This window comes from Dermacentor andersoni, chromosome 11 (assembly GCF_023375885.2).
Source record: "Dermacentor andersoni chromosome 11, qqDerAnde1_hic_scaffold, whole genome shotgun sequence".
Classification (NCBI taxonomy): domain Eukaryota; kingdom Metazoa; phylum Arthropoda; class Arachnida; order Ixodida; family Ixodidae; genus Dermacentor; species Dermacentor andersoni.
In genome coordinates this window covers 107,572,781-107,715,313 of record NC_092824.1, presented here as the reverse complement: position 1 = coordinate 107,715,313, position 142,533 = coordinate 107,572,781, and the positions used below count along the sequence as shown (strand labels likewise).

At 44.9% G+C, this 142,533-nt stretch overlaps 8 protein-coding genes and 1 long non-coding RNA gene across 15 annotated transcripts in view; 4 read left to right on the top strand and 5 right to left on the bottom strand.

Moving 5' to 3' along the window:
* The window catches only part of LOC126539415 (uncharacterized), a 9,512-nt gene extending 8,277 nt beyond the window's left edge, over positions 1–1,235 (bottom strand). The window contains exons 1-2 of one of the 2 annotated variants that reach the window (XR_011891079.1): positions 990–1,235; positions 173–364 (exon numbers count right to left, since the gene is read on the bottom strand). This is a non-coding gene — a long non-coding RNA (uncharacterized lncRNA). The remainder of the gene's footprint in view (positions 1–172; positions 365–989) is intronic. The other variant, XR_008614232.2, reaches the window with a different exon arrangement.
* The window catches only part of LOC126539408 (pancreatic triacylglycerol lipase-like), a 50,602-nt gene extending 15,977 nt beyond the window's left edge, over positions 1–34,625 (top strand). The window contains exons 1-11 of one of the 4 annotated variants that reach the window (XM_055075362.1): positions 2,832–3,245; positions 14,754–14,857; positions 19,094–19,333; positions 21,903–22,049; positions 23,128–23,236; positions 24,398–24,514; positions 25,188–25,319; positions 26,688–26,939; positions 31,831–31,948; positions 32,909–33,085; positions 34,495–34,625. In XM_055075362.1, coding sequence (XP_054931337.1) covers positions 19,094–19,333; positions 21,903–22,049; positions 23,128–23,236; positions 24,398–24,514; positions 25,188–25,319; positions 26,688–26,939; positions 31,831–31,948; positions 32,909–33,085; positions 34,495–34,588 — 1,386 coding nt within the window. In that variant the 5' untranslated portion in view covers positions 2,832–3,245; positions 14,754–14,857 and the 3' untranslated portion in view covers positions 34,589–34,625. Of the gene's footprint in view, positions 1–2,831; positions 3,246–14,753; positions 16,034–19,043; positions 19,334–21,902; positions 22,050–23,127; positions 23,237–24,397; positions 24,515–25,187; positions 25,320–26,687; positions 26,940–31,830; positions 31,949–32,908; positions 33,086–34,494 lie in introns of those variants that run through there. The other 3 variants (XM_050186232.2, XM_055075361.2, XM_055075360.2) reach the window with 3 other exon arrangements.
* A 2,524-nt stretch (positions 34,626–37,149) lies between these two features.
* LOC126539600 (pancreatic lipase-related protein 2-like) lies at positions 37,150–54,043 on the top strand. 2 transcript variants are annotated; one of them, XM_055075363.2, is made up of 10 exons: positions 37,292–37,615; positions 41,511–41,788; positions 42,802–42,948; positions 43,755–43,863; positions 45,150–45,266; positions 46,106–46,237; positions 47,533–47,787; positions 50,454–50,574; positions 51,883–52,059; positions 53,884–54,043. In XM_055075363.2, the coding sequence occupies exons 1-10, from the start codon at positions 37,516–37,518 to the stop codon at positions 53,969–53,971; spliced, it is 1,524 nt and encodes a 507-aa protein (XP_054931338.1). In that variant the 5' UTR covers positions 37,292–37,515; the 3' UTR covers positions 53,972–54,043. The 2 variants fall into 2 exon arrangements, with proteins under 2 accessions (XP_054931339.1, XP_054931338.1); XM_055075364.2 differs by lacking the exon at positions 46,106–46,237 and having other exon boundaries at positions 37,150–37,615.
* Positions 54,044–56,710: 2,667 nt separating this feature from the next.
* Positions 56,711–81,895, bottom strand: LOC126539406 (pancreatic triacylglycerol lipase-like). Of its 2 annotated transcripts, XM_050186230.3 has the most exons (11): positions 81,793–81,895; positions 81,152–81,269; positions 74,339–74,616; positions 71,262–71,408; positions 69,214–69,322; positions 68,093–68,212; positions 66,118–66,249; positions 62,804–63,064; positions 62,281–62,401; positions 59,914–60,093; positions 56,711–56,966 (listed from the first exon to the last, which is right to left on the bottom strand). In XM_050186230.3, exons 2-11 carry the CDS (start codon positions 81,252–81,254, stop codon positions 56,879–56,881), a joined length of 1,539 nt encoding a protein of 512 aa, XP_050042187.1. In that variant the 5' UTR covers positions 81,255–81,269; positions 81,793–81,895; the 3' UTR covers positions 56,711–56,878. The 2 variants fall into 2 exon arrangements, with proteins under 2 accessions (XP_050042187.1, XP_054931334.1); XM_055075359.2 differs by lacking the exon at positions 81,793–81,895 and having other exon boundaries at positions 81,152–81,475.
* A 6,216-nt stretch (positions 81,896–88,111) lies between these two features.
* Positions 88,112–109,232, bottom strand: LOC126539407 (pancreatic lipase-related protein 2-like). The gene is made up of 10 exons (XM_050186231.3): positions 109,078–109,232; positions 106,963–107,243; positions 104,917–105,063; positions 102,179–102,287; positions 101,302–101,421; positions 98,494–98,625; positions 95,775–96,032; positions 93,406–93,520; positions 91,268–91,441; positions 88,112–88,209 (listed from the first exon to the last, which is right to left on the bottom strand). The coding sequence occupies exons 1-10, from the start codon at positions 109,133–109,135 to the stop codon at positions 88,119–88,121; spliced, it is 1,485 nt and encodes a 494-aa protein (XP_050042188.1). The 5' UTR covers positions 109,136–109,232; the 3' UTR covers positions 88,112–88,118.
* Positions 109,233–111,265: 2,033 nt separating this feature from the next.
* On the top strand, positions 111,266–119,535 carry LOC129386987 (nucleoredoxin-like protein 2). The gene is made up of 3 exons (XM_055075609.2): positions 111,266–112,141; positions 114,499–114,602; positions 118,867–119,535. Exons 1-3 carry the CDS (start codon positions 111,692–111,694, stop codon positions 119,006–119,008), a joined length of 696 nt encoding a protein of 231 aa, XP_054931584.1. The 5' UTR covers positions 111,266–111,691; the 3' UTR covers positions 119,009–119,535.
* A 131-nt stretch (positions 119,536–119,666) lies between these two features.
* Positions 119,667–126,003, bottom strand: LOC126539413 (uncharacterized). The gene is made up of 4 exons (XM_050186237.3): positions 125,847–126,003; positions 124,718–124,744; positions 122,533–122,640; positions 119,667–121,188 (listed from the first exon to the last, which is right to left on the bottom strand). Exons 1-4 carry the CDS (start codon positions 125,890–125,892, stop codon positions 120,758–120,760), a joined length of 612 nt encoding a protein of 203 aa, XP_050042194.1. The 5' UTR covers positions 125,893–126,003; the 3' UTR covers positions 119,667–120,757.
* Positions 126,004–126,440: 437 nt separating this feature from the next.
* On the bottom strand, positions 126,441–133,008 carry LOC129386914 (uncharacterized). Its single transcript, XM_055075320.1, has 4 exons — positions 132,839–133,008; positions 131,389–131,535; positions 127,450–127,482; positions 126,441–126,642 (listed from the first exon to the last, which is right to left on the bottom strand). Exons 1-4 carry the CDS (start codon positions 133,006–133,008, stop codon positions 126,441–126,443), a joined length of 552 nt encoding a protein of 183 aa, XP_054931295.1.
* A 1,834-nt stretch (positions 133,009–134,842) lies between these two features.
* Positions 134,843–136,695, top strand: LOC126539410 (nucleoredoxin-like protein 2). Its single transcript, XM_055075319.2, has 2 exons — positions 134,843–135,129; positions 136,551–136,695. Exons 1-2 carry the CDS (start codon positions 134,843–134,845, stop codon positions 136,693–136,695), a joined length of 432 nt encoding a protein of 143 aa, XP_054931294.1.
* The last annotated feature ends 5,838 nt before the right edge of the window (positions 136,696–142,533 follow it).

Here is a 142,533-nt window from a genome sequence, read left to right as displayed (position 1 = left end):
GCGTAAGGTCACCCATGGTACCCGTCGTCGTAGCAGACGGCCTGGAAAAGACAGAGCTAACTCGCCGTGCTCATGGATTGCGCTGTGCCCTGTCAAGTGGTTTCTGCACAAAAATGGTGAACTACACTGCAGAAGGTCAGATTTGCAACCATTAATAACTTGTTTTCCTTACCTTCATCGATCAGGGACCGCTCTCCCACTCCAACAGTCGGCATAGCCTACCACAACAGCCTCGTATGGCAGGGTCGGCGAGGACCCTGATTTTCTGTGAAGTGGCCCGATCAAGCAGAGGCGGCAGCTGGCCATGGTACATCTCAGCATCGCCAGGACTCCCCATTTGGCGTAATTTCGCCATATGTCACATCTGAAAAACAGGCAAAATACCACTTGTTCATGATTAAAGAACACCTATAAATGTGAAGCCAAAGTTGAGAGTAATTAATATGATTCAAGCGACGAAAAAATTCTGTCCCTCTAGGCGCAGGTTGAAAAGTGAAGCGAATTTATTCCGTCGCATAACTAACCCGAACTTCTTGTAATTCAAAAAGCAAACTGACTGCTCGTAATGGTTTTTTTTTTTTTTTTTTGCTTCTGCCGTGTTCATGACCATTCAAATCTGGAAATGTCACAAAAAATTGGTCACCGGGATGCTCTCACCGTAACCGCTTTGTGCAGCAAGCATTCAACTACCATCGGCAAATATAAATTGTAAGTATTCTACTCGTGTAAAAAATGCAGAGCAACCGCGAACATATACCGAAGCGAAATTTCCGCCTACGTGTCAGCTAGCATCATTGGGCCCATGTGCAACGGTCAACAAGTAGTTTCAGTTTCTTACAACACCACAGAGAAATGCGCCGCACCAAACGAAAAAATATATATATATTCACTTGAAAACAACTGTGGAAGATCTTTTGTTTTGTCCTAAAACTGTTCTGATAAGCTTCGCGCTTCTTTTTTAGTAGCGACTGCAGAAAAAGTGTGCCTACCTTTCGTCCGCTGGGAAACGGAAATATTTCGCCCTGCTGTTCATCATCGAGTGGCCACGCCATACAGCCGCGCATCACGTCTTGCGCCGTTTCCTCAATTTTTCCGACATGGCTGGAACATTTGCAGGCACAGAAAGTTTTCAACTACAAAGCAAACGAGAAAACGCGCACGTCCACGGAAAGCGTCAGGAGCAGACGAAGAGAATGGCAGCAGAAGCGATGAGAGCGAAAGCGCCGCCCGTTGAGGGGGTGGGGCACAACAAATGAAGCGACCAAATAAAGACATAGCCACCAAAAAAGAAAATGCCAAAAACACATTTTATTTATAAACATAATTGCATCACTTTGCTTTATTGTTATGTAGGTTGAAGATATAGAACCACATATGCAAAAGTTATTGCACGGTCCCAACCATCACACTTCCTTTGTTTCAAGAACTGAACGCTCTTCCGGGTCAAAAACACGCGTTTGAAGATTGTGGCGCCACCTTTTGGCGCAGCAATGATGTGTTTGTCAACACGTTTTAGAAACAATGCGGCGCTGTCCTAATCATGACACTCAGTGGTTCTTGAAGAACAAAACGCTCCTTCGGGTCAAGGATGCGGGTTTGATGCTTGTAGCGCTACCTTGTGGTGCAGAAATGAAGTGTTTTTCAATTTTTTTTTTCTGCAGAACGACGCGGTCCTAACGTCACACTCAGTGGTAATTCATGAACTGAACACTCTTTCGGGTTAAGAACACGGGTTTTATGATTGTGGCGCTACCTTTTGGCGCAGAAATGAAGTGTTTTTCAATACTTTTTTTCTACAAAACGACGCGGTCCTAATCGTAACACTCAGTGGTTTGTTCAAGAACTGAACGCTCTTTCGGGTCAAGAACACGGGTTTGATGTCTGTGGCGCTACCTTTTAGCGCAGAAATGAAGTGTTTTTCAATACGTTTTGGAAACAAAACAGCGCTGTCCTAGTCATCACCCTCAGTGGTTCTTGAAGAACTGAACACTCTTTCGGGTCAAGAACGCGGGTTTGATGATTGTTGCGCTACCTTTTGGCCCAGAGATGAAGTGTTTTTCAATAGTTTTCTTTCTACAGAACGACGCGGTCCTAACCGTCACACTCTGTGGTTTCTTCATGAACTGAACACTCTTTCGGGTTAAGAACACGGGTTTGATGATTGTGGCGCTACCTTTTGGCACAGATATGAAGTGTTTTTCGAAACGTTTTGAAAACAAAACAGCGCTGTCCTAATCATCACCCTCAGTGGTTCTTGAAGAACTGAACACTCTTTCGGGTCAAGAACACGGGTTTGATGATTGTGGCGCTACCTTTTGGCGCAGAAATAAAGTGTTTTTCAATAGTTTTTTTTCTACAGAATGACGCGGTCCTAATTGTCACACTCAGTGGTTTCTTCATGAACTGAACACTCTTTCGGGTTAAGAACATGGGTTTGATGATTGTGACGCTACCTTTTGGCGCAGAAATGAAGTGTTTTTTAATGCGTTTTGGAAACAAAACAGCGCTGTCCTAATCATCACCCTCAGTGGTTCTTGAAGAACTGAACACTCTTTCGGGTCAAAAACACGGGTTTGATGATTGTGGCGCTACCTTTTGTCGAAGGAATGAAGTTTTTGTCACTACTTCTTTCCTACAAAACGGCGCGGTCCTAATTGTAATACTCCGTGGTTTGTACAAGAACTGAACGCTCTTTCGGGTCAAGAACACGGGCTTGATGATTGTGGCGCTACCTTTTAGCGTAGAAATGAAGTGTTTTTCGATACTTTTTTTTTCTACAAAACGACGCGGTCCTAATCGTCACACAAGTTGTTCTTTATTCTATGGTCACACTTTGCGGTTTTTTTCAAGAACTGAACGCTCTTCCGGGTCAAGAACGCGGGATTGATGATGGTAGCGTTACCATTTGGCGAAGAAATAAGGTGTTTATCAATATTTTTTTTTTGCTACTAATCGCACGGTCCTAATCGACAACCTTAGTAGCTTCGGTTTCAAGAATTAAACTTGCTTTCGCGTTCAGAATACGGGTTTGTGGATTGCACGTCTTGCTATTGTCGTTTAAATGTACTATTTACTGGCACTTTTCGTTTCGCGCACGGCAGCAAGACGAAAACCTCAGGATTGAATTTAACGGCTCCTTCTGCGTTGGTTCTTTATTCCATGTAGTTGCTACGAGGGTGAACGTTCTTTGCTACATTCGTCAGAATGCGTGGCCGGCGCGGCCGCGGCGAAACCGTGTCCGCGAGGTGAGTTTGTAGCGTTTTGTTGCGACGGCAGTATAATAAAATCAGATAATTACAGGGGGATTCGTTTGTAAATGAGGTGTGTTCTTGGATGACTTTAGTGGCAAAGCATTGCTAATTCATTCTTCGTTAGTGTCGTTGAGCATACCACACACTTCAGGAGACTCGCGCGGGAGCAGAAACAGTTTATGAATTGAACTGTTTGCATGTGAAAGTAAGAAAACCGAACGTTGCTAAGCATTTTATTAGCCGTACTTATTAGCTGTACAGCATAGCAAAGCGTTACGCCGCGCCGACGTTTCGATGAATTAAAGCACTGTTCGTATCCTAGCTGTATGTTAAAGTACGAAAAATGCGTGTCGCCATGCCGCCATGCAGTGCATAGCCGTATATAGAGCCTTCTCAAAGCTGTACAGAAACACTGATATAGACGTACGCTTGTCAAGGCTTTAGTGAAACACTGATCGACTGTATACGTGGTACAGATTTGTAGGCATCCTGAGGCGCCTGCGCGCTTGTGTATAATTAAGGAACAGTACCCGACTGACCGTTACGATCTTTCATACGGGGCCTGCTAGGTGCGCGAGACAAGCGCTTAAATCACCACAGCCGCGTTCGAAATATCTCTCAAGGCTTCTTTTGACTTGCCTCGACATTTACACTTAAAATTTTATTGTGGCTAATAGTTTACTGCATCACTGTTCGTGCACGGATTTTAATTCGATCATACTTCGCTTTATTTCTGCAAATCCTGACAATAAATAGAACAAGCGCCAGCGGCGGCTGCCTCATCCGTATTTTTTCGCTTCAACGTTGTTTTAAATTTCCACTGTAAACATCGTGCACATACACAATTGTATTTAAATATATACACAGTACAAAGTTTCTTATATCTTTGAAGAGAAGGAGGTAGCCAATTAACAATTATTTCTAAACATATGCATAGCTTAATTATGCCTAAGGAATGAATACGTTCCTGTATGTTCTCCTCGCTTCAAAATGCTTCGTGTGCTTTTTTGGCCCTCAAAAAAGCCTGTAGACTTCAGTGACCCCTTTGCCGCAGTCTTTTTTTAACGGCATGAGAAATGCACGTGAATGATCGGTGTCTCAGTATCGCTTCTCTTTCCAGTAAGCAAAGCCAGCGACTCATTAAAAAAGAGCACTTCTAATAATTTACAGCATTCATTAGCAATGGAATCATCGTCATTTGCATGCAGAAGCCATAAATATATACAGGGTGTCGAAATTAACTATCATGCACCAAGATTTAAAAAACAAAAAAGCAATGCATTCCTCGAAGAAAAACTAGTGCATATTGTTTAAAGTACAGTGGAGTAGCTGCTAGTAATTTTTTTGTTACTAAGATTTGATTAGGTAATTGTAATTCATTATGTAACTCGAGACATACTATCATAATTATCAAAGTGAGGCTTCTGTAGGCACAGCCATGGGATGTCTAAGTGCTGTAAGTCAAGCGCGAGGCTCGACGGCAGAATTGTTTCGCATTCGCCACCGATCGGCGGGCATGAAAAATATCTAGGAGGCTATCTTTTCGTTTTCTGCTGCTCGAAGTACTGCCGGCTTCCTGTAGAAAAGGTGTCATGGCAACTTCCTGTTTGACTTTCAAATTTGAAGTAGCTGAGGCTTGAAGCTTTCTTGTGCTGTTATTCAAGACGCAGTGATATTAAATATATATGCGTCTAAGCTACAGGCTTTATGGGGACTTCTAGAAAGTTGTGCATCAATACTTGTGTGAATCTTTGTCTAACGCGTCATGCCGAGAGGTAAGCAAGCCATCACTGTCTCCTGCGCCAACTTGCCACGACCTTCGGGGCAAGGCCAATATTTATTGTTAATCTTAATTAACAACATGCATTATCGGCGTACAGGTGCATATGACCAACATTGTCCTTCTTTCAGAGCATGACAAAAAGTGAAATTCAAACCAGAGTTATTGCGTCAGTTCTCTTTTGATTTTGGTTTGCATCGTTCATAACCTACTAAGCATGTAGGCTTGGTCTGATTTGCACATAAAAAATTATCACGGTCTTAAACACACACTTTTCCATTGGAGAAACTTGCAGCGCTGTTTTCGCTGCCTGTTCAAAGTCTGCGTGTACAATGCAGATAAAGACTGCAAGTGTGTTTATTTAAATAAGGGGGAGTAAGAAATGCAGTATTGCTGCAAAATTTTAGTGAAAACAAATTAGAGGTATGAGCAGAATGTTCTTCAGCAAAGTATTTGCGCATATGTGCATGGACTTTGTAGTGTTGATGTAGTTTCGTGTATAAGATTGTCGCCACTATTCGTTGGACAGCACAAGCTTGATGCAGAAAAACTTTCAAAATGCCCAGTTATGCTATGGCATAGTCGCACTGCAGGTATGCTTGGGTTGTCGGTTGCAGCCGGCAGAAGGTGCTGGTTCTCAGAGTGAAATACTATTTGCGGATATTCACCTCTTGTAAAATCAATGGTAACACAGCTATAGAGAGCTGGTTCTCACATATTATATGATAGCAGAATGGTGTAAGGTAAACAGTGAAGTGCCAAAGCTGGTGCTAGTGGTTGTCTCTGTTGGTATGCTAGTGGCTAGAACAGCTGATGGACTTCTAGATGGTGTTACTAAGATGTGTGTAGTGTTAATCTTGACCAGTAATTGTGCAGTGATAGTACATGCAAACAAAAATGGATGTATATTGGCAGCAGTACTCCGACTTGCTGATGTTTCTAGCTTTAAAGGCAAGGATTGTTTAACAACCGCCAGTTCCCTATTCCCTAGAATTTCTGAAAGTGTCCACATATGTGAGCAGAATTCATAGTCGCAAATGATTGCTCAATGGCTAGTTTCTATGGGCTGTCACGTCTGTAGTATCATTGCTGACGCCGCATAAGAAGGAAAAAAAAAAGCCACAAGCAAGACCAAGGAACCTATGTGAGAGCCATTTTTTCTTCTCAGACCTAAACACCAAAAAGCTCTTTTTCTATGCTAGAAAACTGAACTGCACATCTTTCTCTTCACATTTGCTTGCTCTATGAACTTTCATGGATCACACTTTTTTTTTTATTTTTCACATTGCGTATACTACAAAATGTGAGGAATAAATGTGTATATTACTAGGCTTGCCCGAAATTGTCAGTAGCTGTACCAGCAAAGATGCAAAATAACAAAAAAAGAGTAGTTCCGAAGCATGTAAGTTACTTATAAAGAGGTGAATCTTTTAAGCAGTCTATTACATAAATTTCCATCTAGCCTTGCAAAATACAATTTTAAAAAGGACATCCACTCGTCCGTAGCAGTTGCTACAAAGGAAACCCATACAGGTTCCTCGAAAGAAAAAGCCTCGTAGTTGAAGAAATATTTCTCCTGGTCCGGGACTTGAACCCGAGACCACGAGGCTTTTTCTTTCGAGGAACCCGTATGGGTTTCCTTTGTAGCAATTGCTACGAACGGGTGGATGTCTGATTTTCCCTTTAATAATTACTTCTCTCCACCTTGCAGGTTTCCGCAGAACTATTACGTCAAACTCTTGCCTTTTCTTTGAGTTGTTGACAAATTCGACTTCGCCCTGCCATCTGCTAGCCGCCTGGTTAGCTCAGATGGTAGAGCGGCTGCCCCGTAAAGGCGGTAGTCCCGGGTTCAAGTCCCAGACCAGTACAAATTTTTCTTCAACTACGAGGCTTTTTCTTTAGAGGAACCCATATGAGTTTTCTTTGTAGCAATTGCTACGAACGGGTGGACGTCTGATTTTCTCTTTAATAATTACTTCTCTTTACCTTGCGGGTTTCCGAAGAACTATTACATCAATGGTAAAAAAGCTTCCACAATTTGTTTTCACATACAGCAATTATGGTGGAGAGCAACAAGTCATGAATCCAATTTTAAATCAATGAGGCTATAGATTGTTACTTTGAAAAGGTATAGGTAGGGCCTGCTTCAAATGTTACGGACATGGCCAAATGAACAGATGCAATAGATTAAATGATGTTGACTAAACAGAAGGTCTTTGCATTGTTGTGCCTGGCAGTCTCTCAGGACAAAGTGTGTTTCACTGGCAAATGTGCAGCTGTGGAGCGCTATTCACGCATCGTCATTTTCTCAAGGCCAGGGCACTGGCGATTAAATCAGCGTCGCTTGAGACTAATGGTCAAGCAATTATGTTTGTACCTTCGGTTGTTCGACAACCCAGAGCTGACAAGCTCAGGGTCATGGAGAGCCCACTAATTGATGAAACGGTCCAACGTGGAAGACTTCCGTGGGAACTGCGTCAACTTGAGTTTCCCAAATTGCCACGTGATTGCCTCATATGTGGGGCTGATCGCGCAAAGTTGGAGGCGGAGTCTGGCGGAACGGTGCGATGTCATAGGCGGGATATTGAAAACTGTTCGATGACTGGGATTGGCCAAGAACAGTGAATCCCCTCGACGAGGGAAAGGGAGAAATGAACTGGATGAAAAGCGGAGCTGGAGTACTGTGGGAGAGGCTCGGACATGAAAAGACTTTGACATGTAGTGGGCCATAGAGCCTTTCTTGTGACTCATGTATATTTGTACATAAACCCTTTTTTCTCATCTCTTGGACGCCGCTCTGGACCTCACTTTCTTCTGGCACCTGGCACGACACCAACCATGGAACCTTTGCGGCCACTCGGATCCCCTGACTTCACAACAGCATAAAACTGACCTATTCCTGATGCTTCAAAATCAGACTTACTATCACTTAACATCTATGCATATTGTAGAATTTCTCATGTACTAAAACCGCATTCTTCTTTTTTTTAAGCTTATGCATTGAAAACCTAGCTCCCTGTTTGACCATGCTTGTAACAGTTGAGCAGACGCTACATATCCCTATTCAAAGAGACAAATTTTCTCAAATGGTCCCTGAAATTGTTTTTGTTGTACCTATGAGTGTTGCCTATTCATGGAGAATAAATCACCTGGAGTGCTTTCTCACAACCGTTTTGTGGCAGTGAATTATATAATAAAATACCTACAAAAAGATTTGCCTTCCTCTCAATCCATGGCTTTCCCCTGCCAGTTTTGTACCTTGAGGCCATGGCCATGTCCTGCCTTCTTAGACACATATCATGCGGTTGATTTGAACTTCGTGTCCCTGCATCTTTCTCTCACACATATCTCATTACTGTGGTGATGGCAGCCTCACCTGCTTTTCATGTGAGAACCCCTCCACATCCCACACGCTGCTATCACTACTGTACTATTATTAACCTTTGTCGCATTCTTTGTCCCCCTCACCTGCTGCTTCACACTTCTATAACAGAGCCAGCCTTTCTAAAGAAATTCATTATTTGCCTTCTTTTCTCACGTGCATGTGCAAACGCACATGTGTAGACAAATGAAGCTTATTTATTTTTGTATTTATTTTTCCAAGCTAGCAAATTAGTATGTGTATAAGAACGCTATTAAATATAAGTTTAATAGGGCTGCTTGTTTGAAGCATTCCTGATGACATTGTGTGGGGAGCCAAGCGGATTGCTCACTTGAATGACATCACTTACCCATTCTAACTAAGGTGAGCGAAGGCAGCTGAAGAAAACACAGGAAATGGTGATGCTGTGATCTCTAACAATGCAGATGTTCAAAACACAATAATAAAGTATCCACTTTACGCACAGCACTTAAGTCTGCCTCTTGACGATAAGGGCCTATTGTACCAACTTGATGCATTTGTACACAACCTTCGAAATTGTTTCAATGTAACTTTAATCCTGTGGATTAAAACAAGTGTAGATGCATAGAACTGAATGAATCCACAAAGGACGTAATATGTTATCAGCGTGCCCTCCTTGCAATAAAATTATTAGGTGATAATGGCCAAGACTTTCCAGCTATCTCAATAACAGAAACAGGCTAGCACGCACAGTAGAGAGGATTCCATGCAAAACTTGCCCTGGGCCGGATGGTATCAGCGCAAAACTTCTGAAGCTAACATCAGATAATTCATGTTACCTTTTATCACTAATCTTTCAACAGTCACTGGACACTGCTATTCTTCCAGATGACTGGAAAATTGCACATGTAATTCCTTGCTTTAAATCTGGAGACAAATTCTTCGCTAACAGTTACCGTCCCATTTCTCTTATATCTATTTGCTGTACACTACTTGAGCACATCATATACAGTGAAATGTCTCACATTGAATCTAATAAATTGCTTCTTGAAAACCACGGCATTCAGAAAAACCGATCCTGTAACACCCAGTTGTTTGAGCTAGTAACTGATTTACTGAACTCCATCAATGTGTAATTTTTCATCGATGCAATATTTACTGATTTTCCTAAAGCATCCGATCGCATCCCTCACCAACGTCTACTCACAAAACTAATTAGCCTACAGCTAGATGAAAAAACATTTATCTCGATTAAGGGCTTTTTAACCAACAGACTTCGGAGTGTTAAAAGCGATCATTACATATCTCACCACAAGCATGTCTAGTCTGGAGTCCCACAAAGACAAGTTTTGGGACCACTGTTATCTTTAATCAACGTAAACAGTATATAGACTAACATTCAGTCTTCCATACATCTTTTTGCTGATGACTGCATAATATATAAAGAAATACGAAACCAAAATGCCACTTTAACCCTGCAATACAACTTAACAACTCTTTCAGAATGGTGCAGAACATGGTAGATGAAGATTAACATCAGGAAAACTAAACACGGTAAATGTGATTCCAGTCTCAACATCTTGCCTAATGAGTACCTAATTAACAATTCTATAGTTGAAACAGTTTCGTCGATTGAATAATTAGGAGTTCTGTTCACTTGCAGTCTAATATGGAATGATCATATAGAACTAACCAATAGCAAAGCCTTTATAAAGCTTGGCGTTCTAAAACACCACTTACTCATTCCGACACCAAACTTCAGGCATTAATTTCGTTAATTCAACCATCATTAGAATATGCTTCTAACATATGGCATCCAAATCAAGCTTACGTTACTGACATGCTGGAATCAATTCAAAGTAAAGCCGCTAGATTTATCTCGACTTCATATTCTCGTTATCACAGTGTGTCATCCATAAAAAGAACCCTTGGCATTTTACTTCTCGTAATACGCAAAAAATATTCGCGATTATTCTTTTTTCGGTGTTTATTACAGTGACAGTGCCTTTTCACACAAATTCATTCATCCAGCAGCCCACATCTCCGCCCGTATTGACCACGAATTCAAGGTATACCCACCCTTCGCGCGGACTAAGAATATTTACACTCACCTTTAGTCTTGTCAATGAATCAGTGAAATGCCCTCCCGCCATTCATTGTGAACATTGAGGAGTTATCTTGTTTCCAATCAGCTTTACTAAACTATATCTTAATGAGCAAGACTGCAATTCCAGCTTATCTTTTCTAAACTACCATGTTATCCTACTTGAGTGCCCTACTACCTTTGATCACTGTCACGTATTTGTTGCCATGGTAGTGAGTATAAGCGCAACTGGACGAGGATGAAGAAAGAAACAGATACACAGAAGCGCTGTGTCTGTGTATCTGTTTCTTTCTTCGTCCTCGTCCAGTTGCACTTATACACACTACTATGGATTTTAACCAACTGGCCCGCCAACGTGTTTTAACCAAGTATTTGTTGCATTATTCTAAATATTGTTGTAGTTCGATCTTCTGTTATTGCATTATATAATCATTATGCCATACTACTACTCGATGCACTGTATCTTCTTAATGCTGATAGCAGTTATGTTCTTTATTTTGTGTTTTGATCTTCATGCTTATAACACCCTTTTGTAGTTTCTTGTAGTTATACCCCCTATGTAATGCCCTATTCTGGGCCATTAGGGTAAATAAATGAAAAAAAGTATCCATGCCATGTTCCTTCGTCAAAGCGCATCTCAGTCCCCATCTGCCTTAGAAGAAAAGAAAGGAGGGGGTGGAAGTTATGTTGGCGGCCAGGCACCGGCATGCCTGTGATGCACACAACTAAATAAACTTGCGAGGGTAAGTGCAGCCAGTGACATAAGGCATGCCTGAATGTGCTGTTCGGAGGATAAGATATTTTAGAGTTGAGCAGGCTAAATAAACATACATGTCTAAATAAATTAAAGGTGCACAATGATACTTGTTACTTTGTACTTTCATTGTAAGGGGCAAATTGGAATTTGGAGGCCGTAGGTTGCACATCCACATTACGTGGGCAAGGGTTGGCTGCTTCCATTTAACTGACTATTTGAAGGTGTGGGTATGTGTTAGTCTGTATACAGCACCAGTCCCTGGCCTGTTCTTCCATAAAGTCGGGGTGTGGGCGGCTGTATTGTCTCATTGGTTTTTGAGGATGTTGTGCGGGTGGATGGGAGGGTCCTCGAAAGGACCGACCTGGTGTTCGGATGCCTATTCCTCGAACAGATCGGTACACCCTCTCATTTCCCTCATGTTCAGAGTGCACAGTGCACCACATTATCACGTGGTGCAATTCTAGGGCAGTGCCTAGCATTCTGTGGATTTTGTGGGGGATGGTACTCGTCAGGAATGAATGGGATGCTGCCTGTGAGTCCGTCATGACCAACGCAGATTGTTTTTTTGCCTCTGGATCTTGAAGGGTCAATGCTATGGCTGCTGCCTCCACGGTGCAGGTTGAAGGGGTCCACTGGAGGCCGTTATCGCTGTGGATTGATTGAGAGGCACTATTGCGAATTCGTCTGTTGCCACTCTACAGGCGTCCGTGTAGTACATGTCTGAATTTCTTCTATATTTGTTTTGTAAAGCCTTTGATCGTGCTTTTCTTCTTATTTGGTGGTATTCCATGCTCATATTCTTTGGTATTGGTAAAACTAGAATTTTCTATCTTGTTTGTCAGGGTATCAAAACTTTTTTTCCGAGCTGTACTGTGCTCTCAGGGGATATCTAACTATTGCAACACGGTCCTTCCTTGTTCAGTTGAATTTAGGCGTTCTCTCTGTGCCATGAGCACCGCCATGGAATGTTCTTCATAAGTTTTGGAAATACCTAGAGGCTACAATCTGCCAGTGCTCATGTTTTTCGGTAACCGTAGGGCAGCCTTATACGCTGCCCTTTGGTAAATTCGGACTTATTTAGTTTTTGAAAGGGGAGTCTGTAGATCACCTTGCTTATAACAAATACTTGCACGAGTCTGACCATCTTTGTTTCTTTAAAGCCTCTTCGTTGTTCTGCAATTCTGTAGATAATTTGTGCCACATTTGTTGTGATTTGTTTTAATGTTTCTAGCATGTGTGATACCCTGCCGTTGCCTCTCGAATAAAGTGTTCCACTTTCTCAGTCACCTTCTGCAGTGTATCCTGTTTTTCCCCGTATGAGCCTCTGGCTGCCCATAGCGGGATATCGTCTGCATATATGGTGAGCCCCAGTTCTTGGTCCTCCCTGAGAGCTGGTGCCAATATCTGCATTCTTATATTGAAGAGGAGTGGGGATAAGATGGTGCCTTGCGGAGTTCCTTTGTTGGTCAGTGTGATGTGCACGGATCGCTTTGCCTGTATACCTATTGTTGCCATTTTGTTCGATAAGAAAGATCTTATGTAATTGTACCTTCATTCTTCACATCCAGTTTTCTCAAGTTCCTCGAGAGTAGTGAGATGGGAGATGGTATCGAAAGCTCTTTTGATGTTTAGTGCTAGGAATATACTATTCTCACCTCCTTTTGGTGGGTTGAGTGCCTTCTCTTTTAAGAGTAGGAAGACACTTTATGCTGAAATGTGCGGTCGAAAGCCGAACATGGAGTGTGGAAAAACTCCTCAATCTTCTATATGCCTGCTAAGGAATGTTTGGACTACCTTCTCGAAAAGTTTTCCTATGCATGAAATGAGTGATATAGGTCGTAGATTTTGGATGTTTTGGCTTTTGCTGGTTTTGGTATTACAGTGGTGGGACTGCCCAAAGCTATTTTGGAGCAATTTTGGGAACAACTAACATTGTGCTTTGGAGCAGTATGAGGCAGACAAAATTTCATTTTGGAGCTGATAAAATTTTATTTTGAAGCAGTTTGGAGCAGGCCAAACTTTGGTAGAATAATAGAATATGGAATAAGGCAGCACACTTTGAAACCACGATGAAACACAATAAACCAGCACGAAGCACATAGTAGAAGCGCATTTTGAAGCTATAGTGTACTAGAATATGGAATAGTGGGTATAGTGGCGGCATGGCGCATGCTTTCCTATAAAGCCGAAAACATCGCTTGCACTACGATCTAACTATATATTCTCATGCCAATGCTCATGATGATAGCGGGAAATGTTCTCAAATTATGCAGTCAAATCAATGTAGTAACATAATTTCTGGGTGACCATATGTCACTGCAGACCCAGAGAGCCATGATCAACACTGGGCTGGCATAAGGTAAAACTATTCCAATCTGTTTTTATTGCGATAGCAATTACATCGATACTCCATAAGCATTTCAGCCGTCGGCGTCGCCGTGATGTTCCGTATAAATTCCAGGGGCGATAACATGGTCACCGTATGCCACATGCTGTATGTGAGAGTGAAAGCGTGCATGAGTGGGCTGACAATGGCGGCTCACTTTTGGGCATGCAAGGAAGGAAAGTGGGGAGGAAGCGCGCCATTTTCCGTCGCGCATAAGGCACCGAGGAGAGGCTGCATTCTACTCCGGCGGCTACTGGGTATGGCGTAGCTGTGCAGGCCCTATATTGAAAAGACATCTGTGATGGGAACAGAGTGCGTGCTGATAGCTTTGTGTGCGCTGTGTTTTCGCCACTTAACTCACGTTTAAGCGAGAGGCAACACGAACGTGAATTCGCTCGCTGCTGCTGTCATGCTTCTTAACTACAATTTTCTGATAGCGATTTCTTGCGGTCATTGAGTGCGATGTGTTCATGTTTGCTTGTGCCCGCATGACATCATGCTTGTTATTTTAGTTAGTAAACAAATATATACAGGTATATACAGTCGATAAAGCAGCTATCCTTACTTCGTATAGCGGTCTACTAATTTGCTATTGAAATCGATGCTTCGCCAATGGAGCGCAAGCGTTAGATTTAAGAAAGTGAGTGCACTGCCGTTACAGAAGTAATAAACACGATTTCACTACACATATGTAAGCAGTGCTCATCTCAAAACATCGGGCTCATATTTCGCTCTCTTATTCACCACATAAGCGCTACATATTGAGCCATAGTCTGAATGTTTAGTGCAATGCCATTGTCGCTGGCTAACCACAAATTAAGCACTAACAGTGAGGTGTAATGCCAGCATTAGAGTGTTTTCTTCAGCTCCTACTTTGTTACTCATGAGCCGGTTGTGTTTCCATAAGGCCGGATCCAGCTCCACAGGGTCACCACTGAACTGCAGTTTCTTACAGGAGCATGGATACCTACATAAATAAAGTTTTATATTCTTTTACACACTCCAAATAAGCACTGAGTTTTTATCAATCCTTTAACTCACGGACATAGGCGTACGTTATCCTTTTCATTCAATAAAGAGGTGCAAAGGCTGACGAAACGCTCTTGAAAGTGTATGTGTTTTCTATCCACAGTCACAGAGAAGAATGCTCAAGCACTGCGTGATGCCGGTTCCCTGCTGTCAGCTTCGCCTCACCATATGGGCGTTACGCGGTGAAGCATGCCAAGAATGTAAAGGGTGCTGTCAAGGGTGTCAACTGTCAAGGGTGCTGCTCGCGGCGCTCGCCGCCACGTCTGCTGTCGCAGTGCAAACACGGAGACGCCCATGCAATAACGCCTTGAGAGATATTTCGGACGCGGCTGTGGTGATTCGAGCGCTTGTCTAGCGCACCTAGCACGTCCCATATAAAGGATCATAATTAACGGTCAATGGGGTGCTATTCCGCCCAGTTAGATCATTCGATAATATTATAGTTAGATGAAAAGTGTGAATGAGAAAATTGTAGAGCAACAATAAAAGCTCGCGATAGAGCTTTCCGTTTTTCGATACATGCTACATAAAAGGGGTTTTCCGAGCGTGGAAGAAGCCTGCAACTGACCGCGTGATTGGCCGCTCGCTCGTGAATACACGACAAGCATTAACATCTGTCTCATACGAGTTGTTATAGACAGGCATCAGCATGTTCTGCTTGACATCCTGAAAACCTCCAAGTCTACTTCATCATTATCTTTTTCATTGATGCTGGTACCGTGCAAGTGGAATTAAAGTACACATCGAGAATATGACAGGTACAAGCTGAGCAGCGAAGTTTTTCTTGCGTGTAATTGTTGAGAGATGCCACACCAAAGCAACGGGTCTTAAACAATGGAAAAATATTTAACCTGAAAAAAAAAAGACGGAGTATATAAGCACGCCAGCAACAAACAAGGAAGGGCGGCTGTAGAAGTTATAAACGAATTTTTTTTTAACGGCACCTGTTTGTACTCAAAGCAACCTGGCTAGCGAGCTGTCAGTTTTTATTGCGTTTTCATTGATTTGGTAAAGGCTTCTATAAATGATGGAAAGCTGTCTGACAATCGATGCTGCTAAATATAGGATGCCATCCATGTGTCTTACGTACAGGTGGGTAGCTTTCTTCTATTTTTGTTGTTTTGTCTTCGCTTTCTGCCTCAACGCATATTCTAGTATTTCGAGAGAAAAGATAAAGTTGTGCGAATGCTATAGTTGATTAGTCGTTACAATGACCACCATAAGTTTTACATGAGTGGCATATCGTGTTACAAAGCGTCTCGCGTATTATGACCTGTTATCCGGGTAATGATCTACCTTTCCACGTCATGAGGAATAGCCTTGCAACATTGATAAAGACGCTGTTTTGGACTGTTGCAGCGTCTGCCGTCAGTAACAAGTCGAGTAAGTTTTTTTGTTTTGCTATAGAGTGCATTTATAATAATCACATTTTGGATAATGTTAGGGAATCGAAGCGAAAGAAGGAACATCTATGCAGATAACTGGTGTTTAAGAAAAAGTGCTTACGGCACGAGGTAACACGGCAACAGGCTTATTTATTTATTTGCTTGATTATTAATTAATTTTGCCGTCGAAATTACACAGGCGTAGCTATTCGCGTGTCGAACCAATCTTCGTGGCCTTGCTAACATTTCAAGTATTGACGCGGTAGCGTTAAGCACCCCCTGTCGCAGGAAATCTGGAGTTGGCATCCCGCATCGACTGTCGTTTCGGTAGAAATTCTGAGTCACGCAAAACCAACCATGCAAACCCTCCGTGTAGCGCAAAAAAGTTACTGAAATAATTGAATTTAACAAAGTAATATACGTCAGAAAAACCATAAAACACGACTAACACACAACCTACAGACATGATAGTGTCGGATTGTAATTTGAATATACAAGAAAACATAATTCTGTTATACCGAAACTGTAACACAAACCCCTTTCCAGCGTTTTTACCATTCATAGACTGGCCACGGCATCCGAGATTTGTGCGCGCCCGCGCGCGCAAATCTCGGAAGCCAGGGAGCGGCATGCCCGGTTCCTTGCAGCACCTCCAGATGGCGCTCGCCTCAGCCGCATCGCAGTTCTTTTCCTCCACTGTGAATCAATGTTTTGCCTGTTCAGGTATCTGTACAGGCAAAACATTGATTCACAGTGGAGGAAAAGAACTAGGAAGCTTACCAGCAAGTATGCGGCCTGTGGGGTGGGCAACACAGCAACAAAGAAGGTCAAGCGGAAAGTCAGAGAGGCTGAATTAATCTCATGGGTGGCGGCAATGGAAAAGAAACCTGCCATGAGTAACTACTTAAGAGGAAAAAACGAAATTAGGAAAGAAACCATTTATGATAACTCAAAGGGAAGCTCATTACTTTTCGAAGCGAGATCGGGATGCCTTAGAACACGCACCTATAAAGCGAGATATAAGAAGGAAGAAGAAGCATGTGCTTGCTGCGGTAAAGCTAGGGAAACGACGGAGCATATTTTATTAGAATGTGAAGACGTGTACCCAGCGGTCGATTTAGGCACCACTGGCCTCCTTGAAGCCCTTGGGTTCAGCGGGAGCAGTGGTAAAGCAAACAGGTCCGCAATAGAAATCAGTAAGAGGCGATTGGAAGATTGGTGGAAGAAAAGTAGGGAAACGACAAAAGACGGAGACGTACAAAAGCACAGTTCGCAATAGGGGATCAGAAAATTTGGACGTGGTAGTTCACAGTGTTTTTTTTTCTTCATTGGTTAACCTAGGTAGGATATTAGGCAGCATAGTAGCAAGAGCTTGGTGGCGCAAGCCACCGCCCCGTTCCAAAGGGGACGCTCATAACATCCATCCATCCATCGCAGCCCACTCAAGCGGCCGCGTTTCTACCATAAAGCCAGCCTTCGTGCATAGCATTCGTCACCAGTTTTCCCCGGTAAACATTACGGTTACATAAGCTGCAGTTGCCGGGAAGTGTGAGAAACAATCGGAGATCTTTGAATGTTATCGCATTCCGCTCTTAAAGGCAAAGCTGAAGCGTCCTCCTAATTTTTGAAACAGTGCAGAAAACAGTGGATAATTAAATACCCAGCGATAAAGAAACTTCTTTCCGGATATTTCTTGAGCATCTTTAACCACGTAGTCCACGAAATTTCCGCTCTAAATCGCATATTTTACCCATAACCATTTTGGAGAAGCAGCGACCGTGGGCTCTGCCGTTCATCAGTTGCTTACACGGTTAAAAAAAAGAAAACGCAAGCAAACAGAAATTGCTCTTCTTGGGGCTTGTCTTGTGCGCTAAAAATAAACGTCGTCTATATATCTTAGCACTGCTTGCCCGATACTTTCCTGTCAGGTGCACTATGCCACGCTGAAACGTAGGAGCGCCATTCGTGATTCGCAAGTAGCCTTAGCGCAGCGGTAAAGAAAGCAAAGGAAAGGAAAGCAAGATAGCTGACGATTATAGTTTGGTTAAGTTCCCAAGGGCGTCAATTTTTTTAAAAGCGCTTGCATTCTTGGCTAATGCTTGTGTCGTAACAAATGCGTACCGCTTCTCAGACTTTCATAACATTGATTTCAGTGGCAAACTGTACCGTCTAGTGTTCAAAACTTGCGTAGACGGTGGTCCATCGGTGCATGGTGTTAAGTCTGCAGCTCTTTTAAAAGGCAGTGTAGTAATTCTATACCGATATAACATTCACTACAGGCTCTAGCGGGTGCCGTCAAAATCTATGACGTACATGGCATACTGATGCGGGAACATCAAGGCATCGTTGTCGCCCCTCTTTATTTGTTGCCTATTTCATTCGAGTATTTTAGAGAAGGAACTATCGCTTAAAAATTGTCAAATTTTATTTAAGTGTGACCCTTATCGCTATTCATTTCTTCCTCGGTAAACAAGGTAGTGGAATGTTTTTTCTGCCAGAAACTCTATGCAGTATGTCAAGTCATGATTTTTACCACGCTCTGTGTGTTTGAATTGAATGCATGTCAATTTGTTTTCGTTGCTTATATCGCGCTTGCTGTAATGCCTCCAAAGGCCCCGCAGCAGGTACCAAAAAAAAAAAAAAATCTTACCGAGCCACCTCTTACTGTAACAGGGACTCTTTTATGTGGGGGGAAGGGTCATTGTATAAGCGTTTTTACTAATTTGGTAACACTTAGCTTGCTCTAAACCCCATTTTATCAAACGGTCCGCTACTCTAAACTCTTCCTTTCACACCACCGGGTTGAACACGGCACCGTCCTTTGGTTGAACATGTCGCTACGCTTCTTTAGGATTGCTGTGGCGAGTCCATTAAAATGCAGTGACTACTTTTGTCGAAAGTCGGCGCCGTTACCGACTTCCTCGAGTCGAGGTGGATCGTTGGTTGGAGGAATGTTCCAGAATGTGGGGTGTCCATTTCTAGAAACCTTACACGCTGTCGACTCTCAGGAACTGGGCAGTCCGAGCAGAAGTGCTTCAAGGAGCTCGGATGCTTCCAGATGGCAGGGCCGTTCTTCCACGAGATCTACCGGCCCATCAACTTCTATCCGGAGGAGAGGGAGCACATCAATACACAGTTCATCCTCTACTCGCGGGAGAACACCATGCGCGGCGAGCTCCTAAAGTGGTCCTCGACGCCGGCAGAGGTCGCCGGTTCAACTACCTTCAAGGCCAGCAGGCCGACCAAGGTCCTGATACACGGCTGGGTGGACACGGTGTTCTTCGGCGCTTGGTTGAGGGTAAGGGTGTGTGCGCAAACGTGCTTTACGTTTCGAGAATGATTTTCGAATGGAAAACATTTTCTGGTAAAAAATACGCGTTTCCTATACCCAATGTATTCCTAACGTTCCTCTGTTTCTAAAGTCTGACAAAATTGAAATAAATTGAATTGAAGAGTTTAACATCCCGAAGCAACGAGAGGCGCCGTAGTGGGCGACTGAGGATTATTTTTGGCCACCAGGCTTTATTTAAAGTGCATCCTAAGACTGGTACATAAGAGTCGATCGTTGGGTAATTTATTGTTGGGCTAATAGCTGGCGACACATAGCTATGAGAAGAAGGGTGCAAATCGACTCACAACCACAGAGGAGGACAGACGAGACGATTGCCATTACCAGATGTACCAGTGAGTGGTAATGCTTGACTTGTCTATCCTTTTCTACGTACAAGTGTCTATTTGCGCCCTTCAGATAGCCGTTAAAAAAGTTTTACTTTGACAACAGTTAAAGCTCAAAAGTGGATTTGCTTTGTCCGTCCATTCCGTATCGCTGACGACCACCTTTGTCGTCATCGACAACGTAAACGTCAAGCCTCCTCCTCGTCGTTAGTTTCATCATCGCCATAAGCGAAGAAATATAGAAAAAAGATTATGGCCGCCACCGACACTATTTTGTGTATGTGTCACTGAATTCAAGAAACTACATCGACACCTCCCACACTTCGTAGAATCCAAGCTCTTAACAAACCGACTTTATATAGAACGAAAATTAGACTCCCATGGGGGTTGCCAGTGAGCGTGTCCCTTTTCTGCTTAGCCAAACAATAAATCACTACATATTACCTGCATAAAATATGTCGACTCATAGATCTCCCTAAAGCACACTAATTTGCTTATAAATACAGCACACCATTCAACGGCCTCATTACAAGTGTAAAACACCTGAGTTGTTGTAATACATCAGGTGTATTAATACATCAGGAGGGCGGTGACGAGTGCGCATGGTTTCAGAGGTCGCAAAAGGAAGTACTTTAGCGGACAAGGATGCCATTGTGTGCATCGTGTAGTAGTTGGTCTTGGGAAGATGGAGAAATTCTTTCTCCTCATGGTTGACGGCACAGACAAGGCGTACATGACCCTGTTGATGATCAGTCTCAAACACAGCACGTGCACAATCAGGGACGTGCCAGGAATTAGGCGGTTGGCGCAAAACAAGGTCCAATGCTTCCACGGCATCACAATTATGAAACAGATAAAGTAAACGTGGAGTGAATTGCATTGTCGGAATGAGGTGATTTCAGATAACAAAAGAAATGCACCACGTCAAAAAATAAAAAAAAAATATGGGGTTTTACGTGCCAAAACCACTTTCTGATTATGAGGCACGCCGTAGTGGAGGACTCCGGAAATTTCGACCACCTGGGGTTCTTTAACGCGCACCTAAATCTAGGCACACGGGTGTTTTCGCATTTCGCCCCCATCGAAATGCGGCCGCCGTGGCCGGGATCCGATCCCGCGACCTCGTGCTCAGCAGCCCAACACCATTGCCACTGAGCAACCACGGCGGGTCGTCAGAAAGAGTATCTTAGGGCTACGGACACAAATCTGTGAATTGTTTCATAAACCTGTACATAGGAGCTCTGTCAAATGAGTCTACTTAAATTAGGAGAGCCTGAGCGTGCTGAAGTTCGAGTATGTATTTGTAATACCATATCATAATCTGCAACACAATGTATACAAATATTATATACGATACAGTCGCAAGGCTTTTCCCAGTCGCGGTGGTCTCATTCCTGTGGGGGCAGAATGCAAAAACGCTTGCGTAGCGTGCACTTAGTGCACATTTAAATTACCCAGATGATCAAAATTAACCTGTAGTCCCCTAATAAGGCGTGCCTCATAATCAGACCATGGTTCTTGCATGTAAAAGCCCAGAAGTTAGTTTTTCAATGTTTAATACAAGCTTTTGTTCATCGCAAAAAAGTTGCAGAATGATTAACAACCTTTCTTTTCTCTAATATCACAAAATGTACAGTTTTCCAATTAAACACTTTATTTAAATTCATGCAGAGCTCTTCAATCACACCCCACCGACCATCGTAACCACAACCATGCGTGGGCTTCTTGGCCGCTCCCCTATAATCGGTGATCATGTGCACAGTTATTTGAGCAACAAGATAGCTGATAGCAAGCATACAAAATGACAGTCTCTATTGTGAGAGGATGCTGCTGTTGCGGTAAATTAGTTTGGCGCTGAAGGATTCACTGAATTCTTCTGTTTTATTAATGTATAGGAGGGCCCGTTGGGACCACTGAAAAATTCCCGTGGGTTGTATTATACTTAAGAAAATGCGATTTACATCAAACCTCGGATACGTCGTTGTGTGATCCCTTTAAATTTCAGCACCTTTTTTTTGGCAGGAATTCGAGGGTGTGTCGTTGCTTATTCGTGAAAGTTTTGACTGAAATAAGAGTGGTACGTCATTAAAATCTCGTGCGTAAAGGCCCACACGCAGGTGTAACTCGACTTACTGTGTGGTGCCCACAAACGGCACCTCGTTTTGCCTGTACTGCGTAAGTTTAATTTCCAGAAAATGACGACGGCCTTTCTCATGGTGGGAGACTTCAACGTCATCATAGTTGACTGGCAAGGCGGCAACTCCCTGCCCTACACTCAGGCGACAGCCAACACGAGGGTGGTCGGCGCCGAGATTGCTCTGCTGGTCAACAAGTTGGAGGTGAATATATATTTAGCAGAACAGTAAATTCCTGGGGTTATTTGGCATGGCATAGTGGGCAAAAGGCAGTGCTACTGCAGTACGGAAAGGCTACTGGCCCCACCTTTAACTTTTATGTTCCCGCTTTTTCCAGCCTTTATTCTTATTTTGTCAGCATGTGCGCGATCGTGCTCGCGGTGAAATGATCTTCCAGTAAAGCCCAGCAGCAAGAGAGTGTTCCTTCCTGTTCAACTTGTCTTTCTACATTTCAGTACAATGCTAGCATTCGTCTTTACCCACAACGTAGTTAAGATCCACAGAATATGTATCAGTATATATGACCTTCAGATTGCATTGATTTCTATTTTTATGCAAATACAAATGAAAATGTAACACGAACCGATTCTACGGATACCGGTATAAGAAGTGCAGTCACCAAAGGCCTAATTGCGCCTTCTTAAGAAATCAGGCGTGTGATTTCGGAGACCATGCATGAAGCAGAGCGCGATATGCAGTAAAAGCCGACTAATGATTCATCACAGGATCGTAGTTATTCGTCCCGCCAATATTAAACTGAATCAAACGTATGATCAATAAATATGGAGACAGTTTCACTCTATGCCCGTTCACCTTGTGTGAAGGCACCAGGTCTACTGAAAAAGTGCCGAGGGCATAAAATCCGGGTTGGTACGGTATGGTATGGTACGAAAAACTTTATTCAGGTCCTTCAAGTCGCACTAGATTCCTAGCCCTATGTCATTACATTTCATTTCAGCCCTAGCCCTAGAGGCTAAAACTGAAAGGCCTAGCCTCTCGGCCGCATCGTGGGCTCGGTGGACTGCCCATGTCTGTTCTTCTTTGTCATGACAAATTCAATCATAAGAACACAGATTTAAAAAGAAAAATAGAAGACGGGGCGAGCTGTAGTGCGTTCCTCTGTCGCTCTTTTCTGTCCGTCCATGCGTTATGGTGCTTACACGAACCAACACGACCAAACAGCCCTAATATTAAAATGATATCACTAGTGGATGCAACTCAATGGCCACTTACGTTCTTGGCTCTCTCTTTCTCCTCCTCTCCTTCGTTAACCACGTCACAGAAAGCATTTGGGGCGAAGCGGGAGACATTCCACATCCTGGGTCACAGCCTCGGCTCCCACGTGGCCGGATACGCTGGCGAGAGGCTTCCGGGGCTGGGACGGATCACAGGCAAGCTTTGCCGTCGTGTTCATTTTTTTTTTCTCAACCGTTGTCTTGAAATTTGGCAGACACACTCACGGTGGCATATGGTGACATCGTAGAAAAAAAAAAAAACACTGCTGCATCGTGGCAGCGCCAATCTTCGAAGCTTGGTGGCCAGTCATGAAACTTGATTGGAAGGTAAAGCAGCGGCAGCACATATCCCAAGGCAGTGCAGTGACGACGACAGTCAGTTGGATGAAGCGATTAGATACAGTCAAAAGTTTGGGCACGTAGGGAAGTTATGAATACGTCCAGCCCAGGGATATTGTAGCTGGAGACCTTAGGGATAAGCTTAGTCCTGCTGGGGGCTTAAGGGATACTAAAGAATAAAGAATTTCAGTTTTATTAGTAAATCACCTAGCGAAATTAAATAAATGAAATTTGGACATTCATTTTTCTGTTCTAATAATCAACGTATTGTCACGAAACTAACGGAAGTAGAGCTTTTAAAGGAGACTTGATAAGTGTACACATGTTTAGTGTTTGTCATGACTGTCTCTTTGTTATGATGTCACTTGCATGACTAAATTATCTGGTGCAATAAATGGTGCTCTGTTCGAATGTTCTGAAAAGTTCAGCCATTCGGTTTCTTCTAAACCTCTTAACGATTGTATAGTTTGTGCAATGACGTACCCAATGAACACCTATGTGTGTAATGACTTCTTTCTTTTAACTTAGTTACGCAAGCACTCATTGATAGCCTACATGCTCAACAAGTTTGTCATTGCCTTAAGCATCTTGAAGCTACACTTCTGTACACTGGCTTGACGGCGTACTGAACGTTGCTCCTCCACCAAATGCAGATTGTTTTCATAGTCCTGTGATCGGATGTCAACTGTCCTGATGTCGCGGGTGTTGTGGCCAGGAAGGAAGAGCGAGATGACCAGGCGAGGAGTCACACGTTTAATGGTCTCAGACGTGTTCTATCTCAAGAAGAAGAATAGCACGCGCTGCCAGACCACTAACCACACGCAGTCACGGGGAACAATGTCTCCCCGCTTTCACTAAATGGCAGCATGTACAACAGCGGGAACGTGTCATATTTTATTGTCCTATAGCATGCCTAAGATAGTCGATGATGGAACACCATTCAGAGTGCCTTAAGGACACGAAATCTGACAATTTCAGGTCTGGATCCAGCCGATCCCTACTTCCAGCACATGCCGAAGGAAGTACGCCTCGACCCGACTGACGCTCGGCTGGTGGACGTTCTACACACAGACGGCGCATCGGTGTTCGACATATGTGAGATGAAAAAAAACTGCACACCTTTATCTAACTGTGTCAGAAGTCAGAAAGCTTAATAGTTCCGAAATAGCAAAAACAATTAGACATACACATGAGCAAGTTTGTTTTACGCGACACGTTTAGTGAACAAGGGCGAGCTCCAGCCCATTAAACCAAGGCTGGAGGACATCAGTATGGTGGACAGAACCAAGGCGCTTTGCGCAAAGGTAGTGTAAACGGGCTTGATGTATAGTGCCAGGGCACGCCCATAGGGCTAGCGCATCAAATTCACATCTCAGATGCTGATGTGGAAACCTGGGGGCCCGTATGGGTATTACGAGATCTCACATGGGTCAAATCAGAGTCCCAGCCGGCTAAGGCACACTTCATGCTTTGTCGCTAGTGTAATGTGTTTATTATTCTTTACGAACTTCGTGTTTAATGGCGGTTATGTGTGCTGGAAAATGTGTTGGATTGTGGGGATAAGGTTAAACATGTAGAATAAAGGCTTTGATTACACATTGCCATGTCTAATACCGTTTGGCTAGTATTTTAATTACGCTGCCGTCACCAGTTCAAACAACCTTATGCTCGTATTTGAATAACTTTCCATGACTCGCTGAAGACTGCGACGGTTTGTCCCCGCCGCATGGTTCCAATCATGTGTCGCAATGTCTCTCCTTTCCTTCAGACAAAGCCGAAGGGCTGGGCATGTACCAGCCGGCCGGGCACCTTGACTTTTACCCCAACGGCGGCATCAAGATGCCCGGCTGCTCGACGAACTCTCGGATATTGATTACGCTGACCAAGGGTGCCATTGAAGGTCAGCGTGCGAAGTCTGTACTTTTTATCCTCATGTGTGCAGGGACCGAGGGGTAGCAAAGGGGGGTCCACGTGGTTGGTTGATGGCAGGACTTTTAGCTCATTGCCCTTTTAAGAGCTTCTTAGGAAATGATGTAGTCACGAGTCTGACTGTCTGTTCAGGTAAAATCATGTTGAGCCGAAGAATTGGGTCACTGACTGATTGGGTCACTACTTTGCATTCTGAATCGGTCAGTGACCAAATATTTCTGCTCTGGTTACGTTGGGAAGTACAAAAAGAAGACACCGAGCTATTAAGCGGAGTAGCAAGCTAGCGCGCGCTGTGAATCAGTGAGGAGAAGGAGAGAGGTGCTCATTTTCTTCCTATTGTCGGCGTTAAAGTGAATGTAGACTGTTCAGTACTGTCACGTTATTTTTTCTTCTATCTTGCCGCGTGCCCCAGGAAAGGCTCATCGGGCCACACCGGCTTCTTCGAAACTGAAACAACAATGTTCTGACAATGCAGTTACCTTTAAAATAACGGCTAGAATGTAACATCACTTGCAGACTCCGACATGGCATTAGGTGCGTGCACTATATTAGCAACTTCTGTGCGAACGTGGTTAGGAGAACCATGTTTCATGGTATCACGGTGCTATACGCCAGTCATCTCCTTCAGTACTCTCAAAGGCGTACTCTCTCCGAGAAGTATTCTTTCTAATGCGAAAGTACTATATAGAACTTGCAGGTATACATTAAGAAATGTTTGTCGCAACTCTTTGGAACGAGGCACCTCCTTACGTATGTTTTCCTCTTACACTTTGAACATAATGCTCGAACTACGATAATGTAACGTCACAGCACACAGTGCAGAAGTAGAAGCGAATGACAGTGTCCCAATCAGCCTTCACTCGACGTGTTATTTCAGTGGCAACCTCCTGCTAAATACAAGGTCGTATTCACAGCCCCCGCGGCTGCATTTTAATGTACGTGTAATGTAAAAAGAAAAGACAAAAAAAAAAAGCTCGCGTAATTCGCTTTGCGCGGACATCAAAAAGATATAGCCCCAGATGGTAACAATTAATCAGGAGCCCTCCATTATGGCGTCCTTTGTAAATGCGCTGCCTTGGAACGTCGAACCTATGCAAACAACAAGTTGATCGTTCGATCGATCAATCGATTACTCTCGTGCTGCTACTCAGATCCATCGGACTTTGATAGGAACGAAGGGCGTTATTCATCGTTCGTGTTGCAATGCTCGGATCACTGGTAGCCTACACGCCACTGCTCTACGTTGTAACAAACCACACGCATAACTACCCAAGTCAGGACGAACCTGTCTAACATCTTGGCTCTGGTGACGCACCGGCGACGACGTGCGCATACGCAGCTGCCCGGTCGGTGGTGTGCAACCACGAGCGCGCCATCGATTACTTCCTGGATAGCATCACAGAGCGCGAATGCACCTCGCTGGCTTTCGCGTGCATCTCGTTCGAGACGTTCCGCAGTGGCCGCTGCTCAGACTGCGGCAACAACGGGCGCCTGTGCGCACGCATGGGCATGCACGCGGACTCCTGGAGGCCCGTGGACAACACCTCGGTCCAGATGTACCTGCACACCATGGACGAGGCACCCTTCTGCGGTAAGCGGCCGTGAGTTGGCGTGTTTGCTCTCCAGCAGATGACGTGTTAGCCCTACACTGAATTGTCTACCGAAATCATCGGATATGTACGTGACTTTAGGTGAACGCAAGAGCGCTAGCGAATTTCCTTTGTGCCAAAAGCATTTCTCACTGTTTTTTTTTTCTGTGTGCGTTTACGCTGTCTTTAGGTATCTTGTTGGAGAGTTCGAACGCCTGTTGAAGTGATTAGCAGTAGTCGAACAAGAGAGGTCTCTCGCTGGAGCCATTGTTCCGATAATAGAACTTTGTCTCGCCAAGCCAGCAACTGCAGTTGTTTCCCTTACAACGGGCAGTTTGCTTCTTGTCGAGCCGACTTGTTGCCCTTGCTTGCTTCCGGGAAAAAGTGAAAAAGGACCTCTTGACAAGCGCACTTGTCTCCTTGCCTTCACCAACCTGATATATCCCTTGCTCAACCACTATTGGTCATTTCTTGTGAACATCTGTATTTTTTGTGCCTTGTTTGGTTTTAAAGCGACAGCATTCCTAGGCTACCCCCCCTTTTTTCTTGCAGTTTGTACGTTCTTGTCTAGCCATTTATGCGACCTTGATGGTGACCTTGACACGTGCATATATGTACAGATATTGACACTTTTCACGGAGCAGTTTGTTCTAGAGAAACGAGATGGCGCTTTCGGTGGTGCACCGTGCGTGGCCTCAGCGACAGCGCACGAATACGAAATCATTACCGCTTCTGCCTTGCTTGTGTGCGATCAGCTGTCTGAAACGAAACTGAGTTTTCGCTAATGCTGTCTGCTCCAATCATGCTGGATTGAATCATGGGGATTGAAGACGCATGCAGTATTTGGCTGCAAGGAATGGAATGAACCTGTTTGGCCATGTTCGTGGACCGCTGCTCCAGCTGTCCGTACGTGTTACCGGCTCTTTGAAATGTACGGCTTTCCTCGAGGTTGCAGAAATTTCGTCATCTGCCACTGTTGTATCGCTAACCTTCAGAGAAACGGCTTCAGCCCCGGAACGTCGGCAAGAGTGAGTACCGCTGGTTAAACAATAACAAAGGAAGTCGCGCCGCTTCCTGTCATAGTAACTTTCGCGCAGAGTATCTACACATCTGCCCCAACTGCCACGGAAACTAAGGCCGGCTTCATCGCCAACATGTCAAGAATAAGTGAATGGGCGCACACTTGAATGTATGTGCACTATATGCGCACAATGTATGGTCGAAGCTAAATGTTTCGTGACGGTCCACAAGAGTAAGCGAGTTACTGGAGATAATACGTCTTTGCTACAAGGTATTACAATGTACAAGATAGCTACGTTTCAAGCCTTGTGCGCAGAAGTAAGAAATATATCGGAACGGAACATGAGCAATTGGGCAGAAGATAATCAGATAGTGACTGCCCCGATGAACTTCATTGAGTAATAAACGTGACAAGCGCTGCTTCAAAAATATTTGTCAAATACAGAATGATGAGCAAAACACACTGATCCTGATTCGATTCATGAGCGGAAGGTTTGGATAGCATGGAATACGTATTTAGCCTTGCTTTTAGAACAATCACGATATACGCTGCTCGCGCCGTTTGGACAGCTTAATCAGCTCCGAAAGCTCTATTGCATGCTCTCCGAAGTTGAGGTCAAAGCTTCGCCTCTTTCGCCCAGCCACCGCCTACGACGTCTCCCGAAACAGAGGTTCGCTAAGCCGGACCGCCGTCATACGCATCCATTGTAAACACGGAGGCAACAGAGGCAGTTGAGGCAAGCAATGGACGCGTCACCACGTGGTCAAGCATGGCAGCTCCCACGGTATCGCCGCGGAAAGAGTCAATAATATAACATTTCCGACGATTGGTTTTGAATCCGGTTCTTCCATGACGACGCTCTAAACCACGAGGCCATGGACGCACGTCTAAAAAGGTGGAATAAAACACATTAACAAATTTCCCTGGTTCGAGCCAACGCTTTGAGACGCTTGAAGCATCAGGCGTGTCGCGTAGTAGTAATTATGCTTCTAATAAATGAGCGCGCACATATTCTAGCTGTCAATAAAGATAGAAGTTACGGGACGCGCTCGTTGCCGAATTTCGCTGCGACTCTGTCATATGACTGTGGTGCTGTGGGCCGTTTCCCCGAGGTCAAGCACGTGCATCGTACACGTGTTACGATTCAAAACATTTTACTGCAGAACAAAAGTGTCGCTTTCTCGGCAACATCCACCACGGTGAATGAGGGACGCGTTCGTCACTAAAATCTCGTGTCGTAATGTGCCATTTTGTCGTGGAAGCTTTGTGCACGCCGATTGCCACACTGCGGGGGATCTTCATGATTTTCTGTTTTACGTGTTGGTAATGTTCTCCATAAAACGCCAATTTGCTTTAAGCACTGCTAGTATGAACGTCTCAAATAATGCGAGGCCAAATATTTACGTCAAACGGAGTAAAGGTTAAAGAAACCAGCAATACGTAACTTCGGCGTCTGCTGTCGTGTCGCACAGCACGTATAACGTGACATTTGGCGCTGAAGTACGTGTTTCACCTGCAGTGTTAAATAACACAGATGCCCCCTTCATGTTTCACGAAACTTTGACCAAAGAGTTTCGTGAAAAAACAAAGCACGCGCGGCTCTCGCCATTATTTACAGTAAGAAGCAATGCTTATATATATATATATATATATATATGTTAAGATGAACACCTTTATAAATATCAGTGTGTTTTGGACTGTACTGCTGATAGCCTTAAACAGCGTGATAAGATAATAAAGACCACACCTAATTAGCTAAGTTGCAATGAACCTCGGTAGTACGGGGGAGCACTGTGGCGTCCGGCGGAGGGCGTTCTCAAAGTCTCCGCGAGAACATAAGCTTATATGCGAGTTCTGTTAAAAAAAAAAAGCTTCATCCGCCCTCCGTACTTCCGATCTTCAAAACATATACCGAGCGATGCCGGTAACGAAATAAGTTTGTCTCCACCATGATGTCACGAAAATGAGCAAGCATAATTACTGGCGCAACTATATACACAAACTCTCTTTGAGCTGTATCGCGGTGTGTACATGCCACTGCATCCTCGGCTTGTCATTGACTATGCCGATTTTCATGTAGGCTGCTGCAGACTTTCAGTGTCCTCTGCGAAGTTTGCAGCGTCAGCTAACGCTTGTGTTCGGCAATCACTGCGGCGCTCTAAGAGAGAATTGGTCCTCAATGAAAACAGAAGAACGGAACACCTGACGACACGCCCAGCGTGCTGCTAAATGTTCGTGCGATGATCAGTAAAATGGCACACACAAGTTAACGTAGATATTGAAAATGTTAAGAGTTACACGGATGTTGCATAGTTCACAAATATTGCACGTAGTGTTCGCTTCTGGCTGGCACTGTTCTTGGTTCATGGCTACTAAAAACGGGGATGTATAATAGGTGCTCTATATGTTATTTCTGTATTTGTTCTTCTACACTTACAAAAGCCTGGGATGGTACGGGAAGCAGAGAACAGTCGGCCTGACAAAGGCCGTAGTACATGAGGCAGCGTCCACATACAGTCTAGGAAGTAGCAGAAAAGCGAAAATGAGAATACCAGAATGTGTACCACAATGCAGTTACGTTATGCATAAGTAAAAAGAAAACACCTCAGACATTTTTACACATTTTGGCTTAACAAAGAAATCCCACATGCCACGCGTATTGTTGTAGGATATCACGTGCAATTCAAACATAATGCATTCATTACACTATTCACACATACAGATGACGACAGAGCAAAACTGGGAAATGAGGTAACCAAGTGACGCTGTATTTATTAATTTTTTATGAAAGGACCTTGCATCTCCAATGGTGACAAATTAACACAGGATTGAACTTACTCCCGCATAATATATTGTCATTATTTGATAAGCGCGACATCTGGAAGGTTAGTATATACGTATAGTAGTTAGTACTATAGTATAGTTTTTTTTTACGAGATTAGCACCCTTACCCTATTTCAGACATTTTGTGTCTACCTATCTAGCCTCTTTACACCGTCCATAAACTGAAAAAAAAATCCTTTAAAATTTCTTCGGTGCTGGGTGGAATCACACCTGCGTCACATGCTTTCCTTAAGAACACAGCCCGACGTTCTGGCGCTGCGCCACGAACGCCCACGGCAGCGAGTGATTAATTCTCGGCATTAGCGTGCACCCGGCGCACCACGGGTGCAATCTCGGAGGCCATGCAAAATAGAGGGTGACTTCACGGGCGCACCGCTAGATGGCGCGGCATGTCCGGAGAGACGCATGAAAGAGGAGCCTCGCTGCAGTACACGGCATACGCCTACCAGCCCGCCACATTTGAAATCTCGGAGGCCGCTCAAAAGGAGCGGATCCTGGCGGGAACGCCACCAGATGGCACTGCACGAGACACATACCTCCTTGAAGCTCTTGGGTTCAGCGAGAGCAGTGGAAAAGTAAACATGTCCGCAATAGAGATTAGTAAGGGGCGATTGGAGGATTGGTGGAAGAAAAGTATGGAAGCGACAAAAAATGGAGACGTACAAAAGCACAGTTCACAATAGGGGATCAGAAAATTTGGTTGTGGGAGTTCACAGAGTTTTTTTTTTTTATTGTTCAACTTAGGTAGGAAATTAATCAGTATAATAGCAAGAGCTTCTGGCGCAACCCACCGTCCTGTTCCAAAGGGGACGCTCATAACATCCATCCACACGCTGCAAGACACGGCTCATACATGACGTGTTTTAGCAGGGACAATACGGCGTACGTTTCTTGCACGTGTGCGTGACAATACGTTGCTTGAACGCTAATTGTATTAACGTCAACAGTCATGGTGAGATGGATAGTGTCAGGAGTTTTTTTTTAGGTTTGTGTCGATTGACGCAGCCCTATAATTTGATTTGGTGCAGCATTCCCCTTCTTCGTGAACATCGTGTTGTGGAGAACAGAAAAAATCTTTTCCACTGGGTACTTCGTCCTCATCTTGGATGGTACCAGGGGAAGAGCCGTGATCAAGATTAATAAGGAGTACGTATAGACAATTTTATTTTCAAATCATGTTTGCTTTTACATGAATAATCGGCTGTTACATTAATAATTTGAGGCCTTCTCACATTAACGTATCTAAAAAAGATTTTGCCCTTCTCGGTAAGTTCGTACGAAGTCTGCCAGCATTGCTGCACACGATGCATGCTTCTTGCCCATGCTTTACAAAACAGACAAGTGCGGTGCCAACAACTGGTAACAAATGGACCACACGTCCAGGTGGTGGTGGTGGTGGCCGTATTGGTGGTTGTGTTGCCCACAGGTGGAGTGAGCCTGGCATATTTGACCTATATTTGCCAAGGCTGCGCTTCTCTTTCCGTGTCACGAAAATGTGGCACCGTGAGTCCACCAACCTCACAGAAATCTCAGCAGTATGCGCGACACTTCTGTGCACGCTATTTGCAGTCCTCTAGGATTGAAAAAAAGAAAGAAAATCTAATTTCATGCACTCACCTGAGGAAGAACCTTTATTCTCGCGTTTTCCACACCTCCGTGCGGAATTTGAACATGCAGTATCCTGCAGTTAAGTTTAGAGAGCCGTTTATGGCTGCCTCGTTGAATGGCACAAGGTTCAGTGCACTGTTTGCTTCGCTTTTGCATGTCTAACCGCCGTTCCATAGCCAATTACAATCTGTATGCTTTCTGTAACTTTTAAGGCTGGGCGATTAGGCATAGCATACTTGCTGACAGGCAGAGCAATAACCGCAGTTTTCGTTTCTTTTTCCGGTTCTTGTTTTTCCAGTATCCCACAGGCTGGAAAAATGAATCCTTCCGTTGCAAGTTAACTTTCAGTATTTGTACGTGCTTCTTCTTTTGGGGTTGTGTGTGGTTACTGAGCTTTCTGTCGGCAAGTACTTCTTCTCTCCTTCGCCTTGTGTATGTCGTACTGTTTCCCACGACGCTACACCTGACCGCAGACCATCTTGCCTTGTGTACGCACAGGCCGCTGCGACTTTTCGGTGCCGTGAAGAACGAGTTCGTCGTGAAGACCGATACCTACATCGGCGAGCTGCAAGCGGCGGCCTTCCGCTACACTAGCAGCCGTTTCTTTTTATTTCGCAGCAACATGCTGCTCAGGCATGTCGAGGTGTTGCCGATGAACGAACCCGTGAGAACGCAGTGAGTATGCACGTGTTTGGAGCGGCGCTAATTAACAAACTCTCTATTGCCTGGTTCTGCTATCGCATGGCGGTTCCATATACGAGGTTGCTACTCACGATAGCGGGGTTCACGCTACGAACATCCGAAACATGAGTGTACGCGTGTTGTGTGCCATCCGTGTATGTGTGAGCACCGTCGCTCGATAGAAAGGAACTCGGTGCGGGCGAATAGAGGCACCGCAATGAAACATGCACCGCATTTACTCGCGAAAAGGTCGATCATGAATGTAGGTCTACATATGACTAGCGTACAAAAAGTTCAAATATAAGCAGCAAGGGAGCAAAAAACATAAACACCCAAATAGATGAACATTCAATTTTAAGCAAGAAATCGTCCAGCGGAAAAGAGCAAATGGCACCAGGCACCGTGTTCCAATATTCACTCGTTAAAGGGGAAAAACTGTACTTAAACACATCAGTTTGTGACTGATAGGGTACAATATTAAGATGGTGATACCCCCTACACGAGGAAGCTTCCGCAAATTTTATGGATGTACTTAGGAAATGAGAGATCGACTGATAATTCTCGCTAGTCAATGCCCCGAACTGCATTCCCATCGGAACTGCCAGAGAAGTCGTCCTCTTCGGATGCGCAACATTTTTTAAAGCCCGTCTGGGTAATCTTCAGACGGGCTTTACGGAGGGTACGCTCGGGAGAAACTTAGTTGGCTTGGTAATCTCGATAGCCTTGTTTACAAATATTGGTTGATATTCTTTTTTTTTTACGAATATAGGCCGATAGCTCATTTTCGGTAACATTTCCGAAAAAAAAAAAACCTCATAAAAGATCGAGTATATTCGAATAAATATGGTACTCTTACGGTAAAAGGAGAGAAAGAGAGATGCAAGCTATAATTAAAAGCCGTAAATGCTAGCTTGTCTCCTCGCTTGACATGGTACTACAGGTTCTGTGTAATAGTTATAGCATACAGTCACCACAGCACGTACACTTGCAGACATGCACATATTGCACAATAACGCTCTTCACAAACATTTGTATGATGGACACAATGTATAAGGCTTGCACTAACTATCTTTTTGCATCAAAAGGAACTCATCTACGTGCGATTAAATGCCTAAATTCGGCCTGCTCCTTCAATTTTCTTGTGTGAGCATGAAACTTCGAACAGTGCGCTTGTAGAACTCTCGTTAAAAAGTTGCACTCTTGAGAAACCGAAAGTTTGCCATCGTCTCTGACACACCATTGAATTTGCTAGAACCAGGCATTGCACTGTAAGTTCATGACGGATGTATCTCGTGAGTACGAAGATAGAGAAGTCCAAACACTTCTCGAAGAAAAAACCGAGACCGTGCTTTGGGAGGTCCCGCGCTAATGGCCAGGGTTTGTTGTTACTTTCTTTTTCCCAGTGAAAGGAGGAGCAAGATGAAAACGTTTTGCTACTACAATAAAACGGGGATACCTTCTGGCGAAGAAGTGAAGCTGACTCTCTGCAAACTTTAATTAAAGGAATAAAGATCAAGTAATTGTTGCTGCAAAACACCACTGCTCACTTGTTCGACTGTCAACAGCCGCTTATGTACTAAAATTTTTCCAACCGTAGCCGACGGCGTCTTTATCAAGAATACGCTTGTACGGCCTTAGTCTTGCATGTGGCACAAGCCTACACTGCTCGCGTCACATTAATTGGTCAATTGTGAAGATAATCAAGGCACAATAAAACATTGGCGGGAAAGAAAAAAAAAGCAAGAAGGACGTGGGGATGAGGTGGTCACGGGCATAGGTATCTCTACGAGATGAAACACACATATACCGTCTACTTTGTGTCAGTAGTTCCGTGCAGCAGGACCAAGGACACGAGCACTGCAAACGCAGATGCTTGCGCGGGAAACAAAACTCTGGAGGACAACAACAAAACACGCAAGGATGGCCCTCCGGATGTATTTGTCCTCCTGATTGGTTGAGGCGCCTGTATCTGTGAGAGTACTACACACTGCTGTAGCTCGGTGGCTATGGAATTGCGCTGCTGAGCGCTAGGTCGAGGGTTTAATACAGGCTGCAGCTACCACACTCTGATAGGAGCGAAATGTCAACACGCTCGTGTACTTAGATTTAGGTGCACGTTAAGATCCCCAGGGAGTCTAAATATAATACGGAGTCTCCTTCTACGGCGTACCTCATAATGAAGTCGAGGTTCCGGCACCTGAAATCGCAGGATTCCACTCAAGCTTTAAACACAAATGCAAATTTTGTTTGTCGTCTTTAGTTATATTTTTAGTTACGTAAATTGAACTGCATTCGGCATATATAAATTTTACTTTTTAAGTGCACACAACGGTAAATATGTACGTGTTTTAGTGAAGTATCCACTTATCTGGAACAGTGTTCCGCATACCTCTACCTGTTACCCGGAACAGATACCTGGACATATATACCTCACATATACCTGGAACTATGTTTAAGTATGTATAGATTTAGGTGCACGTTAAAGAACCCCAGGTGGTCGAAATTTCCGGAGTCCCCCACTACGGCGTGCCTCATAATCAGAAAGTGGTTTTGGCACGTAAAACCCCCTAATTTAATAATAAGTATGTAGGACCACGTTGCGCATACCTAAACATAATTCCTGGTCGAGGTGTGGGAAGCTATGTTCCGGATAACTTGTAGAGGTGTGCAGAGCGCTGTGCCAAATAGGCGAATATTTTACTGGATTCACATATTTACGGTTATGTGGTTATGTGGTACGTGGAAACTACATTAAGAGTGTCGTGCTGCGTCGACCATCTCGAAAAGAGCTCGATGGGCACTGAGACTTGGCTGAGACAGGCACTTGGTGACAACTCTGCAATAAGCTGCTGTTAGTGATGCACGAGACATGAGCACGCGTTTGCAACAATCCAAAAAGTAACTATTTCTGCCTCAATGTTTGCAGTGGCCCCCACCTTGTGGGTTTACGCCGAATTCATTTGGCTATTGTTTAAATGTAATGCAACTTTATTCTCATCATCAATTCGGACTAATTTTAATGAATTGTTGTCAGGATGAATTAGATTAGTGGCAGCTTGCTTTACTTTTCAAATGTGGTCACCTCATTCTTTATTTAGGGTGAGACTTCCTTTTTTCCATCTTACGAAAAGTATATTAAACGGCATAGAGGGCGCGTTTTATAATTTTCTTTTTATTCTACTGCATTAATCTATTCATATTGCTTGACCTCTCAGTCCTTTTCTATAGCATATACCGTCTTGATGGGTACATTAGGCTGTGATATCACCAGTCAGGCGATTTCCTGGCAAACATGGACGTCCTCCCCATTTGACAGCTAAATCTCACTCGTCTTCCAGCTGAACAGCTTTCTCGGGTATTATTCTTCGCCATCGCTCTACCTTCGGTATTGTGGATGACAACACACTATATATGGCGTCCCATGCGTTCAAGGTGCGGGAAGATTTTGATGTGGCAAAATCATCGCTTTCATTTTTGTAGGCGTCGGCTGGTGTTTAGTTGCCAGTGATATCAGCTGTCAGTCTCTCTTCTATTTGATACACGCTCAGGTGGTTTCATTCGTTACAGTCCTGGGGAATTTTCCTGGGTACATAGGGCTTTTCTTGAGCCTCACATTTGCTCCCACAGCTTTTGAAGAATGTCTGATTGGTTTCGAATAAATTAATATGGAGAAATGTAAACATCTCAATTAGTTATTGCGTAGACACTTAGCTCTCTGAGTAAGCCGACTCTTTCGTGTCCACAAACGATGAAACTTCGTTGCTCATAATCAATTACAGTGACGCATGAAAACATCTGCGTGAGCATCTTCAGCAGAGGCGGCAGGCAGCCTTTCTGGCATTATAATGACTGTTCTAATAACCTTTGCTGTTCCTTTGTGCTCTTTTGACTGCAAATGGAGCTAGGCCGCTGTTCACATACAAGATAAAGAAAATATCTGGCACAAGGACGATATATATGATATCCAATTGTCCCCGCTTAAGATGCTGCCGCCGCTGCTGCGCACAGGTGTTAGAGCGTGTTTGAAGTTATTGTCAACTTCACTCCTTGCAGAACTCTAAACAATGATGTGGCGTTTGATGTAGTTGGAACAGTTCCAAGACTCAGATGCTTCACGTTGACGAGACAGGTGTTAAGAGGGTTGACAACTTTCTCTCTCGCCCTGTCATTTGCATATAGCAAAAAAAAAAAAACTGATCAATCACAAAAGGTAATGATCTCACACGTTACCGCTGGCGTCGCGTACCTGGCAAAGAAGCCAGGGAACGACGCATCAAATATTTGTCGAGGGCCATCACGGAAATTTTAATAACCTTATCAACATAGTTTCTACCATGAATTCATCCAGCTAAAAAAACTGTTATATATTTTTTTATCGACTGGAGCCCATTGAATCTTGGCCTCCTAAGCCAGCGCGCATTATAATGGGAAATATTCGAAAAACTCTAGTTCTTGTGCTGAGCGTGTTTGTTTTTGGTGTGTGCATCTCAACTTCAAGCAATACATACGACAGCGAAGAAGAACGTGAGTATACCGGCATGGGAAAGAAAATGTCATAATTTCGTATCAGCGAATAAATTGTGTATTACTGACGTGGTTATACGAGAGTTGATCCAGAAATAAGGTTCCCATCAATTTTTGAGTTGATTGTTGTACCACGTTCCATGAAATCGGTCAGCAGTATCCCCTTACGATACCAAAAAAACACTGGCCATGACTTTGGCAGCAGAAGGAGTTTGTTTGGACTTCTTTGCGACTGGTGACTCTGGGTGACGCCACTGCTTGGATTTTTGTTTGATTTAGGGAGTGAAATGGAACACCCACGTTTCGTCTCCCGTAACAATGCAGTCCAACAATCCTTCCTTATCTTCTTGGCACTTTTGAAGAAATGGGCGAGCACACTCAACGCGTTTCTCCTTCTGGTCGGATGTCATCGAGCACAACGCTTGTGATACCCCAGTTTTTCAGCCAAAGCTCTTTCCACTGTACCGTAAGAACTCCCAGGAACCTGAGCAACAAGTTCACGGACGGTGATCCTCCTGTTTTGAAGCACTTCGCATTAGACTTTCTCGATAACCGCCTCTGAAACTGACGGTCTTCCACTCAGTTCTTAATTGTGGACTTCCTTCCGACCGGCACTAAACTCCCTGCACCACTTTCGGACGAGTTGAACTGACATACACTTGTCGCCATACACCTCTGTCAACTGACGGTGAATATCAACGGGTGGAGTCCCTTTGGCGAGCAAAAAGCTAATTACGGAACGAATCTCGCAATTAGCGGGATCACCAATGGGAACCTCCATATCGGACGGCTCCTGAGCCAAGGATGAGCGGCGCAGCGAAGTGCGGCCGGGGGGAATCGAGAGTGGGGGAACAGGCACGCGCACCAGCGTTGCCGGATTTCGCCTCGGACCTTCCCGTGTGGCTGGAGCTCTTTGGGAACCTTATTTATGGATCAACCCTCGTACAGGGTCATATGCTTTGAGGTTAATATCAAATGCCATGGATATCGCATAATCTTGAATATATGAGCGCAAAAGCGTAATTTCTTCTTTACTTATCGTGGGGAAGAGGGGGGGGAGGGAATTCCCGCCGGTCTTTTCCCATTTCTCTGGATAAGTGCTTGCGACAAAATTCCATGGGGCTCACGCTAGCGCTTGCAAGTACCTGTTCACTGACGCTACCAATTTTACAGGCAGAACCATAGACAAAATACTGCATGAGCACACCAATCGGGTTTAGCTAACACGCACACTTACATTTAGCTAACACTAACTTGTGCATTAGTGCCAGACTTGTACCCGTTACAGAAAAGAAGGTAACCAATTACAGTTATATATTTCTTCCTTCAAAAATGTAGTTGATTACAGTGACCAATTACGATACCAACAAAGTAATTGAAGAATAATAAAATAGTAACCGATTACTCATAGGTCACTTCCCTCCCAACGTTTATTAACATTGTCCAGATATTACAAACAGGAACTAGCCTGGCTATTCCACTTCGCCCTCTGCATCGCTTCACACGTTATCTTCCCTAACAATTACTTTTCAAAATTTTAGTTGGTCATTTACCCTCGTTTTGTTGCTAAGACGTCAGCAGCGACATTGAAAACTGGCTCGATGTGTGCGCTAGAAAGAAGAGCGGTATTGTAACGTACGAACATCTTGCGTTCAAGATTAACAATGCCACGATGCTTGAGCATTGATTCTCTATGAGGCGCTGCGCTTTAATGTTGCTACGGCTCAGAGAAGGTGCTGCCGGTAGGGCCAGTGAAATGCTGGAAATTTTAGGTGAATGCCTGGCATCGATGCCTGAAGTGGCCCTAATTATCGAGTCATAGCAGCAACGTTTCAGTTATTCGAGCAACATTTGGTCGAATAACAACAGGGGCCGTGTTGGCCTGTCTAAACATGCGCATCTGCGAGGCTGCTTCATGACCTGACAGCTGGCGTTCTACTGTTGTTCCTGCCAAGTTCAAGTGCTTGAAGCTGCATTTCATATAGCTTATTGTCAGAAATTTAACTGGTTAGATGCAAGTGATCAGCATTACTGAGCAAGAAAGTAATCGAAAAATTACAGAACTGCCAAACATGTAGCAGAATGGACAGCTGGGCTAGTTGGTTTAGCTTACCTGCATGTTGACTACTGTTTTAGCACTTGAAGGACGAAAAACGAAGAGAAGACAACAGGACAAGATGCTGCTCACAAGTGAAAAAAATATATTGAAAGGAAACAAATGTAAGCACGCACAAAAAAGGGGACCGCGCATGCGTGTAAGGAGCATGGGTGAAGCATTAAAAGACAATTCTGAAAATTTTTAAAATATGGTCTAGTTGGTTTACTAGACCAGCTTTAAAATTTTTCATGATTGGTCTTTGAATGTAAATATAGTTAATTACAAGTAACTAATTATATGAAACCGGGGTAGTTGGAGAAGTATGGGAGAGGCCTTTGCCCTGCAGTGGGCGTAACCAGGTTGATGATGATGATGATGTATTATATGAAATTAGTTACGTACAAGCCTGATTATTGCTTATGCATTAACTTACGCTTAGATAACACACCGTTAGGCATTATTAATCGCGAAGGAGTGGGGAAAGTGGCAAACAAGATCACTGCTTTAGATCTGGCCATTATTAGGCCCAATTTCTACCTGTGATACCACTAATCAAGAGTCTGTAATAACACATTTCTTCAGTGTGTTTATTAATTTGGTGTACATGAGATTACCGCTCTAATCTAAGTCTCCATGCCATCGTTAAGTCTTTTCTTGTTTTTGTGGTTGTTGACGTAGAACTTGCACAAATTTTATTGCTTGGTCATTAATCGACATCCTTCTTTGAAAGCCTCGACATCGGGTCTGGAATTATGGGTAGTGACGTCCTTTCAAGGACGGACGCCATGTGGCAGCTACGCCCTGTAACAGAAGCATTGAAATCACAGTATCGATTGCCTTTCCGATCACGAAGGGCTGTGACTCTGGTGACAAGAAAAAGTCAAATAAGAAAGACTAAAATATGAGGGACATGAGTGGATCATTGAGGAATTTCCAGCTTCGCTCATTGCGAAACTGTCTTTGTGTTGCCACTATGTCTCAAAGTAAACTAGATACACTTTCTCGTAAGCCAATGCCATGAAATGTTGGGTCACATTGGCAACACATGATCGCCTGTGGTTAAGCACTTCAGGAGATGAGAGTTTTCGCAATGGTTGGTTTATATCCTCTACATTCCAGTGTTGCAATTCAGTTCACCGGAAATTCGCAAGAATAAAGAATCTTTATCCACCCGAGAGTCGCACCTTTCGTAAAACTTTTTCTTCCTTCCATGAAACTTTCTTCACCTTGTTGGTTTCCGCAGAACTGATTTGCCATATTTTGCGTCCTTTTGCTTCGAGTTGTCGACTAATTCGGCCTCACTCTAAGATCTTCTGACCTCCTGGCTAGCTCAAATGACAGATCGACCACCGCTAGAAAGGCGTTGGTTTGGGGTTAGATTCCCAGACCAGGATAAATTTTTCTTCCGTTTCGAAGCTTTCTGCGAAACCCATACGAGCTTGAAGCTACTGTCGGGTTGGTGACAGCTTTTCGTTTTTCTTAAGAGATTTTAGTATTATTTGGGCGTTAATTTCCGCCTACCTTAATTTCAGCTAGTAAAGTTAGCTGCTTCTTTCAGAGAACATGGCTGCAAATCGCCGCACGTCCGACCGGAGACTCGTTGCTTGCGGACCTACTAGGATTTCCTATATTGCCAGTGTGATCCAATTTTGGGTATCATTGGAATTGTGTGCTATACCATTCATGGGCAAGACGCAGTATTGATTCGACGCTTGCCATGCGAACTAGTTTGGAGTTCGTGGCATGACAAACTCAGCAGGCAACCACGGACAGAGACTTTACATGTGCTTTGTGCAGTTGTACAAGTGAAGAAGTGCTACAAGGAGTTGGGATGCTTCGAGTCGGAAGGATTCTTCCACGCACTCTACCGACCCGTCAACTTCTTTCCCGACAAGCGAGCACTCATCAACACCATGTTCGCCTTCTTCTCGCGTAAGAACCCGATCAAGGAGCATCTACTCATGTGGTCATCGCCCATCAGTGACTACTTGAAGCTGCCTTTCAATGCCAGCAAGCCCACGAAGGTCATCACGCATGGCTGGCTGGATGCGGTGTACTTCGGGCAATGGATGACGGTGAGATGAAGCCTTGGCATTGTACTATAACTTTCCGAACACTTTTGTTTGCTCTCTCTCAGTAGAATCAGCAACATCACCATTCTAATCGTCGTCATCATAATTTATTTGAACCTCTCTCATCCAATGCGCGCTCTTGCAGGTGTATTTGTGTAGAAAGAGGGGGGGGGGAGCGTTGCATCAGTATAATACTGTAAACTGTATGCAGTGTATACAATTGTTGTCTTGAAGAAAAGATTAGAAAGCAAGCAGTTGGCGCCCACGTGTGTTTTAACGTGCCTTTACTCCTGCTTTCATCTTTCTTCCGCACCTTTTACGTGTGTTCTAAATGCCATTAGAGCAGTATAACAGAATTGTGGACTGACACAAATGAAAACTATTGAATAGTACAACCAAAGAAACCCGTTTAGGCACAATACAATCTTGTTGACGAAAGGAGAGCATGAAGATCTTGTAGAAAGCAGGGACTATGGTTTTACAAAATCAAATAAGCTCTTAAAAGTGTTAGTCGGGTAAGCTGATGCACGCTTCGTTAGATAAGGGTGGAGATGGTTTGTAGCACGAAACTAGACCTGGACCATGCTTTTACAAATTCAAACGTGCTGTTAAAGGTGTTAGACGGGTAAGATGATGCAATTTTCGACAGATAAGGGCAGATATAGTTTGTAGAAAGAAACTAGATATGCAATGAAGACGGTGAATGTTCATGGCGACGAGAAATGTGAACATGCGATAGTGGAAGTAAGCCATGTAAGCTTGCAGGATTCTGATATAATTTGGAAAGCTAATGCTGTCTCCGTTTATTTTCAACTTCAAGCTGTCGGGACACATGCTCTATTGTTTGCTTCGTTTTAGTCATCCTTAACAAACTAGTAAAGAAGCAACAATATATGGTGCAGACGACGCAAACAAATGTAAAAATGATTACGTTGCAAGTGGCATAACTTGAAACTAAGCTTTAGTTCCGCTTGGAAAAACAAGTTTCCCAAAATTAGCCACTTTTGTCTTCCCAGAAAATGAAGAATGCTTTGTTATTGGCTGGCGACTACAACGTCATCACCGTTGACTGGCGAGGCGGAAATGGACTGCCTTATGCGCAAGCCACAGCCAATACGCGGCTTGTAGGAGCTGAGATAGCCGTCATGATTGAGAAGCTTCAGGTGAGTGTTAGGTAAGCCTATCATGTACTTTCCAGTAAACATAATCTCAGTAAGGTAGTCGATGAATGAGAAAGACCATGAATGAGAAAGATGTTCGAGATAAGTTCGTAAATGTAATAAAGCCTCAACTGCAGAAAAGCAGACCACGGTAATTCTAGCGTTTGCTCGTGTTTCGCTTAGGAGAACTGAGTTTGATATGATAGATAAGCTTCTTTGAAGGCATTTGGTAGGTGCTTATCTTTGCGGTGAGCATGTCTGACTGCCTGGGGGAATGTTTAGTTTTGACATTCGAGACTCAATAAACATCAGTTGTAAATGAGAACCGGTCCCGTGCGCTACCTCTTCCCTTTCATTTTTTATCGGTATCACCCTCTAAACATCTGCCAATTCACTCAAGCGAGAACATTGTTAAGACCACATTAAGTTTAACTGGTCACAGCGTATGTAGAATTGCTGAAGTCACAGAATGGCATAAAGTTTGTAAACAGGGATAAGGTGCCTCAGAAAGGCTGGTCAAAGTTTTTATAGGAGGGCCTATCTTCGTCAAAGGCGAAGATTATAAGTAAATAAAAACTTTATACCACAGTGTGCTATTCCATCTTTCAGCCACTTTCTTGATTTTGAAGTCACAGAAGTAATATTTACAATTGCAAAAACACAATGCTTATGCAAGAATGTTACACAACTTTAATAACATATGGGATTCAAATATTCTACATACAAAAAAATGCAGGGACTCCTTTGGTTCTATTTCCTCTCGCATTCATTTCGCAATGACCACTTTTGACTTTGTTATCTGCCCGCAGAAAGTGTTCAAAGCCAACGTGTCAACTTTCCACATCATGGGTCATAGTCTGGGAGCCCACGTTGCTGGCTACGCGGGAGAGAGAATACCCGGGCTTGGGCGAATAACCGGTTAGTGCCTTTTCAAACGTGCGTTTAGTCGTTGTAAAGCATCCACCAGGTTGATGGGCCGCTGAGAAACTGGCCAACATTTGCAGAGGAGGTGGACCGACCACCCATGCCTGCTCAGTGGCTGTTGTTCACTGCAGAGTGCATTGAAGGGAAATGATTGAAAGGAGAACATTAGCGAAGTGTGCTTTACATGCTGTAGCAGTGTCCGACGAACATGTCTTGCCTATTGTCTGTGCATAACGCTTGAGACATTGTACCAATCTCTGCATACCGTCTACGCGTTCGTGAAAATAGACATATTATATACAAACTTGCGCGATCATTTCATCATGCTGAAATTGGAAATAATCAAAGCATATCGGGCACTCACCATGCTAGCTCACTGACTAAGGCATTCCGCTGCTGAACTTCAGGTCGAGGGTTCGATTGCCGGTCCCGGTGGCCGCACCATAACGGTAGCGGAAGCAATGAGAACACGTGTGCTTACATTTAAATGGCGGTAAAAGAATCGCAGGTGGAATAAATTAATGTTGAGCTCCAGACAATGATGTTTTTTTATAGTTTGAGTGTGGCCTTGGGATGTTAAATCCCATAATTTTATTTTATAGGTAACACATCTTTGCCCAGACGTTCTTGTCGTTCTTGGAATGCTAGTCACATATTCGTTGTTTTCACCATGTGCATCCATGGCTGTCTAACTACTAATCGGCAGTTTCTGCGTATACACGTAAATTGGGCTGTAACTATCGAAATCTCAGTGCAACCTGAGGTAGAAATTCGATATTAAGAAATCTAGATCCGAACGCAACTATTGCTCGCAAATGTAGCTTCACGGCATTAAGTATTATACTTCCGTGAAGCCGAACCTGTCATCAGCAGAGTGGAACAGTGATTAAGGGGTGACGGAACACACATAACAGTTGTGTTTTATCTTTTGTCTACAACTTCATTCCGAGTTTGCAGTCTCGTAAGGTACTTTTATAAAGGTTTCAGTGTTCTTGTATGCTGTGTTTTGCGCGCGATTATACGTGAAGAGCTTCCTTTTGTTTCTATTTCCGAGAATTGTAGTTTACGGCGCACGTAAAGCAGAGCACAGCGCCTGTTCTAAGTAGGGCTGTTACTGTACGAATCGTTACCGACTTGCTGAGTTGGCAATCCTAATAAGGAAATGCCTTGATAAATGTGCAGCTTCTTATTCAGCAACATCTATATAATAAAAGAAAAGAAACATGAAATGCAAGGTAGATTGTTGACGTAAGCAACCATGCGCATTGGAATACTTTCAGGTTTGGATCCAGCCGACCCGTACTTCCAGCACATGCCTGCTTTCGTCCGCCTGGACCCGACTGACGCGCGCTTCGTGGACATTCTCCACACCGACGGAGGGACAGTTCTCGATCTGGGCAAGTTGCGCTTTCGTCGCAGAAATGCGAGCCAGAACTCATTTGTAACCACATAGGCACGCGCCAAATTCTCTCTTACCAGAGCTAAGCTTCGTGACAGCTGCTTGACCACAGCCTCAGAGATTGCGCTCGCCCCGGGCACGTTTCACGATCTCGGAGGCTGTGTTTAACGTACTATGACTTACCCAGAAAGAAAGAGAGAGGAAGCAAGACTTACCTTGAAGGATGTGCGTCACTGTTGTCAATGCTCAATCATTAGGGTACTTACGTCAAAGCGAAAAAGTAGGGCTCTCACGCTGTGAATCGTGGGAGTAAAATTTCCTTTAGTTCACATGTTTCATCACGTTTTTCACGGGGACAGTGACGCCATAAGGTACATCGCGGATCAGTGCTCCCGGGCAACAGTTTCTCTTAATTTGCTTATTGCTCCATACTTAGTCGTGTTTCTTTTGACTGTTTGTAAAACTAATACGCTTACACAGTGAATGAAAGAAGACATGTACACAATGACGGCGAATATGCGAGAGATTCCCAAAGCGTCATAGCATAGAAGGGCAGCTGCGAAGTGATACCTACCTTCTTACATGTGTGTTTAGTTTAAGCCTGCAATACTAAGCCTGTAATACTACTGACAGGTACTCATATTTTCACGGCTCGCTGCTGTGGTCATTCTAGGCTTACTCAAAGCCGCCTTTTATATAACGTATTCTTTTGTGAGGTTGAATATAGCCCGATAGTTCTGTTTCGCTTCTCATATAACCTCCAAAATATGATTCAAGTTTGTTAACCGTGAGACCCACGCAACTTGCCATAACATTGACTTTGTGATCCATGCTCAGTAAAGGGGGAAGGCCTCGGGATGTACGAACCTACGGGACACCTGGATTTCTACCCAAACGGCGGAAGTAAAATGCCTGGATGTTCCTTCGGAACGAGCATATCGTCCACCTTCAGTAAGGGCCTCATGCAAGGTGAGGGAGATGAGCCTTCCATGCCACCAAGTTGATTCTGTGGATCAGCCACTTCGCAGCTAATCGTGCAAACTTGAATGCGGCTCCGACGCATGCATTTGGCCAGTGAGGAAAACTTCCAGCGTCACCACGATCCCTGGCTGTAGCTCAAAAATCTAACCCCTCCTTATTGTTTTCTGTTTTTGTTTTTGTTTGTTTTCGTGAAGCTAGCCCTGCAACATAGATGTTCACTTACACAATCATCTATCACTCTGCATGAAGCCAACAGACAATGAAACCAACGGAAGCGTATAGGGAAATTAACGGTTCTCGTTCTTTTAAATGTAGAAATAATAAAGAAAATTGAAATGAAAATGGATGAAAACACAACTTGTCGCAGTTGAGACTGAAACCTGTGTCTCTCTGCGAGTGTATTGCTTCTTTATTGGGCAACCGTGGTGCCTGACCTGCCGTCCGCTCTGTTGTGCATTAGTGTACGTGTACTGGGTCTAGCTGTGAAAGTGTCAGCCAGCGCCCCCTCACAGGCCATGGCAGCGGACTTGCAACATTCTTTCAACCCCATGCAGCCGTCACGAAGTATGTGAACCTAAGAGCAGGAAATTAGCCTATGTAGGCTATAATTAGCCTATATCCTGTGCTATCCCGTGCATGACCTTCGAGATAGCAACGTTGTATTCTCGGAGGCCACGCCATATGGCACTAGGGCTGCCAAAGTCGAGACCCTCGGTATGCAATGAGCGAGGGTCTCGTGCCTTTGTATAGTTTCGTAATCGAAATCTTCAGTGGATACCACCCTGTGCCGGCAAGATTATTCATCTCACCACATCACCTTATCATCTGGTGCTTGTAAATTTGTTCCCCTTCCCTCGCCGCTGAAGTTTGCCACTTTAACAGGCCGCCGTTACTGCCTCTTCTGCCCGCTAACACGAAATCACTGGTGCAGATTTTTGTCCTGCAATGAAGCTTGATAGGCTACTGTTGATGCGCATAGATCGCACTTCGAAAATATCTTTTGGTAGGAAGGCAATCCACAAGAGTTGAGAATGGGGGCTTTTCACGGGCATTGGAGGAATTTGTACGCCATCGTGGAAAATAATTCATTTGCTATAACGAGCGCGAACACGTAAATTTAGAGTTGGGCAAAGCATAGAGAGCAAACAGGAAGAGCGAGCAATCGACCCTAATTCGCGAAGGGATTTACGACATAGTTTCGGAAATTTACTCCGCGAATATGCACTGATGTAATGCTAGTCTTCAGCATCCCTACGAAGCACTGTCCCGTCTGCTGCCCGTAGCCATGCGCTCGGCGGTCGTGTGTAACCATGAGCGTGCCGTGACGTACTACCTGGAGACGGTGAGCGACCGGAGCTGCAAGTGGATGGCCTTCGTCTGCCCCTCGTACCACATGTACAAGCGAGGTCAGTGCTCGGACTGTGGCCATGACGGCTCCCGCTGCGCGCGCATGGGGTTCTACGCGGACCAATGGAAACCCCGGAGCAACACGTCGGTGCGCATGTACCTGCAGACCATGAGTGTGTACCCGTACTGCGGTGAGTCTGAATTTCAGCCTTTTGTGGGTGGTATGCGGTGTAAAGAACCGACAGGCACGCCATGGCTGCCCCTGTCTTCCTGTTTTAATGTGACCCGATCTGAATGATGATGATGATATGCGTGCGCGGGACACGGCCATCCTCGTTTCCTTTCTTCAACGTATAGGTTCGTAGGTTGTCGTGTTCGACTGCCTGTCATTCAATGGAGGAATAACTTCCAGGGATGCTTATGAACAATTCCAGCCCAGGCTGCATTCCAATACTTGCCATAGGCGGCTGAATAGACAAATAACTGGACAGTGGCCAACCTAAGTCTGGTTCCCCTTCTGAACAAGGTGGTAAAATAGACAGCTTCACGAATACAGTATGGAAGCCAAAAACAATGCGGGCTGCTTTACTGCCCAAATAAGATGGCGTCTGAGAAGGGGGCTTGAAAACTCGACGTGAAGGTTGTCGTGAGGCTTATAGCGGGTGAAAAGACAAGGATGAAAGGAAGACGTGACACACAAAGGTGCTACATAGCGCCTGTGTGTGTCACGTCTTCCTTTGGTCCTTGTATTTTCACATGCTATAACATAGCGCCTGTATGAGTCACGTCTTCATTTCGTCCTTGTATTTTCACGCGCTATAAGCCTCACAATGTCATATTAACAAGCCCAAATCACTGCATTACAGTGAAGGTTGTACACTCACAGAAAAATGTAACACCATTTTCTTACGTGCTTGTGTTTTTCAGTTTCGCACACACAAATTGTTAAGACACAGCTATGGTATTTCTTTTCTTAGCTTTTTCTTGTCGACGTGAGATGGCGTCATGTTGCAGAGATGTCTTCGAGATGTTCCAGACGCGCTCCATTCCTTGAGATTGAGGCTATCTTCTTAGCCGCCTACGTAAAATATCTTCGATGCTGCCTAGAATTAGAACACACTCATAGAAACTCACAGGAAGAATGAGGCTTAAAGTGATTAACTGTTGTCGAACAAAGAAATGTAACTAAAGCCGACGTTTCGGCACCAGACACCCAACGGTACATAAGGCAGGTACCAGCGTCCCCCCATCCAGGTATACGGCTTTTCAGGGCTGTGTTGCTCGACACTGTGTCCGCATAGACCATTATTACTGCTGTGAAAGAACTAAAATGAACGAATCGATACAACTTTTGGAAATAACGTCTTCTGCATCCATGCCGGCAATTTCCCAACAGATAGACATGCCCCCTTGTCTAAACGTTCGCTGCAGCGGCACATGTGTTCGACGGCTCTGCATCATTATGAACCACGAGTTTTGTAAACCCCATTAAGATTATTTTTGTTATTGTCTTGACCATTTCGCTCCGAGATTGGCGCACGAGAAAACGGACACATGCACGAAGAAAGCCAACAAGGACAAGCGCTCGCTAGCAAATGTTTAATTTCAGAAGCATACAGCGATAATATCACCCACCCAGTGTATTTGCATAACCCTTGGGTAATCATGATACATCGATAAAGGCAGAAAATGACAGATAATGAACAAGCACTTTTTCTCGTCGGAGTCTTCTTTCTTGTGCATCTGTCTGTTCGCTCTATAATGTTGTTCTTAGCAGTTCTCTGTATACCTTGCTAGATTTATCGAACAGTGGACGAGTGGCGAGTTTAACGATTGGTGTCGTTAAGGTGTAACGGTGTAAAAACCATGAAACAAACTGAAAAAAAAAGAAACGACTGAGCAGAAGATAGCGTCTCTTCTGTCGTTGTTCCACTTCTATTACTCCATAATCAAGAATGAACAATTAGTAGCGTACTTAAATGACCCTGAGCGCGACGTCTCGTCCAGATTTTTGTCCAGATCCTACGCGGTTTTCAACAAGGCACGTCGCACCCAACTGCGATCAATAACAGCCTATATAATAATGCTATGGCGAAAAAACTGCTGAACAAGTAGAAGAGAATTTGCATGCATTCAGACTTTGTTATAGCAAAACGCAATACAGTACAACGATGTAATGAACATAAAGAAGTAAGTAAAGATCTTCATGCAATCTCCATAGGGATTGGCATTTCAGTACATGGAAAATTGGATAAAACAAATTGATTCCGGTTCCCCCTTCAAGTTCGTTATAATGCGGTTTTCACTTAGACCCGCCAGCCGGTTACGTCACGCTGGAAGGACGAACTTCTTCGAATATCGGCGTCTCTCTGGAACTATGTTTTGGAGCACGGTGGCGAAGAGCGCAAATTGCAATGGGGTTTTGTGTACGGGGCTTGTGTTGAATTCTTAGGTTATCCCACAGAGTGCGTTGCCATTTTGTCAGTGTTCTGACACTTTTGACAGTGTATTGTAAATTCATTACATTTTGTTGGTGTTGTTGTTGTGTTTGCTTTTTATGCCTATGATTTTGGAACAGCTGGCCTTAGGTGTGGGCAGACTTCCCATTTTAAGGTGCGAATTCTTCATTATGATGCTTGGTTACGATGCATTATGATACCTGCATTGTTTGTCAGAAGAAGAAAAATCGAAGTTGCCTTAGGCTTTCTTTCTTTCTTCGTCGGCTGTATAAAACATAAAACTTCTGAGTTTTATAGCCTTTAGTTCAACCATGCTTATTTTGCTCCGACTACCATGTGGCCAATTATTGATTGAATAAACTGAATAATATTGTTGATTGATCTTGATTTTTTTTCAGCTTTCCAGTATTCTCTGATAATTGAGCTGTACAAGGATGATCAGACCGTCTCAGCGACAGGTTATTTCACTCTCACCCTACACGGCGAATCTAGGAGCGCCGACATTCAGATCAACAAAAAGTATGTGTACCAGTGCTCGTAGTCTTACCAGAGCCTCATTGCTAAAGTTGACACGCCTATAAAACAGCATCACCTTAGGGAAGAGGCAGTAGGGGGATTAGGTTAAACAAAGCTTATAAAGAGGAATCTGTAGCACAGGGCCGATTTTTTATTTACTTAATCAAATACATGGAAATTGCAGTAATGTTCTCAGAAGGCAACCGGTCTGCCAATTTGAATGAACTTTGCAGCATTTGAGAGAGAAAGTTAAATTATTGCAACAGTTCGAGGGAAAATTTTGACTTAGGACATTTTACGTTTTGCTAAAATTGTCGAAAACAGTAAGTTACAAAAAAAAAAGGGAAGTTAGAAATTTACGAATCTGCAAGTCGGCACCAAAAGCCCATGTTGAAGTTTTTTAAGCTGTATCTGTTTCGTTATACAAGAGCTGTTGTGGAGGGAGTGGGCTAAAGAACACGCGGACTTCTTCGTTACTCTAGTTATGCAGCAAAAAATAAAGGAATGAACTTAAACAGAGGTGTGCGTTTGGACCTACGATCCGTATAGCATGCGGATGACTCTTGCATTAATGGATAAAAATTCTGTTGCAGTGTTGTTATTTTTATTAGTTTCATCATAACTTTTTTCATTCATTTATTTATTTTAATTAAGTGCAACTGTCAGCGCATTCAAAGTGGACAAATTTGATACATGGCTTCTCAGCTTACTTGCAATTACAACTATGTCTACAAGGGTTTTGCGAAGGCTTCACTCATGAATGAGGGGTATATTTGAGAATGGCGCATATTACGTGACTTTTATCCTTTTTTGTTTCTCATAGTAGGGACAGTTTATTGAGTTTGCTTTTATTCCTGGGTAACAGAATTGTAAGCTTTCATAAACAGGAATAAAGTGTCCCAGAGAGGCTGGCCTATGTTTCGATAGGTGGACATATCTTCGCCAAATTCGGCCTTGTCATCCTTGGCGAGTTAATGCCGCCTTTGACAAAAATAGGTCCACCAGTCGAAACGCAGACCAGCTTTTCTGAGGCACCTTAGTCCTGTTTATATCACTTCTATACGAAAGTGTGCTTACTTCATCTGTCAGCCCCCTCTTGAATTTAAAGTTGTAAACTTGATCACTGATATTGATCGCTATTTACTATGATCACTGTGATTTGTGATCGCTATTGATCACAAATCACTGATGAAGCAAGTCCGGGGTTCGGGGGGAAAATGTTGGCCCCGAGATTTACCGTTTAGTTTTCCCGTTCAAACTTCACAGCTGCGTGTCGGGTTCTACGACGAAGGACTATTTTTCCACGCGCAGGCCGCTGACGCTGTACCCGAGGGCGCAGCACCCGTTTCTCGTGACGACCGACAAGAATGTGGGCAAAATCATTCGAGCCTCTTTCTCGTACGAGAGCAACCGGTACCTGTTCTTCCGGACCAACCTGCAGCTGTGGAGAGTCCGAGTGTTGTCCATGAACGAAGGCGTGCTGAGGGAGTAAGGCGCTGGATACGTCGGCCTTCTGTTTGCTTAGCTGTCCTTGTGAAAATTACTGTCTATAAGACGTCGTACGGAGTACTTTGTCTCAACGTAGAATATTTCTTTTCCTTATTCATAACTGTATATAAGACATCATATGGAGCACTTTTCGCCGTGTTACAATGCTTTTCGTAGACGGCTAAACAGACAGCTAAAGTGGCCCTGTTCCAACTGTGACGCAGCCAGCAAAAAAGAAAGAAATCAAAAAGAGGCACGTTCGCGAAGACAGCATCGAAGTCAAAAAACGATGCAGGCTACTTTGCTGTCACCCGCCCTGGTAGCTTAGTGACTTTGGTGTCGCGCTGCTAAGCACTAGGTTGCGGGATGAAATCCCGGCCACGGCGGCCGCATTTCAATAGAGGCGAAATGCAAAAGCACCTGTGTACTTAAAGTTTAGGTGCGCGCCAAAGAACCCCAGGTGATCAACATTAGTCCGGAATCCCCTGCTACGGCGTGCCTCATAATCACATCGCGGTTTTGGCACGTAAAACCCCATTATTTAATTTTATTTTGCTGTCTATACAAGATGGTGGCAGGGCAGAATGCTTCAAAACTTGACAGGAAGGTAGCCTAGACACAGGAAACTGTAGTCACGCTTTACTGTGCGCTTATGCAAGATAAGTTGTGTTTTCATAAGGTTCGAACACGCAAAGTGTACAAGTACGGCTATAATATATGCTTATCTTTCTTTTTCTTGCAGACGTCTGGAAGTTGTTGATACTTCTTCCAGATGCGTTCCAGGAATTGGGCTCGAAGCTGTCTTCTTAGCGTTGAACGTAGACTGTCTGAAATGCTCGCCAGAATCGGAACACATCCTTTGTTTTGATGTCGAAATTTTTTTTTCTATGCAAGACCGTTTATAAAACATCATATGGAGTACTGTGCCTTAATATAGCAAATTAATTTTTCCTGTACGTACTCTACAGATGTACTATATAGGCTGTAGTTATTTTAAAACAATATGATTGAATCTCCCAACTCTCTACAGACACAGTTCTTGCAGGTGTACGTCGTAGCGTTCTTAGAATCAAAAATATAATTGTAGGAAGAGCATGTACCACGCATTTACATGGGCATAACTCGATTAGCCGCTTTCAAGATTATGAGTGGTCAGAAAGGGAGACAGGATAGATTGTTGCGCTAAATTGTGCATGGGGCCGTCTTTTCTAAAACTATAACAGTTTCAACATCACAAAGTTCATGTTATATTATCCTGTATGACCAGAAAGCCCGCTCCAAAAATAAAAGCAGCACTGCAGCGGTGCTAGCCAGGCTTTCTTCGAAAAGAAGCTGAAGAGCAAATTGACGACCCTGGATTCCAGATAAGCATGTAGTCCAAGCAACAATTCTAAGCAGTCCAACCGTTTCTGTTGCTTTGCTGTAACGGGAGCATCACCATCATATTAAGTCATGCAATCTGCTTGTTCATGAGATAGATAGATAGATAGATAGATAGATAGATAGATAGATAGATAGATAGATAGATAGATAGATAGATAGATAGATAGATAGATAGATGGATAGATGGATAGATGGATAGATGGATAGATAGATAGATAGATAGATAGATAGATAGATAGATAGATAGATAGATAGATAGATAGATAGATAGATAGATAGATAGATAGAAGTTTAATGAAAGCTGGAGAGGTGAGCCTATAGCAGTAGATGAAACATTCTTTCATGTGAGGTTGTTGGTTTCGAGTGACATTTGAGTACAATTTCAAGGTTCATTGTCTTACACTGTGTTGGTTCCTAAGCTTTGTTGTTGTCCCCTTGCAGTGAAAAGAAGAATAAGACGTTGGCCTTCTGCTACCACGACAAAGCTGGCATTCCGCCTGGAGAAGGGGCTCATTTGATTCCGTGCTAACGCTTTCGCAAGACTTAAAAAAGAAAAACAGAGTGACGGCAATACAGGAATAAAAGTGACATCTCGAAAACAGTGTTGTAGCTTTGTAGTTGTTACGTTGTAGCATCGCGCTACTGTCAGGTGGATGACGATTTAGCCCACTCAAGCTCATTTTTCATCATTCGCCCAGCTGAGTGCCTGATCCTGTAATATAACTGAGCGAGGCTTAGGGCTAGCCAATGAAATTGGGCATAAGGAATTGAAAAATAAAAAGAACTTACGAAATACGGCCGCTGTGCACTCAAGTGCCCGCATAAACTTCCAGAACGTGTTCACCATAGAACACGGAGTTTTTCGCACTTAAAGCACACATTGTGCAACCTAATATTTCACTATGTGCTCGTGTGCACGTTCACGCTGCACACATTTCCGTTTCGGCCTGGTTGCCCTAAGCATGAAGATATTTTGTTTTCAGTATATTTTAGTTACGGGGGGGGGGGTGCCTAGCCTCTGAAAACGTTTTAGGACACCTCTACACGGAGGCCTCTTAAATATGGTTAAAGGGGGAGGTGGGTAAGGGAAGAGGGAGGGTGTGTGTTCAAAGACGTGACATCACGTTAACGGACCGACAGCCGAGGCTTTCAGACAAGGCGACTGGCAAGCAAGAAGCGACACTTGTCACAACAATGGGACCATGGGCTATGCATTGCATGGTTTGCATTCTACGCTTCCGCGAATTGGAATGTCAGTGTCGCGATTATTCCACTGTTTAAAAGGTGGAGTGTTCGTTAATGCACAACCTGTACGGGCAGTGTGAAACTATTGTGCGGACATTCAGTTGGCACAACCTATGCGCTAAGAATTCAGCCTCTCTCTAAATCTGGCTTGCTACCAAGACACTGTGGCGATCACTGCGGCAATATCCCTTTCTCTCTCCGTCTAACACATTGAAGGCAAACACACCACCAACCAAGAGTGCATAAACTTAATGATGTGTGCGACGCAGGAGCAGCGTAAATGCTACAAATTCATCTGACGTGTTTGGGACAAGTGTTTCCATAGTGCATATCAAATTCCGCCCGACGCCTTCTTCACATGCACTAGTGGACGCCCAGTAGCAGCTCAGTAGCAACTCATAGGCAACTCATAAGCACCTAGGAGCTCCCGCTCTCAATATTCTGAGGTAAGTACAAAACTTGGATATCGTTTCTTTTCTTTCTTTTTGCTTAGAACAGTTGCAGTTCTAAGCAGTAGCTCGGTTAGACACGCCTTCATGTTGGGCTGCCGAAGACAACGTAGAACGAAGTGAACTGAAATGGGCGCTTAGACATGTGCTTTTATCTCAGAAACTCAATCAGAAATAGGGTCTGCTGGGGTAATGCGAAAAACTTCTCCAGGAGGCCTACACTCCGCCTTCTTCTTGAAAAACATCATGTAAAAAAATCTAAAAACGTAGTAGAGATAAGCGATGTTCTTGGAGATTAAAACAATGGACGTCATGGGAAGGTAAATCTAATCGAAAATCGCAGAGGATTAGCAGAGGTCGCAGAGTCTTTTGAGGTTGAAAATGAGAGAGAGATGTTCCGCAGTTATCTGAAGGCCTCGAATAGGCACCCTTTCCCTGCGCAAAAAATACTTGGACCCTTGCCGTGCCTCAGCAAACAGAGGTTGGCAGCACTGGGAGATTTTCAAGTAGAGAGTCAATTGATAAATTCTTTGTGAACGCTAGGTAACTTATATTTCTAGTTTCCTGTACTCTCGTGCTTTTCTTGTTGCCATAACCTGCCCTTCTTTTTTTCTCTGCGATCTACGGACTTGCTCTCTTAATGTTTTTCCATTTCTTATAGATTTTTAAAGGCTTCTGCATCTTCACTAGCTTTTATTTTCCACCTATGATTTTAGGATAGTCGGCCCTACTTGTGGCTAAAGTTCTCAACTTTTTCACCTTTAATAGAGAAGATTCAGCTGAAGCAATACACGCATAACTTCAGATCACAGAGAATAGCCTTCGTTTTGTGTTCGACGTATAGGGGGCTGAAGATGATGAAACGTTAATCTTTTTAGGACTGCGAGTTGGGAAAGTGTGTAACGACCCATTCCGCAACCCGGCACCACTTACAAGAGGGACGAGCCAGAGCACATGTGCCAGGGGCACCGCGTGCCCTGTGTTCTCTTTGCTCGTTCCATTTCAAAATGTCGTCGCAGTACAGCACCTTTAGTGGCGAATCATTTTTGCCCGCAGAAAACTTAGTTTCACCACATTTCTTACATCTTCACGATCGTGGAAATCGTACAGCATCGGCATGGATTAAGAAATGGAAACTGGTCGGCGAGTCCTTTTTTCAAGTTTAAAGAACGTGGACTCCGCGGGAGAACTCTCTATGCAGGAGCGTCAGATAAGAGAATGACCGTTAACTGTTTCGTGTTTAGCATACTTGTAGGAAGCCTTTCCAACCACTCGAACAAATATGCCTTATGTAAAATATTGTGAAAAACAATGAAAGAAGTGAACTCGCTACGTGACGACACACAACTAGCGCAAACGCCCAGCCATCTGCTTTACAGATAGTTTTTTTTTCTAGAACACCTTGCACACGTTATTAAACCCAATTATTTTTATCAGTGCTTTCATTTTCGATGCACTATCTCGGCGAGCACAATTGTGCGCCCAGCGTCTGACGGACATAGCGTTAGCTTTGTGGTTCTGCTTCAAAAAGCGAGGTGGTGTCAAAAGCATGCCATAGTAAGCATCAACAAACAGACGATACTGCCGAATTTATTGTCTGTCGTCGAACAGGAGGTCCATGTTAATGTGACGAGTGTTGCAGTGATGGCTGAACTGGGTGAACCACCCTCCGAAGACGAACAGCGACGGGGGCAGCAGGGGAAAATGCATCGAGAATTGCGTTTCAATAAATTATTGGAATCTCAGCACGGTGACAGGGCTGTTAGCCTCCCGGAAGTCAGTCCGCCCAGAGCTGTGGAGCAGAAAACCATCGTTCGTTCTGTTCTTTGCCTGTGAGAAAAAAAAAAGATTAAGATGATCTGTTACTTTCGCACACCCGTTTAGAGCAAGCGTGCTTAATCTCAATCGCAGTCGTCAGCCGTCTGCGCCTCCCGGGCTGGGCTGCGGGTATGATGACGGGGCAGATAAAGACAAAGTCACGGAGAGCGACCACTGGCCTCAAGCATAGCGATAAGAACAAGCTGAGCACTATCGCGGTGGATCCTATGGTTGTTCTTTTGTTCTTTAGGCCCGCTCCCGCAGTACCCGGCAAAAGATGCTGCTACGTGCTTGCACCAATGCAAATTCTGCTCTACACTTTGTGGCTCCAGTTTCTTCGCACCGATGGTCGGCAACGTTTGAACAAGTATTACACGCCACACCATATAGTTTCTCACTATAGTGAGATACTCTCTGGGCCACACGGGAACGCTCGCAATCAACGGATAGCGCATGCGCCTGAAGGATGACGTAGGAGTCGTCGGAAGCCATTGCGCACTTTATGTGACATTTCATTTTCATTGAACACCGCACCAGTGCTGCTGTCGAAAGGAAGGGAATCTGGTCCATTTGGTAAGTGACGGAATTCAATTACTAAGAAAGGTACTACAAGCAAGACTCGGAACTGACTTGTACGTACCGTACTGCCTTCCAATCTCTACCCTTCAGCTGTTGAATTCTGTTAGCTATATTGCTTGTCAGATTGATAATGGTACAGAGTCCTCTAAGACATTGACAATATTTAGTAGTAATTTAGCACGAAAGGTGGGTTTGGTGATGGGTTTGTTTAGCGCCGTGCTTTGAACTACACTCTAAAAACAGTTGCACCCTTTGGGGTGTATATTTGTCCCACAACAATAATCGTCATCTGTCTTGTCCGCGTTTCCTTTCTTTAACGCTGCGAGCCCGGTACTTCCCAGTCACGAACGGCATGCGCGTTATCAGTGTGACGCAGCATTCTCGACAGGAAAGTAGCGAGCGCCGAGTTTTCAAGAAAGGAAACGCAAGCAAGGCAGATGACGATTATTGTTGTGGGACAAATATACACCCCAAAGGGTGCAAACTGTTTTTAGAGTGTACTCGTCTGTTTCTCCACCGTGGTTGCTTAGTGACTTTGGCGTTGAGGTGCTAAGCACGAGGGTGCGGAATCAAATCGCGGCCGCGGTGGCCGCATTTTGATGGGTGTGAAATGCAAAAACGCCCGTCTACCGTCCACTAGGTGCCCAATGAAGAAACCCACGCGTTCAAAATTATTTCGGAGTCCACTACTACGGCGTGCCTTATAATCCGATCGTGGTCTTGGCACCTAAAATCCCAGAATTATTTACTCATCTGTTTCTTTGAGAATAAATCATGAATGGACGTGGCCTGCTCCTATAGGCGGACTGAACGAGTAATTTTACATGTGAAAAGAACGGTGACGGCGTCTTTCTGCAGATAGCCGAGATGCTCGCCACGAATGTGACCGCACGGAGAGCGTTACTAAGCATGACGCGGTGCCGTGGTTATTTCCGAGGGTATAGTAACATGTTTTTCGCGCGGCATCTTTTCAGAAAACGTGTACTTCAGCTTCTGCGCTAGATGAAACAAGTCTACTAAATGCAGTGATGGTATTTAATAACGTGTCCCGAAATTTACCTTCGCGATAAAATATATGCGCAAAGGAACCGGCGTGGATGTAACAATGAGAAGCCGTTTATACCACGCTCCCTATCGATGCAAGATTCCGTGCGAAGCGAGGCCTAGGGACCGATTATCGCAGGAATATTTTTTATCATATTTGTTCCTTGTGATTTGCTCGCTCGAAACCACGTCCCCGCATGGCCGGGAGTGGCCACTCGGCGGAACGGATGCTATGATGGACTCGGATGAAAAGAGTCTATAGACGTCTTGTGCGTGACGTCTTATCTCGCCGCGCTGGTCCTCAAGCATCGCGGCTAGGATGACGTCGCTGTTTCATAGTCTGTCATGGGAAACCTGGTTCAATGTCGTGGAGACGTGGTCGGGAAGCTGCTGGCGTCTTTGCCAGGACCACGTTAGAACCGACAGAACTACCGCACGAGACGATATGTCCACTAAATTCGGGCCAGCCGTATTTCGCAATTTTCAATTTCATTTTCGATTCTTTGTATCACTGATCGAGACCGGCGATGATAGATTAATTAAACGGGTGAAAAGCATCCTCACGAAATGTGGCTCAAGGGCCTGTATTTTACGATACAATAAGTCATTTCTATTCTTCTTACTCCGTGTCATGCCAAGTAGTAGATACCACCAATAGGGGCACATCTGAGCAAACAGCGAAGAGTGAGGAAAATGAAAAGTGAAGTGTTTGTTGAAAAATTTCCGATAGAACCCATCTCACGACGACTGCCGGGTAGTGACACACTGTATTGTCAACATCGCCAAAACGCGTCATGTATGAGCCATTCACTGCAGGCAGGCTCCTCTCCGGCGCTTCCCTCTTGACCGACTGCGCCATCTAGCAGCACGCTCATAAAGTCACCCCTCCTTTTGCATGGCCTCCGAGATTGCAGCGGTGACGCGTCGGCGCGGGCTGACACTGACAGTCATTCCCTCGCTGCTCATTCTTGGCGCAACGCTAAAGGGTCAGGCTGCTGTACATGCGGAAACTCTATGACGTGGTTTCAAACACGCCCAGCAGCGGAGAAATTTCAAAGGAGTTTCTTTTAATTACATAAATTTGAAATAAACTAAGAATGCAAATGGAAATAAAAATGATCAAATACAGTGCCAGCTTTTCAACAACACGCTGGTTTTAATGGTATAGTGATTGAACCATGGTGCAAACAGCGTCCATACTGCCGTACCGTGCATCTGTCTGTCTGTGCTGTAGCCCAGTCACAACCGCTATACATGCTGGACTAGTAGGTTACTCAGCCGAATAACACGACAGGCTTAGCGCAGTTCGATATACCGACGAGTTCGCAATACTCACTGCCTGCTCGTTGGCTTGTTCATGGGCATGATTTTGACTTTCCGCAGGTGCATCTTCGCTGAGAAAATGTTGAGGAGACTGTTGCTCTTGTACGTGATGAATGCTTTCTTGATGTCTCCGACGTGTACAGGTGTCTTAGCCACGAAGCTGTACTTAGCCTTGGGGTACAGCGTGACAGTGCTGAAAAAGAAAATTCAGCTGAGAGGTTAGCAGTAAACTATCATCTCGTCCGTTCGACATGTGTGATCAGCTGTGCTATCGTTATAGTTTCTTTTTTTAATCTTTACAGTTATCTTTCAGAGTGCCTGAGCCAGATAGCTAATACTAATTCTTGAGCTGAATAACTCGATGTCGACGGTATAATCTCTTAAGAAACCGAAAAAACGTAATTTTCTAATTACCAAAATTAACACAAAGAAACAGTGTAGTAAACGTCTCTGTGAACACTTGTATTATTATCGGAGTCACAGAGCGCGCGCGCACGTATTTGTTCCTCCCACTTCAGGCCCTTCCAAAGCTTCTGACTGATGCAACGCAAGCTATAAGAGGGGCCCCACTTCTCGAAAACGACTTTATGACGTGCATTTGTTTGCAGAGTTCGATGTATGCAGAGTAAGGAGTTTCCGGACGGATCCTGTGAATTTAGTGACGTCTGCTGCCGGGCTAGTTGGTACATGGCTTTTAGAAATGGTTTTAGGCGCAAAAATAAGACATGGACAACAGAATAAAAGACACGGACAGGCGCACTGTCCGCACTGTCACACTGTTTGTACGCCTGTCCGTGTCATTTATTCTGTTGCCCGCGCCTTATTTTTGCCCCTAAAACCATTTCTAAAATCTTGTGAATCCATCAACGTGACTAGGCTTCATGCTTGCAATATTCAAGCGCAGTTGTTTGTAAGCGTGGGAGATTTAAGAAACACTTGAAAGAGTTGAGCCTTATTAAAGGGGGAAAACAGGACGAATTGGTGATGCGCTCATAAAAATGTGGCAGCGCGACAGAAAACGTGAGACAAGAAAACCAGCGCAGCTGCTGACAACCCCAATTAACCATCTTATTCGAAATACGAGAGCAGGTAAAAAAAAAAAAGAAAGGCAGCATGTCATCAGGGAGGCGAGTACTCTTCACAAGCATATCACCCTGTACGCCATGCTGGTGATACACTAAAATTCTTTTTCGCCCAGAGGGAGAAAAAAATGTAGTGGTTGACGCTGGAAAGAAAGAGAGAGAGAAAAGGAAGGCGTTACAGCCAGCCGTCTATTACTCGGAGATCCGAAAAATATCATTTATATCTCACCAGTACATGTAAGACGATGAGCAAAACGAGAACAAGGTAAAAGCGGTAACCAATTTGTTTCGACAAGTGGGCTTGTCTTTTTCAATTCCAGTACACGCAGTGTTCCATGGGTCTAATTTATGTGAAGCGCAACCACGTTCTTGTGGGTTTCTTGCGTTTTATTTATTTTTGTTTTTGTGTATGTATGTAATTGCCTAACATTTTTCATTCTTTCGGCCTTTGCGAGGTCTTTAACTTGTTCTCGAGCTTATTTGTCGACCATTAGAGTTAGAAAATGGGTGCCTAGGAAAGGGAAGCGCAGTCGAAGACGGCCGAAAATGAGGTCGGGTGACGAAATTAGGAAATTTGCAGGCGCAAGTTGGAATCTGCTCGCGAAAGGCAGGGGTGATATGAGATCGCTGGGAGACGAATTCGTCCTGCAGCGGACATAAAAATAGGCTGATGATTGTGATGATGATCGCATCGTTTGAACAAAAATTGACTCTTTGAGTGTCGGCGCTTGACCATTTCATCCCGACTTATGCCCTCGTCTTGGAAGCGGGAACACCAGCAGGAAACTCGTCGGAAATTACTTCTATGCGCACTGGCCCAGGTGCTAAGCAGCTGGTACTTTCACTGATGTACAAGTAATGCGTTAGAAGAGTACAGACATGATGTTTCTAATTTGTCTTCTCTCTCCTCCTCCCCCCCCCCATGAAAAAAATATGAACAAGTGGGAAGGACCAGAGCGGCCTACACGACCCCTTTTCAGTTCGTATACCCGGGAACTGCATGCATCTTGACGTCATAATGCATTCGTCTGATACGTTCGCGCTAACATTAGTATAAACCTAAAATATCCTATAATGTTTTCCCCAGTTTCGTACTTCATAAATATGATCAATTTACGTGCAGGAAATGTGCGGTCGTGTTTCTGGGGGCTTCGAAAACATGTGTCGGTACTCCGTCGCAGTGTGGCTGTTCTCTGTTTGGGCAGTAGATTGGACAGTAGGTTTGGCATGTTCAAGCAGTCAAGCAGTGTACAAGTGCTACAAGCGCTAAGTGCGATGTGGGAAAAAGTATAACGTACCCTCTGTTGACTTTCATATCGCAACTGTCCCTCGTTCCTTCGAGATTGAGAATCAAGTCCCCGCTTGCAGCGGAAGCGCCCGGATTGTTGAACATCTCGACGTCCACCAGGTAGTGGAATACTGCGTAAAGTAGGAGAACCATGATTACTATTCTGAACAGTTGTCAAACTTCACCGTGTGTATAAGTGGCTATGTCGTTGCGCTGCCGGGTACTAGGTCACGGGTTGGAATCGTGAGAGGGGCGACTTCGTTTGCGATGGCAACGGAATGCCAAAAAGTTGATTTACTTAGGTTTAGGCACGTTAAAGAACCGCAGGTGGGCAAATTAATCTAGAACCCTCCACTTCGGCATGCCTTATAGTCTCCTGCTGACCTTTGGAACGTCAAGCCTTTACGTTCGGTCCCACTTTCGTACAGTCGTACAGCTGTACAGTCGTTTAAAGCGGATGACGATGGCGATGTCGCTAGGCATAGGGTAAGAGTTAGGCCTAACTAGGCGTGCTCTCTTCCACGTGTGCTCACGGCAGAACGGTGGCTCCCTGTTCGTCGCGGCGAACATGCGCACCGAGCGGCTGTCGTTCTTGAAGCGCTTCCAGCCGTCGGAGTGCATGCCCATGCGCGCGCACTTGGAGCCGTCGCGGCCGCAGTCCGAGCAGCGGCCCTTCTCGAACATCTCGTACGAGGAGCAGGCGAACGCCAGTGACGGGCAGTGCACGTCGGTGATGGACTCGATGACGTAGTCGATTGCCCTCTGGTGGTGGCAAATGCCGATGGCGCGGGCACCTGCGCAGAGCGAAAGATTTTTTTTTTGTCAACGTAACACCGTGCGGTGCCGCTTATCGTAAGCCCGTTGCCACTTATTGAATTCGCTCTGTCGTTTCCGTAATTCTATAGTTCCATATCCCACCATGCTCTAGAACGTCCTTCCACTCAGCCCTCCAACTCGAATCCCCCTTCGAAACGGTCCTGCTTGATTTATTCAGGTTTTATTACATATATCGCTGTCTAGCCTTTTTCCTATCTGATTTAGATATTAACTTTAGCATTTAAGACGTATATCACTAAATATACTGTACTGTTACACTTGCAATGACCCCGGTCCTATCATTGTCTCCCCTGCTTTTCTACCACGAGTGCTCTAATCGTCTCTTACTTACCTCGACTGCTGACTAATTAATCCTTCCATCATGCGCTAATTTGCCTGTTTAGCTTTGCAGAACCAACTAGCCTAGCAAATAGTTCTACAACACAGTGGCGCGGAGGAAGAGTTTCTGGTCGATGATCGTTCAAGAAAACGGGTGTTAGAATGGCAGGAAGATGAACAAGTTGGTGGGGATCCTGCTACTGAAACACAGGTGTGCTATAGGACGGACACGGAGAAGCAACGGCGTTTATGTTGTTCGTGTCGTTGCTTCCTGTGTCGCTGTTTGCATCAATGTGGGTGATAGCGCTGGAAGACACTGACTGTTCTGCACCCCCATTGCTGTATCTAACCAACTAGCCCAAACAACCACACTTTTAAGCTGTTTGTATGCATGCCTTTTAGTTATGTTTGTCATCGACAGGTCTGGTTTTCCATTGCAAGTTATGAACCATTACAGTTTAGTGTTGCCAATATTTTCTGAAGCGTGTCACTGAAGTGAGACAGAAAAGTCAATAAAGTTCTCGCTACATCTGTGAAGTGGATTTTAAGAACGTGTATGTGTTTTAACACACTCCAAGCTAACCTAAAGTGAATAATTTACCCATACGTTTAATTTTGGTCTAGTGTCCGTGCAGCTGAAGGAAAACAGTGAATTTACCGGCAGGGTATAGATCGCTTTAGGTTTGCTAATGTATTTACTATAGGGTGGGCGAATATTCGAAGTTTCGTATGCGTATCGTTGGTGTACAATATTGTATACGTATTTGAAGATGAGCTATTCAATATTTTCGAATATCAGAACTAACCAAATATTTCGCAACAACCGGCTGTTAAAAACAAGTTACTGTTCTCCACAATGCTGAACAAAGTATGGCGAATTATAATTATCAGAATTAAAACAGCGACCGAGATTTTTGGCGGAATGCAGAAACAGAATTGGTAATGCAAGCTTTGTTGTCGGTTTTGAGTCGGAGATGTCGCGATGGTTAACACTCTTTTGGACTAGATCTTAAAAATTATGTGGTTTTACGTTCTAAAACAACGATCTGATTATGAGGCCCGCCGTAGTAGGGGACGCCGTAAGTTTGGACCACCTGTGGTTTTTTTAACGTGAACCTAAATCTAAGTACACGGGTGTTTCCGCATTTCTACCCCATCGAAATGTGGCCGCCGTGGCAGGTATTCGATCGCGCGACCTCGCGCTTAGCAGCGCAACGCCATAGCCGCTAACCAACCACTGCGGGTTAGACTAGATCTTGTACACGTGCACAAATACCCAATAATGCATGGACGTGGGAATTGCCGTCGCTGTAGCACAATTAGTAGTCCAACGCGCCTAATACGGAGGTTGTTGATTTGGCTCCAACCGTCAGCAAGTTTTCCCCATCTATTTCCCTTTCGCTTCTCATTTTTATACTTCAGTTGAAAACTACAAATAATTTCCCCTATGCCTTCCTTTTCTTCATTATCTGTTGGTTTCATATGGTTCTGACCACGGAGTAAGATAAACTCCGTGGTTCTGACTAACAAACACTTGCGACCGCTCTTACTAAAACGGTGCCCTTACTACAAAGTCGGGCCCCTCGGTTCCCCTTCTTGTCGTCTAATACATGACAAGCGGCTATTTTTGCTTCTGGCCTGCCAATTAGTCTTTCTTGCAGTCTAGTCATGTAGCAGTTTGATCTTTTGCGTTACAACCAGTGGTGTTTTGCTTTTAACAGACCATTTATTCTGTCTAGGGCACACAAATACCTCATTAGCTTTTACAGCGATGCTGTTAGCCTCTCGGTGGTCGGCGTTTCTCGTGTCAGTCAGTGAACAAAAATGATCGTCATCAGCAATGGTTCAGACCCACTTAAGCTAGCAAAAATGCAGTGGCTCATACCCCTCGTAATGCAAAGGCCACAAGGACTCAGCGAAGTGAAGCGAACAGTGCATACATTCATTCGAATTTCGCATACAGCATGCATTCAGAACAGCGTATACGTTTCAATAATGAACAAGCTCAGAACAAGCATCCAAACCATCAATAAAGCATTGCATACGCCCCTCAACAGTTGTAGTGGTTGTTTCGCAACAGCTTCGTTGGACATCCACTTTCGAAGGGCTGGCATGGCAAGTCAACTTCTTTCTTTTCCTTATTCGTAACTTCTGATGTTTTTTTAACAACTGTTTATTTTGCATTTGCATGCCTGTTAATTTAGTTAGCATGCCTATGTTTGCAAGTTTGTATGGCCGGTAAAACTACTATGCTTAGATCGTATACCTGACTACAAATTTGCTATCGCAGTCGGTACTTCGCCTTTCGAGCGAAACTGAGGCTTTTTTTAGTACGTTGCGCTGCCGTGCAGTTTGGAACCCCTTGAACCACGAGTACCGTGTTGCAGCTCATAGTGAATGAGACTGTACGTAGATCGAGGACAAACCGCTGCCTACAGGTTCTGTATATGGACTTAGTAAAGCGGAACTTTCTGCAACCATCTTAGTTTTCGTGTAACGAACAACAACGGCGCGTAATTTCAGCGCCCTGTTCGGCCTATATATCGTTGTGCGTTTTGTGGAGGGCCCTATTACTTCCAATATTCCCTAAATATTTCACAGAATCTCGGGCTACGCATGAATTCGCTAGCCTTGCTGCCCCACACGACTCCACAGCAGAAATTATCAGATTATATTTGGAGGCAATGCTCACCGTTGACCAGACCTTCTGTGACGAACTTGAACACTCTCGTACTGAACTCGCATCCGGGCATCTTGATGCCTCCATTGGGGTAGAAGTCCACGTGACCCGCGGGATCGTACATTCCGAGCCCTTCTCCTTTCACTAGTGACATGAAGAAACGGTGTGTCATGTAATGGCGCAGTTGATAAGAAAAAGTGTGTGAGAGAGAGAGAGAAGGGAGATGAAGGCAGAGAATAGGACTCAACCAGACAAGCTAAAGCAGATGCACTTAAGGAGGAAAAAGGTTTAAAGTGAGCAGATCCAAAGAAATATAGAAACGAGAAAACACTAACTGTGCGCGCAGCCAAGGCTAACAAATTAATTCATAAACTGCAAAAAAAGCCAAGGGCCTGTATTAGCAAAAAAAAAAAAAAGCAATTGTAAGTCACGAATATCAGAACAAAGAACATTTTCCACATATAATGTAAATACACGTTGCAAATAGTCGACTTGTAGACACTATATTCACTGTAACTGCATGGGCTTACTGAAGTCAGAAAGCGCTCTCCACTCGCTAAAGCTGCTTAGCGAATATGTCGCTGTGCTTCTGAACTCGAGGTCGCGGTTTCAATCCCGGCCGCGGCGGCCACATTTCGAGTGGAACCACATGAAAGGAAATCGGCCCTTTACTTAGATTTGGGTTCACCTTGAAGAATTCCGGGTTATCGAAATTAATCAGGAGACCCCCCCCCTTCTTACTACGTGGTGCCGTATAATCAAATCGTAGCTACGACAGGTAAAACTGCAGAATTTTAGAATCTCTCCCTTTTTGTTCCTCACCTTTTCCCGCGCAGCAACTTGGTGCTGCATGGTGCAGGAGCCTGTAATCTCACAGGGATATCGCTCCAACACACACGGGCCTCTTCTACACGTGCAGTTCATGCCGATACTGCTGAACTGCCAGAGTAGACACCTTTTTTTGCCAGTTGTCGATACGCTACCTTGTCCCCGTCCTGTCGACGACAGCGGTCATGCTATCACCGATGAGATTACAGTTGCCAAACTATGGATACCAACTTCGAGGGGAGCACTTTTCAGCTAAAATTGGAAACGACGGGCTGCCGCCGCAGCGTTCCCGTTAATCAGTGAAAGAATGCGATAGATACGATATCTCACGTAAGGGAGTTGTAAGGGGCATGAGAGCTGAAGCGTTACATTTCCTTTTCACCACGGCAAAGCAGGATTCCGCAAGGCTTGGAGACCTACACTGAATATGCGTCGGGTTTGAGGTTGTAGCGCGGCGTGTCTGTTCTGCGCGACGCCTGATCACAGGATACTCTCTTGAATAGCTTTGTATCCGAACGAGCGCGGGAACTTGATAACGCTGCGCTGTACTGTTGTAGTGCACGGAGATTGTATTGCAGCGTTACTGGACTCTGACGGCTGTGATGTGGCTTAAGTGAAATAAATGTCGTGAGTTGACTCACTTCCCAGGCTCCACACTGAGTGAAATACAGAGAGCGACAGCTTTATTTTGTAATATATTATTATTCGTTAGAAAATTTCGGTGAATACGGGTATATACCGGGTGTCCCATGTAAGCTGAGTCAAAACATTATGCAAATGCCACGTACCTGGAAGAAACCAAGGCATTTTTATTTGCTGTCGCTTGGAGATACTCATATTATTTCTTTCATTCCACCTAATTACATGATTAGTCTTAATTATAATTAATTATTCACCTTCTCAAATATAGTCAGATGAAAAGTGTCAGTGTGGAAATCGTAGACAAACGCGAGAAACTTCGTATACAACTTTCTGTTGCTCGATACATGCTTCATAAATGTTTCTTTTTTCTAAGGATCAAAGAAGCCAGTGAATACATGAAAAATTGCCACGCGACTGGCCCCTTGATGCATTTTGAGTATGCATAAATTTGAAATCTATAAATTTTGTCTCGTGCGGTGACAAAGCTATTGCATCACTCGCTTATCGCCCAGCTTACGTATGTCGATGACAAACGAGGCGCCGTCGGTATGGACGACATCTACGAACTCGGCGTCTGTAGGATCAAGGCGGACTTCCTTCGGCATCTTCTGGAAGTACGGTTCGGCTGGGTCCAGACCTGCAGTCAAACACGGTGAAACACGGCTGCAGCGCAGGCAAGTCGGAAACGAGCTAATATTGTCGTAAACGGACAACCAACTAGAACACCAATATCTCTCCAGCAATCGGGCTGCGTGTTCGATATCTGTTCGTCAGGACGACGGTAGCGCGAGTATAAAAACAAGCGCGGGTACAGTAGCCGAGTAGAGTGCGTACTTATATGGTGCTAGAGCATATCTACTTTAGAGAATTGGTCAAGATTTAGATATAAAAAAAATTGTTACGCTATGTGCATGAAAATGAACTAGAATCTGAGAATAAGTATCGTATCATTAAATGAAAAAGAAAATTTGGGAAGTTTTAAAATAACCAGAACAAAATAAAATGTAACAGAAACACGGAAACAAATCCTACTGAATATCACCCACAGAAAAAAAGGGGGGCGGGGGAGGAGGGCGAGGCGTATTGTTGATTAAAGCATTGAAGCCGCACGGAGCCTAACAAAGTCTTCATTATGAGTAAACGTTCGCGTTGTGTCACTGCAAGGCCTCGCAGTTAATAATCACAGTTGAGATGCGGACTGGGAGGTGGAGTTGTGCAGACCGTGTAGTATGCAGTGCAAGCGAACTGTGGTCACTAGAATAACGGAATATGTCCCAAAAGATTTGAAATGCAGTCTGTGGCACTAGAGGATAAGTTGACTTGATAAGATTAGGAAATTCGCTGGCATCGAAGGAAGTCGTACGACAAAATAAAGGTGTAATTTTAAAGGGCCGGGAGAGGTCGATGTCCTGGCAGTGCACATTTGAAGTCCCATCTGGGTTTGTTTTCAGTATGTTATCTACTCACCGTTGCTAGGTCACCCTGATGGACTTACCATCAGGGTGACCTAGGGCTTCCGGATTCCGGTCAGGTCTGAGATTTAGTGGCTTGCCGTTGTTTTCACGTTGATTTGGTCACCTTGGAGCTCACGACTTCTCAAGGAGGATCATGGTAAAATCAAGAGAAATGTTTTCTTGCCTGTGATTCGTCCGAGACTAGGTATTCGTTCACCGGCATAGCCGGCAACGTGGGCACCCAGGCTGTGGCCGAGTATGTGGAACGATTCGGGTTTTGCGCCGAAGAGGGCCTGTGGAATAGAACCATAGCGCCTTGCTTACGATATAAAAGAAAAAAAAAACCTTTTGCTGCTGTAGTTGCAAAATATACATTGTGCTGGGCTATCCGAATACACGGAGATAGTGAAACGATGAATTTACGCGGTATTGTTTTGTTCCAAGAACAAAGAAAAGATACTTTCTGGTGCTGTAATTGCCAATTATTAATAGCACTGGGATATGGCCAGGCACCCGAGTGAACAAATAACGATTTATCGGGCCCTGATTTCCATAATCTAAATAGAATGAACAAAAAAAGAATACATGAATACATTTTAGCAGGGACGGAAAGTATCTTCGCAGATGCATCATTAGGAAAGGCCTACGTAGATTGCAAAGAAAACTTCCGTAAGTGAAAGCGTTTAGTTGTATCCTGCTGATAAGGTTATCATGTCCTGAATTTAGCACATAAATAATTATTTAGTTTAAGCTAACGATTATAATGAGAAACCCTACATGACTAACTAATCCAGCAAATCATTTCGGCAGAATCCTGCAATGTGAAGGAAAGCTCATGGAAAGAAAAAAATTTGTCATCCACCCGAATGTAGCAGGAAGCTACAAATGCAATCAACGCGAATTACCGGAGCATGACGATTTTTTTCCTCAACTGCGAAGCTTTCTTTTTGAGGAACCCGCAGGGATTTGCTTCGTAACTTCATGCTACATTCGAGTGGATGACAATTATTGATTTTAACTAATCCTAATCAGCGGACCGCGAGATATCGAAATTAGCTTTCACAGCTTTTCATCATGGAGAGATCTTTATGATCGTAGAGTACACATCCTGGATTTTATCTCAGAGACAGCGCGAAATCCGGCTTTGATTTGACGCATTCATTACGTTCGCAAAGTCCATCCATTGCGGCTGAAGAGGGTCACCGCCTCTAAAAGTTCACCCAATAGAAATGACGTGTTGAAAAGATGTCCCTCTAATTCTGTTCTCTGCAGTCTCTACACAAGAACTGCTGGGGAGAGATTGGGGCAGTACCTCGGCTACTTTATTTCTCTATTATGCAACAAGAATTAAAGAAAGAAATAATGATGATGGTGGTGGTTGTGCTAGGTAAATGTGTTGCTTTAGATGAATTAATGCTGGTAAGAGGAAAATTTAGCTACAGGCCAACTCCAATTTCCCTATTCAAGTAGACGTAAAACGAAAAAAAGAAGCTTTTATGAAGCAACCGTGTGACCAATTTAAATAAAATTTGTTGAATTAGAGAGAGAGCGTTAGACTCTACTGATTCTACGAAGCAGAATATTGATTTAAAGATTGAATGACTAACTAAAATTGCCGAATTATGAAATATGAGAAGAATAGAAGCGGGTGGTGATTTTGGTGTTCCGTTACGGAACACCAAAATTAGATATCGCCGTTACGTAAACTGCATCTGTTAAAGCAACTAAAGGTGACAAATCTTACAAACGAATTTACAGCTTACGTGAGGGTATTACAATGTTTAAGAGTGTTTCGCAAAAGTGCTACGTAAAATTGTGGTATACTTCAAAGTGGTGTGCAGTATATCCATTTTGTCTCCTTTATATGTATCATTGGGTGCAGTTTACAGAATTGTGATATCATTTATCGTTACTGAGTTATTGAGTTATAAACTTGATCCTTGAGTGCTTTTCTTAATTTGCAATTTACGCAATTTCTGTAAAAACGTTCACAGCCTAAATCGGAAATCTACTGCTTACAGTCTTTTAAATGGTACTTTAAATGCCTTTAAAAGCTACTGTTTATTTTAAATGCGACAAAATAATTAAAATCTCTGCAGTGGTTGTCGAGAAATACGATTTCCTTTTTTTTTCTCGTGGTATTCAGTTAGGAGCCCCCGAGCTACTAACGGCAAGAAACTTATTCAATCTGAATAACTTTTCCACAAGACACGGATGCGTTCCGCCCATGACCTGAAGTTTCTTGATGAACACGGCGATTTCGGCTCCCACCAGTCTCGTGTTGGCTGTAGCCTGCGTGTACGGAAGGCCGTTGCCCCCTCGCCAATCGACGATGATGATGTTGTAGTCTCCGACCAGTAGGAAGGCTGTTTTCATGTCCTTTAGCGAAAAAACGAAACAATGAATGAGAAATTGTCATAACCACATACAGCTTTATCCCACTGCTGACGTTGCGTAAAGGAAACAATTGATATAACGAATGAGGGCGGCTGTTTACGAAGCAACTAATGATAAATGGGGAGCTAAGCGCCAGGACGTGCGAGCGCGATAATTCGGTGACAGCGAAAGTTCCTAGCTCGGTCGTGGATAACTCCTGCGAATACATATATATGAAACTAGAGAGCTAATTGCTTCGTACAGGTCCCGTTGGGGAGGGGGGGAGAGGCTCGATAACTATCTTCAGTACCGGCATTCCAGTGCTTCAAGAATATATCTGCCCCTCGAAGAGAACTAATTGATTTACTCTAGCCAGAATTCTAGGCATAATGAACTGGAACCTACATTGACCCCTAGTTTTGAATAGATGCCGAGAGGCCTCCCGTATCTGACAAATCTCGCTAAACTTGCACGACACATCAATCAATCAATCAATCAATCAATCAATCAATCAATCAATCAATCAATCAATCAATCAATCAATCAATCAATCAATCAATCAATCAATCAATCAATCAATCAATCAATCAATCAATCAATCAACATGTCACTAAAGAGGAGCATTAATTGGAGCTATATTAGTAAAATACGTTTTTTTTTTTCAGTATTCAAACGACCACGCTTGCGTGGGAGGGTAAGGCCAAAAGACGCAAGAATGAAAGATGTGTGGCGACGCCGCCTTGATTTTCCCGCACCGGCTCACTGTGGCGTCTTGCATTTTAGAATGCCTGTTTGGGTGTACTCGACTGGCTAACAATACTCCCGCCCAACTTCAACTAGACAGCCCACAACGCTGCGCGCACGCTTACCGACCGCGCCTTCACCCCCCGCGCAGCCACGTCTCGATGAGTTGGAGGCGAACAGGGACGCCCCAGTAACGTACAACGAAATCACTAAACACTTTTACTTGAGACGACGTCTCTTCCCGCCCCCGCACCCCAAACTAAACAGGCCGCAGGCGTTAACGCTACGCTTGTTACAAACACATACCTATCCAAACCCCGCCACGTTACACATCATCTACCCGGACGTCTACCCCGACGATGCGTGCCCCTCGTGCGGGGTCACGGCGACACTCGCACACGTGGTCTGGGAGTGCAGAGACGCTCCGCCCGACTCTACCTCCGACAAGCGGGAGAAGACACTACGAAGCCCGCTCTTACAAGACCAGCAATGGGCTGTCCAGCAGGCTCGCGCAGCGGCCGCCAGATATACTCCCTGTCGGTCCCTGCGTGGGAGACGCCCACTGCGCGCTGACGTGCGTACTGCAGGACCTTTATTAAAGTTTGTCCAATCCGATCCACTGTATTCTAATGGAACTAAAGACTCGGTCTTGAGAGTTTCGCGAACTTTTCCTGCATAAAAACGGGGCGAGTACGAGAAAATGGATTGAAATTTGTAACATCACACTTACGCGTCGGCGCTGCAGTTAGAGTGCCACACTCAAGAAGAGAAAGTCTGGCCCTCATTTTCCACCGCAACACTCAGCCCTTTCCAGTCAGCTGAACGAATATTCTGCGTCAATGAGTTCCCCGCGTAAGAACAAACCACGGCAAGCAGAGCCTACAATTTATGTCACCTATTCCCTCAACTGATGCCTCCCGTGATGTTTATGCTTTGCCTGTGCAGGTTACTTTAGGCTATATTTTATGAAAAGCATCAATTAATACTATAAAAGTTTTGTATAAATTGTAAAAAAAATGATTCCCTGATGCAGTAGCGGAATGGAACAGGCTGCCTGGTCCCGTTGTACAGGCCACAACACTTAGCGCATTTTAGGTTGGTCCTAGTGGCGTTATGTTCAGTGACAATGTGCCGTAGTTTTTTGTCTTATATCCATTTATGAACAATGCCCAGCTGGTTGGTTGTGTTTGGTAGCCGTGCGCCTTAGTATCACCTCAGATCTGAATGTGTCCCAGTTGTCAAGCTGATAATCTGTGTATCTAGGTCTTTGTACTGTTTCTTTCTTTTTGGTCTCCGACAACATGCTCATTCCTACAATTTAGGTACGCTTTCTTTTTCCACTTCCGTAATAGCCTCAGTAATAGGCCTGGCAGTAAAAAAATTGAATAAAAGAAAAAGAACACATAATAGTATCCGATTTGTTATTTTACTCTCGTGCGTGCTTTTGTTCGACACCTTTCATCCCCCAATGTTTCGCCTCATATCTTGAGTTTTTTGATGGTTGAAATGTGGTTATTTCGGCAACGAATGCATAGCCAGAACCAGCGTGCTCCTGCTGTGGGATGTTTCTTACTAGTTTTCTAGGCCCAAGATGTTCTCAAGCTATATTATTGTAGCTTTTTCTCTGGAATCTATTCCGTAACTGACCGAGAAGAAAAGAGATCATTCATTCATTCATTCATTCTGTAGTGATAAATATGGGCGCCAGCAAAAGGAGTGAAAGAAGTCTGTTGCTGTTGCTCGCCACGCTTGGCCGTTGACCAGACCGTTTTCGCGTCTCTTGATTCCTGTTATAAAATACATACTCTGTTGATATAATACATGCTCTGCTGGCCTTGCTGGGACTACGCCGTTTCTAATAAGGCTCAGTTGATAGTCCAGTCGTTGTGGTGTGAACCTCTCCTCTTGTCCTTTGGGTTTCCTGACTGTTTTTTTTTTCTTTCAACTATATACCAACGGGCCCGGATTTCAACCCTTCTGTAAAATACATGTAGAACTAAGGTTTCTTCAAATACACTCATAAAGGGTGTATAATAATGCTGTGTTAATCTACACCAATCTATAATACTGTTCTTTAGAGTGTGCTTAATGAAACCGTGAAAGCGGCCAATATTGCACAGGGTTATTCTTGTACCAATCAAAGCGACTGCCACTCGTCTGGTGGCCGTGAAGCCAAAATGACCGCATACCTTGAGCCACGATCCGAAGAAAATGGTGTCAAGCCAACCATGCGTGATTATCTTGGTCGGCAGGCTGGCGTTGAAGTGGCAGCGGCTGATCTCTTCCACGGTGGAGTTCCATGTGAGGAAATCTTCCTGCGTCGGGTTCTGGCGCGTGAACACCAGAAACTCCGTGTTTATTACCTTTCGTTCCTCTGGAAAGAAGTTCATGGGCCGGTACAGCGGGTGGTAGAACACGCCGCCGACGCTGATGCAGCCCAGATCGTCGTAACATCGCCAAGACTTGTCTGCGGTGGCAAAAATGATAAATAAGGATAATCATCATCATCATCAACATCATCATCATCATCATCATTATCATCAGTCTGTTTATGGCCACTGCAGGACGAAGGCCTCCGCCAGCGATTTCCGACCTCATTCTATGCCGGCTGGTTTCATCCCACCACGTAGTTATCTGCCATCCGTAACAGAGCTTCCCTTCTAATAATGTTAACTGCAAAAGAAAAATAATTCACCAGCTTTGTGACGCTACGCGCCTCTGCGCTTTCGGCAAGAGCTCCACGAGGCTGCTGGACGATCCAGTACAGGTGGCAAAGAGCGCATGTGTCACTTTCCGGGCCGCAATTCTGTAGCGATGTCTTCCGCTCGATTCTATGCCATTCTTACCATCCGCTCTTCATGGTCGGCTTATCCCATTGATAACGCGGGTAGGGGTAGTGCACCGCTCTGAACACTGATGACGAAGCGCGAAAAAGAATAGCATAGTAAAAAGCACCGATAGAAAACTGCGGCCCCGTTGTTGCAAGTGAGCTTGATACCCTAACAATATTTTCTTTCCTTTCTTTCTCTTTTTTCTTCCTTTTATCCCCTTCTTCCAGTGAAGGGTAGCCAACCGGACCTGCATATGTTTAACCTACCTGCCTTTAATTTCTTTTTGCTTTCTTTTAAAGCGTTAGCTTTTCCTACCGCGTTGCTCAGTTTCACGCCGTTGGCGCAATACTCAGCGAGCTAGGTGAAAGAGTGCGAGAGAGGCGCCAGAGGGTTCTTTCCCTGGTGGAAGTGCGCGCGACGCCGCGTCCACCGATGAGAGAGGAGTGTTCGATGAAGTGTCGTAAAGCGCGCTTCCCGCAACACCAGCAGACAGTGTTGACCTCCACGTATCACGGGCGGCGAGACCGCCCCGATGGCATCCGGGGAATCCCAGTATTTCCGTGCCGTGTAAAAAATGTGGTGTCATAATATCATGGCGTGGGGGCAGCTTCGGCGGTGGTGCCTCTTTCGGTGCGCTGCTGTGTTCCCGGTCGCACCTGTCTATGCTTGGAAAGCTGGCGAGCACTCGATCATCGGAGTGAAGCGTAGTAGTTTAAACTGAAACAATTTACAATGAAACTGAAACTTTTCAATGAAATACCATGGAGAAAGCAGGACCTTCCGACCCCCCAAGCAATTCGGCGAGTTCGATATCCGGAGCGAGAATGCCTGGCCCGCACTACAGCTAGCGCATGAGCATTCGGGTTGCACACTCATGCGAGTCTTTTTGACAACCTCAATAGCGAATCCCATGTTTGGCAAGTGGAGTTCTTTGAATAAATCGGGGACATTGCGTTGCCGCATCTGCAGACGCAAGTTTCACTGAGTGAAAATATGGCCTTGATGAAAGGAAGCTCCTTGCAAGCTTCTGACCTTGTACTTTTGGGAGCATTGAACATCTCTAATGCAGAGCTGTTGCCACAAAAAGATGACGAACGAGCAAGTGCCTGAATAAAAAGAAGAAGAATTAAGTATGAAACTAATAACGTAGGGTGACTAACGAAACAACGACCGCAATGTAACTTCCGTCTCCTTATCGGATTCTTAAGAGAGTGTGATTTGATGGACATGTGGTGAAACACCACAGTGATTCTATAAGAGACGCTCGGGCGGAGCAACTGCCGGCATTGATCGCCAGGCTAAACCCATCTGTTGCTACAACTCACCACCGCCACCACAGTGGTGCAACTTGATAAAAAAAAGCACACAATGACTCAATCAATTGCATGATAGATAACATCGATGCGATCCACACCTTCTGTATTCTTAAGTGAAGCTTACACAAACCGAGAAAATTAAAGAATTTATTATAAAAATGAATGAATTCTTGAGCTGGAAGGCTCTGTGCAAATTAAGTCTGGGCCCTGACGACGAAAGACAAAGTACACCACCACGTCTGTTGGGTTCCTTCGAGTACGCCTGCCTCTGTACATCGGCTGTAACTAACATAGTAGCCTCTCCTTATCTACAACGCTTATCATACGTCAAGATATGTTCCTACAATACCTCCGCTGACGACAATGTAACTTGCATGCGGAACAGGCAACGTTTACGTTATGTTATCTTACAAGGTCCATGCTGTTGTGGCCATGTCGGGGAAAACGCTCTCGTCTTCGTATGCGATTACAACGGACCAACAACTGCTTGTGTGTCATGCTATTCGTTTTATCTTTATAGTGTGACTATCATGCCCCGACACAGACAGGTATGCCCGAAGTGCTACCGACGTTGCGCCGAGATGTGGTCGAAAGAGGACAACGTCGTGACAGTCTCTAACCGGACGTGTGGTTGTCTTATACGCCCTACTGCAATCTTCCCGTAAATCTCGCGTAACGTTTTGCAAAGCCCCTGTGTTGGAAATAAAAGCTGCAATTGTTTCGTCCAATTTGTGCACCAGTGACAGCGACAGGATAACGATGATGGTAGTGGGGGTGTCAGAGTCAGCTATATTACATTAAGCGTAGTAGTAGTTGTAGTGTCTCGTGCAGTATAGCTTGTTAAAATGAATGGCAACGGCAGGAGAATAATAAGCTTCGAACAACCAAGGCTTTTTCCTTCGTTCTAATTCCCTGAGCACTTGATCATAGAATGGCAAAGTTTCAACATTTAAACAAAAAATATTCGGCCGGTGAAATATTCGGAAAGACCGATCGTTAACTCGATACGGGGCTCGCCGAGCTGTACTAGAGCTCTCAACTACGGGACTACACTCTCGCCTGTAACGTTCGTGCTCTGTGTGTGATGTGATGCGTTTTGGCATGGCCGCGGTTGTGATGCACCTTCTTTTTTCCCCCTTCTTTCTCCTTCCTATTCTCTTTCTCTCGGTAGTGTTGATGCGAAGCATTTTTCGCTAAGGCCAGCTAGTTTCTGGTTTGTATCTCGGTGTTTCCATGGACCGATCTCAAAGATATTGCAGCCTAAAAAAAAAAAATTTGCCACTGAGGTCACTGGATGTGTACCACTGGGTATGTACCACTGGGTATGTACCAATATATATGTGCCCCTATTCATCGCAACACTTTGACGCCAACTAATTAGTGCGCCACTTGGTGTATACCACTCTTCCATGAACCTCTTTCACACCAACTTGGGTCAGTGGGTATCACAACAAGACCTAAGTACTGACGTCCACATAGATGCCAACTGGAGTTGAGCCTGCCTGGATTTTTTATGTGTATGCTTACGGGATGAATATCAATAATTGTGGTAATGCTCATCACTCGATGTCGCAGGCTTACTTCAGCGTCCTTCACGTTGTTGCTTTGTTATTATTGCATCGCGCGCCTCAATGTGCACCGCCAGCAATGCTTGGGGAAGCGATCGATGCTACTCTTGGTGATTCCGAAGTAGTAATGACCTAGTCTGAATCTCATAGTTATACTATTACTATGCACGCACTGGTTGAATGAAAAAAAAATGCACACGTATTTACACGTATTGTAAAAACATATCTGGACATATGATAAGCGGGCTAATATTCCTATTTTGTGCAGCTTGTTTTGCTATGTTCAATGAAGCAATAAAACGTTTAAAGAAAGCTTTCTTGGCACCGTTATTTGGAGCATCAACTTCAAAGAGAAAAAGGTTGCAACATCATCGTCTGTGCTCGTGTTCACGCTTTGCGTGTGTGTCCTCATTTTTGCAGCGCTGGTTTTCAACCATGCAAGATCTATAACAGAGAAACTGCCTCCTTTTCTTCAATCCTGTATGTTAAAGAATTGTTGGCGTCACTTAATTACAATAGTTATCAGACAGTTCTCGCACCAAGATTTACGGCGGTAGTGTTAGCCGCATGCGGCGTCTAGAGGGTTATAACGGCACACGCTGTAAAGCATGCGCCACTGGCCTGAGAAATAAGCTCCACCAAATACTTTACGAGGTACCCTGACGAGAAAACTGCAGAAACACGCTGATGAGAAACTAAACGGACAAAAATGTGACGGCGACTGCATACATTTGTGACCGCCGCTGCGTGCGGTTTCAGCTTAGCAATAGCATGTCCTGGTCTGCGTTAGCCAGTTTTACATAAGCACGTTTCGACAATCATAGCCTAATTCCCCGTAAGAAACTTTCTATGAAAACTCAGTTCTTTCTCTTCACATCGGAGGCTTCCGCAATATACTTTCATCGCCTTCGATTGCCAAGCACTTGCACGGCTCCACTGAAACCACGCGGCTCTGTAAATCGGAGCTCGTATTAACAAAACGTTCTTACGCTAGAAAGGTTGGTAAGAGAAAATATTAGCCAATAGTGATGCTCGACGTACTATTATAAGGTAGCCGGAAGATGGCGGATAGCAATTGAAAACGAAAAGCTATGTGAATTCGGCTCCATACCATAAGCTGCCCACAGAAGATTCATTCACTTTAAGATATTGCGCTTCGATGGTGTGTGGCGACTAGAGGGAGGTCTGGTGAATTTTTTGCGCAGAATGTCAATTTTTCGAAGCTTCTCATTCGCAAAATTCATATCACTGTCACAATCGTTTAAGCAGACATATTGATTAGCGTAGTCATTATCGCGGTTATCTGTGCTCTCTTGTTACAGGCATATATTTTTTTCGAATGAATTTACATTTGGAAGTGAATACAGAATTTGCGAGGACCATCCAACATCTGTGAACGCGCATAAGCACAAGCGTGATGCTGAACCGTTAGTTTTATGCGAGAGCGTTAAAGCTCTGGTAGAGTGCTTGAATTTCCCTTGCCCTTACATTTCATTCATAATGCTGAAAGTAAAAAAAAAATTCGCCTTACCAGCGCAATATAAAACGCGACACAATTAGGAGACGCCGGCACCACAACCGCTGAAACAGAAACCACGTACATCAGGTTTTTTATTTGTCTCATTTTGTTTTGTGGTGATAACATACATCCAGAATCCAGCAGCCAACTAGCCTTCCTAAAAGCACTACTAGCAGTTAATGAAACATGCTGTTTCCATATTTGTAGCTCGCTGGCATTGTTCCGTGCTTTCCTGTTTTTGTTATCTCTAATTAATGGTCGAATAAACACAGCCTTTGTTCTGCGGCGCACAGGCAATGTCGCAATTGCATTCGGCACAAAAATATTTACATACGCACTTATAGAACACCTAGCTCTCATATCTAGATCAAATACAAAACTAGGAAAGCAACTGTTCAATGAAAGGAAAAACTGGTCCTCTAGTATGAACAGAAATATATGTACTTGTTGACAACACTAGATATATACATATGCATATAAATGTACAGCAAAAGAACAGTAACCACATATAAAAACCTCATCTAAACATCAACGCTGATTTCAACACCAAGTGCGTCGACATTCGAACAACGTTATAAGCTGGGCGTACTTAAGGGACTTCATGGATTGACACGCAGCTTTCCAAAGCAACATGAGTTTTGGAATTACGGAAGACCACAGGCTCGAAACACTGCTGCAGGAAATCTCAATTTTTAATTTACTTGACATAGTGGTGATAACATATTGCACTAGCGGTTTTCTAAAAGTTTTTTTAACACCTCCGGACTTTGCTGACCTTGGCTCTTGCTGTTGCTGTTGTCTTTCCGGATAGCTCACATACAGCAAAACACGCATGCACATAACTATAATTGACTTATTTACATATAACCATCCGTACTAACCCTAATGTTGTCCATGTAGCCGGCTCTGTCACCTACGTAATTACGCCAATGAGATATCTTAAGTGCAACAACGATACACCGCCATTTACATAATGCCTTTACTAAACTTCTGTGCCTTTTCTCGTGGTGTTTCGCATGTCTACGCCGTCTGCTTCTTGCTTTTTAAGGTAAGAAAATGATGTCAAATTTGTGACCTCACGGAGAGATGGTGCGGAAACTTCAAGGCGGTTTCGCCATCAGTCTTTCATTGTTGCATTTTTTCTGGCTTACCAAGCGCCTCTCGATGTAAGAGCGGCTTTATTTTTATCATAATAGCGTAATTATTTATTCATACAGCTCAAGTTATTTTTATCTTTAGTGTCTCTTCAAGGCCTTCTGGTGGTGGTGGTGGTGATGTTGAAGCAGGCGGGGTTAGCCTGGCATACATAGCCGGCAATTGTTCCGCCTTCTAGTTTATTACATCACTTCGTATAAGTCGCGAAAGTCATTACACGCTAAAGCTTTTGAATTCTATGCTATGTGCCAAGGCTTCGCGCGAATTCAGGGCCCCTATGCACGGAAAGCCGTCGCGCAGGAAATGTTCGTAAGAGCGTATCCCAGCCAATCGCAATACTGGACACGTTATTTGGGAAGGCGGGCAACCAATGACAAAGAACACTTACGAACAAAGAAGCTTTGCGAATTAGGCCCCAGATCTTTCGCAGATGCCATGTCCCGTAAACTTTTGTGGCGGACTGTACGTTCCCGCTTATGAGGAAGCAAGCAGAGTACATGGACTGCCAGCGTACAATGACTGTCGAATACAGTGGAACACTAGGCAAGAAGTTACTCCTGCATAAAGGAGTTGGCAAATTGGCCCTGATGGACAGGGAGCGTCTGAAACTCACCTTTGACCTGAGGTTGCTCAGACGAGCTTTCTTCAACCGTGTGATGAAGGGAGGCGGCAAACGCTAGCAGTGCACACAGAGCGGCTCCTCGATGCCGATGCATGGCGCGTTTCCAAAACTGCGGAAAGAACTACGAGCGTGAGCTGTCAGTCTGTAACCGAATGCTATGAAATTTTTTTCGCGCCAGCTACGTTGCACAGCCTCCCGGGGGTTCACTGAACTGTTTCGGCAGAAACTAGCAACACCTCTCTTCGTCAAAGTTCGTATATATACTGAGGCGAGAATGTTTTGACGAGCACGCTTTACCATCGGTCCATGGCAGCAACAACAACGCTGATATGTACGCATCGAGCCGTATAATGTTCTCATGCTCGACGCGATACGCGTCCGTGTGACATCTAGCAGCACTCGAGACAACAGCGAGATACAAGAAGCGGAGAAAGCTTCTAACGTGTCAGCACTCTGCATATGTACTCGCGATACTCCTGACCGATCTTGCTTGCCCTTCACAGCGGCGAACCGTTAGACCCGCATTGATAATGAACCCGTTGGGCACGGACTCGGAATATAGAGACGCCTTCTGGAACAAAAAGGTCATTGCCCTTTCAGCGGGTACGTGCCTCTACGCATGGTTTCGTTACCTCGGGCGACAACTTGAGAGCAGCACCGCAAGACCCGGATCAGTTGGTCCTCCGTGCGTTTGCTGGAATGGTGTAAACAATACGACCTTACGATGTCTAACGGGCACTGTTCTCACCTGACGCAAGTTATCGTCGCGTTATCTACGGACGGGCACGTGGCGGCATCAAATCACCCGAACCGTGCTGATAAGATAGGAGCCGCTTTGTTACTTCGCCGTACAGTTATGCCAAGCAGGTACTCCGCACACGTTTATTTGCTCATGCACAGTAATCCGCGTTTCATCACTTCACTTTCTCCACTAACACCTGACTTTTGCGGCATCAACCGCATACTTTCCTGAACATACTTTCCGCTTGTTGAACAAACGAGCTTGGAGGATGACATACGCGTATAAACTTGAAGAGAAGTCACAGTCAGCGTAATGAACCAATGAAATGTAAATGGTTGATGCGATGTTTGATAGAGAACAATATGTCGGGCCTTATTCCAAATCAAACGGAAGGGAATGATGTCCTAGTTGACAAGAAGAAAGAACCGAGAGAAGTGTAGTTTCTTAGGTCATATAGTGCATAGAAGCATAGGCGGAAAGTTTTCATTTAACCAGTGGGGGGGGGGGGCTTCCGAATCTCACTCTTATGTCTATATATATATCCTTTAATAACAGTTGCACTTGAAGATACTTCGTGCAAGTTAAGAATTGTTCACCGAACTGACTGCCTTATATAAGTATTTACACGACTTCATAATAGGCGACAGTTTAGTTTCACAGCCTGAGTCCTCTCGCGCCACCAAAAGACTGGCGTCTCTCGGGGCTGTAATCTTCCTTGGTGTAAATTGTGTTATACTTCATTATCACTAATACTATTTTGCCTTTCCGGTGGAACTGTAGCCTTTTTCTGTTGTTATTTTACTGTGAGTCCAATATAAGCGCTGCTCCGCACGACTGATGTTGATTCTGATTTCGAGTGAATCCGGCTCGGCTTCATTTCGCTTAATGAGTGAATTGTAATATTTAGAACCTCTACATGCAAGTGGCGATGTTTCCATCCGTAATAAATGTTGTAAATTATTAGACTTTTTTTTTTTCATGAGTCGTTAGCATTGCCTACTGGACAGAGTTACACGTGTGTTTAACGACTTTCACGGGGCTTTTTTAAAAAGGCACACTTTGTCGCAAGCGTTTTCCTAGCTGGAAACTAACGAGAAGGCAAAATAATTTGTTCACCACTGGACCGCACTTGCAGAACACGAGGGAGGCCCTGCACAGGTCGCACGCAGACATGGATTGAGCGCGTTTTGATTTCTATCTACATGCTCGAGTGCGAAATAAGTTTATCTTTCACTGAGTGAGCAGTCAGGAAACTTATACGAACACGTGAAATTAAGCGCCAGATATAGCTCAGGGTGAACTAGTTTTTTTGTTCAATTACACGGGAACCGCCATACTAATCTGAATAAAATTTGTCGCATTGAATCGAAGTTACATTCGTGGAATAGTTGGAAAAGGGGGGGGGGATTTTTTAAATTTAGGTGCTCAGATGTTTTGCGAAATTTGTGAGAATGGTCAGTATCTAAAAAGAAAATTTATGAGCTAGGTATATAACTCTTCCAACTGAAGAAAAGAACAGATACGGCAATTCTGTAAATAACTCACATAGACGTATTATATGCTTGTAAACAGAAGAATTGAACGCAATAATCCATAATTTGCAAAAAATAATGCTCTACTTCCTACCGTTACCTGTAAAAAGCGTTATCAAAGAATTATTCAACAATTTCTGAAAATGGGACTCTTCTTTGATAAATAATGCTTCTATAGGTGTTCAGATTAACATTGTCCTCTGAAATGCAAGAATTGTTCCAACAATTGTTGTCTTTAATTTGTACAGAGATTGTCAAACGGGAGAATTTTAGAGTTCCTCGCGTATTCGCCCAGGAAAGGCGAGGCCTGAAATCCTACTATTAGGCTCGATAAAGGAAGAATGCGGTCAAGCAAGCTAGCTGTCGGCTAACGACAAGATGTTTACTGAGGTGGTCACCCTTATCCTTGCGAATCTGAATTATTCAACTTACGCCATTGAGCGGTTATACCACACTGCGCTCACACATGATTTCAGAGATATTTCGAGGGAAGGTTGGTCGTGAGGATCGGGTCTACGCAAGAGTGAGTTGTTCCATGTGGGGCCGGGTAAAGCAATGTATGCAGCATAAAAGGTTGGTGTTGGGTAATTTCTAGTTTCTCTAAAGCCACGTTCGACGTTGAACTTATGTGTTATACCTTTAATGCACATAATTTTTCCGCACACTGCTTGACAGAAGCAAAGGGCATTTGAGACCGCGGACACATGTAAACACTACTCCCGAAAATGGCTAAAGTTGAATACTTAAAAGGCTCCCGAATTTGTATATTTTTATGGAAACACGGTACAGATTCCAGAAAAAAATTTTTTTTACCAATAAGATCACTACTTAGTTACGCCAGGCTAGTCGTTATAATTACAAAAATTCATTACGGTTATTGTTATACATTACTGATAATGTTACGGACCTGTTATAGACGATGTGCTATAGCATGAAAAGAACTGAAACATTTGTGATAAGTAGAGGCACTGGTTATTAATGAGCAAATGGCTACATGACGCCACAAAGAACATTAATTTACAGCAGGTATAATGAGAAACACATCGAAGTTCTCGTAAAAACCTACTAAAAACTTCTGAGATTTTGCGTGCTATAACCACGATATGATTATCGGGCACGCCGTAGTGTGGGACTGCGGAATAATTGTGACCACCTGAGGTACCTTAACGTGCATCTACACCCAAGTACACGAGCATTTTTTTGCATTTCGCTCGCACCGAAATGAGAGCGCCGCGTCTGGGAGCGAACCCACGACCTCGAGCTGAGCAGCTCAGCACCATAGCCGATAAGCTGCCACGGCGGGTAAACCTAGTAGTGCACCTCCCAAAATATAAATGCCTGGCGGTACCCTCCGTACATAAGTGACTTATTACATTGCGGTTAGAAGAGGATTAATCTGCGTTCAGCACTATATTCGAGGTTCCTTTCTTTTTCCTTGTCATCGCTAGTCAGAACAAATTCAAAAGTAAGTTGCCTCTTCATACAGAGCCGTCGTGACAAAGATGGTTATGTTCCTTCCAACGGATAGGAACATGGCGACTCCAGCAGGTGCATGACGCTGCTGGTGGTCATGCATATTATTTACCATCGTACGCACATGCTCCAGGGAATACATGCATGGTTATCGTCGAGGTGGCACAAATATGTTTTTATTACAGGTGTCGAGGCAGGCAATTAGGAGCAGTGAGGTTGAAAATAATACGCGTATTGATTGTAAGGAAAACGAACCACCGTGGGAGAAAGAGGAAAATACTTTTATATTTTTTTGTCTTTCTCATCATTTTTGTTTGTTTCCCACGAAATCACTTCGTTAGTGTTTCATTATTTTCATTATAGACTTGTCTGATGGTATTTTGCAGTATGGTCAGCGTTTTTTTTTATGGCTTTTCTTAGCTAAGACTTTGGAATGTATGGCCCTCTCACTGGTGGCGAAACTTCCAGTATTTCTCAGCTAGTAAATAAGAGGGGAAACCATGAAAGGCTAGGCACAATATAGGGCCGTCGGTCCTAGGTTTTTGTGGTCCGAGCGTATATGATGACCTACTTAACTTTATATGTGATACAAAAAAACTATCGTGCCAATTTTCTAATAATTTTTAGCGTCATAAGTAAATAACAACGAAATGGCATCGCTTCGTTAATATATTTTATATTCATAAGGACGAAGTCCGAAATACCTATCTTCTTTTGATAATTGAATTGTGCCCTATTATCCCATTAATTCTCTTTACTATTTCTTTATTTGTAGGTCATTTCCTTTCCGTTTTCCTGCTACTATATACGTACCGATTCCTGTCCTACGCACGCCCCATCATATCACATACAATCAACCAATCATCCGAAGCTGTAAGAAGCTTAAGAACAAGATGTTCCACTTACGTCAGAAGTTCGTACGAGGACGTACCGTCTGTTCCTGAAAATTTGGGCCCGCCACAGTTTTTGCCAGATGGTTAATGAAACTCTGTAGGGTTGCTGCAGAAGTCCGTGCCAACCTGCTCTTATGCAGTAGTACTTCAAGAGGCCGTTGATGCCTGTGTGCTTTCGAAGCGGTACAACTGCTGACCACAGCGCGACCTTTAGTATTTGATGAATGTGTGACCATTGTTCCAGCCGGCTATATGACGTTTAAAACTGACTGTGCAATGTGTTTTAAAATAACATCTTACGCTCAAGCCCTTATATCTATGGTTGGAACGTCATGCGAGTGTCATCACAGAGATGGTGTGATCCAGAGCCCTGACTGAGTGTGTGCGTATCGTGTTATTCATAGTTTCCTTCCGCTATGGTTCTGACAAGGAACAAAACAAATAAGAAGGGATGATATGACCGATTGTATTATTCATGTGATTGTCTTCGCGTTTGTTGGGCTCTGTTACTGCAGTGCTTTCAGAGCCTGTGGAGCCTTACGAATGCTCAGCATTTATTGGAAACACCCTTCGGAAGCATACGATAAAAGAAAAGAAAAAAATGAAAGCGGGTGCTGAAAAAATAGGTGCGTTATAAACAAAGGGTGCTGTAGGAATGCTCGTAAGCAGAAGGTTCTTCGTTCACGCTTCCTGTGATGGCAGTTTGCGGACTCATAAGAGGTGATTGTGCAACGTAGACATGAATACTGTTGATGAAAAAATTACATATCGCTGCACAGATCTTTCCCCTAGAACCACTCCACTATCAGAAAAAAGCTAACGGAACAGTTTTAATGATCTGTTTGAGTTTATGCGGTCGCTGTTTGTCCACAGAAAACACGTTCGAGTTCAGCGGTTACTGGGACTTTTCTAGTCTATTTGGCCTTTGTTTCCCCTCTCCCATTCCCCCGGTGTAGGGTAGCCAACCGGACGTTATTCTGGTTAACCTCCCTGACTTCTACTTATCTCTTTCCCTCCTCCTTGGCCTATGGGGCCGAATTGACAAAGCTTTTCGTTCATAGGTGATATTGGCAGTTGGCAAGCTGCCTTCGCTAAAAATGTGTCCAGCAGCACGACGGATTGGATATTGCTGTTACGGAGAATTATAGCGTAAGAGTTCTGTTTTTTTTTTATTTTGTGAATACGGGCCCTGTACCATGGGGCCGCATTCAAAAAGCTTTTCGTGCGTAGGTGCTGTTTGTCATTAGCCGGTCGGCTTCACTTTTTTCCGACGCCACGAGTGACTGTCATCTACTCTTTCGAAAAGTTTTTAGAGTAGTACCTTGTTTTGTGATTGCGAACACAGGGCTCAAATCGTGGAACAGTTCTTACAATCTGTTCGTTTAAGAGCTCTGCCAGCCCATAGTGATGTAAGATATATTAGTAAATTAGTAAAGGCGGGGGGCCATTAACGAAATACATTAAGCACAAACAAAAAAGCCATGTCAACCAAAGTCGTCGCGAAAGAAGACAAGGTCGGCGTACGTGGTATATGTGTGTATACTCGTATGTACTGAAATTGGGGGCACTAAAATGATGCAATGTTGAGTAATTGCAGGATGTATTTCGCATTATTTACATTAATTTATTTCTTCCAATATCAGACGTTACGTTTTCTTTCCCGGACCCTCTATTTTTTTTTTTTTTATTCGTGTCAAGATTTCTCATTGCTCCTTTTTTTACGCGCATGTACGTCGACGCAGTCTTCTGTCACCTTGATTTTGGTTGACACGCCTTTATTTTATTTTTTTTTTTTTTTTTGATGAGAAGTCAGCTGGACCGATCACGAAAGCAGTGCCGTTTATGGTGCAATGTAGTTATTTTCGTTTATATTGGCGCTAATTACGTCCCTATCGTTAATTTTAACCTACTCTGTGACTAATTCTCGCTTTTTGTCTAATTGAGGCCTATATTATGATACCTTTTGAGACTCGCTATGACATTCCAAAGTAACGAACTGGCCCCTTTTGTTAAGAGGTTACATGCATAAATAGCCGGATCCCAGATACGCCATACCCGTATGGCGTCAGATGAGAAGACCTTGTCTTCAAATGCTTTGTGAAGGCAGCGCGTAGAGTGTGAATAAGCGATGCTAGATGTCGTTCCGTGATAACATTTTGGGATATATTTGTTGTGCATTTTGTGATGTTTTACATTCCCGGACTGGTTATAGCCATTGTCTTAGTTTCAGGGTATGATTTATGCTCGAGAAGCTCTACGCTTTACGTGCATGCGCACTTAGAATGTCTTCTGCAGAGTAATGGACTGCAAATTGACGTCTAGCAATCCTTTAATGCCACCGGGACGTGTGTTGAGATTCCTGCAGGGTTCCACGCCGAGCACTTGTGAAATGTTTTCTCTAAAGCTTCGCTGAAAGAGACAAAAACCGCATGTCAAGAGTAGGAGTGCTTCACATAGATGAATCAAACACAAGAACAATAATAAAAACTAGAAAGTCGATACTATGTAAGTTGCGAGTGCTAAGGTGTGGGATAATTTCGATGCTGCAAAGCAAATGCAAAGCATGACTGCTCGAACAGGTAGTCTCATACAATAATTATCGTCGTAAAATGTTGATTGCATCATAGTGCATAGTGCATCATAGTGCATCATAGGCGAGATCGTGGAGTTTATGAACTTCACGATGTTGAAAACCCCTTGTGTTTATTAAATAGCTTCTTTTAAAATAGAAAAGGGAGGCGGAGAGATAGACATATGAAGGTTTGTGTTTAAGGAATTGCAAGTTGGAAGAGTTTGGCTTTGGGATTGGAAAAACAATTCCACGGCTTATCCATCGGATACACTCGCTTCAATACGCTTGTTCCAGGCCTTGCTTAGACTGCGTGCCTTAAGCCATTCATTAATTTTAATCATACCTTGCTAATGCAAGAAAAAAAAGTGTTTACAGATTCTTTTCCAAATAATTTCCTGGCATATTTCTGCCTGAACATTATATTGGCAGTCCTCCATCACTTTATTGAGTGACATAGAAGTTTCCTGCAGGCGGGGAACTACTTATGAGTGCGTTGTACCAAACTGCTAAGTACTTTGACTTCAAAATTTGCTGATTAGTTCCGCATGCCTGCGTTTTAGTCGCAAAATACTTATCAAGGTTCATTATGATATGCACATCTGCAGAACCGTACGTATAGGTGTCTGTCAAAAGTTTCTACACTTTGTTCCTGGTACCTTGAGCCTTACAGGTACTTCGACAGTGCTCAACCAACCCTGTACGACATACAAATGATGCGTGGATATCGAACGACTTATTGAATACGCTCGTTCGGAACTGATTGCAGCATCGAGTTCGGAAATACTTGCATGGTTCCGCGTTGTTGTACAAGATTCGCAGAAAACTTACTGAAAGTCACTGAGTAAAAAAAAAAAAAAAATGGGGGGAGGAGCAATACGTGGCTTGCGACCACACTGGAAGTTCTCTTGGGTTGCAACGTACGAAGATAACGCCCTTCGCCACACAAGCGTCGGCGTAACATACATTGATAAAGTGAGCCCAGATTTCGCTTATAGGCACTTCGTAATTGCCCGTGTAATCTTAAACGACCAAAGCATACTACAATGCAGATCATTCCCAGTGTTATCGTTGCAAGAAGGGAAACTTGTACGAGTTGGTGATAATTCATATTTCGAAAAGTAACAGCGCTAAGCATACAAGGACATAGGGAAAGTGTCGTGTTCTTCTTTGCCTATGTCATTGTTAAGCGCTGCTACTTTTCGAGACACGTACGTATCATTGCAAGAGCTGAACATTGCATTGCCCCCTGTTCTGGTTATCTTCTTTCAAAGAGCTTCACACGGTTCTTCGCAAAGCACGAGACTATATGAGCAGTCTGTGGATTTATATGCCGTATGCGTGATCGTGTGTGATAACTGCGTGTATCCTATTTGTCTGTCAACACATACAGTAGCACGACAAGCTTTCAGCTAGTCTAACATCTACGGTGTTGTGTTAAAGATTCTCTCTCTCTCTATCTCTATAGCAGCCGGAACTAAAGGTAAAGTCATCATCTTTTATGAATGGTTGTAGCGTTAAATGTAAACTAAAAAGCAACACCCACTCAGTTTAGACCCGTTGAAGAATAAACATCCCTTTTACGGGAAGCGAACTTGCGCCCAAAGAGCGGCAACCACGGCGTTTTATTGACGTCATGGATTTCACCGTATTTTCTCGCAATTACGCGCTTTTCGTGCGAGAAATGTTTACGTAAGTCCATGAGCTCGTTTACGTTTGAGTACAATAAGACGTTTCTGTTAACAAACCCTTAAATAATCTCGATAAGACATTGCCATAACATATCTCGTGTTCTGGGACGACTGTTTTCCACTACTAAAACGAGGGACTCCAGACAAAATGATAATTCCTATTAATCAAGCTTCCCGAAAGCGGCCGACGTCACAGTCAGCGCAATAATCGCCAATAGCGGTTGTTCATTGCCAAAATCTCACAAATTAACTATTATAAAGATACTTTAGGGCACGCTGTAATTTCAGAATCGAAGTCAACTAGTACTGAAAGCATAACCTGTTGTCGGAAACTCGCTGCCTTGCACCAGTATTTTAGAAACAGGCATTCAATATCTGCAGAAAGATGGTGCTGTTTACGATGATACACATCGGAACTGCATCAAAATGTAATATTAATTTTACAGAATAGTCATATACTTTTTTTTATTCTGAGACAAAGCGAGGTTTCTAAACTAATGTCTCTGGTTATCTTGACGATGTTTAAAATTATGACAATGTTTAATTAAAAAGGCAATGAGCAAAATGAGAACAAGGTGAAAGCCGGAACTATATAACGTTTCGATAAGCCTACTTGTCTTTTCCAAGGGGGTTTAAATTGAGAACAAAAGCTCGGACCGCAAGAACGTTCACACGGGAGAGCCGTTAATAGGAAATCGTGGTGTCGGATATATTAGCGAAGAAGGCCGGCCAATGGCCAACAGCCGCTAGAAATTGCATGTTTTGTAATTTCGGCTACTGATCCAAACGGTCAACAGATTTTTCCTGTTTTCGATGTAGCTTATTCGATCTATATCGCATCAATAGTTGCCAAATGCGACGATATCATGTGCTTATCGCGCTTTTTAATGCATTGTGCCCAAGTGACCACGTCTGTTTCAGTAGAAACCTGAGAGTAAAAATTATTGTTACTGATATTAGAAACGCCCAGAAGGGGTCCTGCTCAAGTTTCGTTCCGCATGCATTGTTCTGTACTTAGATTGCCACTTCGCAGAAGGTATACATAAAAAGAAACTAGAAAACTTCGTTGTCCAACTTGTTGAGTATACTGATAGCGTCACAATACTGTAGTTTCCGCTGCAATGTGTGTTATCAAAAACAAAAATAGCGACAATTTGCCGACGAAGCGGGTCAATTTATTACAGCTCATCGTCGCAGCTACTCTTACCTTTCCGTAAATGGTGACGTCATCGGTCGAAAGGAGACTTGAATCATGGGAATGTTGTAGGTGAACAGTAATTGGGTCGTCCTGTATTCCATGAACAGCCTACTGTGTTCGGTTATCGGAGTTGACGACGAAACCAAGAATGTGTAGTTTCGTTGTGGATGGAAATCGATTGGCCTGCGTATGGAAGGCAGTTTTGTTGTCGACTTCAGCGCCGGAAGCCTAACATGTGTTTATTGAATTTGTACAAATAATTCCATAGATTTGTGCGTAGCGCCCGACAGACATTTATTCCCCATCAGATTTATTAACCTTCCCCGTATTATCCCTAAAGTCCAAGGCCTCGGGCAGCGTTACTACGTCCTTACTGACCTCTGCATAGACACTGAAACATACTATCAATATAGGGCTTATGGGTTCTGTGTGCTATTTTCACACGCTGATTATATATATATCTATATATATATATATATATATATATATATATATATATATATATATATATATATATATATATATATATATGTATATATATATATATATATATATATATATATATATATATATATATATATATATATATATATATATATATATATATTCATGGTCGTTTCATTATCTTCTGTAGCACAGCTTAATATAAGACATTCTGATCTGGCTTCAAACAATAGTACATTGCCTTTTGAGAGACCGTAAGCTGCTTAGAGGGCGTTTCAATAAAGCACCCTCTAAACCAGTGACTATACCTCCGTACTTAATGCCTTCGCCCTCGATTCGCTTGCAATAATTGCTACCAATTTAGCAATTTTGTCGCTAGATTTAGCAACTTTCTTGTCTCTTCATAGGTATTTCTTATAGATATGGCAGAACACCTTGGCAACATTGTAGCGACCTGAAAGTTTAGAAAGTTGCCTCAAAACTGAATTATTAGCACGCACTTTAATGTTCAAAAGCTACAAGTGGGCGACCGAAATTGGCTGTGCGGTGCGGCGCGCGACTGTAATCGCTGTTTTAAACACCCCTGCCCAAGCACTCCATGCAGATGGTTAACCAGCGACGCTTTAACGTGCGGCCCCGGTGTTTATCACTGGGTTAATCCCGACGTTTCATCACCATCAAGGGCTTGGTAGGTTGCCGGATCCTCTGTACGCAGTTACTGCTTGCGCTCGGCTGCACGAGCCTGTTCTTGTGCCTGGGCTGCAGCTCGTCCCGGGTTCTGCTCGTGGCGTTGCTGATCGAAAGCTGCCTGCTCCTCAGAAGTACGTTTGACGCGAGGCCTACACATGTCGGAGCCGGAGAGAAACTTGCACGCGCGCTCGGCAGCGACGGAGAGCAACGACGTCATTACTGGCGCAGCCAATCGCGCGCCTCTCTTTTTCTGTTATTTTTTGCGCACGCCCATGGGGTTGCGTCGGAGGAGTTTTCGGCGTACAAGCGACAGACGGATGGGCGGACAAATCGACTAGCCATATGCAACTTCGCTGTAGAACATCACTCTGCGCGTGTCGCAGAATTTCGTTCTCCTTTCGCAAGCGCCGAACACCAGACATATTTTAGACATAACCAGGACCAAATGTGTATTCGAGCTGGAATAATCAGAGCCCCTATTCACAAAAAGCTCTTATGCCACAATTTTTCGTAAGAGAAAATTCCAGCCAATCCTGATCCTGCACATTATAATAGTGAAGGCGGCCAGCCATTAGCAAATATGGCTTACGAACGAAAAGCTTTGTCAATTCGGCACCAGGTTGCCGTGTTCTTATGGAACCAGGCCGGAATTTTGACCTTACTGTTTGAAGGTCCACACGGAACGCAAGCTGTCATTGTCCGCTGATTTATAATCTTATTGGTAAAGTAAAAGTTGTGTACACCCTGCTGGTCAATTTACTGTTTATTATTTACCTGTGTCGACACCAGACGCACGTGAAGCGTTTCGGTAGCTGCTTTACGCCTTGTTAGCCAGTACTACGGTGCTCCAAATGACCTATATTATTTAACATTCACTTGAAAGTATTAGCAACAATTTTAGTGCCATTACAGCGGAAATTAGCGAAAGTTTAACGCCTTCTTGGTCTCAGTTTAGTGACACGCTCAAGAAAAAGTTGGCAACACTGCCTATAGTAGCAAATGATGACTCTTACGCTTCGTTGACATTGATGCTTGCGTCTTGGCCTTCTTCTCGCAGGAGAACGACACCCCTGCCGTTGCCATATTGTACTTTTTTGCCAGTAGTTAGCGTAACTGCATACTGAAAAGCTGAAACGCCATGAGACTGGTCAGAAAGTAAGTATTTTACGCAAAGAAATGTTTAAACGAGATCAAACCATTATTTCTTACAAGCATTAATCCCCTCTCAGTCAAGGGTAATAAAAGGCGACGAAGTATATAGAGAAAAAAAAAAAAACAAGATGAGTGCAAAGCGCGCAAACATAGGCAGGAACTCAATAGTTGAGGATGAACGAGAGCGTCTTTGGATAATGTGTCCGGACTTTTCAAGTTTTGTTCTATTGAGGTGAAAAACACAGGATTTATCGCCGTTTTCTGGCGACGGATACCCCTTTTTCCTTGGTTAAAATGGGATGTAAAAATAAAGATAGACGTATAAATTCTTGCGTTAAGGAATACTCCAATACAACAGAAGAATATGTATCGACGATAGGAGTAAAAGGTTCTCTCGAAGCGTTGTTGTTGAAACAAAGTTCTTGCTGAAACAAATACGCACGAATGCGACAACGTTGCACACGATGCGGTAAAGTCGATGTTCGTCACAAATGCCAGCGTCTTCAAAGAAGCGTTGCAGTGCTTTGAATGATTTCTGGTGTCGTACTTTTGGTGGGCGTGGGTCTAACACTTTGGCAAGTGAACAAAAAGTTGGTTCCTAATCAAGTAAACAAAGTTCCGACGTGAATCACGGAAACGGAGTTGTTGTTTTGTGCTTCGGAGATTCAGAAGTGTGCTTCGGAGATTCGAGAAGTATAGGTGGTACGTCCTCGTAGTCGTGACCGCACGAACATGTTGGAGAGGACGCACGCCTAATTCCAAATATAAAAGTGATTTATGAAAGCAGTTCCGAGATGTCGTGGCCTGAATATACACGCACTTCAGAGTGGGGCGTGATGTGAGCCTCTTTTGTTTTGCCACAAGCACATTCCCAGTTCCATGTTGTGGACTGTGGTTTCTGCATGTTCGGCGAGGCCACTCGAGGTCGCGTACCGTTTTTGGACGTTACGTAGTCGTACTGCCTTAACTTTTCTCTTGATATCGCCTGTTTCAATGTTATTTGGACATATAATCACGCTCGCCGAAAATATATCTTCAACTATACACCGGGAAAATTTCCACATAGCAGCGTTGATTTTACATTAACTGGAACGTTCCTAAGTTTGCGTGTTGTCGCTTGTAAGATTCATTTTAAGCAGGGATTTCGAACAGTGATACCTTCGAATCCAATCCAATATTTGAGAAAAATCACCGTCAAATATTGTATCGATCGAATGGTTTCTTCATTTTTAAACAAAGCGAAATATATAACGCTTGTGCGGAGTTCTCGATAAAACAAAATTAGGATTATGTACATAATTTGGTAAATGTGTGAAATGCAGTTCGCAACTGGACACCTAAACAATCGAGAAGCTTGTAAATGAGAAACAACAGCTTTCTGTTACCTGGCGCGCCATGACAACGACAGTAAAGAAACGCGGGAATAGAACGTCACCAGATTCCCGCACAGTGTTGTGTTCGTTGAAGGAAAAATACTAGACCACCGCAGCTAGGTTAAAAAGGATGCAAGTATGGTGAGACTGGTTAAGTAATAAACTGAGTCACCAAAGTGGCGACAACAGATTCGTATATTGGCTGGCTGAAAAGCGAGACATTTTTATTGAATGTCTGGTAATTATTAAGTACTAGTTGTCTGCCCCCTGTGCTCACTCAGGAAATGGTCCCTCTGTGACACCACCGTCGCTCTCCTACAGCCGAATTAATTCAACTCTCTTCTTTTATTTTGACATCAATGATATGATTTCAGGCGCAGAGACAAAAAGACTATACAGGTAATGCGCCTTCACGGGGGTCTGCGCACCCTCTCATGGCATTCACTCATTTTCACTGCGTATATATATATATATATATATATATATATATATATATATATATATATATATGGAAATAAAAAAAACGGGATGAATGACAACTAAATGGTGCGCATCAGACTATGGATCAAAGAAGAATAAACAGCACAATAAAAAGGAACGATTCGTCGCTCGGAACAGCCCTAACCCGCATCGTCATCTCTCTCTTCGAACTAGTTATCAGAGATATTAAGCATAGCATTGCCATCTCTTATACTCAAACAGAAACTAATGTTCCGCGATTTCAAATAATGGATTCCCGAATCGAATGAGTACTCATCGACTCGTATTTTAAATTTCGAATATTCGCACACTCTCTTTCACAAGATTATTCCTAACTCGCCAAGCTGCCCACGTACAGACAGTGGGAGTTCACTTACCGCAGAACTTGCTGTGAGCGTTGGTGACGGTGAACATTCGTGTCGGCTCGTTCTTCTTGAAGTGTTTCCACTCCACAGCGCGCTCACCCATGGTTGCGCACTTTGAGCCATCCGCGCCGCAATCGGAGCATTGTCCCGATTCGTACGCCTCGAAGGAAGGGCACTCGTAGGCGAGCGGCAGGCAGTCCCGGTTCGAGATCGACTCCAGCATGTACTTGACGGCGCGCTGGTGGTTGCAGCTGAGGACGGCGCGGACACCTGGCGCGGGCGACACAAGGGGGCGCGTCGGCATTTAAAAAAATTAGAGAATATATTCTAAACGCGATCAACCTATCTATTCGGACACTGGTACACCTTTCTTTTGTTCGAAAATGTTACCCAAAATGAGTTATCGACCTATAGTGACGGCTAGCAACCTTATGAGGTTCTTTTTTTGTGTGTGTGTTCTTCGTCGGCAGTGTAGAAAAAGTAAATTTCATTTCCGAACATCTGGAAAAGGGTGAAAGGTTGTCGAAAGCCATGAATGGCGCGCGAGCATTTGCGTGAAATTGACGAAAAAGTTTGAATACTTACGAAATTTATGCGTACGGAGTAGCAAAGTAGACCTAATTGCGTTTAAGCGGTTGCGAAATGATTTAGATAATGAACTTAAAAAGTCAAATGAGATGTATTACTTTCATCTATTTGCTTCCTCCTCTAAACAAACAGGTATACTATATAACAAGCTGAGTTCACTTGTGAGACAGAAAGAGAACGAGGAATCGGTTACAGAAATATTACTGGTGGGGGATGTCTAGAAGGGCATTCCATTCCCTCACCCCAAGTTGAATAGGGCGCAAGTCGTTTCTCTTAGGCTCTTACAGACCAGCACATATCCGTGTCTGGCCGTTCTACACGAAGTTTACCTCGACGTATATCGCGACGACGTCTGCCCATCCTGCGGGCAGGCCTCCACTCTAGCACGCATGCTGTGGGAGTGCGGGTCGAGATACCCCAAATTCAGCAAGGAGGAGTGGGACTCGCTTCTGTGTACAGCCTCGCTCTAGAAAACCGAATTCTGGCTGTCCGGCGTGCCCGCGACCGGGCCGGTGGGCTAGACCTGCCGGTCCCGACGTGGGACTATATATAGCCGGATGCGCGATGAGTTCGTGTCCACGCCGGACTTCCAATAAAGTTATTTCACTCACTCACTAGCTGGTGGGGGATTAGACAATGATGATTTTATGGTCGTCGTCTTTAACGACTACTTTGGGTACAGCGATATTGACGCTGGGCCACGTGCATCCTATACAACATCAGATCCAGGTAATATAAACACGTTTTTTTAGAAACAGTAGAATCTGAAGTTTATGCGGTTTTCTTGGGGCTGGAAAATAGCCGTAGCTGTGGAGCTGCGGGACTGCAAGTAAGCCGAGCCAAGTATGTAATCGATAAAATTTCTCAGCTGCCGACATAAATATTTACCTATGTAATTCAACGGGCATTTTCCCATCCAAAATGCAAGTAGCTCGTGTGGAGGCTTTATATAAGAAAGGGAGCAAAAAAGACGTTTCCAATTACAGACGAATGTCTATATTGCTTGTGTTTCCTGTAGGTTTCGGAAAAAAATATTCTACAATCGACCATATTCTTTCTGTAACAGAAACGTGGTATAGAAATGTCGGTATGCTTTTATAAAAAAAATCGATCAAGAGAACTAGCTCTTCTAAACCACAAAGAATATGGATTGGAGAAGCTTGAAGACGAGTTTAACTTTCGTGTTCTACAGATTCCCATGAGAGAGGGATCAACCATATTGTCTTATCCTTCACAATTCTACTCTAATCTGCACGTCTACGTTGCTGAATGCGATGTCACTATCCATCGCGGAATTGAACCCCTAGCACTTACTTCTTTTTTTATTTTTTTCGATTTTTTTTTATTTGTTTATAAAATGACGGCCTCTATCAAAACCTGCTGTAGAAGTTTTCAAATTATCTTCTTCTTGCGAGTGCAAGCAATTGAGTTTAAATCAGCTAAGCATCTAGCTTCGGTATGAGAGCATTTCTACGTTTCACATGTATCTGCTTAGCTCAAGTTTACCCTTACTCGCCTATTTAAGACAAGAGACAAGAACTCCACTTATAAGGTAAGTACACTGGTGTACACACTCCTACCGCGTACTTAACTAACTATACTGGTGCACATAGCGAAAGCTAAGCTTTGGACGTCTCACAGTAAGCACCCGCTTGAATTGGTGTTTGCATTTTGGCATAGCTTGTGAGAGGTGTAGTGCATAAAAAGAAAACAGTTCATAACCTTTAAGTTGTGACCAGCGCAGTGCACAAACATATACAGTGCATGAGGGTTACCCGTCGGATGTGATGAAATTAAAGGTCGCATCGGATTTATGCTGCACAGGACTTAATTAACCACTTCATGAAAGCTTCGGTTCTCATACGTTCCAACGTGTTTGTTGAATCTGCTGAATTTTTCTTACCCTTTAGAATAACTTCAAATTACTAAATGTTAACAGTATATGAAATGCTCTTTCGTGCTCAGCTGTTTCCCACGCACCGTTATGAAGGTTAATATCAAGATTCAGTTCAATATATCTCAATTCAATTAATATCAATAAATATTAATATCAGCATGAATGCGACAAACACCATAACTTCTTTCTTTTTTTTTCGGAGGCACCACCAAATGACCCACAAACTGCTCTCGCTGATGGGTATACCTTTGATGAGGCCATCAGAGAATATCTTCCAGACTCGGTTCACGGTGTCGCAGCCTGGCATGTACTCGCCGCCGTTAGGGTAGAAGTCCACGTGGCCGACGGGGTCCCACATTCCCATGCCTTCGCTGCGCCCTGCACGGGAGTGAACATGATGACACCAAGGTGGTGCAGCTGAAAACGGTCCGAATGTGAAATTGCAGCCAGTTAAGAAGAAGCTTTAGCTTGGGTGCTCCTATCTAAATACATGTAAAAGGAGAATTCGTTTTCCTGGGCAACCACTGCACCAAATTTGACGAGGTTTGATGCGTTTAAAAAAAAAAAAAAAAACTTAAAATCTAGTGACTGTTCGTTTCAGGTCCTCAATGTTTTATTAAAAATTGGCCAACATTATAAATTTTCAACATACGAAACTATCAAGTTTACAACTCTGTAACTCCGAAACGAAAAACGATAATACAATTTTGTGAATTGCATCTAATAGTGCTCCTAAAGCGGACAAAATTTATATGCTATACATGCACCTCAAAAAATTTAGCAATATGGAAATACAGCTTTTGCAAAACCTTTGTAAACAACGTAACAAATTCACGTAAGATACAAAATGACATACCAAGTTTGTCCACTTTCAATGGTCTAATGGATGCAGTTTACAAAACTGCGATATCTGTTTTTGATGCACAGTTATGAATTTGTAAACTTCGTTCTTCTATATTTACCGTACTTTCGCATTTTTTGAAAATTCATTTAACAAAGTTCAAGACATAAATCGAAGTTCCGCTTCCAACAGCCGCTAGAATTTAACTTTCTCTCTCGAATGCAACAAATTTCATTAAAATCGGTCCAGGGGTTATCTCAAGAAACTTTTTTGCGTTTTACATGTATTTGAATAGGCCACGTCGGAGTTGGGCCTGAGCTAACGCTTTCTCTTAAGAAAGCAAACGATCCCGTTATGAACGCCCTTTAATTTCTTTCCGTTCCTCTAATCCCTGGCATTAAAATACGGGCGAAAACTCAGAGATTCTCTCATACTGCGACAACTATGAATCTATTTGAATGAAAAGTTCGGCATTAAAAGAAAAAAAACTAGCTTGATTATATTGAGTGCATGAGCAGATATTTGACTTTAGCTGGTGATTAATTATCGAGCTCCGTTTGCTGGCAAGAAAAAAATGAAATTTCAAAATTAGGCTAATTGAAACTCGGAACATAAATCTTCCTAAGTCTTCAAGAAAACAAATATAGCCTTTTTAAACTGCCTCTCATGCTATCTTACAGTTTACGTGAAGGTGCTAGCTCAATTACGCAAGTTAAATAAAACATAAGAAAACTCCGTGTACATAATGGTAATTGGGCTTAAACCGACGTATGAAACTGCAATTTTCTTGTGAAGTTACAATCGTAACGATTAGTGTTTAGCGAAACATTTATTTTGACTTTACTATTTTAGTTTTTGGTTTGAAAATACCTTTAGGATGGTATGTACTTAATTCAAATCAGTGTCGTGCCTGTCAAAGGAGGTAATTGCATTGTATGCGTTACGTCTGTGAATCGGGAACGTCAGAGAGCTGAGCTTTCTAGTAATTTTCAAAGTGTATGATGGCGCGTATAAAGATGGAATGTAGAAAGCTAAGGAGTAAAGGAATAATAATAACTATAATAATAATAATAATAATAATAATAATAATAATAATAATAATAATAATAATAATAATAATAATAATAATAATAATATACCTCACTTGCCCTCATGACTCACTGGAGTAACTGTAATGCGACCGCACTGTGTGAGCTTCTACAATACGATCATTTTCTACCGACGTTCTTCTCTTATGGCGTGGTTATTTGTTAATTTAAGTGTCGTTATGATCTACTACTGCTGTCCACTTATTGCTGTCTACAAGCCTACAGCTGCCAAGCACGAGGTCGCGGGATCGAATCCCGGCCACGGCGGCCGCATTTCGATGGGGGCGAAACGCGAAAACACCCTTGTACTTAGATTTAGGTGCACGTTAAAGAACCCGAGGTGTTCCAAATTTCCGGAGTCCCCCACTACGGCATGCCTCATGATGAGATCGTAGTTTGGGCACGTAAAACCCCATATTATTTTATTACAAGCCTCTAACGTCACCTATGGCCAACCGAAACCCAACAGCACGGCGAATAAGCGATATTATTTTATTTGTGCTTCTGAAACATGATCCATATACAGCACTGTTATCGCTGCATAATTTTCTGTAACTGTACTCCTTCAATAGGGCTTCAACGTAACTTCCGTTACAGATTTTTTTTCCTGTGAGTAATTAGTGGCGGAAAGCCTATCACACTGAAAAGATTTTGCGCCAAAAAACAACACACACAAGAAAGACGATGACACCACGGGCGCTTGTGGTGGTCGTCTTTCTTGTGTGTGTTGTTTTTTGGCGCAAAATCTTTTCAGTATGCAAGATCACCAACTAGCCCAGCAGTTAACTCTTCTAAAGGAAGCCTATCCATTAAGCACTCCTTCGTAAAAAATATTGAGCGGTACACACGCAACAACAACTCTTATCGTATCACACCCGCGCCACTGTTACGGACTGATTCGGCTGTAGCAAATATCGAGCGCTACATAGAGGCATGCCACTCAAGCCAGGCGCAGCGTAAGATATCGCAACACTCGGCAAGCACAGGTTATCGACCCCCTCCGACCACACGTACGTCTACATCCTGGAGGCAATTCCTGGCTTGGCCATTCTGTTCTCAACGTACGAGGACCGCGATATTTTTATCCCGTTCCATGCAGAGCTGTCAAAAGCGCAAAATGCTTACACAACTTGGTGAGATACGGATGAGAATCTGTGTGGATGGCGTCCACGAACTCGGCGTCCGTGGGGTCCAGTCGTACTTCGGGAGGCATCTTCTGGAAGTTCGGCTCGGCAGGATCCAGGGCTGCGTACAGAAAGCGAGAATGTGGAACTGTGTGCAACAAAACTAGAAATTTGTCGTCTTGCAGATGCAGCGGCATGCAGTACAGCAACTGTGGAGCTTCATTATCGGGAGTCGCCATCGCTGTGGTGGTGTATGGTAGCATCCCGGCAATGATCGTCATCATGTCGTAATGCCTACGACAACACAAAGTGTAATTAAGATAATTGAAGAGAAGCAACCTGAGCCGGCTCCGAGCCCGCGCAATAGTTTATAGAAAAAAATATGGAAGAGCATGAACACCGATTCGCCGCGCACTGCGCCGTTTAGAGATCGTTACGTTCCGCCACGGTATAGCTTAGTGGCTACGGCGTTCCGTTGCTGATCGCGAAGTCGCTGGTTCGATACCGGCAGTGTCCGCAGCATTACTATGGGCGCGAAATGCGAAAGCGCTCCTGCACTTAGGTGCACGTATGAACACGAAGTGGTTAAAATTAATCCGAAGTGACCCACTACGGGCCGTGCCTCATAATCAAATCGTGGTTTTGATGCGTAAGACCCCGGAATTTAATTTAATTTTAGACTTTGTTTTATCGCATTCTCCAACTAGGCCAGCGGATGTAATTTTAATTGGCATACAGGGAACGAGCGTGATATCTTTTTTGAAAGCCTTTGCTGTGATACTGCAATTATTTATCTTAATTGCAGTTACTTGGCAATATCAGATAATTTCGAATCTTCTTTGGCAATCATTGTCGAACTTGCTGTCTTCGTGACTCACCCGTGATTCTTCCGAGGTTGGTGGTGTTGGCGCCCGCGTAACCGGCAACGTGTGCACCCAAGCTGTGGCCGACTATGTGCATCGACCTCGGGTCGGCGCCGAACGCCTCCTGTAAATCAGTGCATCAGATCGCCGCATATCAAGCAACGGCCTGCGGGGAGGACCACATAGCTGGGGTACTGGAAAGCGGACGTGGAAAGTTTTCTCTGTTTCAGTTTCATTAGATTCAACCTTTGTTTAATTTGCTTCCTTTCCTTTATTTCCACTACTTCGTTTCGCTCTAAAACGACGCATCGAAAAGCTATAGCAAGGTTAATCGCTGCGCTGAAGGCGTCTGAAAACGCTGACGCGGTGAGGAGCGTTCCAGTGGCGTTGGAGGCATCGCACCTCGACAGTGGTCGAGACGAGACGGAAGGAAAATCGACGGTTGTTTTTCAGCGTCCAATGAAAGGATTATTTAAGTTTAGCTTGCATTTTACTGTCCCTACTGCTCAGACAAGTGTATGCACCGCTCGCGCAGCTGCCCAGTAGAAACGCCAGTATTTGCGCGCACGACCCTCATGGCAGCAGCTCTGAAAGAACATTACACCCGCCCTGGCTACAACCGAGCCGATTGAGCGGAGCGTGAAGGTGTGCGCACTTTGGCGTCGTCGCTGTTGTAGCCAAACGCAGTGCGCGTCTCTCGAAGCCTCCCAATCCTCCACGCGCGGGCCACGCATGCGTTGTCAATAGCAGGGCATCACCACAACGCAGACGCCGACGGCGCAAATGTGCCGAGGGCGTTCTATAAATAAGACCCTTCTTATGTTTACAAACAGGGCTCGCAAAAAGAAAAATCTGCCTGTTTAGTCTTCTGCAAAAGCACAAGTTACAATAGCCTGTAAATACATCGAAGCATACATCTGGCACCAGTTTCGCTATAGAGTTAGAATGTTTAACAAACGCAGTTTTCTGCTAATTAAAATAATAAAGCTGCATACGTGAGCCTGACTCATGGGGCACGCTTCTTATATCTGAACACATCAAGAACATGTGCAACATGTGCCTATAGTATACTATATCGGACGAAATACCTTTTTAATTTGCCAACCTCTCTAAAAAATGCGTGGCCCAAAGTTTTCTGGGGTCCTGAACACGCTGTTGCCGCAGAGCCGATAAAAGGACCGGACACAGCGCCACCAGTTTTGTTCCCACATTCCTTGTCTCGTGCGTCGTCTTCGCTGTTCACCGTGTTGAACAAAAACGACCTATCCCAGTTGTGAACTTATAGAAAGTAATTCCTTTTGGCACACACGCACGGACTGAACCATGCACGTACGAAGCGCCACCAATAAAGTTAGGACAGGTTAGGTCAAGGAGAAAAAATTCTATTCGTAGGTTAGGTTGGCTTACAATGGACAGCAGTGAGCTAGGTTTGGTTAGATCTAAGGTTAGGTTAGGTTGGGTTGGTCTACGTTGGGTTAACATATTGTCGCGTAGCTGTCTTTACGGTTTTTTCGTTGCCTGTGCTGTGTGGCAGTGTTCCTTTCTTTCTTACCGCTTTTCTCTCAAAATGTCTTTTCGCCCACGAGTCGGGAGGCCGGTTGGGGGGGGGGGGGGGTAATCTCACGCGCGGCACCCCCCGTTCCGCCTGAGGGTCCGGCCGGTCGACTGCGCTGTCACCCCCTCCCCCCCTCCTTTGTACTGGTGACGGAAGCGGCGCCTCCTAATTGCTCAAACTGTTTGGGGATGCTTCTCGACTCTTTTGTGCGTTTTTCTTTTTGTAGACGCCGCCAGTTCGTCTAAAGCCCAACGGATGTCTCTGTAGTTTTTTGTGCATCTTTACTTTTCTTTGGGTCATAATTCTTCAGGCAAGCGGCTATCATCAAGTTCAAACTCGGCGAAGTCCGCCAACGATTGGCTGGGAGGATTTGAATCTGTGCGGCCTGATTGGCCCTGGTCAACGAAGAGTTGGTATTGGTGATCTGTTTGCTCTCGGGCGGGATGTTGTGACGTTCCCCGAGGGTCCCAGGGCAGTTCGCGCCGGAGACACCGAGGGACGAGGTCGCAGCGAGTGCTGCTGAGATGTCGCAGTTATGAATTGTACAAGTGCGTAAATGCTTATATTCGTTTAACCAAAGTTCAAATAAATCAAATCAGGAAATGTCTACGGATCTCCAGTGTGCTCGCTTCATCTCTCCGGCGCGGAACAAGTAGCGGACAACTTTCTACGCTACAATATGTTCGTGCACATTTAAACGGCGCACGCCAATGCTTACCCTTGTACTATACATGGGCGAATAGACGCAGTCTGTAGAAAATGCGACCATACTAGCTTGCTGAAAAGTTTCTTTCACATGTAAAAGAAGCCTAATTGAGAAAAATATTCTAGATTTCCCTTCTGGGCCTTCTTTTACCAACGCCTTCATTTGATGAATGTTGAACTCACGTTTTTTGAAAGAAAGCCATTTAGGTATTCTATTTTTTTAGAGAAAAAAGTTACGCTGATTGTAAAAAGCACGTTTGACAGATTAGCTTTTTCGTTCCAGCCACTTGGCTCGTCATAAGCTCCATCGATAACCAGTCGCAAGAACATGTGGCAGGATTTGTGAGATTCGACAAGTTCGCTGTCGGTATTGGCTACAGCTTCCGAATGAATGTGGCGCGAGAACTGCTTCGTGAATAGAAATGCTCGCTGAATGAAGTGCCTCTCTCACTCTTGCAACAAAATTACACTTCCGTGCAGGACTAACGCCCACCTTCAGCTTCCGGATGAAGAGCGCGAGCTCGGCCCCGACGATCCTGGCATTGGCGCACGCGCGGTCGTAGATGCCGGCGTTGGCCTCGCCCCAGTCGACGATGATCACGTTGACGTCGGCCTGCTTCAGGTAGGCGTCCTTCATATCCTGCAATCCAAGATGGTGTGTGAGGGACCGTTAAGTTCCAACTGACACGCGAGAGAAAGATCGAAATCATTGCGTTAGTGTGAGCGCTATAGACGACACGTACTAAACCGGCATTACGGAACAATTCTTTCCTCTCATTGTCATTCCTTTCTTATCACATACCGATCACGACCTGCCGATCGTCGTGATAACGGAGGCGTACCAGCGCTGCTATAATCACTGACGACGTGTGAAAAGGAAAAAAAAAAAAGAAACGTTGCAATATAAAATTCGCATTAACCTGGTCATAACCGCGCACAATGGAGCGTTCTCCCTCTCCGTGCCCCTTCATATTAGAAAGACAGTTAACAGAACGCCGACCAAAAGCACCTTCGACAACACAGTTTTGGCCGGCTTTCTGTTATCTGCCTTTGCAATAAGAATCGGCTTCCCCACCAGACGAGCGTTCGTCCAATCATTGATTTCATCCGTCCCCGTTCTTTAGAGCTAGCATGCAACCGATGGCCCGCGCACTTATTATTGTATCATTGTCATAGTATTGCTGTGCAAGAATGGAGCACCCACATGGTCAGGCCATCGTTAGTTTGATGTGTATAACCAATTGGCCGAAGCTTTTACGCTCTTGGCCAAGGTCAGTCTAAAAGCACGTAATCTTACAGCGGAAATACACGCCTCTTAGGAGAGAAAAAAAATTATGGGGTTTTACGTGCCAAAACCACGATCTGATTATGAGTCCCGCCGCAGTGGGGGACTCATAATCATTTGGACCACCTGGAAATTTGGACCACCTGGGCCTCTTTAACGTGCACCTAATTCTAAATACGCAGGTGTTTTCGCATTTCGCCCCCCAGCGAAAAGCGTACGGCGTGGCCAGGATTCGATCACTCGACTTAGTGCTTAGCAGCCCAGCACCATGGCCACTAATAAACCACGGCGGGTCTTAGGGCGATAAAATGAAGACTAGTACAGCTTTCCATGGTATGTCACTGCACTGTGCACTGTGCATGATATATCACTGCTTTGTTGTTGAGTTGCGAACTGCAACTATTGTTCCTACTTCATATTTATTGTTGATAATTCTAAATTGCACATGTTGGTGACCCCGTATTTGTTGTTCTGTATATTTCTATTTTTCGAATTCTTGTCTTGTTTACTACCATTGATGTAACCACTCCTGCTTGGGCCCGAATAGGGCCTGCAGTATTTGTAAGTAAACAAGTAAAGAAATTATTGTTTTATTACCAAGCCCAACCTAATGAATGATGTCGCTGTGTCGTACCGACGTGGATGGCGGGGTATTTGTGCGCTCGGGGTTATCTCTATGCCCAAGTGATTCAAAGTTAGCAGCTGCAGCTTCCAACCTGTCTTTGTCGGTATATATATATATATATATCTATTCTTGGTTGTTGCCGCTGTCTTTTGTTGCCTTGATCAAAGTTGTCGCCGCAACCTTTGGCGTCTGTGAAAACTGGTTCTGTATCTGGGTCATGACCAGCGTTTTATGGTTAAGTTGTTTCCTGGAATACCAAACCTCCATGCTCATGCTCATGCTCCAGGCACTGTTTGGCATGGTTGGCGTAGCAGGCAGGATTATTTACCTATAATTGGCTTGTTCATGATGTTGAAGCTTAGACAAACACAGACTCGGACAAAGGCGGGTCTGTCGGTTTTTGCGCTTCTATGCCCTGATTTGTCTGTCAGCTGCCCACTCTTCTATAATTGGCTTATGTGCACACTTAATCTTGTTTCCCATAAGTTTCAAATAGTAAGTGCAACTTATTTTGTAAACGTGATTCACTCACTGAGTAATCAACGTGGAACGGGATTAGGAGCGTACCATGAGCATCGGCTTAGTGCCCACAACACAACAGGGAAAGAGGGAAAAGAGAAATCACTAACTGACAACCAGGCGGCGAAGTACAGCTTGTCCAGGTAGCCGTGCACGAGGAACTTAGTCTCCCGGGAGCTCATGAAAGGCGCGGCGCTAATTGTTTCCACGGAGGAGTTCCACAGGAGTACCATGTGGCCCGGCTCGATGCGTCGGTTGTGCAGGATGAATCTGGTGTTCACCACGTGCCGGTCCGCCGGAACCAGGTTAAAGGGACGGTGCACGGGATCGTAGAAAGCGCCACCAGTCTCCATGCAACCGAGCTCGCCATAGCAATTCCTTTCGGCGTGCACTGCGGTGGCAAATGGGCGACACAGGACGTTCGAAAAGATTTCCTTCCCGAGACCCGAAGATAGTCCAGGGACGTAATCGCTTTTCAGGCGTCTGTTTTCAGGTGTTGTCGACTGGTGTGGGTTACGAACCGGTGCTATGTATTGTATACCGCTCCTAACATACGCGACATAAACTTGGAGCTTAACAAAGAAGCCCGAGAACAAGTTAAGAACCGCGCAAATAGCGTTGGAACGAAAAATATTAGATGCAACGTTAAGAGACAGGAGGAGAGCGGCGTGGATCAGGAAGCAAACGGGGACATCTGATATTCTAGTTGACATTACGAGAAATAAATACAGCTGGACAGGCCATGCAATGCGTAGGGCAGATAACCGGTGGACCATTACAGTTACAGATTGGGTGCCAAGGGAAGTGAAGTCGAGGACGGCATAAAATTAAGCGGGGTGATGAAGTTAGGAAATTTGCAGGTGCAAGTCGGAATCAGCCAACGTAAGGCATTTGTAATTGGAGATCGCTTGGAGAGGGCTTCGTTCTGGGCAGTGGACACAAAAACAGGCTGCTGCTGCTGATGATGATGGTGTGTTACGAACGTGATAAACTCGTTGTTTCTTTAAATGTGATGGTTAGATGTTGAAGGTAGAATCTCGATGTACGTGGGGAAAATATTACCGTCGCCTCATGTTCCTCACGTTTTTACAATATTGCAAAACCAGTTTATATTTGCCTAAACATGGATGAAGGTGGTGGTACCATCCTGTGGCAGCTAGGGGGGCGTGTTGATGCTGTATCAGGAATTTTCACCTCAACTCGTGCCATTCGAAACGCCCTTCATGGGTTCTTTTCGTTGATGTGTTATTGTTGCAGCTTGTTTGTTCCTGTCGAAGCGTTTTGTCTTTGCTCGAAAAGCGGAAGAAATGCGAAAATGAAGAATCTGGGCCTGTATACACAAAAAGAAATCTTATGCTAGAATTGTTCGTAATAAAAAAAAAATTCAGTACTGTTGTTGGACGTGATCTTATTGAAGGTGGCCGCCCAATGGCAGAGTGCATTTCGGGAAAAAAGGCCGCGTGAATTCGGCCCCTGAATCTGAATATGTGACGACAGAAGGGTCTAGGTAAAATTAGGGCCGATTTTCACGAAAGACGACGAATATTATACGTTTAAACCGCTTCCACACTGCTCCGCATGCATCCGTCTTTACATCACGAAATAATATTTTACTTAATCGCTTTGGAGTTCATTTCGAAAATGGTAGAAGGCAATACGCATTTTAGCGCTCCAAAAATCTCACGCACGTTATAAGCGACTGGTGCACAGGGAGACAACATCTCTCAAAGCGGTCGAATAGAAGAGCCCACGAGTCACAAGCACCGAACACGAAGGACAATCGAAGAAGGAGAATTCAAAACAAGATTGCTGCTTCTCAGCAGCAAGTTCCCTCGGCTCGGTGCCAACTTCGATATGCCAGTTCAAATATACTTGTCAAACGCAAGAACGCCAGATTTACCTTTAGTACTCAAGAGTGTTTGAATAAGGAATGTCACTGAAGCCAACGTTTGCACAAGAGTACTTATATTCCTCGAAACGCTGCCTCGTACGACAGCTCTTGTTCGACAACTGTCGGGCACTTCAAGTTTATACCCTCCTATGGTCGTCCGTGTTGTTACGCTCGCATGTCTGTAGCAATTTTAGCGTGGAGCTCTAAGAAGCGATGCCCCACCTAGCACCCGCTAAATGCTCTGGTTCATAGTTTCCAAGCACGACACCTCAAATATGACTACCTTCTTACCCATGTCAAAAGGGGCAGGCTCACATTTTCCTTACAAACATACCTTTGTCGATGAGAATCGGAATGCAGCAAAAAAATAACACGGTTGCAGTCGACCACATACTGCGGTGCTGGTGCTATGCTGCCAATTACAGAACGTCTTGCTAATTGCCGGCGGATTGGCGAGACCAGGCTACCTCGCAATTATAAGCATTAAAACGTACCTATACAGATGATAAAGTGCACTGATTTTGCCTTTGTTCTATGACGATAAGCCGTGCAAGAGGTGGGTAGGCGAAGATAGCGTTATCTCGGTGCTCTCGTTGCCACGCGAGGGCCGATAATTTCGATTGCGGCGCCATTATAGGAAAGTTCGAGGCCATCCTCCTGGGCCATCCTCTTACCTCCATTGGCTGTGAAAGTTTCGACTTATCAGTTCGTGCATTCATGGCGCTCGTCTAGTCACAGACATTAGTCTGTTTGCTGCATTATTTGCCGCGTTCGCACGTGTCTACCGCTCAAGGGGGGAGTCACCTGAGCATCGAACGATGGAAGCCATAGTATATGTCAATTGACGTTGATGTCTGATAGGCAGGAGATAATGCACCTTTATGTTTGCATTGACCAGCGTGTGGTGGCGTGATCCGCTTGTCATACTGATCGTATCACTTGCGATAAGTAGAAAAGGAGTGGAATACAGAACGTTCAAGTAGCTGCATGTGAATGGCGTTTATACGGGAAAGTTGAACATTGCACTGTCTATTGCACAGTTGCTCTCACAGGGGACGCCTATTGTATTGTTTGACAATTGATCACAGCTAAGATAAGCAATGGAGGCCTATGGATTAGGACTAATGACAGTAAACAGTGTTTACCGTCGCACGCTCTGTTTGACTAAATATCCCAGCGTCGCACGTAATATCTGCAGGTTACGTTTTATTCATGGATCTTGGGGGGCCAACTGCATCATATGTCGTCTTCTTTATTGCAACATCGTCGAAGCAATGTTGCAGTTATAACGCATATATAACCATTTAGGTGTCATCTACGAGTTAAAGATACTATACACATTAAACATGTCGCTGGCGCCAAAGATAGGGGACTTGTCTTGGCTACAGCAGCAAATACAGGAGCGAATGACAAGATAATCTGGCACGTCCTGTACGTGCTAAAGGTCTTCAAGGGCTGCACAGTGGTTTACATTATTCTAATTTTGCACTTAGTTGTTCGCGTGCTGCGGCTCGTGTTTTTTGCAACTTACAGTGTGGACCTTTGGCGCACGTAATAACGCAGCAGGTATTACCAGAGCAGTCTGGCGCTGTTGGCGAACAGATGCATGCAATGATTGAAGACGAGAAAATTGCGTACAGTACTTCTAATTTGCGCCATATCAGACGCTGGCGTAATTGTCCCAAAGTTTGCAAAATTTGCACTGGTGAATATAGCGGTATTAAGGAAACTATCACACCAGAAGCTTTAATTTTCGTGCTGCTGTGTCAATAAAATTAATATTCGAATCAGTGTAGCTGTTTGTCTACTTAACCAACTTATCAGTGCACATGTAGCGCCTAGAAGGTCTGGTTCCCAGTACTCTCCCAGTGCAACACGCACATGAGAAGCAGACATATAATCCTTAAGATTATGCCTACGCTTAATTATGCTCTAGCCTAAGGATTATGTGAATAAAATGTGTTGCACCCTGAAGACAAAGCATCGAATTTGGAGTCAGTGTAAGATAACGACTCGATTCAAATGCTATTCATTTGCGCACTTCATTGGTTTCTTGAGCGTGGCGTGTACATCATGAAGCCTGAGGCGTCTGTGCAAGCCCCATTTGTATAACTCGATAGCGCGGTGTTTTACATAACATTTTTTTTTAGTTTAACATTTACAAGGCCTTTGCTGCACTTGGCCTATTCAGAGAGAGAGAGGCAAGGAAAGGCCGGGAGGTTAACCGACGCGCACCCGGTTTGCATCTCTGCACTGGGGGAAGCGGTCACGGGTTAAATGTTAAGACGGAACAGTATTCCCGTCACGGGCATCTTATTCTACAACGTGCTAAAACAAGAACAATGATAATCGTGATTGTTACTAAAGGCACCGTGATTATGGGGCCCTTGTCAAAGTTATTAAGTGTTTTCTCATATCAGAGCCTGCAACAGGAGTAAATTTCATATATATGGTGTTTTTTTTTACTGCGCCAAATTAAAAAAAAAATAACCTGTGGCAGAAAGCACCGTTCTAACCTTTGAGCTAAATTACTTGACGAGGTCGCCATTATTCCTACGAGAAATCAACATGCTAAACTGAATAATTAACATAATTACACTAATTAACGTTTTAAAATAAATATTCTATGGCACGCATATTAACTTACGAATTTTAACTAGTGAGTTCGCAAGGCGTATCCACATAGAACGAATTCTCACGACTGCAGCTGTTTCGAAATATTAATTTTCAAAGTGTCTACGAAACGCATAGGTGTTCGGGTGATGTAATTTTTTCTTGAGTGAAACCGTAAGCCCTGTTGGATTTGTACCTCATTCTAGATTAATTTTTTTTTTCATTTTTGTACTTGCCAATTCATGACTATTCATTCTTATAGCTATTTATTCCTCTAATTGTAACATTGCAATCACGCCTTTCAACAGCGTTTACTCTATATAGCAGTCCTCAAAATGAATTTATTTCTGATTATTAGTTGGAATATTCTCCCCATTTCTTGGCCATTCCCAATACCCAATTACAGTGGGTACGAGCCACACACTCCGTGGACAACACTGACAACGACACGTTCGCCTGGCGTTCCGAATATCCAAATTCATCGCAGCGCTTCGCGACTGCTGGAGGCACTCCCTGCAACCGCTTGGCTGTTCCTGATCGTAGCCACTGGTCGAGCAGCACCCAAGCGGAATCGGCCTAACACACGCGGCGCCATGGCCGACATATTCAAGGGCAAGTCTTTGATCAAGAAGGACGGCAAGTCGTTTCCGGCCGAGCCGGCGCTGCGCGACAAGCAGCTCATCTGCCTCTACTTCGCCGCGCAGTGGTGTCCGCCGTGCCGCATGTTCACACCCGTCCTGGCCAACGTCTACAAGGACGCGAAGGAGGATAACCTGGCCATCGAGGTAAGCGCACGCGTACGATACGAATACAATAAGCCTATCGGCTTATCGTATTCAGTGAATCACGTGAAGCCAACAGACAGTGAAGCGGCGCTGGCTAAACGTGCTGTGTTCAGGACCCCAGGACCCGGCTTCTCTCTCTCTCTCTCTCTCTCTCACACACACACACACACACACACACACACACACACACACACACACACACACACACACACACACACACACACACACACACACACACACACACACACACACACACACACACACACACACACACACACACACACACACACACACACACACACACACACACACACACACACACACACACACACACACACACACATACACACATACACACACACACACACACACACACACACAAACACAAAATGAATAAAAAAATGAACAAAATAAAAACGCTTTCGATAGGATCGCCCGAAAGAGGAGAATGTTAGCATCTTGAGGTGTCGGCAATTTCGAGCAGGTATCGAACAGTCTCTGCTGTTCGATACCTGCTGTTCTGTGGATGTTAGATTCCAGATTTTGCTATTCGAAATTTACACTTTGAATTCGCTGCAAACGAAACCAGTGCGACAGCGTTCCACGCGAATCCTGCTTCACCGGTTGAATGGATGGCTGATATTTTACGAGAGACCGCCTTCAAATGAACTCGCCACGCGTTGGCTTATCGCGTTCCGCTGCCGTGCACAAGGTCAAGGGTTCGAGTGCAGGCTGCTGCGGGTGCATTTTGACGGGGACGGAGTGCAACAGTGCTTGTCTGCTTAGATCAAGGGGCCCATGATACAACGCCAAGTGGTAAAAATTAATCCAGAGACTCGCACAACGACGTTCGCAATAGTCGTTCCCGGGGTTCCTTCAAGACACAAAACACCATGAAACAATCGAGCAGTCAGAGCCGAGCTTGCTTTCTTTTTCTTTTTTGCGTTTCTACTACTTCTACGCTCGACCCTTGCGATCCATATATAGTTTACATTAACAAGTCATCAGATCTGTTAAAACTCTGTTGTTTGGGAGGCTGTGCCTCTGGTCACAGACGCTACGCGGGTTTCTGAACTGGCCCTTGAGGAAGCGGCACTTAAAGCACCAGGTCGCTACGGCTAACCTAGAGTTTCCTACAAAAATTACTAGAGGGAACTCTGGCGCTGCAGTCATTGTCCTACCATGGGAATGATGGGAAGTACATGGATTTGTCTGATCTTCGTGCTTGTGGATTCAGACGTTCTTGTGGCTTTGTATATTACGCTATATAAATCTTACTGTCGTATATTTAAGCGCAATCTATATTCTTCGAAGTGCAGAAGACGCCGGGAACGCGTACAATTGCTATTAATTGCAACGATTGAGCTTGTCCAGGTGGCCAAATCGAAACGCGCCAAGCGTCTCAAGGCACTGACGTGCCCGCGATAAATTCATAAGGGCGTTTCATTCGCTTGTCGAAACATGCGTCCGTGGCCTAATGGTTTCAATATCAGGCTTCTGTGCTAGATTCCCTGTGGTCGAATCCGGCCGTCGGGCAATTTTAATGATGTTTACTTAATTATTTACTACGAAATACACTGTTGAAAATGACGAGTTTACAAAGTCACAAAGCCGTTTGAAGCCAAAAGAACGAAGTTTAGGCAAATCCATGTACTTCCCATAAATCCCATGATGGTACAACCGCTCCCATTGCAGCTCCCGTAGACACTAGCACCAGATTTCCCTCTAGTACTTTTTGTAGGAAACTCTATGACGGATAAGACCCGATGGTAAGGGGAGCGCCACCCATCAAGCATCGTGCAACATAGTGCCACCAATAACCACTTATGCTAAACGCATTCTTGAATAGCAACCAAGATTGGTTGTGCGTAAATTGTTTTAGCAATTTGCACATATATGGTTTATGCGTATAAATAAACTCAGTTCAGAATTAACATGTGCTGACTTGTTCGCGTTTTCTTTTTTTGCTTTCTGCGCTAAAAATCTTTTAGTCTAAAATCGAAGTACATATTGACTACTACACGAATGCCTGCGGGCAGTAAAGGATTAATTCTTTGGGTCTGCACAACACCTGGGCGCCCCGCATCTCTGAGGCGATGCGAAAGGAGGGGGACATCCCCCGGACTTTGCAGGCTCATTGCTACATGGCGCACCGTGTCCAGAAGGAAACCCGAGCACGTAGTCCGGCTGCACTACACGGCTGAAAACGTGGCGAGCTGTACGGCTACATTGTGCGAATGCTAATCGGATTAACCTTGACAGACATCATGAAATGGGTTCCACCGGAATTTTTCTCCTTTTCTCCTTTTTTTTACTGCTTTTTTTCCCCTTTTTTTACTCTTCGTTTCTCGGACTAGGTGGTGTTCGTTTCTTCCGACCGGACCAAGCAGGACATGCTCAACTACATGCGATCATCCCACGGTGACTGGTACGGTCTGCCTTTCGACGATCCGCTTCAGAGGTAAGTGCACCCCGAGGAAGGCGCCAAGTGGAGTTTTGCTGAACGTGCATTGGTTAGGCTTATCACGCTAATTGTAGCTCCCATCGATGAATTCACGAAATAGGTTTTTTTTTTTATGTTTGCCCCAAATGCAACTTTCAACGAACACCATGCCTTCAGAGCCGGTTGTGCGCACAGGTGAATCGTATAATATCACAGGGCTTCACTATAAGGCCCACAGTAATGCAAAATTTGTTTTTGGATGCAAGTTACATTCACTTGTAAACTTGGTAATACCGTTATTTTGTAGTTCGTTGATATGCGGTAACATTAAAAGAAAATTTTGGACCACCAGGTAAAGAAAAAAAAATTATCTGCTCCCAAGAAATACTTATGCAGAAAAGGGGTGAGGCGTGCAGACAGGACACAAGAGTAGAGAAGTGGACAACACGAACGCCGACTAACAACTGAAGGGAGCACAGTCGCCACTGTGCACAGTCGCCCCTGTTCGCCCCTGCGCTCCCTTCAGTTGATAGTCGGCGTTCGTGTTGTCCACTTCTCTACTCTTGTGTCCTTTCTGCACGCCTCACCCCTTTCTTGCATAATGAATCCTTACCAACTAGCTCAGCTTTCTGTCGTTCTAAGAAATACTTGTTGGTTCTCCGTTATTTTTCCTGTGCTGTGTACAACACACACTAACAGGCACGAGAGTCACGTTCACTGACGCTGAAATTATAGATGCACGCGACCCATGTACTCGTGGGAGGTTATTCACATAAATGTAGAGAGAAAAATTGTAGGGTAGCGATCTGAGAGGCTCTGCTGTTCATATTCAATTCGATATCGGCTACAGCGTCATACCAAGGCGTCGAACGCAGCACCCGAAAGCAATTGAGGAAATCCCATTAACAGCTTCGCCGCAAAAGGGAAACGCAACACGAGAAAGGAAGACAGGACTTGCGCTAACCTGTTTGCCTTTAAAGCGTTAGCATTAGGAGTGTCAAAGTGGAAAAAATCGTCAGCCACTCCACTCTGTAAAGGTGGGTGACCAGCGAAGCTGTTTAGCGCACGCACGGAGGTGACACAGAATTTTGAACAAAGGTACTTTATTGTCGTGACCGGTGGTTATCGTGACCAGAAGTGTGCACACACGTTCATTGTCATTCGCCTGGACGACGGGACCGCCGCCCCGAGGAGCCGGAGGAAACCAGACACGCGTGACATTTCGGCGGGACCGCTCCCATGGGAGAGCGAAAAGAAACTAGATCCGCAAGCGCTTGGAACGCCGACAAAGAGACGGCGATGCGAACGTAGACATCGCAGACGGGGGTCGACCTTTTGTGCTAAGGCGCGCTTACCAACGCGAGATCACGTTCCAGCTGCGCACTGCGTGCTGGGATCGTTCAGCCATCGCCTACGAGAACTGGCGCGTCGGCAACGCCACCCTGCGCCCAGACCTCGTTTTAGCACCCGGTGAGCAGGCGGTCGTCACCGACGTTTATGGCCCATTTGACAACCGGTTAGACGCCCACTCCGAAGCCCGCGACGCAAAGATTTTGAAGTATGAGCCCGTGCCTGAACACCTCGCACAACGGTATCAACGGGTGACCGTCGACTCAATCATCCTTGGTGCCATGGGCTCCTGCTACCCGAAGAATGGCACCATCATGCGCAAACTTTGCTCATGCTCGTATCTTATAAGCTCTTCAAAAAGCTGGTCGCGAGCGAAGTTATCTCCGCATCCTGTGAGACACACCATCACCACGTGGTACATTATTAGCTCTATGGACACCATAACCTGAACTATGATCTGACAGTTGTGTCATCTTCTGTTTACTTTTCATCATCATCATCATCCGCAGCAGCCTATTTTTATGTCCACTGCAGGACAAATGCCTCTCCCTGTGTTCTCCAATTAGCCCTGTCCTGCGCCAACCGATTCCAACTAGCAACCGCAAATTTCCGAATTTCGTCGCACCACCTAGTCTTCTGCAGTTTTCTGCTGCGTTTCTCTTCTCTTAGTGCCCATTCTGTCACCCTAATGGTCCACGGTTATCTAATCTGCGCATTACATGACTTGCCCAGCGCCAATTTTTCCTCTTAATGTCAATTAGAATGTCGCCTGCACCCGTTTGCTCTCTGACCCAAACCGTTCTCTTTCTGTCTCTTAAAGTTATGCCTAGCATTCTTCGTTCCATCGCTCTTTGCGCGGTCCTTCACCTGTTCTCAAGCTTCTTTGTCAGTCTCCAAATCCCTGCCCCATATGTCAGCACCGGTAAAATGCACTGATTGTATACCTTACTTTTCAATGATAACGGTAAGCTTCCAGTCAGTAGCTAACAATGTCTGCCGTATGCGATCCAACCCATTTTATTCTTCTGTGAATTTCCTTCTCATGATCAGGGTTCCCTGTGATTAATTGACCTAGGTAAATGTACTCCTTCACAGACTATAGAGGCTGACTGGCGATCCTGAACTCTTGTTCGCTTGCCCGGTTATTCATAATTATCTTTGTCTTCTGCATATTAATGAACCCCACTCTTACACTCTTTCTGTTAAGGTCCTCACTCATTTGTTGTAACTCGTCTGCAGTGTTGCTGAATAGAACAATGTCATCGGCAAACCGAAGGTTGCTGAGGTATTTGCTGTTGATCTTTACTCCTAAGAAGGCCTCCTCAGATTAATAGCTTGAATACTTCTTCCAAGCACGCAGTGAATAGCATTGGAGAGATTGTGTATCCCTGTCTGACCCTTTTCTTTGTAGGTATCTTCCTACTTTTCTTGTGTAGAATTAAGGTGGCTGTGGAATCTCTGTAGATATTTTTCAAGGTAAGCGGTCGGTACTCCTTGATTACGTAATGCCTCTATGATTGCTGGTATCTCTACTTAATCAAATGCCTTTTCGTTATTTATAAAGCGATATAGAGAGGCTGATTGTACTCTGCGGATTTCTCGATTATTGATTGATGACATTTAAGGTCTCTCTTTTTGTGGATTAGTATAATGTTTTCATTCTTCCTGTTTTCTAGGACCCTTGCAGTCGATAGACACTTCGTATAGAGAGCCGCCAGTTTTTCAAGCATTATGTCTCCTCCACCTTTGAATAAATCGACTGTTATTCCATCTTCTTCTGCCGCTTTCCCCCGCTTCATGTCTTGCAAGGCGCTTCTGACCTCATCTCTAGTTATAGGAAGAGTTTCTGTACCCTGTTCATTATTGTTTTGAATGGAGTTCTCCTGAGTCCTCTGGGTACTGTACATGCCAGTATAGAATTCTTCCGCTGCATTTACTATACCGTCGAGATTGCTGATGATATTACCGTGCTTATCTTTCCGTGCATACATCTTGGCTGGTTTTATGCCAAGTTTCCTTCTCACTAATTTCAGGCTGCATCCATCTTTTACAGTTTCTTCAGTCTTTCTCACGGTATAATTTTGAATATCACTTATTTTCGCCTTGTTGATGAGTTTTGACAGTTCCGCGAATTCTTCTTATCTCTTGAGTTGGACACTTTCATTCTTTGTTGTTTCTTTATTAGCTCCTTTGTTACGTGGGAGAGCTTGCCTACTGGCTGCATTGGTGCTTTGCCTCATACTTCCATGGCTGCCTCCGAAGTCAGCCTCGTTACGGTTCACTTTTTTGTTTGGTTTATCCTTACCCTTATTATTTTTAAATATTAAAAATAAAAACCTCTGTTCTTACCCTCGTGCCTGGTGTGCCAAGGGTAGTTCAAGGACGCGTTGCAGGTTCTCCCTGCAACGCGTCCGTACCCACATACCCCTGTATTGCACAGGGGTATGTGTCATTGCTCATGGACCCTTCCTGTACTATCTTCGGGATCGGCCCACACTTTTTGCACATGCACACAAAAAATGCGCGGAAGCCTACCCATAAACAGCTTCGCTCTGTAAGCGTATGTGTCAAGTGTGGAAAGCTGGTCAAGTGGTAGTCGCGCATATTTATACATACCTATACAGTGCCACTGACAGTGGTCTGCTCCTCGAAGGTGCACGACTCGTGTCGAGCGAGCTCCTGAACAACACTTTGCAATGAGGTAAGAGCGGTTTAAATCATGGATGTATCCGGCACCTGAAAGAGATGCGACGCAATGCTAACGCGTTTTTTTCACATTTACCGCTGAATCGCCACTGATCTTTCTGTTCCATCTTGCGTGCCGTTATTTCGCGCAGTTTATTTCAATTTAAAAGATTCTTTAAGTGTACGTGTTAAGCCTGTCCGAAAGATCACGTATCTCTCTTTCTTTTCTCTGTCCACGGTTTTGTAGCGAACTAGAAGAGCGCTTCAAGGTAGCCGGCGTCCCCACGCTGCTGGTGATGAAGCCTGACGGAACCGTGGTCTGCCCCAATGGCAAGAAGCTGGTGCAGGAACGGGGAGTGCAGGCGTTCCGCGATTGGCTCAGCCACTGAGACGCCATCTACCGTTTGCAGAGACCCACCTTGCCGCTCGCTATCTGAAGACTCTGCGCTGGGTTATGGGGCAAGAGCCGTAGGAAACAAGGCCTCGAGCACGCGAAAAAGCTCCACTGCTTGCTACTGAAAAATTAATCTCACACGTCGCCTCTTCTCGCCTGTGAACTTCTACGGTAATGTCCTTCTCCTCCAGGGCACAGGAGCTTTAAGCGCATCTGAAGTAGAGTGCTAAGTGTCGCCATCATTGGGAAGCGGAGACAAAACAGCGACCGATGATCATTACGCTTGTTTTGAACCTCATCAGTGTAGGTTGTTACTTTGTTACATTCTTTCGATATAGAAGCCCTTGACCACTTCTTGCTGCAATGTTGTGAACGAAGAATGTCTTGGCTACTCCAGTCAGCCTGCTCCGTTTTCTTACAAACGAGCTCACGGACATCTCTCCAGAAAGTACAGCGAAATCCCATGCGCGCATGCACGCACTTGTGTTCGGCGAGTGCATTTCTTACCCAGAGATATTTTGAAACGCCGTGTGTAAACATGGGGCTTCAAAATTGTCACAATGCACAAGTGTTCGCCCTAGACTCATGTGCGATGACTTCGCCCTGTACTCATCTGCGATGAGTACAGTGTCTAGGTGCACCGAGGGCACAAACTTCGTGTGCGCTCTGTTGTCGCCGCTGAGTTCGCGTTGAAGCGAGAGGCAGCACGAAGGTCAATTCGCTCGCTGCTTCTGCCGCGCTGTCTCTCTCCAGCGTTTGGACAGCGAGTGTGCGTGGTCATCGAGCAAGATGTGTTCATGTTTGCTTGTGCGTGTGTGACAACTAGCTTATTTTGGTTAGTTAGCAACAAGTTTATACGGCCGAAAAAACTACCATCCTTACTTCGTATAGCTGCAACTTTTCTTTTTTTGCCAGTTGCAATACGTAACCCATGCATGATTGCAAGGAAATATTCAGTACTACGTTAATCATTGGCTGACTTTTGCTCTGACACCGCAGTCTACAGTTTGTGTAACTGTTCTTGTCGCATAGCGGTCTCCTTCTTTTATTGGTTAAATAGGTCTAGTGAACCCTACCTAGCAAGGTTGTAAGTAAGAAAACGCTTCACCTTGTTTTTCGCACTTGTGAAAAGAGTGCTTAAAAATTGTTTTGTTTCAAGGAATGAATACGTTCCGACACTTAAATACGTAGATCTAGTTATTTTTTTCTTTTTTTTTTTCAATCAAACGGGCCAACTCACACTGAGTAACGGGTCACCGTAAGCCATTACACTATAGGTATTTGAGCACTGAAATCACTCGCCTATGTCGTTGGACATGATTAGCTCCATCATATGCCGGCAAGAAACATGCAAACAACAATCGAATCACGGAAGTGTTCACGAAGTACTGATGCAACAAACGCCTGCGCTTTGACGGGCTTGCTGCGAGCTGGAGCGCTGTCGATAACCGTGCTGAATGGATGAAACGGTACACCTCGATGACTGCTCCTATTTATGCATTACGTCCGCGCGTTACGTTAGGTAAGGCTGCTGTGACCGTCTTCGCCTTAGCGACGTTCAGAGTCTTGAGTGTATGGGAAGGCTTCAAGAAAGAATAACCATGCACGAGCAACGTAGCGACGACCACACTTTCGTGTGTGCGTTTGCGCGCTCGATTCCTGGAGGTCCCGTAGAAAAACTGGTCGGTCTTCGTTCAGAGGTGTCGGAAGTTGATCAATCGACGTCACAACAAAAAAAAGTTGTTCAATAGGCGAAGTGCGGCTGCCTGGGCGCGCTGGTCGTGTTGTCTGAAGGGTCCGAAGAGTTTCCGGCGAGCATGCTGGTCACACTCGTTCTGGTTTTGCTTGCGGACGAAGCGGCCGGACTTGAGGTGCGTAGATTGCGGTACGCTGTCAGTGTCGATGTCATTTCGCTGTTGTCATGGTGAGGTGCTGCGGTAGCCAGACCTTCCTGTAGGGTTGAAACACCTTTGGCATGCTCTCTGTGGATCTTATTAGCCCGAGTGCGACTAGTTCTCTGTGGTGTCGATGCTTTTTTAAAGCTCCCAGATTCTTCTGTTTTCGCTGCGCGTAACCTCAGCAGAAAGTCTTGAGCGGCGACATCGTTCACCGAGGTATGATAACTAGAGTCGACGCTCATTTCAGTTGAGGTAGTTGACACAGTCTCTGTAGAGCCTGCACGGATAAGTGTGACCTTTTTTCAAAACACATCAAGTGTAAAGAAGTCTCTGCTCTTTTTTAAATCGCAGGAAACTGCGTTGCGATAAATTAAGACTACTCGCTGTTGTGCTGCGTAGTTCCTGCAGTACAATGAAGACTAAATTATGAAGAAAAATCAATAGATAAAGGTATGATAAAACAATCAAGGCACACTACTTTAAGTGGGACAAGGAACTGCCTCAGGGCGTGTTGTCCAATATACATGGGTGTGCATTCGCCAAGCACTCACTTGGCCAGTAAGTCTTGGGCATTATTTGAGAACACGTCGGCCAACATTTGTTGGTCGTCCATTGTGACAGGGTCACCGACAGCGTTTTCTTATGCAGTTGCTGACAGTGTTGGCGAAGTTGTAGCCCAATACGAATGCGCCCTTTGGGTTATGCCGTGCACTCTAAACATGGTAGCCTTCGCAATATTCGCATATTTTTCGCAACTTAAAAGTAACCGGTTCTATTCGTATTACGATTGCACATTTTTTGCCCGGCCTAAAGTTAGCAGAAGTAGAACTGAAACTTACTAGACTTACTGCTGCGGCAGTAACTGCGCGTTTGGCGACCGGGCTCAAGGGATACTGACAATCGGGGCTGACAATGGGGTAGGTCAACTTACATCGCAAGGGAAACTGACAATCGGGGAGGCAGCACGGAAGGGAGGGCGGGGAGCAGCTTCGACTCTGCCAACAAGTGCGTACTTTGCACGCCCGTCCCCGGTCACTCGCGCCGTATCCTGGAAGTTATCTGCAGACGGCTGATACCTCTGTGCGCGCTGTGTTGTCGGCGCCCTTGCGTTGAAGCGATAGACCGCATGGAGGTCACTTCGCTCGCTGCTGCTGCCGTGCTTGCTTATACCAGCGTTTTGACAGCGAGTGTCCGCGCTCGTCCAGTGTTGATGTGTTCATGTTGGCCAGTGTGCGCTGACACCATGCTTGCGCATTCATTTAATAATCGAATGTTTCCAAGTTTATACAGCCGATAAAACTACTATCTTTACTTCGTATAGCTGTGTACTAATTTGCTATCGCAATAGATGCTTCGGCATTAGGGCGAAAGTGCGACTTTTTCACTCGCACACGCATCACACAGATTCACAGATTCACACAGTCACACCACAAATGGCCTGAATGCCGCCATTATTCAGAGCGAAGAGCGCCAGTTACCCTTAGAAATCGAAACTGTGCACCTTTATAAAATTGGGATGCGTAGAGAGTATCCAAATAACAATATTACAGAATCCCTGTAGGTTTGTTTTTACTGCAGCCACGCGGACTGGATTCGAATCAAATGAATAAGCTTGGCCAACCTTCGACGGTGAGAGATTCACCAGTGGCCTCGGCAGTGTCCGTGAAGGGAATGGTGCTTTCGACGAACCTACGGCGGAGTGGCATCAACGACGTCGTCTTCGGCTTAACTGCGGGCAAAAAAGGAGAAAAGGAAGCGGCGAGTGGAGCACAGCGTCGTCCTTTCCCTTCGTAACGTTGTTCTTCCCCAAAAAACAAGAAGCTGTTTCACTAGAATTGTTCGTAAGAGCCAATTTCAGCCAATCACAATGGTGGACGTCTCATTAGTGAAGGCGCCCAGCCAATGGTAAAGGTCACTTATCATCGAAAAGCTTTGTGAATGTTGCCAGAAAACCTGCATTAATGCTAAATTTATGTATGTATATTGGCACTTTGCCGGCAACATTCCTATTGATACGGCATATGCGTGTGTTAATAAGACGGCTAGCACTTGTTCACTGCCATAGATTTGCACGTGATTCAATCAAAATGTTACTAGCCTATAGAATAAATATCGTTCCCGCGTTAAGAGGAAGCCAGATGCTATTTCCCCCATTCAAGGGCATGTCAAACTCAGAATTAGCGTCGTTGTACAACTGGTCAATCAAAGAATGAAATTCGCTGCATTTAAGAGAGACTGCAGAATTTTACCGACTGTAGGAACCCGAAGGCGAATGCACAAAGCTCCTAGTTCGCAAGCGCTTCTTTCCTATGGCTGGGCGTCATCCCTAATAATATGTCCGTCATTCGGATTGGCTGCAATTCCCTCTTACGAACAATTACAGCGTGAGAGTTTCTTTTTTTTTAATACGATCCCAAAATATTAATGTAGGTCTCGTAGCTTTTATAGTAATTGCCACAAATCGTAAAGTACTTAAAAAACTCGAAACAAGAAGTTTACGAATCCGTAACCCTGCGCGAGAAATATATATCGCAGTTCTGTACACTGCACGTATTAGAGGATGTTAAGCGGATAAGTATGTAAGTTTAGAGCTTGCATGAAATTGTTTGGGCTTTCACGAGGGTTTCTAAAAAGTAATATCTCGCGAATCAGTGGCATAGTTGACAGCAATGTGAAATATATCGATGTTGTTCGCTTTACATGGCTCACCGTAGTCGAAGTTGACGGAATTCTGTCATATTTTGTTTCCGGTTTACAGAGTTGTAAACTTGATGCCCCAGTATTCATGTATTCAGTGGTTTCCAACATAATAATACTGTTGGCGCATATAAACAATCTACTTCTACAGTCGGTAGATCTGCACAATTTTTTTTTTACTGTAACAAACCACTCTACTTCTACAGTCGGTGGATTTGAACTTTTCTTTAATTCAATAAATCTCAACAAATTCAGTGCAGAGTATGACGACAGAGTGCAGAGTGCATCATGAGCAGCAAGGAGAACCACTGCGACAATAAAACAAACATTCCGCAACCTTGTCGATGAGAAGGAAGAATCTTCTTATCGTGTCGCACCGGCATTCTGTAGCAATCGCTTTATGAGACATTCTGAGCACCGTTTGCGGCGTCGGCCTGTATAGGTCTGCGTGGCTTCACCGTAATGATCTCATCCTCCCACTACGTCAAAGATAATAATGGTCACTGCAGAATAAGACGAGGCACATCGGCCTGCAGCATTCTTGCTAGGGCAGAATTTGGGATAGCTGGTCACTCACGATGACCTAATAACAGCGCGTACAACGAGAGACGGACATAGAAGAAACCAACACCGTGCTGACTTCCATCTGATCATTATTTGCCAACGGGCGTATAGTTATAGCCGACACAGTGAAAGAAAGGAAAGAGAAAACAGTGTACACAATTTTTCTTGTCGAGAAGAAAGTTGGCAGGCTTACACGCACATCGCTAGCCAAGTCTGGCAATCCGATCTGCTTCGATGGACGCCCGCTCGCCGAAGCAGTACTTGTCAAAAATTTTAAAAATTTTCAATTCCTGGTTGCCTTATACGACGGGAATTTTAAGCAGCAAATGCATCCTTCATCTCTACGTAACCAGTCTCCAGTAATTGTGGTAATCTCGTACGTTCGGCCCCACTCAGATATTCGAAGAAATCGAGCGTCAAATTCTTGAGTATTTCGATTTAAACAAGCGTATTCATTCCATCAGCGTGTAGAAATTATAATACTCGCGCGGGTATTGAATAAAGGGAGTGATTCCGTGTTCGAGCACAAGTGATGTCATACTTACACATGCCTATTGCGCTGAAGAACCATTCTGCAAAGAAAGAATTGTGGAAATAAATGATTACGCTGCTGCAAAGAGCTCATTTTTGTTTAATACAAGGCTTATTTTCCGTGGCTGGCTCATGCTCCATTATTTGTGATTGCAGGAATGCTTACCGGCGAGCTATTTACTTGCGGCAATTTATTGTAGAGGCTCGTAGGTTGCGTTGCAGGAAGTTGTCGACTCTACACAGCCTTTGCTCAACGTGTTGTGAAGGCTCAATGTATTTGCACTTTTATTGCATATCTTTATATTCGTTCTAACTGTTGTAACGTCGTAACTGTAGCAACCCTGTATTATTGTTACATTCCTCTTTCTAACTTTCATGTAATTATCTGATCGTTTTTCACGTCTTTAAGTCCAACCGCTAAATAATGCATCTGCTAGGTGAAAGAGGACATAAATGAAGTAAATGAAAAAATAATTTGACGTGACCTAGATTTATTTATTTATTTATCCTGCAGTCCTGTTATTGGGCTATAGCAGGAGTGAGGAAAATAAAACCTTAAATTAGCATAAACAAGGCAAACACGATCAAATAACTGAAGCAGCTAACATAGACAAACGAACACAAAAATGTAAAGGAAAACCTAATTCACATAAAGCAAATTATATGTTCGACAAGTACTCTCTGATGGCAACAAAAGCTAATTTATTGAGAGGAAATTAACAGTACAGCACACTGAATTCCAGTGCTTGATTGCACGTAAAAAAGTAAAACGATTTTGACGCGTTGGTGTCAGCAAGAAATGGCATCATGTTCAAATCATGAGAAATATGAGTGCAATGTTCTTCAGCAAATATGGTATGTTTGCATTGGCAAAATCCAGAGACAGAGTTAATGACGACATGCAGAAACTTAGAGAGATTGAATGTGATAACGCTGCCAGATTTTCTGGAGGTTTAGGGAATGCAGCGCCTGAACCTGCAGAACACAGCTATTTCTGCGAGATGTGTTTAAATAGATGTGTTTAAAAGTCACATGCGATAAAAGGCACTCGCTGCTGTCGCACAAAAAAAAAACATGCTGCTCGGCGAAAATGACAAGCAGGTGTTGACGAGTGACGTGATAGGGCTGCTTATATCGACTTACTCTGGTTTGATGCGTAGGCGTACAGCATTGCCAGCAGAAGGAGCATCAAGACCAGAATGCAGCAGATGAGGCACGCGTCACCGCTGGCCTCCTTCCTCGCCCATTTGCTGAGAAGGAAAGACTTCGTGATTCGCGTACTTTGGTCGAGTCGGTAATTGACACAATCGACCTGTTGTACACTGGGCTGAAATGCGATACGAAGAACCACACTCTTGTCGTGTGTTATTGCGTGCCTTAACTTCTTGGCGCGTCTACTGGAGGGCATATACATACAAATACATCCATACTAGTCTCACAGTCATGAATTGGAACCAATTCGTGTTCCCTATGTGGAAAACTATGCGTTCTTACGTGACAAGACCACGATCTGATTATAAGTCACGCTGCAGGGGGACTGCAGGTTAATTTTGACCAGCTGCACTTCTTTAACACGTGCCTAAATCTAGGTACGCGAGTTTTTTGGGATTTCGCGCCCCCCTCTCCATCGAAGTGCGGCCGCCGCGGCAGGAATCGAGCCCATGACCTCAAGCTCAGAAGCGCAACGCCGTAGCCACTATGCAACAGTGGCGAGTCTGACATTCTCTCTTCCAGTCTTTAGGTACGCGCTTGTTGGACCTGCACCGACGAACCAACTGTCCTAAGTACCGAATTCGCTAAGTACCGAATGTATTTGTTCCGGTATCGGATGTCCACCAGGCGACCGCTGGGCAGCTTGAGACCCTTGTAGAAGTAGCTGCGCGATCGCTGTTTGCGTTCTCGTTCCTCTGGGCTGGCGAGGGACGAGGTGTCCGTGGACCTGCGTGGGCACCACCCGTCGCGGTCAGCACGCGCCGTCTCTCACGATCAGCACAAATTCAACGCGATCACGAGGAAAAGAATCCCACATGCCACTTACGCCTGATTTACTTCGATGTTTCGAATATAACCGGTGTGTAAGTACATAGTAAACGTTCTTTAGTCAACTAACTTACATAGACAACGCAAATTGAATCGAGCGATATTTTCTTATTTAATTTAGAGAGTTGCAAAACGTAACAAACAGGGGGAGATATTGTAGTGAGCGACTGAGTTGGAATCTCCAGATAGGATATGTATAAAAGAATAGGAGTGGCAGTGACAGTATATAAATGCTGATTGGTATATCACAATTAGGAAAAAACTAACTTCAGACACTAATATAGAAAATTTTAACTATCGAAAGAAAATCATCTGTACCAAAGGTATATACGTATATATTCTTGCACACCTTGCAGAAAAATCGAGCTCGTTGCGATTACTTCATTCAAAATTGTAATTGATCGTGCTGTCACGCGAAAGTAATTGAGCAGTTACTAAACTGTATTCATTACTTTACTTTACATACATACGTTACGTTACTTTACATTACATACGTTACTTTCCTCACAACCTTTATTACCATGGCACAAAGGTAGTAAATAAAACGAGTTGGCCCGACTCTTTCACTCAGTAGTCTGCAGCCCTTACACTAACTGCTTTTCAAAATGTTCGTCCGTCACCTGTCATTTGCGTGGAAGTTACTACTTGTGACTCGGGGAGAGAAGGCGAATGAGTAGAGAGAAGGCAAACCAAAGCTAACACGTACTCATAATCGTCTCCCTTCTTCTTGTGTTGTCGCCTGCAAAGTGAGAAAGGACAGACAACAAATTCGATGTTAGTCTTCTTATTTGTTTATAGTGTCACGTGGTAGTGACGGTGAAGAAAGAAGCAGTACGGTGGAATACAAAACTAGCTTTTATTGGGCGAACCTGTGCCCACAAAACAGGCTACACTTATAGCACAACGAAAGCGGCGAACACAGTCGGCGATCGTCGAAAATCTGATCAGCGGGTCAAGCGCGTCGGCTTTTATACAGCAATCATCGAATGTTCCAGATTAAACGTTGGGTCCCGCATGCCTTCTAAAATGTTCTACACCATTCGTGTCAAGCGATGAAATCAGATAACACAACGTTCGGCGACAACAGACAGCGGGTAGAAGCATCGATAACTTTCCAGAAACTTCGGATACATACAGGCGCGTCCCGCGCTGTGCGATAACATTTGTTCGGCGGCAAAACTTGTCGCCCGATAGAGACAAGTACACGTGTCAATACCCCCCTCTTAAAAAGCATCGACCCGATGCTGCAAACAAATCAAAGTAATAAGTAAGCACTCATAGCAAAGAATAAAGCAAAATAAGGAAAGTTCGTTAGCGTCCGTAAAATGGTTTCAGACGCACCACGTGGACCACTTCAGGTCGTGCGCGACGTCGCTGTGAATGCGAAATGCCGTCTGGCACGACCTCATAGTCCAGTGCGCCAATACGTCGGATGACCTTGTAGGGTCCGAAATAGCGTCGCAATAGTTTCTCACTCAGTCCCCGTCGGCGTATCGGGGTCCATACCCAAACACGGTCGCCGGGCTGGTACTCGACGAAGCGTCGTCGGAGATTGTAGTGTCGGCTGTCGGTCCTCTGCTGGTTCTTGATTCGCAGGCGGGCGAGCTGTCGGGCTTCTTCGGCGCGCTGGAGATAGGCAGCGACGTCAAGATTCTCTTCGTCCGTTACGTGCGGCAGCATGGCGTCGAGCGTCGTCGTCGGGTCCCTGCCGTAAACCAACTTGAACGGCGTGATCTGTGTTGTTTCTTGCACCGCCGTGTTATAAGCGAATGTTACGTACGGCAGGACGGCATCCCAGGTCTTGTGTTCGACGTCGACGTACATCGCTAGCATGTCGGCGAGGGTCTTATTCAGCCGCTCCGTAAGACCATTCGTCTGCGGGTGGTAAGCCGTTGTCCTCCTGTGCCTTGTCTGACTGTATTTCAGAATGGCTTGGGTGAGCTCCGCTGTAAAGGCCGTTCCTCGGTCGGTGATGAGGACTTCTGGGGCGCCATGTCGCAGCAGGATGTTCTCGACAAAGAATTTCGCCACTTCGGCTGCGCTACCTTTCGGCAGTGCTTTTGTTTCAGCGAAGCGGGTGAGGTAGTCCGTCGCCACGACGATCCACTTATTTCCGGTTATTGACGTCGGAAAGGGTCCCAGCAAGTCCATCCCGATCTGCTGGAATGGTCGGCAAGGAGGCTCGATTGGCTGTAGTAATCCGGCTGGCCTTGTCGGCGGTGTCTTGCGTCGCTGACAGTCTCGGCATGTTCTGACATAACGGGTGACGTCGGCGGTCAGGCGCGGCCAATAATACTTTTCTTGTATCCTCGATAGTGTCCGGGAAAATCCGAGGTGTCCAGCGGTCGGATCGTCATGTAGGGCATGCAATACTTCTGGACGAAGTCCTGACGGGACAACAAGAAGGTAATTGGCGCGGACTGGCGAGAAGTTCTTCTTCACGAGTAGACTGTCTTGAAGCGTGAAGGAAGATAATCCGCGCTTAAATGCCCTGGGGACAACGTCGGTGTGCCCTTCCAAATAATCGACGAGGCCTTTAAGTTCCGGGTCCGCTCGTTGTTGTTCAGCGAAGTCTTCCGCGCTTATTATTCCAAGGAAGGCGTCGTCATCCTCGTCATCTTGCGGCGGCGGGTCAATGGGGGCGCGTGATAGGCAATCGGCGTCTGAGTGTTTTCGTCCGGACTTGTATGTTACAGTGATGTCGTATTCTTGTAGTCTGAGGCTCCACCGGGCCAGCCGTCCTGAGGGATCCTTTAAATTCGCTAGCCAACACAAGGCGTGATGGTCGCTGACGACTTTGAATGGCCTGCCATATAGGTAAGGGCGAAATTTCGCTGTAGCCCAAACGATGGCGAGGCATTCCTTTTCGGTTGTAGAATAATTGCCTTCCGCTTTTGACAACGACCGGCTAGCGTAAGCTATCACGTGTTCATGTCCATCTTTTCTCTGGACCAGGACGGCTTCCGGCTGCGGTGGTTCTGGTTGCACCTCAGGAACTCCAAGGGATCGGTGCACCTCTTCCTTCACGATGTCGGCGATAGAGGCCACTTGAGGCTGCGACGAAGGCAAGACCTTGCGCAGTTCTTCGCGCACAATGGCCCTGATGGTCTCGCGCAGATCTTCCGTGGCCAGTGATTGAATTCCTGCGTAGTGGGTAGAGCTTGTGCGGCGGTTGAATTGCCGGTTCCGCATTTCGAGTGTCTTCTCAATGCCGGTGGCCTCGCGAAGGAACTCTGCTACGGTCGTCGGTGGGCTTCGTACCATTGCGCCGAAAAGTTCTTCCTTCACACCACGCATGAGTAGGCGTACTTTCTTTTCCTCGGCCATATCCGGGTCGGCGTGGCGGAACAGGCGGTTCATTTCTTCCGTGAATATGGCGACGTTCTCGTTAGGTAGCTGCACTCGGGCGTCCAGCATAGCTTCGGCCCTTTCCTTGCGCACGACGCTTGTAAAGGTGCGCAGGAAGCCGGTACGGAACAGGTCCCATGTTGTCAATGTCGACTCCCTGTTCTCGAACCACGTTCTCGCGGCGTCTTCTAGGGCGAAGTATACATGCCGCAATTTGTCGTCGGAGTCCCAGTTGTTGAAAGTCGCGATTCGCTCGTACGTCTCCAGCCAGGATTCCGGGTCTTCAGTTGCTGCTCCATGGAAGGTCGGTGGGTCCCGAGGTTGTTGCAGGACAACGGGGGTCGCTGGGGCAGCCATTGGGGTTGTCTTGGCCACGATCTTCTTGGTCTTCTCAGGTAGAAGTCCGTGTTCCGGGGGCAGCTGTTGTAGACGACGGCTTACTCGATGGTCCGTGACTACGTTGGTGCTCTCTTTACGGTCCGGGCTTGGATCACGGCTTGTCGGGGGCGTCCGGTACATGGACCAAAAGCACCTCCACCAGATGTCACGTGGTAGTGACGGTGAAGAAAGAAGCAGTACGGTGGAATACAAAACTAGCTTTTATTGGGCGAACCTGTGCCCACAAAACAGGCTACACTTATAGCACAACGAAAGCGGCGAACACAGTCGGCGATCGTCGAAAATCTGATCAGCGGGTCAAGCGCGTCGGCTTTTATACAGCAATCATCGAATGTTCCAGATTAAACGTTGGGTCCCGCATGCCTTCTAAAATGTTCTACACCATTCGTGTCAAGCGATGAAATCAGATAACACAACGTTCGGCGACAACAGACAGCGGGTAGAAGCATCGATAACTTTCCAGAAACTTCGGATACATACAGGCGCGTCCCGCGCTGTGCGATAACATTTGTTCGGCGGCAAAACTTGTCGCCCGATAGAGACAAGTACACGTGTCAATAGCGTAGACGTGACACGGAAATAGACCGCAAACTAGACGGCACACAGCGCTTACGTCAAACAACGTAGTTATTACCGGTTTTCACAGCCGTACTTATACCCCTCAAAAGCGTCATATGATACGTGTACTTTGTCAGGTTAACACAAGCAAAACCACAGAAACCACAGCCAGACACCTTTGAGGCCACAGTAAATATTATAGTGTGGCTACATGAGTCACGGCAACGAGTTCTTGCGTAAACGTAAGTTACCCTAATATTTTGCATTAACAGGAAGCTTATCATTAGGCAACCAATCATAAGCGTGAGTGAGTGGCACGCCTAAAATGACGCGTACACACCTCATCTTCGCCTCCAGGTAGGCGTCATAGCTGCCGCAAGGGTACGCAATAGATGGATCCAGCAGTGTTCCCGGCTTATTCGGTGACACGAGGGGAGAGATGGCGACTGGGTTGTGACGAGCAGGTGGAGCAAGGCGTAGCGGGTACCTGCACCGCGAAAACCAGAGGGCTGTGTGATTGCCGAGATAATTTTCAGCGCTTGTAAAACTAAATAACCACTTTTGTCATGGCGTACACATCGGTGTACGCGTCTCGTGTGACTCAGTTCTGTCCATTGATGTGAAGGGGGAAAAATAATCAGGGAGTACCAATGTCGAATTGATAATTTTTGTGAGTGATAGCTTGCTCTGTTGTACCGCTCTTCGCCGCACATGCCCTTCGCGGTATGTATCCTTCGTGACAGCATAACGACGACGTTCCGCCCCCGAAAGGCATCGTTGACGGGCTTCCAGAGCCCTGAGAGAGTTCTCCATGGGAAGACGCATAATCATCATGAGAAATCCACTCTGGGAGATTGGCGAATAATAGCCACATGCCACTATCAGATACACAGTGTCAAAGCTGTCTTTTCAGGAAACTTTCACACTGACACATACACGGTGGCCCAACCAAGTGAACCAAGCTGTCTACTGAGCTGCACACTAGCCAGCAGCAAGTTGTCTATTCGGGCGCATACCAAATGAATGGCACATACCCTGTGCCATATGTTGTCTGTTCGCCAAGACATCAGTCGGCGCATACCTAATGACCCATGTTGGCGTTACTCCCATAAACAGCCAGAAGCATACAAGCCGCAACTCTCTTTATCTCTACTGCTCTTAAATCGATCCTAAGGTTTTGCTTTTTATTTCTTTCAGCTCATTTTTACTGCGCGTCCAACAGAATAGTTTAACGAGCCTTGTTTTTTATGCGGAACTAACCAAAAAGTGGGTTACAGTTAAGTTTTGAACGTGCGAATAAAACCCTAATGCTCGCCCTCGAGAGGAGAGCTTTAAAGTACTGTTCAACGCAAGGCCTGACACTCAGCTTGGCCTCAACCTTGACAATATGTCGAAGTGCTATGCCACAGATACGGACATTCTAGTTGCACGCAGGTTCAACCTAGTAACTGGGACATCCATCTAAATATGTTCTCCTTACTTTGGGGAACTGTTGTAACAAGGTTCCAGACCCGGCCAAAAGCAAACCCGATGCTTTAGCGTCTTCCCAGCGCGTTGCACTGTCTTCGTGGTTACGCGTTACTGTACGACGTGCGATGCATACAGGAAAAAGCTTGGGCTATCTCGACGCGAGACCAGGCGCCACTGTGCTACAGCTCTTCTGGAACTCCTGCGTACTGTGGGGCAGCCAACCTTGGCTCGATAATGAACCCAACAAGAAATGCTCGGATTCTCGCTACAGCAGGAACCGATGTGGAACGAATTAAGCGCGCGGTGAAGTCGAGGCTCACCGTGCGCGTGTCCTCGGCGTAGGTACCAGTGGACGCGGCTGCGTCACAAGAGGGTATGCCGGACGTTGTTGCCATATGGCAGCTGGGTAGCTGGGACTGCTGACATATGGCGCTTCCACGGCCCACTTGGTGGCGTCCGGTTGACGCTGACGGCAGTGAGCGGGTATCATTATAAGAACCTTGGCTCAAAGCCGTCAGGGCTGATGATGATGATGATGGCCTCATGTTATGGCTCATACCCACGCTGGGGCACCCTCTTCTTCTTCATCTCTTTGCCAACAGCCTTGTGATCACGAGAAATATATTCCATGACACGCAGGTGGCAGAACATTCCATGTCGTTTTTTTTTTTAAGAATTTGAATGTGACTTGCCCAGGAATTCTGCTGCGAATACTTGTATCTTCTACATATCCTACCGCTTCATCTGCCTCTCGAAACACAGAAACGCCGTTTGTTATCAGTATGGATTGCTGCACGGACCGGACCTCGGCACCTATAGCCCAACCGCTTCCATAGCCCCACCCTGCAACCCCCATACCCTGTCCAGGACATGGAACCATCCCTTGCGCAAACAGTTGTTTTGAAGCGGTAGCCTTGCTTAGTTACTTCAGCCTTTTAGACTCTCGGGAGATCTCGCACAATAAACAGTGACCTACCCAGTGACCCAAGTTGAAGTTGTCGACTAGCTTGGGCCACTGTATATATGCTCGCAGCTGTATTGCCGAGCAGACAACAAGGCCCACTGGGTATGTGCTGTACATAGAACATGCTGCTTGCTCTGCTGGTCTATAGATAGTCTGGGTATTCGTCACTGGGTATGCGCCCGAACAGGCAAGTTTGACACTGCGTATATAGTAATGGTATGTGTCCATCCTTGATCAATCCCCCGGAATGAATGTGCCAAAGCGACAAATGGGGCACAAAGCCTTAGGTGTTGCTACGCGTCCACTGAACGCTACAGGAAAGAGCCGTTGCTGGGAAGACGACGACGAAAAGGACGCTGTCATTCTGCCCCCGAGCTGAACCCCGAACCCACTGCCGCCCGATTCATGGCCAATCCCCCGTAGTGGGTTGTGCTATATCTACAGGCTCCAAACCAAACCAAACCAAACCGAGCTGTCCACCATTTTGTTGAGAGCTTTTCATATCAGTGTAGATGCACCCTGTACATAATCGGAACCCGTGTTTTCTTTTAAGTAACGTTTTTAGTGGACATATTAAAGCGATGGAACCCCATCCGCAAAAGACACTAAGCCGCGTCGGCCTCGGCTGCTTTATGAATACATGGCCACTGCAACGAAGTGGGAGCCAGGATACTCAATATAATGGTGTTGCTACACAGTTTGAACTGGGGCAGCTGTGATTAAAAGATTATATTCTGTGTTGTGGCATCATTCGGCAGTGTTGTTGGCAGCGAGATTGCCACTTAGCGTGTGGGCTGATGTGCCCATAAGGTTTAATGAGCCAGGGATATGAAGGGGATATGCGGTACGTTGCAAAAGAAAGGTATCGCTGACTTCGACAGACATCTTATTTATTCATTCATTGTTGCTTGTGCCAGTGGGGTCGGGTATTCTACGCTGTGCGGCGAATAGTCTCGCATGCGCCGGCGATGTTTGTGAGGGAGAAGAAGTAGAGGAGCAAGCAAGCTTTGCCTTTGTCCGACTTTTCCGGGAACTTGCATTAGGTAAGAAGTTTATCGAGTTGAACGCACATTTGGGTCTCTGGGTTGCATCGCGGATGTTTAGTCTGCTTCCATTATTTAGTAACGTGAGCGGTGTCGCCGACAATTCTTTGAAGGGTGGCGTCATGAGCCATCAGTTACAGTGAATAGGGAGTCCCATATTACTTGAGACTTCACACTATGGCTTCAAGAACATGTCTTCGTTAAAACGTGTATTCGGGAGCTTAACCAGCTTGCGTGCATGTTGTTCAAGAATACTGGTGCCAAGCGCGTACAGAACATCAGATGAAAGGAATCGCATCGCCCGCAGGACAATTCTGATGGAGCTGTTCCGGGGCAAGACGCTGCTTCGCAAGGACGGCAGCCTACACGCGGCCGACGACGTGCTCAGCGAGACCGGGGTGCTGGCGCTGTACTTCTCGGCCGGCTGGTGTCCCGCGTGCCGCATGTTCACGCCAGTCCTGGCCGATGCTTACAGGCAGACCAAAAACCACAAGGTCGAGGTCGTGTTTGTCTCGTCGGACCGCTCCATCTTCGCCATGCTGCGGTACATGCGTCAGAGCCACGCCAACTGGTACGCCGTCAAGTACGGGGATCCCCTCCGTCAGTGAGTATGGTATACTCTTACGCTGTTGCAAGTTGGCAAGGAATCGCGGCACTTAGAGGCTGGCTTGCAGACACCAACACACGCAAAGCCCTGCTCAAAAACTTGTTTGCCGCAACGAGGACACGGTGAATAAGGAAGACACAATGACGACTGCGTGGGTGGTCGTGTCGTCGTCAATGTGTCCTTCATTTACGTGTGTCCTCCTCCTTGCAAATATTTGTTTCATCAAATACCAACTGGGCCAAGAATCAGTTGCCTTGAAATAGGACCTTCCTGCTTTTTTCGTCACTATGCAATCTTTCAGTGGATAGTCCGCGGTTATGTTGTCCTGTTAGTTTCACTTGTGTGTCTATTTGCACGCATGCCTTTTATTACCATATACTTTGCGAATTCGTCATAACGTTGGCGAACGATCGGCTTGCACACTCCCAACGAAATGGACTCAAGGCAAAAGGTTCGGATATAGTCAAAGCAGATATGTTCCCCACTCTTGATACCACTGGAAGGATCAGGCCTACCGCATATCCCTTGCATACATCACTATTAGTATGATTCCACGTCAGTTCCCCTAAGCAAGTTGAACATTTTTGCAAGTGTGTTTCACTTAGAGGAACACGCTAATAGGAAATAATAACAATTAGGTGAAATGCGTCATACAAGTGGAAAGCATTTGAAAATTGTTCCGCTTTGGAAGACATTTCCAGTTATTGTTCCACTTAGTGAAACTTTTGTAGAATGATGTTAAGAGTGATATAGAGGGGCAGTAACAAGAAGCTCGACTGAAGAAAGGGCGGACGCTCAAGGGCATTCCTTCCGCATAAATTCCGTTTAGTGAGGGGAACAATTTCGAAAATATGTTTCGCATAATTTAAGCTACTGGGAACAAGATTAAAGGTTATCGACGGTCGCGGGAATGCTTGGCTCCTGGCAGATCAGAAAGTGAATTCTTTCTTCGTTTATTCCGTTTTGCATCAGTGACTGCTCCGGGTTCTTGCGCTACACCATACGTCAAAAACCATTTAATTTTATTATGGCACTCAATGATAATGACAGAAGTACGCAAAGAAAAAAAAAACTGTGGCCGCATAGCCATTGGCTAGTAGAGGGGAACATTTACGAAATCGTCAGTTTGTCGGCTGTCATCTACGCACACACATGAATTTTATGTATATATTCTTATACATAAAATATTGACGATATCGAAATATACGATATCTGTTTTAATTACCTAGTTGCTTAGCCGCAAATTGGCTGTTGCATGTCTTCCTTGATTTTTTAAGCCTAGAAATGATAATTACTATAGTTTCGAGAACCTAAATTACGTTTGTCCTTGTAGTTCACATTCAGTTGAAGTAGGGTGATCCCAATCGAAGCTTCATCCTCAGTTTCCCTTTTTTTTTCGTTCGTCTTCGTAAATTAAGGGAGCTGTTCGTCAAGTACGGCGTCACCGGCATTCCAGCTCTGGTCGTCATCAAGAAAGATGGCAGCGTGGTCAATCCTGATGCACGTCTTGACGTCACAACCAAGGGACACCAGGCATTTCTCGATTGGCTAGCCTTCTCGTAATAGCCGAGGCAAGAAAATCCGGCTCAGTTACGCCGAAAGATGTGGTGGCTAGCTTTCAAGATACTCTAGGAACATGTATCGAATAAGAGAGACAGATTATCATTTCTTTTTTCCGGGTGCTTCTGCCTCCGGGATCATTCGTAGAGTCACGCTTGCGTGCACAATGCAGAAGTGCGGGTGTTGAGTAATCTGCTTCGAGAAGACTTCTGTGTCGATAACGTGCTTACCAGAGTGTTAGGGGACTACATTAAAGAGCCGTCGTGATTTACGAATTTGATTTCCAACATCATGACAGACATAACTGATGCAAGGCACTTCTAGTCACCACACCACCGCAAATAACTCCTGCTGCCTCTCTTGTGCAAGATAATCTGTTTTTTGTTATAGTTATAGAAATCAAATATGGGGAGACTATGTAACTGTGACTGTTTTTCTGCTCAGTGCCTGGTGTTATGAATGCTAGAGTTCGTAACTGGCGCAGCGTGTTTTGAGCCAACCATGAAGAGCTCAACCTCTGTGTGCGAGATCGGTTGTTACTACGGTAACCGAACGTGCCAACTTTCATATTTATGTAATGTTTGGATCGCGGCACGTAAACGAATCATCGCGATTCACGCAACACATAAGCAGCTCATAGGCGATACATACATAGGCGGCTGCACCGAGCAGTGCAGCCAAAATTGCAGGTTTCGTCTTGATGTTACGTGAATTTTTGGACTGAGCACCGAACTCCGATTACTGTTGTAATTGCACAGAGCAGATATAAGCGAACACCTTCAATTCTATGCGCTATTCCTTATTCGAAACGGTTGGCGATAGCTTAATTGTTTTGGCTTAAATATCAGCATTCCTAGCAGCGGTATATAAACTCGGCGTCGAAAGTTCACAGACTACGGAAACTGAGAAAAAAAAAAGTAAATTTCCGCAGCTTGGTCGCGCCGCCTGGTATCGGAATTTTTCCAGTCTGTTGTAGTATATGCGAGCAGCACAGTGTGCTGTACGGTTCGACTGGTAGCGGCCACGAACTGTTAAAAAATTCGGCATTTTCTCAGACTGCGCGGTTCGTGTAAACTTTTGACGCCAACTTTGAGATGTCCCATGCTGCTGTCACTGAGCGTCGCACGCGACCTCCCCGAACGCTCATTCTCATGCAAGTCTTCGCGGCCTTTTGCGATCTCACAGCACCACCACCTTGTATCGTGTGCGTCTGAGCAAGAAGACACACACACAGTGGTTGGGCATCAAAAAACTGCCTGTCTCTTCATTATGTTTGCTTTTATATCTTCGTGTAAGAGTGTGCCACATGTGCAGAAGTGGTTAGGGAAAGAAGGATGCGCTGCTATCAGCTCCTCTGCTTCCGTGGTAGCCAAGTATGATACAGCTTTCCCTTAACGAAAAAAAAAAAGGAAGCACTTTATGACTAAGAATAAGTAAGACTAAGTAAGAATAGCTAGGAGACGACGGAAATTCGCTTCGTTTTGCAGCCATTGAGGCTTGTTGCACTGACGGGGCGACCTGCGGGGCTCTGCTTCCGATGCCTCCACTTTGGGGAAGACCTGTATGTTGGCTTGCGGATGACCAGTGAACCCGGGCGCACTTTGGCCTTGTTCTGAAGGCCTCTGGCTTTCGTTTTGTAGGCTACTCTTTTCAGCGTTGCTGTTGCCTATCCTGCGGTATTTTTCCCGCGTTTGAAGCAGGTGCTGTCTGTTCCGCCTTAGAAGCCTTCCATCCTCGGTCTCCACGATGTGGGACCGGCGAGCTACTTCTTGAAGCACTCTTGTCTTACGTGACCAGTTGTTGTCCAGTATGCGTACCATGTCTCCTTGCTGCAAAAGGTGCAGCGTTTTGCCCCTGGCCTGCTGCTGATGCTCGAGTTTTGGGCATCCCAGCTCAGTGCTGTATTCCGGAACGTTGGTACGCAGGCGCCTTCCCTGTAACAGTTGGGCAGGTGAATGGCCATCCTCTAGTACAGACACACGATAAGACAAGAGTCCTAACCAAAAATCGTCGCAAGATTCAGTGGTCTTTTTCATAATGCGCTTAACTGTCTGTACTCAATTTTCAGCAAGTTCATTTGGTATCGGAAATCGCGGGCTTCATGTAATGTGCTCAAAATCATATCGCCTTGCGAAGTCGGCGAACTCTTTGGATGCAAATTGAGGCCCATTGTCTGTAAATACTTGCACAGGATTTCCGTAGCACGCGAATATCGCGGATGTTTTTTGTACCACCTCATGGGCCGTCATTGTAGACAACTTTTCCACTTTAGGAAAGTTGGAGTGCGCATCGAACACTACCAGGTGCTCTTCCCTGGCAAAATGGAATATGTCGATGCCCACTCTGTACCCCGGCATACTAGGTGTCGGGCGCAAAATAAGGGACTCGGACTGCTGCTTGTACGCATATTTTTCGCATGCGTTGCACGACGAATCATTGATTCAATGCTACTGTCTAGTCCAGGCCAAAAAATAAGTGCGCGCGCTCTTGCCTTGCACTTATTCTTACCCAGATGACGTGCGTGTACATTTGTTAGCATTTCGCTCCTCATGGACTTGGGTATGATAATTTTGCATTCTTTCAGCCGTATCCCGTCAGTGACGGATAGCTCAGCCGTAAACGGGCGCAATTCCCCTTGAACAATTGTTCAACGCGACAGTTGATGCATTACAGTACTCAGATAGGGATTCGATAGTGTCTCGTCCTGAAGGCGACGTTTTGTCGATGGGATTACCATGCACGAGACGACACGAACTGCATGCACCTCGATGTCCTCCGTTGCTTCCGGGTTTGGTGAAAGGGCTGACGCACGGGAGAGCACGTCAGCCAGGAGCAGGTCATTTCCAGGAACGAACTGCATGTCATAATTGTATTTTAGTTGCGATGGCTAACAATGGTCGGTGGTCCGTCTCTCTATGAGTATCTCGCGGCCATGAGTAAACTGGTGAAATTTTTCGCAGGCGAACACAATGCCAAGCGTTTCTTTCTCGATTTGCGAATATCGCGTTTCGCTATCAGTTAGCGTTCGCGAGGCGTACATCACAGGACGCCATATATTCTGGTGTTTTTGCAATAGCGCCGCGCCAATGCCGATGGCTGACGCGTCTGCTGAGATCTTTGTTTCTTTAGTTTTATCAAAAAAAGCTAGGAGCGGCGGCGATGTTTATGCCTCGCAGACGTTTTGCCACTCGCGCCTATGGGCTGTAGTCCACTCAAAAACCGTATCGTCCTTGACGAGGCTTCACAGCAACGCCGTTTTGTCGCTTAGCTGGGTGCATACTTTCGGAAATAGATGACGACACCCATCATTCTTCTCACGGCATTTTTGTCTTCCGGCGCGGGCATGGCTCGGACGCCTTCAATCAACTCGGGGCTTCGGCGCACGCCTCCTTCATTGATTATGTCGCCTGGAAATGTTACCTCCTTCATACCAAACACACATTTTTCAGGATTAAACGCGAGTCCTGCTTTTTCTGCCTTTTCTAGCGCCGCACGCAAACGTTGGTGTTGCTGGGTTTTGTCAGCAACCCAAATGAGGACGTCGTCGACGTAAACGCGTACTCCTGGGATACTTTCAAAGATCTCAGCCAGTGTATATTGAAAGACCTCACTGGCAGACGAAATGCCGAACGGTAGCCTTAGAAACCGATAGCGCCCGAAGGGAGTGGCGAACGTGCAGACGCGCGATGTAGCTTCATCAAGGGGTATCTGATGAAAACCAGAGTTGGCATCCAGTCGCGAAAAAATTCTAGCACCTGAAAGCTGACTTTGTATATTTTCGCGGGTAGTGCTCACGTAATATATTTTTGTTTACTTCTCTAGGGTCCATGCATACTCGGAGAGCGCCGTTCTTTGTTCTTACCACAACCAGAGGACTTACCAATTCGGTGGGTTCTACTTAGACGATGATGGACTCCTTCTCCATGCGTGCCAGCTCGTCACGCAATGGTTGCTTCAGTGCTAAAGGTACTTTCCGAGCAGGTTGTGCGAATGGAACCGCGTCTGGTCGCAGAACCATTTTGTACGCTATTTGTACGCAGCCCGTTCCACGAAAAAAGATGTGCAAATTCTATTTCTGGCCCTGCTTTTCCACTTCGCCCGACTGAGTCGATGTTTGCTGGGACAATGCCGAACTCGATGCATGTGCTCAAGCCAATGATCGCTTGGCGTCCTTTCTTGACGATAAAGGCAGTATCTCACGTGGTACCGTTCATCTCTAGTGCTTTAGTGGCTACACCGATATGCTTGATCTCGGAGCCGTTGTGGGCAGTCAGCACTGCTGCGCTCTTGCGCAACGTGTTCACTTTAGAGATGCGCTGAAAAATACTAAGCGGAATCAAGTTGGCTTCGGTACCCGTATCGACTTTCAGTTCTACCTCGTGACCAGAGACCCTGCCACGCACTGTCCAGTCTTTTCCTGGTTTTATGCTTACGCCACAGACGCTCACCTAAAGGATATCGAAGCTGTCTCACGATCTTCCTGAATGCCGTGAACTTTCGGGTTCTTGCAGCACGATGAGAAGTGATTCTTTTTTTTACATGCGTAGCAAGCTTTTCCGGAGGCTGGACATTGCCATGGCGCGTGCACTCGACCACAGTGCTTGCATCGACCTTCCTGTTCTTTGCCGCGTTCATATCGGCGAGACGAGTCTACTTGCACGCGCTCGTTGGCCCGTGAAGCATTTTGTTGTGCCGCCGCTTCAGCTGCTTTGCATATGTTCTCCGCTTTTTGTAGAGTCAAGGTTTTGTCCCGCAACATTTTCTCTCGGACAGTCTTGTTATTAGTCCCGAATACACTCTGGTCCCTAGTCAGACTCTTCAAGGGTCCCGAAATTACAAAGGTTGGCTTGCGTCCGCAGCTCACGTACAAACCGCTCGAACTGCTCTCCCTCATCTTGGACTCGCATACGGAACAAATGGCGTTCGTAAACCTCGTTGCCTTGCTCAATAAAGTATGCGTCAAACTTCCGCACTCGTAGTCATCCTTGAGCTCACCTTCGGGGAATGTGAAGTTATAAATCTCAAGCGCTTCGTCACCCGCGGTGCTCAGGAGGATGGCCGCTTTGACCGCTTCCGTCTTGGAATGGTCTGTCGAGGTAGCCGTCAGGAACAGGTCCAGCCTTTGCTCGAGTCCCCAGTTCCTTCTGACATTGCCGGTCAACTGTAGTGGGCAGGGTAGTTTTAAGGCGTCCATGGCTTGCTTCCTGCCGCGCGGCTGCGGGCACTTCTCTGACACCATGTATCGTGTGCGTCTGAGCAAGACGACACAAACAGTGGCTGGGCATCAAAAAACTGCCTGTCTATTTATTATGTTTGCTTTTATATCTTCGTGTGAGAGGGTGCCGCATGCGCCGAAGTGGTTAGGGGAAAGAAGGATGCGCTGCTATCTGCTTCCGTGGCAGCCAAGTATGATACACACCTCACACCTCACCCTGTGGATTTTGATGGGCGCTCGTCCCTTGCTCCATTGAAATCTAATCACACGTCGTCGTTCGGGCGCCGCGGACGTGCGAAGCACAACCGCCATCTTCAACAACTGACAACAGCGCCGTGCCGCGGAGCTACCGGCAGATAATGCCGGGCCGGGCCAAGAAAAGTCCACCGCTGGGAATGGATCTGGCGACTTCGTATTTCCAGCCACAATTTAGCTAAAAAAAATGGGGGCAAATACTTTCGATTCGCCCTCGTATCTCTATCACGTGACTGGATCCCCACTAACGACGCACATACACTTCTGCAGGCACAGATCCAGGCGTAGTAGAAAGACAAGTAGTGGTTTCGCCTAAGGGCCAATCATTGACAGCGATGACAAGGTTTAGCGTTTCGCTGAATGCGTCTCAG

Coding starts and splice junctions, on each gene's coding strand:
- LOC126539600 (XM_055075363.2), top strand. CDS start 37,516: ATGGGAAATATTCGAAAAACTCTAGTTCTTGTGCTGAGCGTGTTTGTT. Junction 37,616..41,510: donor ATACGACAGCGAAGAAGAAC/GTGAGTATACCG, acceptor TGCTTTGTGCAG/TTGTACAAGTGAAGAAGTGC. Junction 46,238..47,532: donor CAGTAAGGGCCTCATGCAAG/GTGAGGGAGATG, acceptor TGCTGCCCGTAG/CCATGCGCTCGGCGGTCGTG.
- LOC126539406 (XM_050186230.3), bottom strand. CDS start 81,254: ATGCATCGGCATCGAGGAGCCGCTCTGTGTGCACTGCTAGCGTTTGCC. Junction 66,250..68,092: donor CTCGTTTGTCATCGACATAC/GTAAGCTGGGCG, acceptor TCATGTCACTAG/TGAAAGGAGAAGGGCTCGGA. Junction 62,402..62,803: donor CAGGGAGCCACCGTTCTGCC/GTGAGCACACGT, acceptor TACTTTACGCAG/TATTCCACTACCTGGTGGAC.
- LOC126539407 (XM_050186231.3), bottom strand. CDS start 109,135: ATGTGGTCGACTGCAACCGTGTTATTTTTTTGCTGCATTCCGATTCTC. Junction 105,064..106,962: donor ACTTCGCCGCCTGGTTGTCA/GTTAGTGATTTC, acceptor CTTGGATTGCAG/GATATGAAGGACGCCTACCT. Junction 93,521..95,774: donor CGCTCACAGCAAGTTCTGCG/GTAAGTGAACTC, acceptor ATGGCGTTTCAG/CTTTTCAGTATGCAGTTACG.
- LOC129386987 (XM_055075609.2), top strand. CDS start 111,692: ATGAATTTATTTCTGATTATTAGTTGGAATATTCTCCCCATTTCTTGG. Junction 112,142..114,498: donor AGGATAACCTGGCCATCGAG/GTAAGCGCACGC, acceptor TTCTCGGACTAG/GTGGTGTTCGTTTCTTCCGA. Junction 114,603..118,866: donor TTCGACGATCCGCTTCAGAG/GTAAGTGCACCC, acceptor ACGGTTTTGTAG/CGAACTAGAAGAGCGCTTCA.
- LOC126539413 (XM_050186237.3), bottom strand. CDS start 125,892: ATGCTCCTTCTGCTGGCAATGCTGTACGCCTACGCATCAAACCAGA. Junction 122,641..124,717: donor CTTCAGCGCAATAGGCATGT/GTAAGTATGACA, acceptor TTTTGCCCGCAG/TTAAGCCGAAGACGACGTCG. Junction 121,189..122,532: donor TGAATCTCTCACCGTCGAAG/GTTGGCCAAGCT, acceptor TTATCCGTGCAG/GCTCTACAGAGACTGTGTCA.
- LOC129386914 (XM_055075320.1), bottom strand. CDS start 133,008: ATGATACCCGCTCACTGCCGTCAGCGTCAACCGGACGCCACCAAGTGG. Junction 131,536..132,838: donor ACGCCGAGGACACGCGCACG/GTGAGCCTCGAC, acceptor TTCGCGGTGCAG/GTACCCGCTACGCCTTGCTC. Junction 126,643..127,449: donor AAGAAGGGAGACGATTATGA/GTACGTGTTAGC, acceptor GTGCCCACGCAG/GTCCACGGACACCTCGTCCC.
- LOC126539410 (XM_055075319.2), top strand. CDS start 134,843: ATGGAGCTGTTCCGGGGCAAGACGCTGCTTCGCAAGGACGGCAGCCTA. Junction 135,130..136,550: donor TACGGGGATCCCCTCCGTCA/GTGAGTATGGTA, acceptor TCGTAAATTAAG/GGAGCTGTTCGTCAAGTACG.